The 144,179-nt window shown below is 37.7% G+C and overlaps 1 protein-coding gene across 6 annotated transcripts; it reads right to left on the bottom strand.

Moving 5' to 3' along the window:
• Positions 1-17,642: 17,642 nt before the first annotated feature.
• On the bottom strand, positions 17,643-121,661 carry LOC105483458 (nuclear receptor interacting protein 1). Of its 6 annotated transcripts, none has more exons than XM_071095494.1 (5): positions 121,576-121,661; positions 99,722-99,803; positions 72,321-72,402; positions 71,012-71,134; positions 17,643-24,939 (listed from the first exon to the last, which is right to left on the bottom strand). In XM_071095494.1, exon 5 carries the CDS (start codon positions 24,607-24,609, stop codon positions 21,142-21,144), a length of 3,468 nt encoding a protein of 1,155 aa, XP_070951595.1. In that variant the 5' UTR covers positions 24,610-24,939; positions 71,012-71,134; positions 72,321-72,402; positions 99,722-99,803; positions 121,576-121,661; the 3' UTR covers positions 17,643-21,141. The 6 variants fall into 6 exon arrangements, with proteins under 6 accessions (XP_070951595.1, XP_024649072.2, XP_011742668.2 ...); XM_024793304.2 differs by lacking the exon at positions 121,576-121,661 and adding an exon at positions 120,585-120,735; XM_011744366.3 differs by lacking the exons at positions 71,012-71,134; positions 72,321-72,402.
• Between the last annotated feature and the right edge of the window lie 22,518 nt (positions 121,662-144,179).

Raw genomic sequence — 144,179 nt, forward strand, 5'->3', positions numbered from 1 at the left:
AAGTGACGAACCAGTTTTCCTTTCTGACCTCAAGCAAATGATTGACTTTGGAGCCCACAATGACCTGCTTAGAGCTATTTAGAGTGTCAAGGGCCACCTAGTTTCATGTCATTGAACAGGTAACAAAGCGCAGGAAAGGAGAGGCTTGGGTACTGGGGGATAAAGTTTATATCAAATTACATCCTGAAATCTCAGCCTTTTCCAAACAAATGTAAATACTTAGCTGCATCTGAATCATTCATTTTGAAAACCCAACAGACCTTTTCCTGGGCAAGCAGGACAGATTAAAGCAACAATACCAGATGCTTCGCTCAACTGATTTTCTAGATTGAGCTGACAAAACTGTTCTTGTAGAAATCTAGTCTTGCCTCCTTTCCTTACAGGACTGAAATGCCTCTGTAGGTTACGGAGCAAAACCAACCCAGCGGAAGGGCCAGAGAAATCCTACTAGAGGTGACATACCTAGAGCTGAAAGGTCTGAGTTAGGACCACATATGGATTGGTTTTATTGATGGTACGATAATTTCAGGTTTAGTTTAGCTCATCATCTGCCCATGACCAACTTTACCTGTGACTGGCTCATCACCACGCTGCCACCAACCCACCTGGCCTTCATGTGTTACACAAATGGAGCGGAAGGTCCTAGGTTTTCTTTAGCTGTATTCACTTACTCATTTATCAAATCATTGAATCTCTTACTCTTGCATCCCCCATTTGTTCACCCAACAAGCCTTAATGAGTAGAACAGGCAGGCATGACGCTATAATGGAGATGAGAAAGACAAAACACTTTGCACAGCTAGGTGGTACCTGCCTCGCCAGAGATGGAGAAGGAGACTGGGGGCAGACTGGAGTAACTGTAACTTTGCTTAGGAGAGCTGGAAGCCTCCACTGGATCACTGCCCTTGAGAAGTGGTAGAGGAACAAGACAGGAGTTAATCCGGAGGAAGGGGCATTCCACACAGAAGGAATAGTAGCTATAAAAGCAAGTGAGCACTGAAGGTCTTGCTATGCTTGGGGAAGGGTTGAAAGTTCTGTATGCCTGGAGAGTAGGCCGAGATGAAAGGAAAGGCACAAGGAGTGGCCAGGGGGTTGAAAGAATTAAGACTAGTGAGATAAGTCACCGTCTAAGGGTGATATGTTTTCACCCCCATCACTCCTCTGAAACTGCTTTCGCCAAGATTACCAATAAACCTTATTACAACAGAATACATGGGTAATATTCAGCCCTCATTTTACTTATCATCTAGGCTAGTATTGTACCAAAGGATGGGAGATGAGAGTAGTTCATGTCAGGGGCAGGCAATAGGGAGTACATTGTCCCCAAATGATTTAAAGACAATAATAAAAACTGACAAAAATTGATTGGCTTTCTATTATCACAGTGCACCCGCAATTCCAAAAAATGTTAGTATAAAAAATTCCTCCCGAAACTCTCGGGTTGATCTTAGTTCTAACCAATTGCTATGCTTACTGCTACATTTTAGCAATATTGTTATATGCACATATTATGTCACATTGTATAGGTATGTATGCCAACTTCAAATAAGCACACTTGTATTACTTATCCTTTAATAAATATCATATATACCTGAAAGCTATTCTCAGGAGTTTGCAGTTACATAGTCTACTCTGGACACACATGGACTTAGCACGCGTCATTTCAAAAGCACACTTCATTTCAAAAGTAAATTCATAACGATTCAGAGTCATTCAAGCTTGCTTTGAGCACAGTTAGTGTTTCCATCTCTGTACTACACGCCCTGCTGTAAACATGCTATGTTTAATCAGAGGATTCAGAATAAACAATGACAGCACAGAGATTGTAAAGACAAAGAAACAACAAGTGAGTTATTTTAATTCTGTCACTGTGTTACCACTAGGAGTTTTTATTTGTGTTTAAAATTGAAAACAGTGAAAGAGTGCAAACTGTGAGATGTTCATTATTGAGTTGGTTGCTAGGCACAAATTTTAATTCATATGTGAAATAATGTACTGAATCTGAATAATATCCTTAAAGTTGAAATTCATTCTTCTTAAGTTGTACTCATTTTAAAATTAAAGAACAAATTAAGAAAACAAAAATGGTTGCATGATGATAGTTGAAAACAGTTTCACCATACGGTGGAGGGAGTCCCTCTGAGTGTCAGCCACACCAGGTGCACCACAGATCAAGGCTGCGTACCAGTCTTGTGCTCACTCCATCCTTCTCCGAACACTCTTTTCCTTTGGTTTTCATGAAACATGCTCTCTCAACTTTTTTCCTAGCTAGTAGTCTCTCCAGCAGTGTCCGCATCTCCTCATCCCTGAAAACATCATATTTCTCAGTGTTCTGTGCTAGCTGGGTCATCATCTCTTCTTAACCTACAAGGCTTCTGAACGATCTCTTTGGCTCCATGGGTTCAATAACCAACTGTATGCTGACAACTCTCAAATCTATTCCTTAGCTCAACTCTCTCTCCTGAAATAAGCTGTTTATCTAACTCTCCACTGAGCATCTTCTTTTGAACATAACTTAGACATCTCCAATCCAATTGTCTGAAACCGAGTTCATTAACTTCACCTCCTCCTTGATCAGTCTGGAAAACTAGGAGCCATCCTTTCCTTTCTCACCCCTTGCCCTCTCAATCACCCAGGCTGACAAATATCTCTCCTAAATATCCCTTATCATCCACTTATCGGCTTCTTTGTTGTCACAGCCATTACGCTAGCTGCACCACCACTGTTCTGCATAGCTCCAATAGCCAAGTTCTATGTTGTAGACAGAGCTCTTTCTGAAGAGTGAATTGGATCACATCACCAACCTGCTTAGCACCATTTAATAACTTCCATAGTCTTTATTTATAAGACAGAGGTAAAGAGGTCTCCTTTTACCTTTACAGCCTTATCTCTGAGCTGCTGTAATCTCACTTCAGTTACTTTAATGTGTTTCAGGTGGCTGGGCGCAGTGGCTCATGCTTGTAATCCCAGCACTTTGGAAGACCAAGGCGGGCAGATTACCTGAGGTCAGGAGTTCAAGACCAGCCTGGCCAACATGGCAAAATCCCATCTCTCCTAAAAATGCAAAAATTAGCTGGGCGTGGTGGTGCTCACCTGTAGTCCAAGCCACTCAGGAGGCTGAGGCCAAAGAATCGCTTGAATCCAGGAGGTGGAAGTTGCAGTGAGCCAAGATCGCACCACTGCACTCCAGCCTGGGCGACAGAGCGAGACTCCGTCTCAAAAATAAATAAATAAATAGTATGTTTCAGATTCTCTCTTGTCTCCAAACCATTGCTTATGCTATTTCCATGTCTGATGTTCCAAGGAAAATATTATTTCCTCTAGAAAGCCCGACTGCCTCTCAGGTTTGAGTTGGGTGCTTTCCTACTGCACCCTGTCGGAGCACAAATTGGTAATCACAGTTTTCTGTCCCCCTTATGAGTCTTGAAACGAATTAGACTTTAAATTCTAAAAGCACCTATCAGATCTGTCTTGCTCCTCATTGTATTCCTAGGACCTTCCTGTAGAGTGGGTGCTAATAAATATTTTCGTTAAGTGAATGAATGTATGTATGAATCGCTTTGGCTCTAACTAGAATTTGTCTACATCATGGATCACAGATGCTTTCTCAATGGTTTATAATATCAATTGTTCCATTTTGACTTATTTCATTCCTGGAAAACTTGTCCCATGCTTTGTTATTTACAATCACATCAATGATTTATTTCAGAATATATTGTAATACAAAAAATGATACATGCTAAATAAACTCTGGCAGGTATGTTTTTTCCCCACCATTAGGAAGGAAATGGAGGTGTAAATACATTTAAAATTCACCATGTGGTGATGGAATGCAGGACTTTTGGCCAACCTTAAAACTGTCCTTTCAATTTTTAATCCACACACCAACAGAGGGGATAATTTTAAGTCTCTCTTTGTTCAGAGCTTCAGGGGAGAGAGTGTAGAGTGGATTTTTTCTGATTCAAAATGAAGAGATACATGAAAACCACCAAAGTCAGGGCACTTCATAAAGAAAAATATGATGCTTTCATTGCTGAAGAGACCCAACTGAAGTCTAATGAGGAGAATGAGAAAGAAAGGGGGCTTGTCGTATTCTTCAGCCAGCACAACCTTCCCTTCATGTTTACATCAACAGCAGTGGCGCCTCCTGGTCTGATGTTTACATAAAGCTGAGAGTCAACTGGATACTCTGGCTCCATGCTTGCCCAAGGCAGAGCTGACCACAGCAGGTAACAGGCACCTGGACGGGGCTCCCCATGGGCCATCAGGGGTTCTCATCAGCTTCTCTTAGCCGGCAGATTTTGAACAGTGGGTATGTTCCAAATGTGTCAGGGCACATTTTTCAAACATCACTGCAGATTCATTCGTTATGTCTTGCCTGTTTTTAGACCTTGACAATAAAGGGACAGTTTTAACCAAGGAAGGGAAAGAGAAGCTCGTGCACACTGATATTTTATGACATGCTAGGATCCACAGTGAGATTAACCTATTTCTTTGAGATCTTTGGGGTCCTCTTATCTGTGACTCCTCGTTATTTTCCTTTCCACGGCGGCAATTACATCTTCAAAGGGGGAAGATTCACACAACACCTTCGTGTTTATGTGCTCCGAATTCCTATGTATTTCAAAGTGTATACCTCAAGGTAAACTTTGAAAAAACACAGGCCTCTGTACTCTGCTCCAGTTGTTTGTGTGTGCGTGTGTGTGTGTGTGCATGTGTGTGTGCATGTGTGTGCATGTGTGTGTGTCTCAACTTAGAATATGAACACCTCAAGCACAAGAGTCTTCTCTTTGCTTTATTATTCTCCACAGGAAACACTCGATACTAAAATTTTCACACGCACATAAAAAAGACAAAGATCTGTAACATATTTTGTGCACATATAGTGAAGCCTGTACTTACCCTAGGAAGATATTTAGATATGTGAGGAACAGAATTTAGAGAATTAAAATGGACTTTTTCGTATTTCATTATTTTCTATGTAGTAGCAAGTGATGTATTACATTCCTAGGGCTTCTATAACAAATCACCACAAACTTGGTGGCTTAAAACAACAGAAATTTATTCTCTCACTGTTCTGGAGACCAGAAGTACAAAATCAGTTACATGGGACCAAAATCAAGATGTCTGCAGGGACACATTCATTCCAGATGCTCTCAGAGAGAATCTGTTCCCTGCTTCTTCCAGCTTCTGGTGGCTGACAACATGTCTTGGCTTGTGGCCCCATCACTCCAATGTCTGCCTTTGTGGTCACATTGCTTTTTTCTCTGCTGTCTGTGTCAAGTCTCCCTGCTGCCTCTCTGTCATAAAGACTTGTAATTGCATTTGGTACCTGTCTGAATAACCCATGGTAATCTTCCCATCTGAAAATCTTAACCTTAATCATATCTACAAACTATATTTTACCATCTAAGGTAACAGTCACAGGTTCCAGGTATTAAGAGAGGGACATCCATTTAAGGACTATATTCAGCCTACCACAGGTGGTGAAGGCATTGTCTTAATAAAAACAAATTTCCTCTGGGGTGCAAGCAAGCCAAGAGAAATAGAAGATAAGAGGAACAAACTGTGATGGAAAGAACTGCCCTCAATAAAAATTTCATGCCGACCCTATAATTCAGAAATCAATGCAAAAGTAAGTTCCTGACTCTGGAAGAGGATTGTGTTTCAAAATTTTGTGAGTCGTGGTTTAAAGTTGGGATCTTACGTCACTTTTCTACAGAAATAATAATACTTAAGACAATTTTGATTCTAGTGAGCCACTAAATCTAATTAAACATAACTGAGGTATAGAAATCGTTTACTTTTGTCTTCTAAGAATCTATTCTATGGAAATAATCAGAATGCAAAAACTCAAAATGTGTTGCGAAGATGTTTTTAGCCACATTATGTACCATAGCATAAAAAAAGATAGAAGGGAGAACTTAAATATGCAACAACATGGAAAGGTTTATGCAAATTATAGAATATCCACATGATGGAATGTTATGCAACCATATTAAGTTGATGTAACATTGTTAAAGGCATGAGAAAGTGTGCATACAACATTGGAGTGAAATATTGACAATATTTTTTGCTCGTGAATCTGTAATTTGGACAGAGCTCAGTAGGGACAGCTTTTCTCTTCTCCACTTGGCATCAACGGCAGCAGCTCAGGATCTGGAATCATGGGAAGGCTCACTCACTCGCACATCCAGCAGTGGATGCTGCTGGTCAAAACACCCACAGACAGGCTCTCAGTGTGACCTTGCCTTCCTCACAACATAGTGGCTGGGTTCCAAGAATGAAAGCCGGACAAAAACCGTATCACCTTTCATGACCTGACCACTAAAGCCAGCCAATGCCACTTTTGTCACCTTCCATTCACCAAGGCAGTCCCAAGGCCTGGCCAGTTCTAGATGGAGGTAAAATATGACTCCACCCCTTATACAGAGGCAAGGTTCTGACACTAGAAATATTGTCTGGTCATTTTTTGGAAAACAGAGGCTGTCACACAAGGACACAAGCTGTATACAAAGCGAAATCCTGATAATGTTAAACACCAATTCATAATTACCAGCACATTAGAAGGAAGTAGTAATATTACTTTATGTAAACGGAAATAACTGATTTTCTTTCTATCTTGGTGGTAGAACTATAGGTCATTTTTATTCTCCATGTGCTTTTTTGAATTCATCATAAATTTTAGGATCAAATATATTTGCTGTGAGTGAAAATACAAACAGACTTATTAGAACAGAGAGCGTGTGAACAGCACTTAATACAACACCCCTCTATGTAATATATCATGTAATCCTAGCAATAATCTGGTGGGCAAAGGGGAAAAATCTCATTTTCAGGCCAAGAATCTGAGACTCAGACAAGCTTACAGCTAGTTTGTGGTGGATCTGGACCTCAAATACCAGGCTTTTGACTCCAAAGTCTTACTTCCTAGTGTATTCTCATTCCATGGTTTCTCCTTTAAATGGGCTGGAAATTGCAGCTAATGTGTGTCATCCTTCAGGGGAGAATCTCTGCCACCTCCATGCTCTTCATTGCCATAGTCGTAAATGATCCCTCTTCCCTCTCCATAGCATCTGTTTGCCCTAGAGGTAGGTCTTGGGAAAGGGGAGAATGAAAACCTTGGAGAAGCTTCTGAAAAGGTTCAGGAAACAGAGAATGGGGAAAGGCAGAAGTTTGAGATGAGGGCTTAGGAGAATTCTCTTGCAGTAAGAAACATAAGCAGGAGTATAGGGACAATTTTGGCTCCTGTGGAGTGTGGGCTCAAATAGCACAGGGAGGGATTGAAGCATGCCTTGATCCTTGACCACACTGATGCTGAGATAAGATAGATGAGAAAAAAGAAAGCAGGGACAACTTTCCGAAGGACGGCCGTTTCTATAAGGAAGAGGAGAAGTTTCATAGGATAGAGTAGCAAACGAGTGACTATCCAGTTCCAGGAGCTGTTCGTAAATAAATGAAGGATTTTCATAATGTGAGTGCTGGTAAATCAGAAATTGCTGCTAAATCTGGGGGAAAAAAGGCTATTTAGCTGAAGAATTCAATGGAAATTAAATGAATTGAAACAACCCCAGAATTTCTTTTGAGTTGAAATTTGCTTTAGAATGTATTTAGGTTTAAATGGAATATCTCATTTTTTTTAAAAGAAAAAAACTTAGTCATATAAACAAGCTGAAATAAGAAAATCAGTAAATGTATATGGGTATAGAGTTATCTGATACTCTAAGCAAGCATCCTTCTGTTGTTATACTGAGCCTAGATGAAAGAACTCATCCTCATTCATTTTGAGTGCTACAGAGTCAGCAGTACCAAACTCCATCAATCCCTTATTAGACCTCGTCTTCAGACTGCTGCTATCTTCCTTCCAGTATGCAGATAGAGCTTATTTTACAAACTAAGCCTTTTTCTTTAGATTGGTAAATATTGTTAGAGCCCTTAAGCCCTTAATTTTCACTTCTAGCCTATTGTCCATAGTCTGAAGAGGGAAAGCAAACATTAAGATATAATCAAATTTAATTTAGTGATCGAAAGATCAGCATTCTATGCTCCAGAAAATCAAGGATTAAAAGAAGACATTTACTGAATGCTCATCAACGTTTCTGATTCTTCTTCTCCTAGGCCTACTATGTCATTACATTTCTCATCCCCTTGAGGTTGAGCAGACCAGTGCCTTGATTAGTGTAATGCAAGGAGAAGTGTTCGGTCCTTTAACAGTTAGGGCTCCATTCACCACATTCTTTCTCCTCTGCCGTGATAACCAGTGACATTTACAGATTGTGGAGGCTTCATCACCCTCGGCACCAGAGAGAGGATGAGGTGGAACAGAGTCCACTGCCAACCCAAGATGGGCAGGTGTTAAAAATATTAAATAAACCTTTGTGGTTCTTGGTCACAGAGAGTTTAGACTTGTGTGATACTGCTACATGGTCTTTCACTGGATTCATACATTCAGTGAAACTGATGGGCTTGGAATTGGTGGTTAAGCATTTCTTGTTTATCAGAGGGGAAGGAAATCTAAATTACTAGAAGGTAAACTTCCAGCCTCTGAATATGTATCGAAAACAAGTGAAGGAAAACTTATCTCCACACAAAACCCTGAACACTAATACCAGCTTCATTCATAATTGTCAAATTGTGGAAGCAACCAAGGCATATTTTAATAAGCTAATGGATAATCCAACTGTGGTACATCCCATGCAATGGAATATTATTCAGTGATAAAAAGAAGTGAGATATCAAGCAACAAAAAGACTGGAAGAAACCTTAAATGCCCATTACTAAGTGAAAGCATCACTCTGAAAAGGCAACATACTGTATGATTTCAACTATGTCACAGTATTGTGAAGGGCAAAACTGGTGGCAGTAATCAGCCATTGTCAAGGGCTTATCGTAGAGATGAAGGTAGGGATGGGTGAATCGCAGGGGAGTTTTAGTGCAGTGAAACTATTCTATTGCCAAAACCCACAGAATGTATAATACAAAGAGTGAATCCCAATGTAAACTATGGACATTACTTAATAGCAAGGTATCAATATTGGTTCATCAGTTGTAATACGTATATCATACTAATCAATATGTTAATTTAAGGGAAACTGGGAGAGCTGGAAGAGGGGATATATGGAAAATTTTTACACTGTCCATTTAGTTTTTCTGTAAACCTAAAACTCCTCAAAAATTCAGCTAGAAAAGCAAATAAAGCATATCTTAACAAAATACCAAAGATCCATTTACATGATTACAAAGTGAATAGGTAAGGGGTGACAGGTTGTTGAATTGAGGGTTGGTCTGGTGGGCTTAATCGTGGAATACTTTGACGCACACACAGGGTTATACATTTGCATATTATACAGAAGAGGACATTAAGAAAAATGAATGAGCTTCTTGGAAAGAAGAGCATAAAAGACTAAGGTAAACTGTGGTAAGAAAAAATAGTCTTGAAAAGTAACTGTTAAGTGATTTTTGTCCTCATGACCAGAAATATACCATCCTATGGACAGAAACAATAACTGCATCAAAACACTGCTTAAGCAAGTTACCCTGCAGGAATGTTAATTCCAGTATACATTTATTTGGTAATCGGAAATAAAGGTAAGTAGGAGAGATTCACTTTGTAATGGCAAAGTAGACCTTTCCAAAATGCCTCCCAGTGGAAAGGGGGTTTGCAGCGTGTGAGGAACTCTACAAATACCCACTCAAGTGCAACAATATAACTGATAAAAATTATTTAAAAAAACAAAAACAAACCCACAGACCAGGCACGGTGGCTCATGCCTGTAATCCCAGCACTTTGGGAGGCCAAAACCAGCAGATCACTTGAGGCCAGGAGTTCAAGACCAGCCTGGCCAACATGGCGAAACCCCATCTCTATTAAAATACAAAAATTAGCCAGGTGTGGTGGTGCACGCCTGTAATCCCAGCTACTTGGGAGGCTGAGGCACAAGAATCGCTTAAACCTAGGAGAAAGGCTGCTGCGAGCTGAGATTGTGCTACTACGCTCCAGCCTGGGTGACAGAGTTAGATGCTGTCTCAAAAGAATAAAACGAAACGAAGCAACACAAAACCGTCTGTTTTGCTAAGGTGACAGGGCATATGAAGAAACACTAATCAAGAAAATTTCTTAAATCTTGGTAAGGAAAAGATCTTGGCACTAGATCTTGGTAACAAAAAAATCTTGGCACTAGAGCCATGGCCTGCTCCTACTCGCCCTACAGTTTAATGTGATGAAGCTCCACTCAAGTTGGGTGTGGCCAGGAAGATGAGGGTCTCGCTCCTCAGTCTCTGGTTAAGGGTGACAGTATCTCCTTGGGATTGGCAGGAATTTCTCATCCCTGTGAAGCTCCATTTTATAGGGGCTACATTCCAGGCAAATTTCTTTGAAAATCAGGGGCTGTCTTCGTCTACCCACCCCGCCTTCTCTTGCCTCCACTCTAGGTGTGCCAGGCCAAGAATACTTGAGTGTCATTGCCTTCACCCCTGCTCAATCTTAGGGTAGAGGTTCCCCACTGGAAAAACAAGCTGAAAAGACCAGAGGCAACTGTCTCTACCCAGCTCCCTGCTTCCAAAGCAGGGGTGTCACTCTGAGAGAAGTAGGCCACTATCTCTGTCCCCAGATCTCAAGCAGTGGCTCGGAAATTTTGCCCAGGGGATGCGGCAGGCCATAAGAACAAAAGGACATACTCTTTTTTCTAATTGCTAAGGCAATTTGGGTACCTAAGCATGATGCTTTGATGGTATATTTCTTAGGTTGCTCTTTGGTTTGGTTTAGAGGAGGGAGAATGTGGTTGATAAGGCCTCTTATCTCTCTGTAGTCCATAGTTTCATGTCCCAGTTCTACCACCATTTTACAGCCTTAACCAAGGGAAAAAAGATGCTGGGAGAAAAAAATCTGATTTTAAATATGCAGACTCAAGAAACTTCTTCTCTTCCATGAGAGTGAAAAAGTTTGACTATCCTCTATGTACTTGGGTTAGAAGTCTTCTTGGTTTGCTCAAGCTAGAAAGGAGCTTATAGGAAGAGAACAGCATAGGGAAGATCTCCCTCAGCAAAGCTAGAGACATGGTAATGTGAACTTCTCCGTCCTCCTGCTAAATACATCTAGCTGTCTCCGTGGTCCTTCTAAGTCCACAGATACCCACAAAATGACCCCTTTATTTGAGACACACAGCCTTGAAGCATGGCCTCATATTGGATAGAGATCATAATGAGTCCTCTTTCTCAGTCTTTCTTGGTGAGGGAAGAGGGACTATTCAATCCCCACTGTAAACAGATCTCCTCATCCCAGATATGCTCTATATTTACATTGTTCAGAGCCATCTGGAATGATCTAGAATATAACAAGAGTGATATCAACCCAGACCTTACTTTCTCTCTCTGGGGTGGGGTGGGGATAGGAAATGAGGTTTTTGAGGGGGGCAAATACAATGTAATAGTTAAAAAATAAAATGTTGATTACATTAATTTCTGGCATCAGAATAAAAGCAAATCATAACTCTTAGCACAACTTCCCAGCTACTGGGGAGGCTGACGCAGGAGAAGTGCTTGAACCCAGGAGGCAGAGGTTGCAGTGAGCTGAGATCGCACCACTGCACTCCAGCCTGGGGGACAGAGCAAGACTCTGTCTCAAAAAAAAAAAAAAAAAAAAAAAAAAAAAAAAAGGCATGTACTAGGCACTCACTGAATGTAAGATTAAGAGGATACACTTTCTTGCCTTCAGAAGGAATACAAAATTACAAAGTATGGTGTTAACCATTGTAATAAGTACAATAAGCATTTGGTATTGCAAAGGGCTGAGAAACACACTCTATCCTACAATAGTGAATTAGGAAGGCAGGGCTTCTTTGAGGAAGTAAATGTGTTAGGTTTCAAAGATGAATAGGAGTTTACCAGGTTCAGAATGAGCAAAGGAAGGAGGTATTTTAGGCAGAGAATGTTATGTGATTGAAGGCACTGATGCCAAGAAAGCAGGAGCACTCAGGAAATAGTGATACAAAGTAGATACACAAGAGATAAGCTTTTGCTTTCACATCAATTTAATAGACCTGTATTAAGCACCTACTGAATCACCGAAAACCTGGTGGTTTGGTCTTCATAGATAAGTTGCCACCCTCAAAGCCCTCTAATAAAGGAACACTCATGCTATGTGCCAAGTTCACAAGTGACACCGGTTTCTTGCATTTCCATACCCCCACAGACCCAGATTTCCTTGGGGATCTGAAATAGCTTAATGCTAATTCCAGCTTCTATGCTGGTGAGGGTCTTATCATCAAGGAATTAGTTGAACCATACTCGGCAGAAGAGTGTATGCTCTGCTATGATTGATTCTGGATAGTTCAGGAGAATGCAATCCTGTGAAACATGATATATTCATTGGCTGATTTTCAGGACAGAGCATGAATTCTGATCCCGGGCTTACCACAGTACTATCTTCAGCTTCCCTGCTAAAAGCAAAGCTTCTGAGATGCTCTTGCTATTGTTTGAGGAAGGTATGGTTCAGCAGATAATTAGGGTTTTACTGGCAAAATCTGCAAAGTTCCCATTCTCGTTTCAAGAACCAGTTTCTCTTATCACGACTTTCCCAGTAGAGATCATATTTCTGCAGGAGATTTGAGAAGGCAGAAGGGAGAATGTCTGACCTGGCCCAGATAGATCATGAGCCCTCGGCTAGAGGTGACTAGGGAGGCTGGGACTTGCCTCAGGGACGTGGTTGCACCCCTACGTTATACATTACTTCGTTTCCTTCCAGACAGGGAGGGGAGCCTTTCATTTTTTTGTTTGAGATCACCTTTCATTCATTCCCTCATTCGGCATACATTTGTTGAGTAACTGCTATGTATCAAGATATGAACCAGGTGGCTCATGCCTGTAATTCTAGCACTTTGGGAGGCTGAGATGGGCAGATCACTTGAGGTCAGAGCCCGGCACGGTGGCGCATGCCTGTAATCCCAGCTACTGGAGGGGCTGAGGCAGGAGAAGTGCTTGAACCCAGGAGGCGGAGGTTGCAGTGAGCCGAGATCGCACCACTGCACTCCAGCCTGGAGACAGAGCAAGACTCTATCTCAAAACAAAACAAAACAAAACAAAACAAAAAACAAAAAAATATATGCACTAGGTTCTCACTGAATGTCAGATTAAGAAGATACACTTTATCGTCTTCAGAAGGAATACACAGTTACGAAGTATGGTGTTAACCATTGTAATAAGTGCAATAAGCATTTGGTATTGCAAAGGGCTGAGAAACACACTCTGTCATACAATAGTGAATTAGGGAGGGAGGGCTTCTTTGAGGAAGTAAATGTGTTAAGTCTGAAAGATGAATAGGAGTTTACCAGGTTCAGAATGAGCAAAGGAAGGAAGTATTTTAGGCAGAGAATGTTACGTGACTGAAGGCACTGATGCCAAGAAAGCAGGAGCACTCAGGAAATAGTGAGCTCTTATTTGGGAATGTTTGAATATGGAATGATTGGTGATGATGCACAGAATGGTGTTAGAGGGTAGGAGAACGAGTTGAAAAGGTGAAAATGCAGGCAGAGCCAGAAGTCAAAAGAACCTGGAAGATACAGAATTAACCCCATGGACCCACACTGGACATCAGTAGTCATATCACTTTTGTTTGGCTAACACATGGATTTTGCTCATTTTAAAAATATTTGAATTAGAATAGCTTTACCTCCTCCATTTAAAGTAGATGCACCCCTTCCTACAGTATTCCACCAGAAGCCTTACATTCTTTACTACTCCCCCAGGCCCCTAAAGTCGCGTGAGTGTGCAATTTCATGAGCAATATAAAGAATTCAGAGGATTTTAGGCAGATTTAACAGATTTATATTTTAGAATGATTGCTCTAGCAATAGTGGCTATTACAGTTGGGAAGGGGAGGCAGGCAGGCCAAGTAGATGCTAGAGCAATAACCGAGGTGAGGTACGATAACACTCTGGGTTAAGGTAAAAGATATGGGTTGTAAGCTACAGATTAGGAAAGTCTTCAAAAAGTGGCTACCATAAGAAGAGTCTGCTGAGGACCAACATTTTTAGAAATAGGCAACTTTCCAACAAAGGGATAGAAGAACAAATTGGGGAGAATGGCTGTATACTGAATTCAAGATTGGGGCATGTTGAAGTTTAGCTAATAGGTTGACAAGCTGGATATCCATGAGTGGTAAGAAACAGAAGACAACTAGATAATTAGAAGGAACTTGGAATAACGTGTGAGGTGTTTGAAGACATAGGGATGGCTGTTTCTGCTGAAGATGCAATGAAGGAAGAGACAGCTGTAAGGCAGAATATGGGCAGTTATGGGAAAACGAATCTGTTATGAGACCAGATGAAATTAGCATTAAGAAGATAACTAGGAGACACTGGGTTGTGAAAACCAAAGAGAAAAAATGGGTCAATGGCTTGCCCAGGCCAGAAATGCAAGTAGCAGGAGTTGCTGCTTCTGACCCAGGCCTGCCTGTTTTCTGAGTAATCTTTGATTGCTACCCTCCTGGTATGTATCATCCATAATAGTCAAAGTGGGCCAGACCTTCACCCTTAAGCATCTCAGTCTCCCCAGAACAGGCCTTTCCAGAGTGAACTACAAGCAGGAAATCTCCCCTTCAGAGGGCTGTCTATTCTTTGGCAGGTAGGCCTGGCTTTAGTATTAAGGCCACAAAATTCTCTGGGATGCAAGCAATTCCAAAGGGATCTAAAATGCCATCCCTGCTGCTCACTTTGGAAAGATTATCATGATTATCTTTATTAGCACAGAACTATGTAAAGTGAGATAGATTTTATTCTGGAGGTGAAAGTGTAAGAGCGGGTAGTCATGCTTTACCCCACCAAGCTCTAAATTCATCTACCCTCTGGTCATGTGTAAGTCCCCAGAGTTTAGCCATGTGTAAGTCTCCATTTTTGACTTCACTTAGGAGATAAAAATCTCTGTCGATGTCGTTGGGGGTGCGGAATGGAAGAAGTTGTTTCCCCCCCGCCCCCATATTGCCAACTGCCCTTAGAAAAGCAGGAAAAGAGCAAAGAGCTCTATGGATAAAAGCCCAGATTTTTATGCACACAGGGAAAGGCCACCGCAGCTTTAAAGAAACACTTTCTATGTTGAAGTGGGGTCGGAAATGTAATGGAAGTAGGCAGCAAACCCAAAGGCATGGTCTTATGAGAAAAAGTATTTATTTGTCATAGGAAAGCAATCAGGGAAAAGGGAGAGAAAGGCCTTCACCAGAGATCTAAAGCTTAGTGATCAGTGTGTGTTACGGCATTGAACCCAATGGTATTATTCCAGTACTTCAGTCTCTCCCACAGACTGGATTGAGCCCTTACTTTTATCCACATTAGGGTATCAGCACTCTTAAGTGCCTTTTTAATGGATATTTTTCCCCCAAAAGTAAGGTAATTGAAAGGAGAAAGCCATGATTTAGAAGTTGGGGAAGTGGTTAAGGTTTATATTACAAGTTTGGTTTTTGCAAGTGACTACAAACTCATGAAGGGGAGAGAAACGGGATCTCTCCCAGTATTCTCTCAAGTTTTACCTAAGCATTTCTATATATTCAAAGACGCCACTGTGAATCAAACAAGAACATAACAAAACTCAGAAGACACGGGCAGAGAGGTAAAAGGGCTAGGTACGATGTAAAATGTAACGAGGCTAGCTGGTACATCCAACCCGGTGCTAAAAGTCTTTTAAGGACTTGAAGCTTGCTTGTGGAAAGATTAGCTATTAATTGTTTGCCAGAGGCAACCCTTCGGCCTTTAGAGAAAATTGCACTTTTCCAATTATAAGAAAATTACCCCATGGTTCTATCCTTGAATTATTTTATCAATTAGCTAAGGGAAAATACAATCTCAGACAACGCACTGTACTGCACTGCGGCTCTGTTGTGTGGCATAGTTCACGTAGCTTTCCAAAAATGCGGGCTATGACAACTATAAAATGTTGGGTCATTTTCTTCTCCAGATGTGATCTCAGAGGTGAATGTTTATCAGCTAAAGCGAGGAAAATGAGTATTTTAAAAGGATTGCAGCTTTTCTTAAGGTTTGGAACACATACCAATGAAGTTTGGTAAAGACAACAGAGGGAAAGCAGAAGGTTGTCTAGGACTTTGTGTCAACATGAAGGCTGTACGAAGACTTTTGAATGTCTCAAAAATTTTCTTCTGACTGCAAAGGTATACTGTTTCAAAATTTGGTTTACTGATTAAAAGCTTTATATGCTTACTTTTAGACACTCGTAAGAGGGCATCAAAAGTGCAACAGCACCTCCAAAGGACTGGAATTTATGGGACTTTATTTCCTACTATTCTGCCTCCAACTCAAGTACATAAATTTTGGCTTTTAGAGTGAGAGTCAGTATTTATGAAGATGGAATCTGAAAAATGTTGTAAATATTGTTGTACCAACCACTTATAGAGAATTGGAGTATTAAATGATGCTAAATGACGCCATAGCTTCCTCTACCAACCGTTATAAGGTGAGGTGGTACTAGATACAAGTTTTATGGAATAAACAAAACAATTACCAGTATGCTTAATAATGAACATTTAAAACCTATTTCCTACAGCCAAACAGGTCATAGTTTAGTGAGACCAGTGGCAGGAAAATAAATTTCAAAATTACTTTTGTTGATGATTTTCCATACTAACAAGCTTGAAATAGAACCTTGCATAGTATGAGTGATTTTAATCTGAATTGAGTTTTAAAGACCCTCCATATTGAAGTCACGGGCACTATTTTATAATCAAGAATAGCTAACTGGTGCTTCTCTTCATAAAAATCCCTCCTGGGTCACTGAGGCACTTGTCAGGGTTTTTCGCCATATAAATAAAAGACATGGTTGTGCATCTCTCATTCTGGTATCAGCATCTATACAAATAGCAAGATGCAATTTTTCAACATGTTAATGATGTACAACAGCAGGAAGTATTTTTATTACTTGAACATTTTTAGACATTTATAAACTTATTAAGAGAGAAGCTGCATGGATTATAATAGACCTATCTGGGTCCCAGGAAACAGAACTCCTCTTTGGGAAAATGTCTTTCTCATAAATTATCATTATTTGTAAAAATAAAAATTCCTAAGCTGTAAGTTTACCAAAGGTTTTTTTTTTTTCCCTTTGGAATCCACTGGTCTCTAATAATTACGTATGTATGTTGCTTATCAATTACTTATTACCTATACACATATAGCATTTATTTAAACATGTATATACGTGCACATACATAAATTTCTGGAAAATTATTAAACTCCTTTTGCTTTTATTTAAAATAAACCACACCCATTGAAAACTGTATAAAAGCCTTCTGATAAAGTCTTATCCTAAAATGAAGCGTGTATGTATAACACAGTCAACATTAATTTTGAATACTGTGCAAACTATTTTCTAGTTTAAAAATTTACAGTGATCAACTAGTTACACACTGAATCATGGCAGGGAGCGTATAGGCTGATTGTCACTTTGAGTTCTGCCTTAATTACCCTGTTTCTAGTGCACTAACTTGCTAGCCACCTTCTTTTTTGTCCCCTTTATTTTTCTGAGAAGGGCAAAACATCCTTGAAGATCACTGTTATATTCATAGCAATCTGTTCTACGTTTATGGAAAACCTAAAAACCAGAGAAAGTCCACCAAATAACAGTCATTTCAAACCGGAGACAATGCATTTTTTTCTCATTTATTCAAATTCACTGCAGGAAGTAAACACTAAAAGATTAAAAAACAAAACAAAAAAATTCACACTGCAGTATGTACAGTTTCATGACATCATATGAAGAAATTAAATTTCTAATAAAAATGACAAATTATATTACTGAGCAGATCGCATCAAACTTGGTTGTGTAAACACCAGAATTCTTACTATGAATGGATTAATGTGCCTGTATTCCGGTACTGCTAATACCGGGATACTCTTGGAATAATGTTTGCAATGGGATTAAAAAATTCATGAAAGTAGTTGTGTGAATTCTTTATGTTTAAAAGTGGTTGACGATTAAAAAAACTGTTTAAGACCCTTGGATTCAAAGCACATTCTTTCACAAAGCTTAAACCACAGACGTCATGTCCAGAAATGGAATACTGTCATGTTGGGATGAACATCTGATCTGATTTGTTAAGACATTTTGCCAAATGCACAGATGCACAGGGTCCCCCATGCACTTTTCATGCAGCAGGTAATCACAACTTAAATAAAAGGTTTATTCTATACATTTGTCCAGACTTGCAACTGTATACATACATGCACAACTTTTAAACCTGTCTGATTATATTTACACTTATACATGGAATATACAGGAACCAAAGAGATTAAAAGGCTTTTCTGTTGCATTAGAACAATACAAAATATGTATTTTTCATTAAGGAAATCACTATTTACATCACCTTTAAAAACCGATTTTAACATCTTCATGTAACAAGTCAATATATATATATACATATTTTATATATATATATATAAAATATATACTCTCACCAGTTTACTCTTCTGTAAGATGCAGCAGAGAATAAACAGGTAATGAATGCTACCTTACTGATGTCAATGAGAGCTGTAGTACCCTTTCACAAATGACTTTATTAGAAGAAATTGTCTAGATATCTAAAATAGTCCTTGAAAATGTGTGTATGTGCATCCTTGTATCTACATATGCATAAACAAAGTGAATCTGTGGATGTATACCCTTTCTCACTGTTCTTTAAAATCACCCTAAATTCAAACTGGGGACATTCTCTAGTAAATCAGAACAGCATTCTTTGTGGTCATGTTTAAGTATTACATATTCTCATTCCTTTGTTAACAACAACGAAAACAACCAACCAACCAAAAAGCAAAACAAAACCCATAAGAAAAAAAAAAAAAAAAAAGCAATGCTGGCCCTTGACAGTCTTTTCCCTGACCTAAATTTCACTCTCTTGTAAAAAGGCCATTTCCCCCTACCCAAGGGAGAATACCAACATATTTTTTCTGACATACCTCTAAGGCTCCAAATCTTTCACAACAATCAAGAAAAACGACTTGTTTAAAAGCTTATTTATATAGTGTTGACAATAAGATTGTCATAGTATGGACATGGAGTAGAATATATTCAACTGGCCAGTGGAATTTTATGTCAGAATAAGCCTATGCCTTCACTTCTCCATATGTTGCATAATACCCACTCCTATTACTGTATAATATTTCCAGTAGCTATTTACAAATCATTCTGAGGAAAAAATAACCATTTAGGGTTTTAGATCATATTAGGAAATCACACCTATTTTTAAGATAAAAATCTTAGAAACCACTTCAAGAAGAACAACTTTAAATCAATATCCTTCTAACTAGTAGTGATCATAGAATAATTTTTGATAGGTCATTTGCTAACCAGGTTCACAATTAAAAACAAAATGTCTGGTGAATGAATTGTGGATTGTACAAACTTAACATAAAAACAGACCTGTTTCACAAATGAAACCCCATGTGGCTTCAAGAATATATTAAGTTCTTCTAAGACTGTATCAACATTTACTTTTCATCACTATTTTAAAATAAAAGATCCAATGGAGTGATTGTGTACAATTCTGTCATGTATATGTGCCCGTTGTACTTTTTATTTAGCCAATCTGAATTTAGTGCCTTTCTTGGGTTTAAACTAAATGTTGTAGCCTTTGTTGGCATTGTTCTTAGGACAATAGTTTTAATAAAGGTTAAGGATGTATTCGGGAGAAGTTTCCAAACCATCCTGGAATCACCTGAGTTTGGTAAGTGGCCCTGTTTTTCCATCCCTAAGGCTAACTAAGTAGATGTTACTCATTAGAACACATAAATAATCACAGATTTTCCTGAGATGTTGAGCCAGATATGAAAGTTATCCCCTCCACCCAATTTTTTTTGTCATAAAAAGTGTTCTGAACCCGATTTCCAAAGACATAACGGTAATATATGAACTACAATATTGCAAATTTTGAGCTGATGTGTGACTGTATTGGGGAAAATAGAGGCATCAAATAGTTTTTTTGTTTTGTTTTGTTTTGTTTTACAGTCTCATGTTCTGAGGAAAGTCGTAAGCCATGGTTCTCAAACACAAGAAACACCTAGGGAACGTGTTAAGATGCAGATGGAAGATTCCAGGTCCACTTAGCAGAGATTCTTGTTCTGTAGATCTGAGATGCTGCCTATGAATCTGCATTTTAAAACAAGTGCTCCAGATGGAGATGGTTCTAACGCAAGAGGTCAGAGTTCAGCTTTAAGGAATCCTGGTCATAAGACTCGCAGGTACCACAGGAATGGTGAGAATTAGCTTTTATAAGAGATGGTGAAAACGGTCCAAAGAAAAGCCATTTTGCTTCTGTTAAAAACAATTTCTTAAATATTCAACTTTTCAGGAAACCACCTAAAGATAAATGTTAACTTTTCTAATTCTGTAAAAGGAGGAGTATTAATTTAGTAAAGTAGTTAAAATACAAAAAATGGAAATCTGCCTTTTTTTTTAAAGGATCTATCAAACTTCCCTCAATTGTAATCAATTTTTACTAAGTAGTACAAGGTTTAAAGAAATCTATATTGAAAAGGATCAGCGTGGGACAGACACACTGGGAACCACAAAACCTCTTCCAAGAGTTAAAAATAAACACTTTTTTTTCTTTTTTAGCAAAAGTGAAAAAATGTAAGCATATATTTTTCTAATTTATTTTTGAATTGGATAATAAGCTGTGAATCAGCACTAGGTTTTTTCTTAATTGGATAATTATCCTTTAAAGAGTTGTTTTAACAGTTTGGACTTTAAAAAATGTGTTATGTAGGCTGACTTCTGAAGAGCAAAATAAAAGTACCCTAATAAAGGCAGCAAAATGCATTAATCCACTATGAATGGAGTTTTACATTTTAATTTATGCCTATTATTTATGTTTATAAAAGAATTTCATTCATAGGCTACTCACGGTTGTTATCTGATGCATACAGAAGTGTTAAACAACCAATTGCTAGTTCAGTAGTTTCCTCATGACATCTAATGTTAAGCAAAAATTAGTATGCATATTTAAACATCACCAGTAACCAATACTTTTCAAAATGAAAAAAGTTTCAATTATACCATGCTTTTCTCAAATCATGCTCTTATTTATACAGATCTCAAGTTCATACTCATTATGTTTTAAAAAGATCCCAAACTGGATGGCAGGTACATTTTATTCTGATTCTTTTTTTATTGTTAGCACGTTTCCCAGAAGTCCATAAACTTCTCCGTTTGCACTGTGTGGGCGAGAAGCATTATTTCCCATATGGCTATTGTAAGGGCTTCTTAAATTAAAGAAAGAAGCTCTCGTTTCTGCAGTAGGAAGTAACTCTTCTTTGATTGTGACCTGTGAGACACTTTCAGCAGATGAAGGCTCCCTCCAAATGTCCTTGTCTTGTGTTTCTCGACTGGTAACAGAATTGCCTCCTTTCTGCAGCATATAATATAGTATGGGGTTGGTTTTGGTCAGTCTCGGAGAGTCTTTTTCGTACTCATTCTTCTCCACATCAGTGATAACCCACTTAATGGGTCCTTTCTCACTGGGCATGGAACACCCATTCAAAAGCCCAGATTCTGGTCTAGACCCTGCACAGCCCAAGTGCTCAGGGAAAGTAGGACTCACAGGAGTTTTTACTACTCCTGGGTATGAAAATGTCCTGTTATCCATGCAACTGCTGGGCTGAGTGGGGCTGTACATCAGTCCATTTAAAGAAGAAATGCTAAATTCAGGTTTGCTGTTGGTCACATTATTTTTGTGTCCTTTCTTTTTACTGTCAGCAACAGAGTTACTTCTGTGCGGGGACAAATCTCGCACACAGTTTTCTGAGAGAAGCAGCTGTTTCAGAACATTGAAGCTTTTGCTCTCTCTGGCCCAACTCCTGTGTTCACTTTCGCTGGCTGAGCCATGACCAGCAGGATATTTAAACTCAAGATCATTTCTGCTAAATTTCAGCTCTTCCTGGTTAAGCAAGGACCCATACAGTACTTCCGGGGCACTGTGATTGTTTGCAGCATCGACAACGTTGTTTTTCATCTTTTTAAATGGATTTTCTAATGGCTCAGTATAAAGCTTCCTTTTCTTAGGGACCATGCACAGATTCTTTGATTCTAGAAGTGCCATTTCATTACTTCTGTGACTCTTGTCTGAATCATCTGCCAGGTAACTATCTGGATTTTGTCTCAGCAATCGACTTAAGAGACCATTCTTTGAGAAAGAAAAATCCTGAGGTGAAACAGGCTCCGATTTAAAGTCTTCGGACACTGGTAAGGCAGGTGCGCTTCTCTGCACAGCAGGAGCCATACCCAAGAATGGAGCACTCTTGGCATCATGGCTCAAGTGCACATTTGTATTAGGAATTTGTAAGTCATCACAAGGCTCAGATTTTATTTTCACCATCAATATTTGTTCACTTAAAGCTCTCTCTGAGTGTTCCTGAGTACTTTCATCTCTTAAGGGAGTTTTCTCTTTCTTTTCATTTTTGCCTTTGTTGGGGTTTCCCAGGAGCAACTGGAGGACGGTACGTCTTTCAAGCAGATTTTCTATTTCAGAACCGGAAAGCCCCGGTTCAGGACCTGTTGGTTGACTACTAAATGCTTGACTTTCTTCAGCTGCATTCGTTTTATTTGAGAGCAAAGGGCTATTTAATCTATCAATCACACCTATTGGTTTATCTGTGTTTACAGTTAACAGCTGTTTGCTGGGTCTCTGCTCTTCCACTGACATGGAAGACTGCAGGCCACATTGTGCTAAATTTTGTAACAGCTTACTGGCACTGAAAGTTGCAGAGTTTTGTGCACCTTCGTTTTGGGCTGGTTTCTCTCCCGGCGTGTCTTTGCTTTTTGTAAGGTCCATTGAGTGGTTAGATGCAGTCTTTTCAGACTGAGTACTGCAGGCATACGGTGGGGAATTCCATTTGATGACCAGAGAGTGTTGAGAGAGATTGATGGGAGACTCTGCTTTGGCTGACGTAAGTAATGGTGGAGTGCTCACTGGCGTAGTCCGATTTGTACTGGGGCTTTCTATCACAGAAGTCCTTGCATAATTTTGTGTACTGAACTTGGTCACATCATTGTGTACTCCCTGAGGGCTGGTGTTTTTTTCTACATTTTCTTCATTCTTATGGCCAAGTAGCAATTGAAGAAGTGTTACTTTCTGGTGTGAGTTTAGCTTAGAATTCTTTGAGGTATCTTGATCTTCTTTGATATCTACGTCTGGGACTTTTGGATCCCAAGTGTTTAGCAAGGATTGAGTAAAGTTATCCAGGGAAACAGGTTGGTCAGATTCTGATTTTTCAGTTCGGTGTTTGCAAGACAAGTCTATGGGAACACAGTTGGAGTAAGAACTTTCATCACCACTGCTGTCATCTGTAAAACTAGGATTGTTATCTGAATATTCATCAATAGTTGTAGGTGTACTACTTTCCTCAAAAATGCTTCCTCTCTCACTGTGACTGTGTCCATTCATTGGCTTAGGTATAGTCTGGCTTTTAAGAAGATGTAAAAGCAAACTATTGTTAGCAGCTTGTTTGATATTGTTTCTTTCCAGTGAGTTCTTATAACCTGCATTTTTAGGGGAAGAAGGAATGATACCCATTGGATTTTGAAATGTTGTAGCACTACTTTTGCTAGCCATCAGTTTGCTTGATGATGTTCTAGCCTGACCATTAAGATGGCTTGACATGGCTTTGGAGAGCTGGAAACTGCCAACATCCTTCTGGCCATTTTCTTGCAATCTGGCCATAGCAGCAAGTCTTTCACTTGCTGCTTGATTTGCATTTTGTGTTTTTAAAGCATGTTCTCGAGAATACTGCTGCAAATGGGCTTCGCTTGACAGAAGTAATGCTAACTGGCTACAAGCAACACTAGGTTTAGGTGAGGTGGCAGGACTAGCCCTTTTTTCTACCATGCTTGCAACAGCCTGTAATCTTGCAGCACATGACAACGGTTCACTCATGACCTTTGTTCCACTTTGTCCAACGTGATGAGGAGATTCTACAAACCTATCTCTGATGAGGTTTTTAGTCACATCAGGAAGATTTGTATCAGGCTTTTGATCTTTAACTTTACTTTTCTTCAACAAAGTTTTTAAGTGACTTGATGCAACACCATAGCACCTTAAATCCTTCTCCACTTTTAAAGAATCATGACTGAGGGCATATCCTTGCTCCTTGAGGCTCTGCCTAATTTGTTGTGACAGAGCAACAGTCTGCAGCCTAGAGCTGAATGACTGAAGCAAAGAGGCCAGTAATGTGCTATCCTGTTTGCCTTTAGGCACACTGTCAACCATGCCAGCTAGCAAAGCTTCCTTCTTTACGTTTAAATTTACGATAGAATCAGACAGCCTCTTCCGCTTTGCTGCATTCCAGTCCTCAGAAGACTGCAACAGTCTGGCTTTTTTGAGGTGCAGCATGCCAGATCCCTGATATGTATGTGTATTGAGAACTGGACCATTACTTTGACAGGTGGGAAATGCACTGCCAGAAATGTTAAAGTTCTGATCCTCTTCATTATTCCCAGCAGACTTTTTGTCGACGGCAGTACCTGATCCCCCTGCTGCCTGATGCATTAGTAATCCTTCTAGGTAAGTTAAAACAATAGAATCCTGGTGCACATCAGAGCCAAGCTCTTCTCCATGAGTCATGTTCAATAGAAGTGTTCACAAGGGCTTGGTTTCTATTCACTTTAAAGAATGGTTTTCTGTGGTGAGTGAGACGTAACTTCAATAAGTGAGTATCAGTTTATCACCTTCCATAGCAATCAGAGAGAGATGTACTGTTACATTCTGTCCAGGATTTCTTCTGGCAATGACAAGATAAATGAGTCTGACCACAGAGCTGATCAACTTCTATGCAAGAAGGAGGAGAATTCCTTAAAACACAGGTCTGTAGCAGTACGCAGATAGAATCCTTAGTGAATATATTCCTTTTCCTTCTTCATCGTTTGTTCCCCATTAAATGCAAATATCAGTGTTCTAAAAAAAATAAAAATAAGAATAGTTAAGGAGGCAGAACTAGAATCATGTTATACCTACAAGCAAAATAATATAGCATTTCTAAGTGTATATGTATATTACATATAAATAATAGACATATATATGGACTACAGTCACATTAGTAATTTGTTTTATTGCCATTCCTATTCCATTGAAAATGTCTACTGGAAATCCTGTGGGTTAATCCATACTGTTAAAATGATCAAATCATTAGAGAAGAGAACATACTTTAATGTTATATAACCATCTTCCAAAGCCCGCCAAGTCTCTGAATTTTCATAAGCACCTTTCTGCAAAGTAATGTGAATATTAAGTCTCCTGTATAGCTTTATAGCTCTATAGGGGAACTAGAACCTGCTTCCTTACATTACTGAGCACTTAGGAAGAAACAAAAGTAGATGTGCAGAAAAAGGAAAAGAGATGCAGACTCTGATGAGTCTGATGTGGGGCTGAGGCCAACAGAACAGATTCATTTCTGACATCATCCCCCAAACACCAGACATTCCATAAGTAATTTTTAGAATTTCTGTTTTCAAAAAAATGAAACCACTAACAAGTTGAAGATTATTTTGTGAGTCTGTTCAAAGTGTGACCATCTTAGTCATATTCATAAACATTAAAATACAGTCATATGGAGGAGAGTGATTCTTTAGATGCTTGTTTGGGGCTATCAAGGGTTTAATGTAGTTTGTTAGTAAATCCTTCCTCATGTGCTCTATGGAGAAATCTTAATGTCAGGTCCATTCCTTACAGATACAGAGGACAGGGAAGGCATAAACATATATAAGAAGTACAATGGAAAATGCCAAAGACATTTTAGTCACAGCTTGAAAAACATTCCAATGGTATTTATTATCTAAGAAGATACCAAACGATTTCCTATCACTAACACATACACAACAGAAGAAGCAAGAACTCATTGCATTTCTGCAAACTTGATAGATAAATGTCAATATTGACCTAAGGAATGGGGCCAGTACACCTTTGGAAGAGAAGCTAGAATAAATTCCAAGAATTTTGTTTTTCAAGATGCCAGAACATTTTGTTCAAGTTATTAGACCTGAAGCTATCAACAAATACCTTGGTCCCTATGGAACTGAAAAGATAAATTTTAATTGAAAGATTACCCCGTAGCTTTTTGAGTACAATGCTTAACTCTAAATCAAACTTTAGGAAAGAATTATCTGATTGTATCAAATTGTTGAATGCATTGATTAAAAGGATATGAAATGATAGCCAAAGAAAAAGATATAGAAAGGAGGCAGCAACAATTAATTTCAATTTGTGTAAGGAGTAGGATGAGAAGAGACCTTCTTGAGATTCCAGTGCCACCATTTTAAAAAGCTTTGCCATAATGTACTTAAGATGGATATTTTAAGAGGTTAATAATGATATAGAGATGAAATGGTGATGACGACTGCCACCAAATATCCATTCTCCCGTTTTCCTTTCCTAATAAAACCCTGACTTGCTTTTCAGGGAGTAGGGAGGTATCCCAGCTAAACAGCACTTTTTTTTTCCCCATTGGTATATATCTTACAATTGATGGCATGTTGCTTAACTGGAGGCTTATTTTTCTTTCTTAGTGGTATAAAACGTAAGGACACATTTTACAACGATAACATCTTGGAGTTGAGGAAACAGTTTTCTAATTCTCTTAAAAAACTTAATATGGCCGGGTACCGTGGCTCACACCTGTAATCCCAGCAATTCAGGAGGCCGAGGCGGGTGGATTGCCTGAGGTCAGGAGTTTGAGACCAGCCTGACCAATGTGGTGAAACCCCGTCTCTGGAAAAATACAAAGATTAGCTGGGTATGGTGGCATGCGCCTGTAGTCCCAGCTACTCAGGAAGCTGGGGCAGGAAAATTGCTTGAACCTGGTAGGCAGATGTTGCAGTGAGCTGAGATTGTGCCACTGCACTCCAGCCTGGGTGACAGAATGATACTCCATCTCAAAACAAACAAACAAAAAACAAAAATAACAACTGCTAATATACAATTAATTCTCAGCTAGTTAAGACATTTAACAACCATTTAATGGGATATGCAAATCTACTGTATTTCTCTCCATACCACTACCAACCTTTCTGTTCTTGGGTAGAGTCAAGAAAGTCAAAATCATATCAGCCATTTGAAAACTGGTTTGTAAACAGCCATAAAATATACTTTATTTAAGAATAAGAATGAAGTAAGGAGCACCTTTGAGTTCATATTACTCCTGTTATTGCTATTCTACTTTTTACTGTGTATAATATAATTTGCAAAGTATTATTCATTGCTTTAAAAAGACTGAATTTACACATTTCTGAATTTACAAAGCAGATTTGGAAGTTGATTTAAAAAAGAATTACCATAGTTTCTTTGCAAAGGAGCTCTAACACTGTATTTTACCATTTATTTACCTCTCTACCATTTATTTCCTATCTTCACAGAGAAAGTAGATGACAGATATTAGTAATAATCATCTCTTAATAATCCTTTTTTGGCAATCAGCTTTCTCAGGTTGAAAATAATCATTTCTTAAATATGAAAATTTTTAACTTCAAGAACAAAAATGACATACACAAATAATTTTATTAAGCTCCTTGGGTTGAGTACTGTGCTAATCATAATTAGTACAGTGCAACACAGTCAACAGATAACTGAATCTTGGGATACATGAAGTTATTCAATGACCAAATTCCCAGTAGGAAGGAAAGATTTTGACATTCAAACACACACATTCTCTCACTCTCAAAAAATATATAGATGAGATACTAAAATAATTCAAGCCACAAATTTGAAACCACATACTGTAGCTCATCACTTAAAGGAATGACGAGGCAAAGGTCATCCTAAATATTCAATTGTTTATTTAATTTAGATCAATACAACACATTCTTACTGAACTCCCAATCTGCTTCGAGATCTGATCTGTCTTAGGATTGGTGAATTATGTTCATTTTTAAAAAGAGATGTGATACATAGCATCTAGAGAACCAGGCAAGGTGAACGTCCACCTTTAGGTTTCTAGAATATCCCTAATAATAAAAATCTCTTCTCCCCATGCTATTTCTTTTCACATTTTCACATGACTGTTGTATCACCAAGCACAAAAAAATTAAAAAATTGAATGTGATTTGAAAAATCTTCTAAAGATTGTTTTAAGAGTTTTAAATGAAAATTATAAAATGAACATTTTTAGTTTAGAACATGTGGTTACCATAGTATGGATAAAAGTCACTATGTGTATGCACTAAGCCGTCACACCTTCTTCTAGAAAAGTGGACCAGTAACACATTTACAATAGATTTAAAGGGAAGATGAATAATTGCTTCCTAAGTATTCTACGTCAAGGTGGTTATTTTTCATCAATTTCTTTGAAAAAAAAAATCCTATAAAACGTACCAATTACATGAAGCAGTGGAGAAAAAGGATTTTCTCATGGAGACCTGTTTTTCAAATGAGATAAACCTGCAAATCAAAGACTGTGGTCACTTGGAGAGGCTGCCTCAGGTGACAAGCAGCAACATCTACCACTTGTTCTAGCAGAAAATAAAGTGCCTATCCTAGGAAAGCAGGAATTCTTATACCCCTTAAGGCCTGAATGCACTTCACTCCTTCTATTGAAAGCTCTTCAGGGACCAGAGTGAGCCAAATTTTTTTAGATATCTTCCTTTTCTATCTCTTAAACAACTAGAGAGGGAGAAATCACTAACAATCCTTCTCACCTTTCCCAAGTCTTGCCTTTTCCTTCTATAGTATAGAATGTAATTGAGAAATATAGGAAAAAAAGAAAATGAGGCACGATACTTGGAAATAGTACAGCTTGTTGGGATCTATGGATTTAGGGTATAAGGTAAAATATGACCACTACCTAATAAATGAACGTTTTAAGGTTAAAATGTTATTTTAAGTTATTCAATATTAGCTTCTTTTACTGGAAGACAATCACATTATTCATGAAATTCCAACACATAGTTCTCTTGCCTGGTTTTATATAAACATAACTTAAGAGTGTTGCCAGGTATATACTTGAGTATATTTAGTTACAAATACCTAAATGTCAACACACATTTAATAATTAGGTTTCCTTAAAGCAGTGGCCCCCAACCTTTTTGGCACCAGGGACTGGTTTCGTGGAAGATAATTTTTCCATGAACTAGTGGGGTGGAGGTGGTTTCGAGATGAAACTGTTCCACCTGAGATCATCAGGCATTAGATTCTCATCAACGGTGGGCAACCCAGATCCCTCGCATGTGCAGTTCACAACAGGGTTCGCACCTCTATGAGAACCTAATGCTTCCACCGACGTGACAGGAGGCGGAGCTCAGGCGGTAATGCTTGCTGGCCCGCGGCTGGCCGCCTGCTGTGTGGCCCAGTTCCTAACAGGCTTGGCCTGAGGGTTGGGAACCCCTGCTTCAGAGAATTGCAATTAATGTATATTTCTGAAACTGGAATAGTTTAAAAAATATTGAATCCACTGGTTTGTCATGTTCCTAATTTCAATGGTGATTTCATTAGCACTTGTGCATGTGTCTGAAGATATTAAACATTTTCATCACAGTAAGGGAGACTTGCCTTGTATGGTATATACTTGTTAAATAACTTCTAAGTAAAGAAAACAGAACTTTTCTAGAATTTGGCTTATGGTGGATGAGAAGAACCAAAGGAATTAAAAATACTAAAGGGACAGAAAAAGAAAAAAATGGGAAAAAACACTAAGAACAAATAAAGGCATCATAAATTCTGCAACTCTCATGAGGTTTCAGAAGGAAAAACTTAGTTTAGAAACTAAGTAGATTATATTACTAGCCTGTCTTTAAACATTAGGTTAGTAGATATGACAGGCAAGGTGAAGAAAGATTTCTTTTATGAACACTAAAAATGCATATATACAATGACAAAAAAGGAAAACCTATATAATAATAAAATAAAAGCTAACTGAGTGATGTTTGTTTCAACTTGGCTGTCATTTTTATAGAGTGGTTCCATAAAATTTTGGGGAAAAAATGGTTAATTGTAACAAAAAATTTAGTACAACATTTAGGATACCAAGAAGTGCTAAATTTTGATTTCAGTATTATCATCTTAAGTGAAAATCAGCTCACATAATTTTTTTTGAGACAAGGTCTTGCTCTATTGCCCAGGCTGGAGTGCAGTGGTGAGATTACAGCTCACTACAGCCGCAGCCTCCTGGACTCAAGTGATTCTCCTACCTCAGTCTCCCAAGCAGCTGGGACTACAGGTGTGTGCCACCATGCAGAGTTGATTTTTTTTCCCCTGGTGGAGATGGGGGTCTCACTATGTTGCCAAGGCTCATCTGGAACTCTTAGCCTCAAGTGATCCTCCCGCCTTGGCCTCTCAAAGTGTTGGGATTACAGGTGTGAACCACCACACCTGGCTCTTTTACAATTTTAGTGAATTCATTTTAACCCTCAGTATACCAAGAAAAAGTCATCATCATTTATCATCTGGGTCCAACAGACATTTTATTAATATTTAAGTTAATTCATGAATAATTTACACAATAAGAATAAAGAAATGACATAAAACAACTTCATTAGATTTTTTTTTCATAAGAATTTAAATGTACACTGTAACTCAATTCTTCATTCTCTGTTTTCCTGGTTTTGAAGGAATATACACCTGAAAAGGGCAAGGTGCTTTGAAACTGACAGCTCATCAACTGTCACGGACGAACCTGGAAATATTTACAAATATTGATTCCAGATTTCAAGTATGTGTTTAAAAGGACTCTTGGGTCTTCTTTTTGTACTTGAAGAATTCAAAAGGTGTTACTTTTGATAACTTTAATAGCTCATAATGATGTTGAAAAGATGACAGAAATTTCTGCTTCGTAATTGCCCAACATATTTCATTTTTAGAGTAACAGCAATTACAATGATCGATCCAATGAATTACTTCATTTCTATATCATCTCTTTCTTTACAATCTCCTTTATCAAACACCTGTCTTAAGTATTTGTCCACTTATGAACAGTTTCAAATAAATTTGAGTGTTCCAAAAATCATAAAAGATGAAAGAATACTATCACACACCCTTTGAGGAAAACAGAGCCATTGAAGTTTTTGTCACAAAACAGAGTGTTGAGAATAGTGAGCAATGAAATCTTTCCAAATGAATAACTAACTAGATGAAAATACTATACTTACTTTTTGTCCTGAGAACTATATTTTTGAACTATATTGTTACTCATTGATCCCTGTGTTTGAGAAAATTCACCTAGGGGCTGGGCGCAGCGGCTCATGCCTGTAATTTCAGCACTTTCAGAGGCTGAGGCAGGATGAATGCTTAAGCCCAGGAGTTCGAGACCAGCCTGGACAACATGGCGAGACTCCATCTTTACAAAAACATTAAAAAAAAAATAGCTAAGTGTGATATTATGAAACTGTAATTTCAGCTTCTTGGGAGGCTGAGGTGGGAGGATCACCTGAGTCTGGGGAAGTCGAGGCTGCAGTAAGCCATGATAGCACCAGTGCACTTTAGCCTAGGTGACAGAGCGAGACCCTGTGGAAAGAAAGAACAGGAAGGATGGATGGACGGAAGGAAGGAAACATTCATCTGGGATGTAGCTGAAGACAACAGTCAGTAGAATTACTTATATAATCAATAGCACCATAATGATTCGCGTGTAAAGTATTACCATCAGTTTTGTTCCATTCATCTTCTGGTTTATCTAAGTGAAATATCTTCGTATGTCAACTTTCTTCTCTTTGACATTATAGACAGAAAAATACTGAATCATCAATTTTTAATAAAACCTTAAAAGGGAAAGATAGTGTCTCCAGATTTTTTATTTTTTTTTTTTACATTCTTGAAAGATAATGTAGCATAATGGGCTCTAAGAAAACTGAAGATGGGGCTGAGTATAGTGGCTAGCCTGTAATTTTAGCACTTTGGAAGGCTGAAGGGGGAGGATCACTTGAGCCCAGGAGTTTGAGGCTACAGTGAGCTATGACTGAGTTCCTGTACACCGCACTCTAGCCTGCATGACAGAACAAGACACTGCTTCTTAAACAAATAAAAAAAAACCAACAAGAAAGAAAGAGAAAGAAAGAAAGAAAGAAAGAAAGAAAGAAAGAAAGAAAGAAAGAAAGAAAGAAGGAAAGAGAGAGAGAAAGAAAGGAAGGAAGGAGGGAGGGAGAGAGGGAGAGGGAGACGGGGATGGGGAGGGGGAGAGGGAGGGGAAGGAGGGGGAGGGGAGGGGGAAGAGGATAGAATGATGGTGTAACAGTGATGACTTGTTTTAGCATTGCATCATCCTTCTAGGCACTTTCATTATTTTTACTTTTTATTATTTTAGCATTTTTTTCTTTTTTTAAAGGACAGTTGGGAATAAAATATGAATTAATTGCCAAAATGGTAAAATGCCAGAATACTTAAAGATACAGAAAAAATAAGATCACTAAGATCCATATGTACTTTTGGCTTCTAAAAGGTTCCAATGGACATGTATGGTAATAGCAAGATACTACGCTTGAGTCATTAAGGACACATTCACTAAAACTTAAAAATATGTGCTATCGTCCTTCCTACCAGTTACAAATACATTTTTTAAAAAAGCATTTGAAAACTAAAACTGAGTTCAAAGAACCCTGATAGTATACCAAAGGTTAATGTAGTCTTTTACGACAATAAAATTCATGTCTAACTACTTAACAATGTTAAAATTATAAACAGAATCTTCCTTTTATTAATTTAAAATTGTTTCTAAGCATAAAAATCCTTTAAAGTTTATAAAGTTAAAATTTTACTGGTCTACATCATGTGGTGGAAAAAATTATTATGGTGAAAAAGAATTATTTTAAAAGTAATAAAATCAAACTAAACTAAGAAAAAATTCCATGGAATCTTGACCATATGCATAGATTAATATGAGGAAAGTTTCAACACAGACTAGTTTAATGAAATATCTAATAAAATGCTTGAATTACACAATATACTTTAAAAAGAGCTACATTTACTTTTTTATAAGTAGTTGAAAAGTACAGAACTAAGTTGACAGGTAATTTTTTTAGAGCTTTTTAAATAAAAGGCAGTAGTAAATAATGTGTATACTAACAGTTCACAAATGGGTGCTATATTGACTCTAAAATAGTTAAACTATTTTCATTGCAATATGTTTTACATTTTCTATTAGGGAAACTTTGTTGAAATTCTAAACACGTTAAAATGATGAAATCCAAGTGATAAGATTTTACTTAGATAAATGAAGAATGCATCTAGCAGAATTCTTACATGTAGGACTATTTTTGGTTGAGAATAGAGAAATAATGACAACGGTCTTTCTCCAGCTGTTTTTAAGGATTCAGTATCTTCCTTGCAATTAAATACTCCATCAAAAACACATTTAAATGATTAAACATCTATGAGTTCACTTGGTATGCCATTTAAAGTATATCTAAGGACTACCTCATGACTTTCAATTGTTTCCATGAGATCTCCCCCAGTTTGTTCTGCAATATCAAGTAATACCTATTTGAGTACTGAATTTAAAGGGATTTCTAACATGCAGCTTTGACAATTAGGACACTTGGCTTTGCCTGGTTCCTCAAAATGCATAAGTAATCAAAGGGCTACTTAATTATGTCATTCAAGAATAACTCCTAATGGACAATAATATTATCTATATTCCACTGTGGATAATTTCAGGGGTATTTTTTATACAAACGGTAAGAAAAACATTAATATGTTTCATTAAATATTAGAAGAAAAATATCTAAGTACATACTAAGAAGATTCCAAAGTCCTAAGTGTTGCCCCTTTTATTTAAAAAAAAATACAGATCCAGGTATTCAGAGAACTCTTGTTGTTCTCCAAAGCGGGGCTTTGAAAGGAAGTTTTAAGAGCTGAATGAGAAACAATACGCCAAAAGCAATTTACCAACGGGCTGTAACTGCAAACATTTCATCCGAAGGGATGAAAGCAGCTTTCCAAATCAAGGGCCAATGAAAAGTTAAAATACGTAAAACCCAACACTTAATTTCATATAAAAAGAAAGGAAAAATAACATTTTCGGCATGGCTCCTGAAGTTTCATTTAAGAAGACAACAGTGAATCCTCTCTTATAAACTAAAAGCTAAAAAGTCGTTGGAAGAAAACATTTAAAAGGGAATGCAAGAAACATTCAAGTGTTGACATTTCACAGCAAGGAATAATAAGACAACAAAAGAATATGCCTGAAGTTTCATTTCTTAAAATATATTTCTAATTACTTGAAAAACTTGAATCGAAATTAATATATGTCTTTTAAGGGAAGTTGAATTCCAAGATGATAACTTTCTTTGAAGTATTATCTTTATGAAAAGGTAGCTGTGTGGTCGTACAGTTTAAAAGGTGCCAAAAATAATTATCTAAATACACTTTGCTCAACTGACGGCCTCAACATCTGAAATGAGAACTGAGGAGTTTCTTACTCTCTCCCGGGGGTTCCCATCTTAGGTGCAGATACTCCTCAGAGATAGGTGGCATGGAAGCCAGAGACACTGGCAAGGAAAACAGCTGCGCAGGCTGCTCTCCACTGCAACCTGAAGGACTTCATGTTTTGGCCCAAGGCCAAATTTGCTCCTAACTTCTAGGTCCGTCGGCTTTAACTCGCTGGTCAGCTGCTTCCATAGGAGCAAAAGAGTGTCATTCACATTCCCAACTAAAAAAGACTCATTAGGAGACACTCCTGCTTGACTAACTCAAGCATTCAATGCAAGGACACATGTATCCGAGGACCTCCCTAAATCTCACATTTTATTCCTATGATTCCAAGTAATTCGTCAAATTATAGCTGATGAAAATGACAAGCATTTTAACGAGAAAGATGATATGCTGTTATAAAGTTGTGGAAATAGCCCTGACCAATATGTTTTATTGTCTTTTTAATAAATTCTGGGGGAAGGAAATGGTTTTGAAATAGCTGTACACCCAACCCACCTAATGCCCTAAGTTATCTATGTTCATAGCTTTCTTCTGTAGGGTCACAGAATTGCAAACAGATGTTTATTTAAAAGCCAAATATGAGCTCATATTCAAACTGGAACTTTTGCTTATCTCATAACGGCTATATACTGCATAAAATGCAGGATAATCACAAAGATTTAGGATCTTTGATGACACAGACACATACCCCATAATTGATACAGCAAAATAAAGAAGGGCTTCTTTGTTCGGAATTCTCCTCAGAAGGCCTAGGTATATGAATAGGATTCAATAAATTTGCTATTCATTTTACATTGCGTCTATAGTTATTCTGAAAAACATTTAATTTTTAAACAAAATTAAGTTAAGATGAAAAAGTTGGAGATTTTAAGTTAAAAATCAAAGATCTAGACAAAGGAGCTAGAGAAAGAGCTAAACTGCCAAAAAATTTCTGTTTCAAAAATGCAATACATTTCTGGATGCTGTGCTGCAGTCTGTCTTGAAAATACTGAAACTGGAAAATCGTTAGATAAAGTTAATTTTACCTACAATTTTTAAAGCTCCAGAAAATTATTATATGACAGACAGTACATACCTATTTATGATTAGTACTAATGTCTATTCACTACCTTCTACTGTTATCAAAGAAACAATAGTTTCTCTTAATGAACACAAAATCATCATTAACAAATTACTTTGGCAGCACATAAGTATAAGAAAAGAGTGTAAATACAAAATTAACAGAGTGTTTGCTTCTCCTCACTTTTCTCAATAGCTCTTTGGAGTAACTGGTGCTTTCTATCAGTTTTCAAGAGCATAATATTTTCCAATCTCTATCAAAATAAGAAATGTAATGGAAAATGGATCTTTCTTCTTCTGGAATTGCTTGAGTGTTTATAGTATATATACAGGGATATCCTTTGAGATGGAAGCATCAATCCTATTAAACTCAACTATGGCTTCCCCATCCCTAAAATAGATTTGACATACAGACACAAGCACAAGGTCAAGGTCACAGATCAGCAAGAAAGATTACCAACAGAACTGATGTAACTAGCTGGCTTTTGATCAAAGCTCCTAGGGTTTTTAGTACATTTAGACACACTGCGCTTACTCACAGGGTACACTCTGTTTTAAAAATGTTCCCCATCTTTGAAGTCAAGATCTTCATGCACTTCTTATTATAAAGTATGTTCTGTTAAATATATTGTATTGGATCAAGAATAAGAGAAGAAACCAGTATGTGTGTTACAGAATTGTGAATTTTTTTAGTAGAGACAGGGAGGGTTTCACCAATCTTGGCCGGGCTTGTCTTGAACTCCTGACCTCGTGATTCACCCACCTTGGCCTCCCAAAGTGCTGGGATTACAGGTGTGAGCCACTCCACCCGGCCCAGAACTGTAAATTTTTATGTGCTTGTATGCATGTATATATATGCTTGCACTTTTATTTGTTTGCTTGTTATAACTGATTTTAAAATTTTAAAATTAACTTAACTTGCAGTTCCCTGAATGGATAATGCTCTCTCACAATTCCAAGCTTTTGACCCATCTGAAACTGAAATCAGTAGTATGTTCTGCAACGTCTTGGGTCACTTGTTCCCAAAAACAGATTTAACTTCTAAGTCACTGCTTCAACAGGAGAAGTTTTATAATGTATCCACAGTCTTCCATAACAATTTTCAAATCACAGGGATCAAAAGAAACTTTAGTTGTCAATAGTGACAAAAAAGTGATTCTTAAAGGAATATATTATTAAATATATTAGTGCAGGCCAGATGTGGTGGCTCAACCTGTAATCCCAGCACTCTGGGAGGCCGAGGCAGGAGGATCACCCACGGTCAGGAGTTCGAGGCCAGCCTGGCAAACATAGTGAAATCCTGTCTCTACTAAAAATACAAAAATTAGCTGGACACAGTGGCATGCGCCTGTAATCCCAGCTACTTGGGAGGCTGAGGCACGAGAATCTCTTGAATCCAGGAGGCGGAGCTTGCAGTGAGCCAAGATCGCACAATTGCACTCCAGTTCGGTGACAGAGCAAGAGTCCGTCTCAAATTAAAATAAAATAAAATAAAAATGAAAATAAAATAATATATGTTATTATCTAACAAAATCATGCCTTTTGTTTTGGCTGTTTAAACAAGATGTTAAATTTATTTTAAGTTACATTTATGAAACCAAGAGTTATGCGATCAATGTTCTTACTGAAGCATGCTGGTGAAGAAAACATTTTGAAGGATGCATAAAGCTATTGGGGTAAATTTACACTACAAAAGCTTTCCTTGTTAAATCAAGTACCACCTGCTGTAGCTTTATACAATTTGCAAATTACTTATGACATATGTATATGTAAATGTTCTCAATTAGTGTTTTCTCATATTACCTTTGAATGAAAAGAATCCAAAATTTACTATCCTAGAAAGATTGCTAGTTTTTCAAAAACAAAGTAAAAAAGAAAAATTGTCAAATTATCAAATTAAATACTATTGAAATGACATATATGACATCACTGTGGTCATTACAGGCCCAAATCACAAAGATATCTAGACTGAAGTTTCCAGTCAAGCTGTGGAAGAGAAATATCACTACAGACACAATCTATGAACGCCCAGACATGGAGGCGATACCTGTAAAGAGGAGTCAATAAACCTGACTAGGTCCCATCCTACAGGATGAAGGAATCAAAACCAAAAATACTACATGCACAATGTACCTGGAGAACTTCTATGTCTTGAAATTCTCACAGGTATCATTCAAGTATGCCTGTCAACTTGGAAAATGAAGCTACCAGCACACCAGCAGCAGGCTACTCACTTTAAATGGTTTTACTTTTATTGAAGAAACTGCGGTGCGTGCTTTTCCCTGATCTCTTCTAGCCATACAACCAAGTGTTTGAAGTAGCAATCTCAGGAACGACAGCCAGTAAATGCTAATCTGAGACTCAGTTCTGCTGTTGTCCAGGTTTAGGGCACGTTCAGTCTGTGCAGCAGGGACAGTGACACATGCTCCCTGGCATGGCACCTGCCGCTCGTAGTCAGATACAGACCCAGGTCGGGGAGGAGTCAGGAGGCTTTAGAGGATGACTCCGGTGTGCTGAGGAGACAGAGGCAGATTAGCGGTCTAGGGACCATGGGTCGGGGCTTTTCTGATTTCAACTGTTGGACCAAAAATATTTCAGAACAACTTTTCTCTTAACAATAAAGATCATTAAAAACAACTACTTACTTCCTACTATTAGCATCATTTACTAAAATTAAATCATCTGAACAATGAAAACTAAAATCTTTAATGAAAATCTCTCATCATTTTTCTGTTGTTTTTTGTCTTGAGATAGAATGATGATGTGTGGAATGGCACATATATACTATATTGTTCTCTTCACTATTTAGTCGTTCATTTGACTCTTTTTTTTTTTTGAGACAGAGTCTTGCTCTGTCACCCAGGTTGGAGTGCAGCGGTGCAATCTCAGCTCACTGCAACCTCCGCCTCCCCAGGATCAAGTGATCCTCCTACCTCAGCATCCTGAGCAGCTGGGACCACAGGCACACACCACCATGCCTGACTAATTTTTGATTTTTGTAGGGACGGGGTTTTACCATGTTGCCCAGGGTGGTCTCAAGTTCCTGGGCTCAAGAGATCCTCCTGCCTTGGCCTCCCAAAGTGCTGAGATTACAGGCAGGAGCCACAGTGCCCGGTCCTAGTTCATTCAACTCCTAAATTACTTAAACCTTTACATAAGAATTCAATGTTTATATTTTGCTTTGTGTTTTGGTCTTTAACTTGCTTTCAATTATCGCATTTATATAAAATATATAATTTGTTCTATAGAAATTCTTGTCATTAAACAAGAGGTTGTAAGTAAGACAGCAGGGGAAAAACAGGGCGGTAAGAAGAACAAAGAACCTTCTGTTAGTGCCCTTCCCCCCATACCATCCTTACCATCCTCATCTTTTGAGGAAAAATACATCAGACTTAAAAATGCACAGAGAATCCTGTAATAAGCCCCATTTGTTTACAGTCAAGCTAAACAACTAGGACATCTCGTTCGTTCCATAAGTCTCAGCTGACAACTCATCCTCTCTTCAGGCAGCCTTCACTGAACTCCACAGCCTGAGGGTGGCTGTTCCTCTCTGTGACTCCACAGCACTCAGTAGATCTTTCAATCATCTTGCTTACAAAACTGTAAGGTCACACATCATTTTATTGTGCTTTGCTTCATTGTACTTTGCAGTTATTGTGGTTTTTTTTTTTTTTTTTTTTTACAATCTAAGGATTTGTGGCAATCCTGTTGAGGAGTCTATTGGTACCATTTTTCCAACAGCTTGTGCCCACTTTGTAGCTCTATGTCTCATTTAGGTGTTTCTCCCAATATTTCAAGCTTTTTCATTATTACTGTATCTGTTATGGTGATGTGTGATCTTTGGTGTTACTATTATAATTGTTGTGGGGTGCCATGAACTACGCCCATATGACAGCATACTTAATAAATACGTGTGTTCTGACCGCTCCACGACTTGGCTGTTCCCATCTCTCTCCCTCTCCTCAGTCCTTTTTATTGCCTGAGACACAACAATATTGAAATGAGATCAATTAATAACCCTACAATGGCCTCTGTGTGTTTTGCATGTCTCGTACTTTAAATCAAAAGCTAGAAATGTTTAAGCTTAGTGAGGAAGGCATGCTGAAAGCCAAGATGGGCCAAAAGTTCAGCCTCTTGCACCAGTTAACCAAATTGCAAATGCAAAAAAACAATTATTGTAGGAAATTAAAAATGTCACTCCAGTGAACACGTGAATGATAATGAAAACAAAACAGCCTTATTGCTGATATACAGAAAGTTTTTGTGGTCTGGATTTAAGATCAAACCAGCTATAACATTCCCTTAAACCAAAGCCTCATCCAGAGCAAGGCCCTAACTCTCTTCAATTCTATGAAAGCTGAGAGAGGTGAGGAAGCAGCAGAGGTGGTTCATATAATTTAAGGGAGAAAATAATAAAACTGTGCAAAGGGAAGCAGCAAACATGCTGACAGAAAAGCTCAGCAAGTTATCCAGAAGATCTAGCTAAGATAAATGATGAAGGTGGTTATACTAAACAACAGATTTTCAATGGAGACAAAACAGCCTTAAATTGGAAGAAGATGCCATCTAGACATTTCACAGCTAGAGAGAGGTCAATGTCTGGCTTCAAAGCTTCAAAGAAAAGACTGACTCTCTTGATCAGGGCTAATGAAGCTGGAAGTTTAGGTTGAAGCCAATGCTCATATACCATTCCAAAAATCCTAAACCCTTAAAAATGATGATAAATCTACTCTGCCTTTGCTACATAAATGGAACAACAAAGCCTGGAGGAAAGCACATCTGCTTACACTATGATTTGCTGAATATTTTAAGCCTACTGTTGGGACCTACTGGACAAAAACGAAAATTCCTTTCAAAATATTACTGCTCACTGGCCATGTACCTGGTACACTAAGAGCTTTGATGCAGTTGTACAAGGAGATTAATGTTGTTTTTACGCCTGCTAACACAACACCCATTCTGCAGCTCATGGATCAAATAGTAATTTTGACTTTGTATCTTATTGGAAAAACAAATTTTCTAAGGCTTTAGCTGTTATCAAAAGTGATTCCTCTGATTGGATCTGGGCAGAGTCAATTGAAAAGCTTCTGAAAAGGATTCACCATTCTAGATGTCATTAAGAACATTCATGATTCCTGAGGGGAGGTCAAATATCAACATTGGCAACTTTATGGATGACTTTGAGGAGTTCAAGACTTCAGTGGAGAAAGCAACTGCAGATGTGGTAGAAAAAGCAAAAGAACTAGAAGTGAGCCTAAAGATGTGGGTAAATTTCTGCAACCTCATAATAAAACATAAATGAATGAGGAGTTGCTGCTTTTTTTTTTTTTTTAACTCCTGAGCTCAAGTGATCCTCCCACATCGACCTCCCCAAAGTGCAGGGATTACAGGCGTGAGCCACCACACCCAGTCTGTGCAGCTGCTTCCTAAAGATGAGTAAAGAAAGCAGTTTCTTGAGATGGAATCTACTCCTGGTGAAGATGCTATGAACACTGTCGAACAAACAACAAAGGATTTAGAATATTATGTAAATGTAAACTTAGTCGATAAAGCAGTGGCAGGTTTGAGAGGACTGACTCCCTTTTTGAAAGAAGTTCTCCTGTGGGTAAAATGCTATCAAACAGCAACAGATGCTACAGAGAAATCTTCCATGAAAGGACGTCAGTCAATGTGGCAAATTTCATTGTTGTCTTATTTTAAGAAATCATTACAGAGACCCCACCCAACCTTCAGTAACCACCACCCTGATCAGTCGGCAGCCATGAACATGCAGGCAAGGCATCTACCAGCAGAAAGATCACAGCTCTCTGACGGTTCAGAGGGTCGTTAGTATTTTTTTAGCAATAGGTATTTTTAGGTTAAGGTATGCATATTATTTTTAGACATAATGCCTATGGCACACTTAATAGTCTACAGTACAGTGTAAACGTAACTTTTATACAGACGGAAAAACCAAAAAATGTGCTTGCTCTACTGAGGTATTCACTTCACCGCAGTGTCTGGAACTGAACTTGCAATATCTCTGAGGTATGCCTGAGTTTTGGTTTGTTAAGGCCTGGCTCCCCACAAGAGTATAAACTCCTTATGGGCGAGAATTACGTATTTTTATCTTTACATGTTAGCACCTAGCAGAGGCAGCATTCCGAGTAGAACATGTTGTAAATGGCAAGTAAACCTTTTGGAGCCTTAGTCTGCAAAATGACGAGTGGGTTGTCATAACTCTATGGGACCAGGAGAATTAAAATGGTACGACAATGTTAATTAAAACGATGGTTTCGGATCCAATATATCTTTCTCACTGGAATATAAATGAACAAAAAAGGCACAAAATTAAAGAATAATAAAATATTTTATCCTAGAGAGAGTTCTATGGGTTTAGAAAACATGCATGACTAATATTATGGTAGAAAACCCACAAGATGTAAGCTATCTACCTATCAATCAATCAATCAATCAATCAATCAGACAGAGTGTCCCCTCTGCCACCCAGGCTGGAGGGCAGTGTTGTGATCTCGGCTCACTGTAACCTCTGCCTCCCGGGTTCAAGCAATTCTCCTGCCTCAGCTTCCCAAGTAGCTGGGACTACAGGCCTGCACCACCATGCTTGGCTAATTTTTGTATTTTTAGTAGACATGGGGTTTCGCTATGTTGCCCAGGCTGGTTTTTGAACTCCTGACCTCAAGTGAGCCACCCGCCTCGGCCCCCCAAAGTGCTGGAATTACCAGCGTGAGCCACCAGGCCTGGCAAAGCATTTTAAAAAACACACTTTTAGAGTATTTTCAAGTTTTTGTAAGATGATCTTTATTTTAGCACTTGTTTATAAAGAAATGATCATACTAATTTGGTTTCCTTTAGTTGCTGTTTCTCAAGTCGAGGTTAGTAAGATCTGGTATGGATTTAGGTTATATCAAGAATGAGTATATGCTTCAAAATACCAGTTCCATCAAGCTTTTCAACATTTTTCTTTTCAAATTACCTCGCCTAGATAAAGACGAAAACCCAGTTAACATTAAAATACTACTTTGTTACATTTTCTTTTGATGGAGATATTAAGAAATGAAGTATCACATCAAAAGATTTAGTCTCTAAAACCAGACATTCCTTCTAAAAAAATAGTTACAATGAAATGGGCAAAGTAAGCCTTTATGCAAGAAAGGCTTTTTAATGTATTTATTTTTTTACAGTATCAACCACAATTAAGAAACTATTTCTCTGTGCCCATTTTACACATCAATCATTGAAGCAGATAATAATTGTATGCCAACGAATTTCAGCCCTTTAAATGTGTGACAAAGATTAAATCAAACTGGTCAAAGCTATTCTTGGAATGATCTTTTAAACTTGAATCTGTGTTTGTTGAAGAGCTTCAAGTATGAACGTTCAACGAATATGGCTAAATAAAAACAGTATCTTAACATAAAGTGATTAATTACAATACATAAAAGTGAAATTTCCTTTTAAATAATTGAAACCTAAAAAACCAAAAACCAATTCAACAAAAACAGCCATTACCCAAGTAGGTCTTGAATACTGATGCAAGATGACTCCACATGTCATTGCCATGGCTTTCGACTTTTTACCATATTAGCATGTTGCCATTAGTAGAAACATAACATTAAGAAACACCACTCCTTTGACCTAAGAGCTTCAGATCCACTCTTGCTTTGTGGCACAGGATTAAACCTTAATAACATTTCTCAGGTCTGAGAAGGCGAAAAAGTCATGCGGGTCCAGAAAAGATCTCACTTTGCTGTGAATGGATAAGACTTAGAAACCCAGTGTTCCAAAATGCATAGTAAGACACTCTTTTATTTAGGCATTTGTTTAGGTATTTGTTTTAAATATATGACGCATCAAATCAAATTTCCTTGTCTATAATTAGAAAATGGCAGATTTTTGGTATATATTTTATTCATTTGAACTAATGACTTAAACTAAACTTACAAACATCTTATCCTTCATCATACCAGATTACACAAATTTAAAGAACTTGTATCCAATTGGAAAAGCAGCTAAATTTTTATGAGCTGAAATATATTTTCCTCTAATAATTTTGCCACTGGCTATTGTTTTCATAATAGTATGGCATGTAAAGTAATTCTCCAAACATGACAGAATTATAATTTAAAGGTTAGGGGGCAGTCGAAAAGCCATCTGCCTAATCAATCATCCTATCTGATGCTTAATCCCCTTTATAGCCCATTTGCTATCTCTGGTTATCTAGTTCATTTCTAAAAACCTCTAGTGACCACCAACTATCTTCCAAGGCGGTCTTTTGGAGACAGATGGCTCTGGCTTCAAGTTCTTCTGGCTCTACCATTTACCAACTGTTTGATCTTGGGGAAGTTGGCTCCTCTGGAAAGTTTTATCATTATTAAATGTGCAAAAGCACTAATACCTATTTCATAGAGCCCCTGTGCTGAATAAATGCGGTAATGCTCACATAGCCTAGCCACAGAGTAGCTGCTCAGTAAGAGTGCCTCGCATAACTGCAACAGTATGAAATTCTGCCTTGCACTGAGCTATAATCTGTTGAGGTTTAGTCTGCCTATTGGTCTTTTTGGGGACACAGAAAACAAGGCTAATCCATCAGTTATCTTTCAAACATTAGAAAACTGCTGCCACGTTCCACTGACCAGGTCTATCACCTTGTTAAGGTCAAGATAAGATAGTTAAAACCCATTGTTGACAGGGGCTTAGCAAAGGGCAAACAAAGGAAGACAAATGTTCCTGGGGCCAGTCTGTGGTGGGTGCTGCGGAGATGCAATTCTTTACAAATTCTTGACTGGGCAAAACAGTGTATAAAACCTCCTGGGAGCTCTTGTCACTGACTGTTGATTCCTACAAAGTGTATCATACATTTTAAAAGCCCTGCTTTGTCACAGGTGCTTTAAGCCATACTCACCCTTCCTCCAATGAAATACTAGGATAGAGTTGTCTTTGATTCTCCTCATGGGGTTGGTTAATACATTATTTATCCTCATTCCCATTTTACCAGGGCACTAAAGCTCAGAACAATTGAGTGGTTGGTTAATTGTCCAGTAAGTGGCTGATCCAAAACCACGTCAGGGTCTTCTGGAACATAGTCTTTCCTATCATATGCAATTGCCACAGACTGTAACAAATGTGGATTTGAAAACTTTTGGTAAAGCACACATTTATGCAGCACTCTGAGAATTCTGGATTACTTTTCCCATTCTAAAATTTTGTCTCTGCCAGTGTCAGTCTCTTGCTTTTATTAGGAAAGCCACAAAGCACTGTGGTTAAAAGAACACTCTCTGGATTCCTGACTCTGCTATTCAGTAGTGGGTCACTTTGGTCGATTTACTTAACCGTTCCAAGGCTCAGTTTTTTCAGCTGTAAAAGAGGAATAATAATAGTAACTACCTTATAAAACTGTTGTATTAAATAAAAGGTATATGTAAAACACTTAGTATAAAATCTCATATTTTCTAAGCACTCAATGTTAATTGTTTCATTATTCACAGACGAAGCTTCAGCCCAAAGAACTTTCTCAGACAAAATTTTTTCTGACTTACTAGTCAACCTATATAAAGCTCTTTGAGGGTTAGGATTGTCTTTTGTCTATATATATACATGTGTAGATATATACAGACATATATATATATATATATATATATATCCTGAAAAACTAAAAAAAGAAAAAGCATTTGGATCTGTAAAATAATTTAATAATCTAGGTAATTAATTATTTCACTTATAATTTTGTGTGACAGGTTTACTTAAAGCAAAAAGTAATTTCACATACAAAAGATGCCTATAATTTCTTCTTCCTTCCCTAAACCTTTTTCTTAAATAACCTGTTCCCAAACCACAGACCTGAGGAGAATGGATCAACACCGGGAACCTAACTAAAATGGACCAATCATTTCCTCTCTTGACATCTGGAATTCAGAGGGAGACAGAAAGCTTCATTTTAGAATGGACTTCATGAGGCCACGTTTCAGATTAGTGCCTAGAGGAGTCAATATTCTGAGAGAAAACATTGGAGTAGGCAAATAGAGAGAAGCAGAGATGAGGGAGGCAAAACCAGGAGAGGGAAGGGACAGCAGGGAGGTGCTGAATGAATAGCTTTCCAGTTTCAGGAGGGGCAAAGTACTCCTATCACCGGGTTCCTGAAGAGTTTGCTGCATGCCTCTAACAAGTCCTCCTGTACCTGAGCTTTGTTGAGGGGGCACCACCGCTAAGACCCTGCAGTGACATTATGTAAGAAAAAGTGCACATTTTAATTCATGGTCCTGAAGAACTCTGCAAACGTTCTTCTTTCTCCCTTTTCCTGCGGTGCCTTTACCTCACGTATGGTCAAAGAGCAACACGTGGCTCTGAATCTCAAACGGGGAAAGCTAACAGCACAAAGAGGTAAATAAGATGTCCAAGGTCATACTTACAGTTTGTAGGGGCAGAACCAACAACGGAATTTCGTATTTCTTATTCCGAGGGGCCTGCACTAACCAACAAACCAACTGCCTCCCTCGATGAAACTAAAGTATGCCAATTATCCAAACTGTGTAGGAAACGTTGACCAAAACAGGGGTTAATTGGACATTGGTTGTTTTAATTCCATAATCAGCTCTTTCCCTGAGCTACCCTGGGAGTGAATAACATATCTTTCGCAGGAATGGGAAGGAGGCCAGCACAGGCCATCTGGCTGAACATGTCCTTTCCTCAAGTTATCCCTGCAGCTGTGTGAAACTTACTGATGTTGAAGAACTTTACAGTTTAATTTGTTTTATCATGTTCCCTCTATTCTGTTAAAATTAAAAGTAGACAAATCTTTATGTTCATATTAGCCACGCAGTTTCCCTGACTCCAGAGTTACGGAATATACAGGAACATACATAGTCTGTGTGTGTGTGGAGGTGAGGAGGAGGGGAGCCTGAAATTTCTGGATGTCAAGAAAGATGTTTCATGTTCAAAAAGAGCAATTCATTTAGACTAGGGCCACTAGAAAAGAAACAAAAACTTGTTACTCTCTTCATACGAAAATGAAACTAAAATACTGGTCTTATTAATCATGAAAAAAAAATAAAAGAAACATGAAGGAGAACAGGTAGTTTATTTCCTTGCCCATTTTCTCCACTTCTCCTGCTTTGTAAATTTGTAAATATGACAATAAACCTAGACTATTAAGTTGAAGAGTATTTCCCAATACTCTAGAATACTCTAGAGTCAGATGTGCATCCATCAAGTGGGTTCGAGTCACCATTCTAGTGCCACGAGCGTAAGAGCTGCTCCAGAAAGTGAGCATGTATTTTCTCCCGCTCAATTCTCTCTTCCTGCCTCCCTCCAACCCTCCTCTCACACGGTTTACTTTCTTCTTTTCTCCATCTTTCAATTCTCAAGTTTGAATGTATTTCTACCTGTCTTACTCATGAACATTGCTGGCATTCAGATACTGACATAATGCCACCATATTCCTTATGCTGGGAACTGTGTACCGGGGAGGGATGGAGTGGGTTACTTTTAAGCAATGCAAATACTAATGCCCAAGTCTGGGTCAGACTAGGGCTGTCCAAGCCCTAGATGATGAGCCTTGAGCAAGGCTGAAGAGACTTGAGTAAGGATGAGAATGAATGAATGTAAAATGGCAGTGTAGAGGACATGTCTTCACCCAACACTACGACTACTGATTAGAAGAAGGTAAGAGCCAGAGGGCAACAGTAAGAAACAGCCAAGAGGTAATGAAATCTTAAAAGAGATGCTGGTGTTCGAGCTGTATGTGTGAACAGACACGGAAAACGAATTCCTAAAGTGAAACTCTAACGCAAAGACTGGGTGGATGGTTATGTTGAAGCTGGCCAGCAAACAAAGACCAGATGGTTCCTCCTCAGAGGGCTAGATGGCAAAACATTAGATAAAGGGACCCTGATGCAGTAACTTCTATCATTTCTAGCACCATATGCCCGTATTTATAATAATAAATGGACACAGCATCTAACAAGTAGCCATCACACTGCCTGCAAAGTTCATTAGTGAAGTTGAGTGGGAAGAAGGATTACCCTAGGTCAGGTAAGGTCAGTTGTACCTAAGAGCTCTATGTGCTTCTCTTGTTTCATTTGCTGCTGTCAACTATTAGGTTTCCACATGTCTCTGATTCTTCTTAAATAAACTCTGATGGCTCCTGGTCCTAGATTACAGCCCTGGCCCAAATGTCTTGACAACAATTGCCTAAAGGAAGGAGTCAGGAACAACAATTATTCCATGGTGTGATGGCTAAGAAAAAGTGGCAAAAGATTGCACTGCTGTAGTTCTAACTACTTCTCACTTCATTTCTTTGTGCATATCATGTAACGTGCCTCTTCTTATTAACAGAACCTGGGCTCTGAGGGACTACTCTGAATCTGTCCATGCAAACCAATTTGTGGAACTCTGGGGCTATGAGATAATGAAGAAAGAAAACATGTTCTACGTGTTATTTTATCTTTGTTCCTCACTCTATTCATTTAAAAACAGAAAGCTCGACAAGATCCTCTTTGAGATTCTACTGCATTTTCCTGAGCTTTAGTTATTTTACCTCCTTATATGAAAGGCCTTTTTGAGAATGTTCTTAGTTCAGCTAAACATGATGATTCTGCCTTTCTTCCTCTGCTCTATCTTGTAGGACTGATGTTCCTTTCAGGCAGAAGCATGTATTTCCACTCCTGACAGAGTAAGATGCCTTATTTCACCTCCCCATTACCCACAAAAAGGGAGACTTAAGTGTCACTCCAGAATTTCTGCCATTGAGTTTCAGAGATTATCGTGGCCATAAAAAGGAAATAAAATTATTTGCATAAGTAATACCAAATTTGCAAAAAGCAAATGGAATAAGATAAAGTACTCTTCTATAGAAAGGAAGAAATAAAAGGAAACAAGGTCACTGTTCCATTCATTTTCCCCACAATATTATTAACACCCAGGCATATGACAAAGATTTGTCAAAAGACTTCCTAATATTAAACTGGAAGGTGTCTACAAATATTGTCTATTTACATCTGAGGTGGCAAGAAACCTCATCCAGAATTAAAAAGCTGCTTTTCCTTTAATCTTTTTTTCTTTTTCCCCTTTCCCTGACCAATGTTTTCTCCTCTATTCTAAACATTATACGCAGCCTAAAGAAAGTCAGTCTTGTTTTGTTTTGTACGCTTTCAGACACGTCTCACTCTGTTGCCCAGGCCAGAGTGCGGTGGTGTGACCATGACTCACTGCAGCCTGAAACTCCTGGGCTCAAGCGATCCTCCCACCTCAGCCTCCGGAATGGATGGGACTACAGTCACGTGCCACCATGCTTGGCTAATTTTACCTATTTATTTATTTATTGTAGAGATGGGGTCTTGAAATGTTGCCCAGGTTGGTCTTGAACTCCTGGGCTCAAGTGATCCCCCCACCAGGCCTCCCAAAGTGCTAGGATTATCGGCATGAGCCACCAACCCCAGCACAGTCTACATTTGAAATAAACCACAGAAGCAAGGATATCACTTAAACAATGTAACTACCAATTCAGTGTGAGTGAATTTTGTAGTTTATAACATATTGATGAAAACCGTTAAGTGTCTATGTTCTGTTTACATAAAAGAATACTATTCAAGCTTTTAAAATAAAAAACTTAAACTATTCCCCTTACCCCCCAAAAAGTCTAACTATAAAGATGAGTTTGCTACAAAATAATTGGCAAAAGTGATTTACCAAGTAAGATGCCCTCCCTCTCACTGCACCCACCCCCCCCAAAATATGTATACTGTAGAATTACTCCTAGGAAGTGACACAAGTGGAAGAAAAAATACTCTTTCAATATGCTTAAAACATCTACAGTGCACTAAAAAACAGTCCCTAAATTTGGCAATACATTTCTTCCAAATATGTTATTCAATAACATAAACATTAGAAAGTAGAACTGGCTGTCCCATATGTTCAGAATAAAAGGGTTAAGCAGAGTCCTGCCTAACTAGCAAAGTGGAAGAACAAATGGTAAGATTAAGACATACACATACAAACATTAAAATCTAAATATCAGAACTAAATAAAAATTTACGTTGCACCTCTACTTTTAACTATATAATAAAAAATAGTCATTGGATAGCCGATACATATCCAATCTCAGCAAAATTATGACTGAGAATGGATAAAAATGGTTAAACCTTAAAATATCTGTTTAATAATCCGTTTTTAGTTACCAAAAAAATGTTGACATGAAAGGCACTTCTACAATTGCAAAGGGAAACCTTGTATTTTGCGTGGCTATGTAGTTATACCTTTATGTTATCAGTGGTGAGGCTGGAGATAAAAGATGATCACACATAACCAACTAAAATCGAGACCAGTAATGACAAAAAAAAATCAAGGCTGAGAAGCTTCCTATACTTGACTTCATAAACTATTTTACTGTATTGGTTACTCAGAGGACTAGATACCACTCCAATCCACAAATTGTCAACCTCAACAACTTAAATGTACGAGTCAGATTTTCCACAGTTCACTGCTGAAAGATCTTCATTGATACAAAAATCCCTTCCATATTCGTATGTAAAAGATACCATAAGCCTTAAAAACAGTAACACTGGGCCTCATCCATTTGCTATGTAACCTCGGGTTAAATGTGTCTGAGTCTCAGTTGAACATGTATAACAACGTATTTAATGGAGCAGTTGTGAAAATTAAAGATGACAATGTGAGCCTGGGCAACACAGCAAGACCCCTTCTCTATAAAAATAAAAAAATAGCTGGGCATGGTGGCATGTGCCTGTGGTCCCTGCTTCTCGGGAGGCTGACATGGGAGGATCGCTTGATCCCAGGAAGTTGAGGCTGCAGTGAGATGAGATCACGCCACTGTATTCCAGCCTGGGCAACAGAGAGAGGTATGTCTCAAAAAAAAAATAAAAATAAAAAAAAGACAATGTATATACAACATTCAATCCAACAAAGGAGGTCCTTAAGAAATGTTAAGTCACCTTTTTTTTTCTTTGTATTACTTATATCTACAGTAGCTATAGATCACGATTTACATAATTATTTTAATATAATCTTATATTAGGCAAAAATCTGTCCTTCCAAAATCAAGCACTACAGTGGAAACTAAAGTAAGTAGTACTACTTTGAAAATGTTTTGATACTCAAGTATCTTAAACAATTTTCTGTATAATACCACGTACCAAGTATCTGGTATTTCGAATTCCTGACAGATTCTGACATCTAGAGTTGGATCATGTATTTATACACTTTACTATGCCTTGGTACTTTCAATCATATGACACTGCTTAGTCACAATAAGCCTACTGATTCCTCTAACCTATTGTTTATAAAACCATCCATTAAAGGCAAATTGCAAGATTTTTTTTGGGGGGGGGGGGCGTGAGGGCATGGACTGAGTCTTACTCTGTCACCCAGGCTGGAGTGCAGTGGCACGATCTCAGCTTACTGCAACCTCCACCTCCCGAGTTCAAGTGATTCTCGTGCCTCAGCCTCTCGAGTAGCTGGGATTACAGGGGTGCACCACCGCACCTGGCTAATTCTTGTATTTTTAGTAGAGACAAGGTTTCGTCATGTTGGCCAGGCTGGTCTTGAATGCCTGACCTCAAGTGATCCGCCTGCCTCAGCCCCCCAGAGTGCTGGGATTACACGCAAATTGCAAGATTTGTATGCTATACAGAGAGCTTTCTTGAGCACAATCTAAACTTTTTATTATTTTCATTTAAGTAGAGAAAATAAAACTACTAGCTTACTGAAAAGGATCAGCCTTCTTAGTGGTATGACATGGATCGACTTTAATTTCACTCAAGAAATGTAATTTTTAAAAATAAAACTTTTCATTGGAATTTCAAATCGACTTTGCTTTTTACAGTGAAAACCACTGTTGTCAACTGCAAACAATACACAACAGGCATTTTGTGAAGCTATTTCATTTCAAAGATACCTAAAAAAGTGGATAGCACACTGAAGCTAAGAGTACCAGCCTTAAAGTCAGGTGGCCAGGCTTTGAATCTCAGGTTCAGGCAGCAACATTTCTGAGATTCCAGGGATAATATTAACTATTTAACAGGGCTGTAAAAAAAAAAATTAAAGCACTTAACATTGTGTCTGCTGTCCTCTAAGTACTCAACAAGTTCAAGTATTCTATAGCAAACAAACTTTATTTTTCCCTCTGAAGTAAAAGCAAAATCCTGTACTCACCTGCCTTGTATTTTATCAGTACTACAAAATAAATCCAAAACCTTTTACCATCACTCGATAGCATAAGTAACAATAAAAACCCCAAAGAGTAATAATTATTCCAATTTCATACACATTAAATGATGGTATTGCAAATATAGCTTCTGATCCAAATAAAACAAATGGAAAATGTAACTCGCATTCACATAGACGGACAATCACATACATACTAAATAAAAGGAGTAACTAGATAAGCAGAAATCACAAGACATATGTCAAAGATCTGAGTTTTAGTCTAGAGACTGTCATTTGCTACCAGTATTAACCTTGGCAACTTGCATTTAATTACTTTAAGTCTCAGTTTCTTCATTTACAAAAGAGGGAGAAAGTGTCCTACTGCAGAGAACAGTTGGGAAGATTACAGGCTGGACTGTATGAGGAGGGTTCTTAAATCTGGGATACAAGGCCTCCTGAGAAATGTTCATGTAGGCCTATGGGATCTGAGATTGTCAGCAGCTTCCCATAAATCATCAATTACTTGAACCACAAAATATTATGAAATGTAGGTTTGTCAAAATGCTTCAAAATCTTTAAAGCTATAAATGATTTTAAAGTCGTGTTAAACTTCCACGAATTACAGTGTTCTGGGAGAATGAGAGATTTAATTTTGTAAGAATTTTAGTATTTCATAAATATGGAAGAAAGAGAATTCTTATATATGTAAAACTAAACCACTGTCTATACCTACAGCCTAGGAAATTCTGTCAAACAAGACCGAGAAACTCACTGGTGATTAGAGAGACTATTTTTAATGTAAATCTGTCTGACAACTGTTGTGATAACTGGTTTAGCGCTCTCTCTCTCTGTGTGTGTGTGTGTGTGTATTACTGTACTCACTTCCTAACTGGCCCTCCTCCAACATATTTTCCACACTGCAGCCAATGCTCTTTGTAAAAGGTAAATCTCTTGGCTAAAAACTTATAATACTTTTCTATTTCATTTAAGAATAAAGTCTGAATTCCTTTCTATGGTTTGGAAGACTGCATCAACTGGCTCCAGTGCATCTGACCAATGTTATCTCACATCATTTAGTCCTTTGCTCATTCATTACGCTCCAGCCAGGCGATGTCCAACAGAAATGTAATGGGAGCTATCTATATAACTTTAAATTTTCTAGTAGCCACACTTTTACAAAGTTGAAAAAAGGTAAAATTAATTTGAGTATATTTTATTCAACTCAACATACCATGGTATCAATATGAAATCACTATAAAATTCTTAAGATACTTTACATTCTTTTTGTAGTACTAAGTCCTTCCTCCAAGTTGGGGTGTATTTTACGCTTACAAACTACCTCCATTCAGAAAAGCTACAGGTGGCTTGTGGCTTGTAGCTTCTTCACTGGACAGTACAGCTCTAGCTACACAGACTTCCCCGGATCCCAGAACACCAACATTGCTCTCTGGTCTCTGGCATCTCTGCGTGTGGTTCCCTTTTTTGAGAAAGTTCTTTCTCGCTTTCTTATGGCTGGCTCCTTTGCCTCCTTCCCCAAACTCAGCTTAAATATCACCCGCTAAGATAAGTCTTTCCCAATGACTTCAGGCAAACCATCTCCCCACTTCTTCCCTAGCAGAACACCTCGGAGATCACAGTTGTCTTAGGACTTCTCTCATTCTGTCATTTTTTGTGCTTGCTTTCCTTGCTTTTTAAATATTTGTTTATCTCCTGTTTTCCACCACTAGACTGTAACTATTGCTCCATGAGAACAAGGACGACTTTTATTCTGTTCACCATGGGCACATCTGAGATACTGAATTTTTGCTAAATATAATAATTGCATGCCATTACTCTTAGTTGCTCTCTGACCACTTCTATACATAATATTCAGAAACAACTGGGAGCATAATATACACACAAGAAAACAACAAATATATATACAATTATTTAAGTTATAAGCCAAATAAAGACACTTACAAGATATAATTGTTTGAAAAATTCTTATTTTCAAGATGCTTTTATAAAGATAAAAAAATCACTTTATTAAAAATTACAAGTACTATCCAATAAAAAATAAAACTTTACTTAAACTCAAATCAAATCATAAGGCATTTCGAATATTTCTCCCTTTCCTGCCTTCCTGAGAAAGGTACTGTGTTAATTGCTATTCATTTGGCATTCACACTTATAAAGTCAGATCACCCCACTCTCCTACAGATCTACAAAAAATCTTTAATTGCCAAGAAATTTTTACAATTAAAGGGAGAAAAAAGTCAGGAAACTATGAGTGATACTTGAAGGAAGATAAAGTTTGGTTAAGATTTAAACAAATTAAATTTTACCTTATCTGCTCTTAACTCTCATTTTCCAAATCATTTATTATAATTCTAAACTGAGATTCACAGTTCCTTCAGACACATGATACTTTCAAGAGGAAAGGTGATCACTGGCAATTATGCAGTTTTTGATACATTTTAATAAATTCAGTACAAATAAAAGTCACATAACCGATCATGACAAAGAATATACACTTTGGGAGAGGAAAAAATATGACTAAAGTCACAGACCATTATCTACGTTAAAATCTGAGAATAAATTAATAGGTAAAAAATAGAAATAAATGGTTGGATACAGCTCCCATATTATGGTTACCTAGTCAAGTCATCTGTTATTAACAGCAGGATAAAAAAATATATCAGTAGAGGACATGGCACACTTACACGCAGACACACAAACCCACAAAAATAATCATTATATATATTATTTATATTATCCTTGAATATATATAAAAATATATTTTTATATTTATATGTACACATTTACATATATATACACACACAATTTATCTATAATTTGTATATACTCCAGGTATTATACATTTGTCTTCTCATTTAATCCTCATAACCTAAAGAGGAAGACACTAAAATATTCCCCATTTTGCAGATGGGGAAACTGTGGTATAAAGAGGTGAAATAATTTGCTTGCAAACTTTGCCCAACTGTTGAACTAAAGAACCAGGCCTGGAGATTTATTTTCCAGTAATTGCAGGGAAAGGGTTAGGAACAGTTTAACCACCATCCCTACGACTTGTAAGCTTATAAACTTAATTTTGAGCATGAGACAGCCATGGCTCCAAACCACACCGCTACTGTCTAGTAGTTTCTCCAGTATCTCTGTGTTTGGTCAATTTGGCTTTCTGATCATGTCTTTAGTTCCTTGTTCATTTCTCTACTGGAAATAAGACCAAGTCATGAACGTAGCCCATGTGGATGAAGACCTGACCCACCTATAGCTAAGTCTGTCAGCACCCTAAACTAGGCATGTGATTTTTGGATGGACCTTCTCAGTCTTTAACTTGAATATTTACCTGACATGTACTGCTGGGACCTATCTGCAAACCCCAGCTCCAACCCCACGAGTCTAATCTCTCCATGAACAATCTGAATTAGAATATTTCTTGAATTTCTTGAAAAGTCAGCATTTAATTATCACTGAAGGAGGCAAGCATTGCCCTTTGGTGGTCTCCACATAGCAAGAGCCTCAACTGGCTGCCCTCCTCTGCAAAGTCGTGACTATATTATTAAAGAAAACACTGCCACAGATATCAAATATCAACAGACTATATAATGTGTTTGTGACTGTGCTACGGTTGACCCTTGAACAACACTGGCTTGCACTGTGTGGGTCCACTTACAAGCAAATTTTCTTCCATCTCTGCCAATCCTGAGACAGCAAGACCAACTCCTTCGCCTACTTAATGTGAAGATGATGAGGATAAAGCCTTTATTATGATCTACTTCCACTTGGCAAAGAGTAAATATATTTTCTTTTCCTTATGGTTTTCTTCATGACATCTTCTTTCCTCTAGCTAACTTTATTATAAGAATACAGTATATAATACATATAACATATAAAATACATGTTAATCAACTGTTTTAATGTTATTGGTGAGGCTTCTGGTCAACAGTAGGCTATTAGTAGTTAAGTTTTGAGGAAGTCAAAAGTTAGATGGAAATGTTTTAACTGCACAGCGGCTGGAGACTCCTAATCCCCACATTGTTCAAGGGTCAACTGTATTCACAAGTTTATTTCAATATGAAACGAGAGAGAGAGAGAGAGAGAGAGAGAGAGAGAGAGAGAGAGAGAGAGAGAGAGGCAGGTTCTTGCTCTGTTGTCCAGGCTGGAGCGCAGTGATTCAATCACAGCTCACCCACAACCTTGAAATTTTGGGCTCAAGCAATCCTCTCGCCTCAACCTCCCAAGTAGCTAGGTAATTTTTAAATTTTTAGTAGTGATACGGTCTTACTAAGGTTGCCCAGACTGATCTTGAACTCCTGGGCTCAAGCAATCCTCCTACCTCAGCCTCCCAAACTGCTGGGCTTACAGGGGCCTTGAGCCACTGTGCCTGGCCACTAATTTTACGGAAAGTTTTCTTCTCAATTTTTGACACTTTACTGTGGCTACGGGAATAAAATGTGACTAATATAAACCTAACAATTACTATTTCAGAAGCATAAAACTGAACAAAGAGTTGATACCATGTTAAAAAAATAATCACTTTTTAAAAAGCTAGATGATTTGTGTTTTAGCCCTGGCTCAGGTCCTAAGCAGTTTTACAACAGTGGCTGAGTAGGAACTTGCCTAAAGCCCAGTGCTCTCATCAGTTAAATGAACTCTTTATAATAATTCCTAAGGTTCCTACTGCTCAAGAACTCCAGTCCAAGCCTAGCTAACACTGGATACCAAATACCACTGCACGCTCATTTACTGAACTTAGGGATGTGTCACCCACATAAAGTTGTTCTCATGAATGTCTTCCATCTCATGGCTTAAATTAATAGTCATAATAACATATCAAATGTTTTTCTCTGTAATTTAATGGACCTAGATATATCTGACTAAAATTAACAGGTAACTTTGCTGGATGTTTAAAACAATTTGTTGATATTGGTTAAGAAGCATAATGTACCTAAACTGACAAGATGAAACTCTTAAGAATTAGATTTCACAGCTGAACAAAATTCAACAACACAGTAGATCTGCATATGAGGGAAAAGAACAGAGGCAACTTGAGGTGAAGAAGAACTCGAAGCACACATTTGGAAGAAGTACACTTTAAGACTCAGTCACTTGAATTACTCCGACTGAAAAACAATTCCATAAACACCATTCAGAGGTTGATTCTAAAACACTGAATTCCTGTTCCTTCAATACCTAGAGTACTTTCAAAAGAGCAACTGATGTAAAACCTCACTACAATGAGCACTGCACAAATTGAAACCATAAATAGCCAAGAGAGAAGAAAACAATCTAACAGGGTTGGTGAGAAGGGAGGGCGGTTGAGTATTCCTTATTCATGTGTTCAACAAATATTTATTAAGCAGTTATTATGTGCCAAGTACAGTGTTAAGCATTGTGGATACTCTGATAAACAAAATATAGTCCTTTCCCGTTAAAACAATCTTCCACTCCATCAAAAAATAAATAAGAAAAGGAAAAAAAAAGGAAAATATCAATTTTCTCGACTTGGTATCCTCTTTTAACTTCCCCATCTTACTTGGCTAATTATTAACCATGTGTATGCCATGTATTTCTTTTGAGAAAGTGAAAGATTCTAAAATCTTCAAAATTTGTAAAGTAATTACAAAATCAAAAACTATAAGTAAAAAGAGTTTAAGAGCATGTTTTATTCTGAAAAATAAAATATTCTGATTTTTATTTCTATAGTTTACTTTTCCTCTACAATTTCTGATCTGTTTTTTCAATAAGAAAAAAACTCACAAAACTAGGTGTACGAAAATACAGTACAATAATTCTGATGCCTATATCCAATTGAAACAAAATGTAATAGTCTGAATTGTGTGAGGCAGTTCAAAAGTTCTTTGAAAACATCCCCTTTATAGATAATATGACCTCAAATAGTTCATTTTAATCAATGTTTTATGTCACAGAGTGATATATTTATTATTGACAGGTGCTTAAAAATGCTTCTTCACTTGGTCATTTTCTATAAAAGTATCTGCAAGCCAGTCTAGACCAATGTCTATAGCTTGTGATTATACAGATCTGTACCGGAATGTCTTCAGGACATACAATTACTGTACACAGCACACTTATTCACACATTTAAATGGAAGTGAAATGTAATCTAAAAAATGTAAAGCTATAAACTAGTTTCAAGAATACAAAAGTAAACAATAGGAAACAACTTTCATTTCATCAATGTATTAGTATGAGGTACTTTGCTTCCTCTCTCTCCTAAATCAAGTGTTCTGATTGTAATCGAGGATCAGAATGGGGACAGAAGAGGGAAAAGGGCACCTGCCGTTCACATGTGGCAAGAGGCTTGGACAAGAGGAATTTCTTTTCTCCCCTCGCAGTACAGATTTATACACAACTGAAAAAGTGCAGCTATGACCACATTTTAAGAATGCCTAAAAATGCCCAGGGGTCCAACTCCAATCACAGATATTTTAATCACTTGATAAAATGTTAAAGCATTTATTCCTTTCATATGAAGAAATTCCAAATATCCCAAACTGTACACCACAAGTCTCTATCTGAATAACATTCACAGAAAAAAAAAAAAACCGTAAGAAATGTGCAATTTCCTTTTCTACAACAGAATAAACCATACAATGTTTATGTAAATCAAGCTAGCAAAAGAATAAGGTAAACAACACATTTCTTAATTTCCTTAATATAGCTGAAGGTGGTGTAGTGGCCACTCCACCTCTTTTCTTTTTTGAATGAAAATCTCTTTCCTGTCCTCTGCAACATGTTATGGAGGACCTTTAAGAATATAATGTACTGAAGCACAATTTAAAATAATTTACAATAATTTTCCAAACTATGTCCATAACCACCTCCACAACTGCTCCCACCTGATGGTTAAAATCTTACAGTATTAGCTTGAATTTCATCTCTGCCTCACATGTTTCAAGCAGGGAAGCAGATTTAGTGCCTCAGAACACTTTACAGGGTTTCATTATCAATCAGGTTATGTTCCCAGTGACGCTTTCAGTAAAATTATCTTATTCGAATGAACTCTCTCAGACTGAAGTAAACACAGCTGTAGCCCACTGCTCTCACATACTCTCCATTCATTTATTTCCTTTTTCTTTACTTAGACTTACAGCACGTGCCATAGAAAGAGTACATGTTAAATATTCCTGGAGTGTCACAATATGTAATACAATAAAACAGATTACAGCCCTACCTTTCTTTCACAGCAGTAGTGCCAAGCACAGGTACACCGGAGCAATCAATTTGTTCTGCAGACAGTAAGGCTTTCATAGAATACTAATGTAAAATCTCTTTTCTTTCTCCTTTGCCTTGACTCCCCAATGCCCAGGTCCCGACCAATACAAGGAGGAGGGCGGTATGTCTTCTGCTGAGATAACCACAACTACTAATCAAGTATACGTGTACAAGGGCACAGGATTAAACCTCCACCAAGCTTGAGTCAGGGTTTGAGAGCAGCTAAACACATGCACAGCATGGTCAAAATGAAACACACACACGCGCCCGTACACACACACGTGCCATGAAAATATAGATGTGTCTACTTCGGTGAACTAATTCATCACACTTTACCATGCCTCGTTTTTTTTTTTTTAAATCTCAGGGGCATACAATTACCTCCTGTTGAACTGAGGACTTAGATTCAAGTGCCCAATGATTGTTTTTCCAGAAATGAGAACCATGATCTTTGTATTCAACTGTTAACCATTTTTAAAACTAGGCATTTTTCTTAATTGTACTATCCAGTGCCGTTTTACATGAATTTATCATTTCAGGTATTAACATAGGGTTAATAGACTCGGCATGGATTCTGAAGATTTTACACTTAAAAATGTATTGTAATAGCTCAAGTCGACTTTCTCAAGAAAAGCATGTGCATTACCAGTAACAACACATACAACAGATTTTCATGTATCTTGAAGTATTTACATTATGAATAATCCCAAGCTATTTGAAAAATATTTTCAGGTCTCAAAAATTATTTAAAAAGTACCTTTAACACTTCATAATTATGGCCTCACGGTGGTATGGCTGATCTTATAAATCTAGAGTTCTGGGGTTCTTTTCAATTACACATTTTCACTTGGCTTATTTTTCTTTTATTCAAAATATGAAAAGCTATGCCAATCATTGAGTAGGGGAATGACAGACGTTGTTAAATGTTTTTTAACAACATACATTGCCACATTTTAATTTGCCTGCCTTAATTTTCAAACAACTCTTGAAAAGTATTGATAGTTAAGGGGCTGCAAACTAAGCAAAAATTAAGAACAAAATACTCATAATACTCAAAATACTGAAGAAACTTACTAGGAGGCATCCTACACCAATTGTTTTCATGTAAACAATTGTTCTAACACTGCTAAAATACATGTGTCTCCTTTTGCACTTTTTCTATTTCTTAAAAAAAAATCAGTAGGAACAATTAAGAAATACTAGGGACTCAATGAAAAGTATTGCAATAACGTTTAATCGATACTGATGCATTTGTCCTTGACACACTGACCATGTCATCAGGCTACTGTCATGTGATATCATGTCATTTCTCCACCTGGCTCATGACCTTGTCCTCTAAATGACCTAACGCTTCCCTCAAGTAGCAGGAGGCCCCTCCCCGCTGTCTCAGCAAGGTCGAACGGGTCAGCGTGTCCTCATCTATAATCCACCACCATTTGTCAGCAGGGAGGCTGGAGGAGGCAGGCTTGCTACAAGGGGAGAATGCCCAATTAGGCAGCTGTCACACAAAGCAGAGGCTGCAAAATTATCCCCTGTCAAAAGAAAGAGCAGCTGCGGGTGCCAATTACAGCAACCTTTCAACCCTTTAGGTACTGGAAACTACACAGAAGTAAATGAAGAACAATTAGTGATAACAAATCGATGAATTAGGACAGTAAATTAGAAATTACTAGCAGGTGAGCTTGGGTCATACATGACATTTAGGGCACACCAGACTCCAGGCAAGGGCAGGATGCTATGAATCACACTAACCATTTCCTTGCATATAGATTTCCCCTCCAATACTTTCTTTTTGCAAATCTGAAATCTTTAAAATACCCTTATATAAAACTATGGATTTTCACGGACCCCAAAAATTGTTTCTCAATAGGAGAAAAATCCTTCAGAATAAGAAGTCTAGTTCATTCTAACTTGTTCTTACACAGTCCATCATGTTATCCCCTCAAACAAATTTCTTCAGTGCGGCCCACAAATCCAAAATATCAATTTAAATCATCACACTTAAAATATTGTACTTGTCCTGATTCTACTTCAGTCAAAAAGCAACTGGGTATAAATTCTGAGAAAATTGTTTTGCTAATATCATAATGTTGAAGGTAACTTTCTCTACACAATGTCATTTGGTGGACAAAAAAATAACTGCCACGTGTGCTTCTATACACAACATACATAAAGAAAATATCAACCACAAAATTACTCTTAGATTGTTCTGCTCCAATCCTGCAGAGGTGATACACATTCAGTCTCAAGCACAGAAAGCCAACGCACTTGGACTTTGTCCAACTAATGTATTTGGTAGTTAACATTCGCAGGCAGCGAAGGAGGAACATGGGGAAACAAGCCGCAAGAACGGGAGCAGATCCAATATGGCTACTGAGTGTTCATGGACATGGTCTCATTGTGCCTTAAAATGTCATGCGTGTTCAGAAACAACTTTCTTAAAGTTCATTTTTCACTAAGATTACTTTTTTTTTTCCCATAGAAAAAAGATGGTCTTCCTACACCAACTCTTTGAAAGCTGAAAAACCTGAATGATATGTGCTGTTATTTCTAAAGAGGCAGGAGAAAATTGCTCAACTAGACTTCCAAATCACAAATGGATAAAAGTGAGGAAGAGAGAAGGTGAGGCAATAAAGAAGCACTTTACTCACCCACCTCCAACACATTATAAATAAATCACAGTTGCCAGAGGGAAGAGTGTGTAATTCCTAGTTCCTAAATCAAGCCATTTGATAATGCTTCTAGGAGATAGATGTCATGGGGAGAAAACATCTCCATTAAAAGTTTATCTGAGAATTTGATTTATAAATTATATTTCATCATTTTAAAACTGGGCATTTATAAATTCTCTGAAGTTTAGAATGCAACCCTCTAAAGTCAGACATACGGAATTCAAAGCAATGACAAGTAGATAGGAATGAAGGAGTTAATGCCTTTAGAATTCAGCTTCCATCATACATGGGTGACTATCTCTTTAAATAATTTAAATCCTCTCCATCAACTACAAAGCTGTTTTGAAGCCATTTAGCTTTGTTCTTTACATGTGTTCTAATTAAGAAATGACCTTGTCATCACACACACCAGAAATCCGGGATTATTTCCTACAGCAAAAATTCACAGAGCCCCCCCAAAAGAGAAAAAGGGGGGTAAAAAAGACTTCTTCCTCAGTTCCTCACTAAAGGAAGTTGTTGGTTGGTTGAACGCTGAGGCAGTTTCACCGCATAATTTTTTTTGTTGTTGTTGAATGTCACAGGGCGGGTTAGTGTGACCTTGAGCTGCATCAGCAGCACAGCAAGGGTCGAGATGCCTGCAGGCGCCCTTGTACTGGATTTGCAAGACAAAAACCTTCAAACTGGCTGAAGGACATCTTAAATCTCTTCAAAGGTTTTCCGAACTAATCTGGGCTGCTCTTAGCAGGATCTGTGCCAGTGTGAGAAGCAAAATTAAAAACAAGGTCTTTGACAGGATGTTGTCTCCTCTTAACCCTTCCCAAGCAGAAGAGAACAAACCACCAGCATTCTGGAGAGAGGGTTTACCTAGAAGCATTCTTTCATAACAAATTATGTAAGCAGACAATCACAAAGAATGGGGCAGCTATTAGTTCCCAAAAGTAAACAACCCTTCCATTGTGCTTATTAAAGAATTCAGGTCGAATTCTTTCTGGACTATATTTCAGTGTAGCAAATGTAAAACTTAAAGCTCTATTTGTATCTTTCAGATTTGTAGCACAGTGATAAGTTAAGACTAAAAAATATTTCCATCAATATTTATCTCTAGAATTTTCATTTTTTAAAAAATATATGGTTTTAGTTGGTTAAGTCATAAACTTCATGCATACTGCATACAGCTTACTAAGATTACAGGGAAGGAAAATTACATTATTGCATGTTTACTAAATTTCTTATTCCCAACGTGATGAATTCATTCTTAAGACAGGAAAAAAAATCATTAGAACAGTGAAAGTGACACAAGTAAAACAAGGTAAGGTAATCTCGGTCTTGTTATAAAAACATCAGCATGACATTTGATGTTTTAGCATTACCAGGGCATGGGCCAAAAGAGAAAGTATTAATGCCAGTAGAGGGTGTTTGATTCCTCCCTGGCAATGCTCTCGAAATTCAATTTAGTAGCTAAAGTAGGCAAATTTTTAAATCACTACTCTAGAACAACAAAAGGAAAAAGATGGATAAAATAGTCCTGGCTCTCAAGAAATAAATAGTCTGGTGGAACAAAGAGCTGTAATGCTTAAATCGCAATATATCCTAAAATCAGTGTGTCTCCATCTATAACATGCTGGTTTGCCACCATCAGATATAAGGTATGTCATGATTAGTTCTAAAGAGTATTTAGTGTAAGTATTCCGTGTAAGTACAGAATTTAATAAGGTCTAAGAGGCTGCAAATTATTCCCTTTTAAAAAAACAGACTAAATAAATTCAAGATAACCTGGGTAATAACCACACTTTCACTTACTTGGATTCAGTTATGTTTTCCTAAACAGGACAGGAAAAGCACAGAGTAATAATACCTCATGAGTAAATAAGACCCGAGAGGGCACAGCGCTGGTGATTTTCTTCCTTAGTCTCTGTGCCAAAGGAGAGAGAGTATACACTGTGCTAAATGCAATGACCGAAATATCTAAAAAGTGCTCTGGGAACACAGATAGGCTGTAACTAGGTTTTTTGGTTCATACGTGCACGTGCAGGTGGTGATCAGTGATGGTTAAAAAATGAGTAAGGGCTAGCCAGGCAGAAGAGAATGGCAGCCATTCTAGGGTCCAGAAATAGCACTCAAAGGCAAGGAAGAGCTGAGTGTGACACAGGAAGCGTGGCAGTCCAATGGGAGTGGAGATTAGGCTGGAAATGCAACTGGGACCAAGGACTTTGAATCAAGGCCATGCCAAGAAGCTGGCCTTTATCTGGTGGGTTTCCTTACAAGCAATGGTATTATGAAAAGCATATTAGAAAAACAAAACCAGAAGCTATGGAGTTGTTGACAGCTTGGAGGGAAGAAGAAACTGTAGATCAGTCAGTGCACTACCATGGCCAAAATAAGGTAAAGGCAGGAGAATTGAAGAAAGAGACAGTTCTGGAAACAATGAAGGCTGCTTTGACTATTTAGAAAGCAATTTGTTTAACATAAACAGTGCTATAACATAGGGTGTTATTTCATAGCAACTTTATTAAATCAAAGATAAAAATGATAAAAATAATTACTATATCTCAAGCCTAGGTTTGATAAACACTGTGCTAAAAAATGATTTCTATAAAGTTTCAAAAAAGTAGTAATTCTTATAGGGGTGCTTTAAAGAGTCAGAATCAGATCCTGTTTGAAATCTGAATTCTGTACATTTCAACTATCAAGCTTCATTAAGTATTAGGTAAGGGTTTTGCTTACTAAGACAGTAACATGTACCTTTTCAGAACAGTATGAGAGCATATTTCCCTTGGCTATAAGACAGAGATGTCCGACTTAAATTATAGCGTGGTTCTTGGAGCTAAGAGTTCTATCCAACACTAATGGGAAAAAAAATTAACTCAGCAAACATTTATTGAGTCTCGACTATGTTTAAGACACAGAATTAAAAAATAAAAACTACCCAACATTCTATCAGCTTCATGTTTTTAGATGATCACTCATAATGATATCAAGTCCCCAAATTCCAGCTTGCATGACATCATCACACAATAAAAAGACTATGAGTAAAAAGAATATGAAGCTGTCAGTAAATCAAGTGTCGGAACTAGCAGCCATCTTGGTATTCCCATCCAGCTGAAAGGTACACAACGCATTCCCAGAACTCTCAGGGAAGACCCAGTACCAATGTAATTTGAAGAGAGTCGTCAAATACTGTAGAGACTGACTGTCCCGCTAAAACCTCAGAAAGAATTTAACAGAGTATCAGCCAAGGTAAGAGGGCAGGGAGTAAAACAGAACAGGAGTCACCAGGGCCAAGTAAATATCTGCCAGAGAGCAGACTGTACTCTCAGAAAAGGACCGCCAGCATCAGGGATCAGGTTGAGGCAAGTGGAGGGGAAGGTCACGCAAAGGAGAGAAGGAAAGACTTGAGGGGAAGCCTAGTCAATCCTGCAAAATAACACATCAACTTCATTTTGTGAAATTATTTTTTTAAATGACCAAACCTCTGAAACCTCTGGAGTTGGGTTTCAGAAGTATTAGAAGGTACACAAATCATAAAAAGGACTTGACAGTCAGGGTTATTGACAGGGCACAACTAGGAATGACCTTACCGAGTATCCACAAATAAAATGACTTCTTGAGTAAGCATCTCTGTCTTACAGCTGCCAAGCCAACGCTGGCAATAAGTTCCAGCACATTCTAGGTCTAGACATTAATAGAAAAGTGGGTAATATGATATGCCGTGCAGTTATTAAAAAAAAACTTATTAATCTACAAACACAAAAGCAAGGTTAACATTATTGGAATAGAAAAACAGAAGATTCTGTTTGCAATTAGACAAGTGAATTGTCATAACACAGCAGTTCTCAAAGGGTGGTCCAAGGATGCCAGGGGTCCCCATGACCCATTCAGGAGGCACACAAGGTAAAGACTACTTTCATAATACTAAATGTTATCTGGTTTTTGGTATCATTACTTCATAAGTATACAGTAGAGTTGTCTAGAGGCTATATATATGGAATGCATCCTTGTGTAACTCTTGTCTCAAATTTTTTCTCAGTTTAAATTTCTAATATGATAAACATCAGTTGATATGAATCTCATAAATAAATCTCTCTTGGGTCCCTGATAATTTAAGAACATAAAGGTGTCCTGAGGCCAGGTGCACTGGCTCACGCCTACAATCCCAGCACTTTGGGAGGCTGAGGTGGGCGGATCATGAGGTCAGGAGACTAAGACCATCCTGGCTAACATGGAGAAACTCCGTCTCTACTAAAAATATAAAAAATTAGCCAGGTGTGGTGGTGGGCGCCTGTAGTCCCAGCTACTCGGAAGGCTGAGGCAGGAGAAAGGTGTGAACCCGGGAGGCGGAGCTTGCAGTGAGCCGAGACTCCACCACTGCACTCCGGCCTGGGCCAGACAGCGAGACTTCGTATTGGGGGGGGGGAAAAGAAAAGTGTCCTGAAAGCAAAAAGTTTGAGAGCTACTGCTAGTAATAGTTAAAAAATGCAATGCTGCTTTTCTTCAAACATAATCTCTTCTTTCTAATTTCAGGAATTTCCACTATAATTATGGTAGATAAATATGGTTCTCTGTGCAGAATGTCCCTAAGACCAAGATGAGGAAAGAAAAGAAAGAACTTTCTAAAAAGATGAGTAGACTAAGGAGGATATGAAAAATCTCCCATCTCTGTAGTCTCTATTATTCTGAATTTACCATACAAGAAGTAACAAATGTACAAATATTTATAAAGAAGCTGCTATGTTGTTAAGAGCTGAAGTTACAAGGATAATGAAGTGATAAACCAGCCCTTAGTGGGCTCACGATCTCATCAGGAAAAAACAGAATCAACAACATAGTGAGATACTACTGAAAAGAAGGCATGGACAAAGTGGAGAAAGCACTGAAAGACATGATTTTTGGGAGAAGACTGAGTTATAAGGCAGGGAACACCGTTTTTAGTGAAGGTGCTCTACAGAGGCTGCATATGAAGTGACTCTAGGGACAATCAAGGCTTTCCCAACAGGAAAAGAAGCTTCAGTATTCTTTAGAAAGTAGGAGGACCATCGGCCCAGTCCAGGAAGCACAATGGCACAGAGTATGTTCTAGAAACTTTAAGTAATCCCCTCCAAGAATAAACATTGCCAGTAATGACAAACGTTTATAGAACATGACAAAATAATTTGATGGCATGTTCTGTAAAAGTTACAGATAATTAAATTTAATGATGAAAGGTGTGGACTTAGATTTTGTAGTCTTTTTAAAAACTTCTAATCTGTCATAGAAGCTTTTTAAAAAGACAATAAAAGTGGGTTACTAAAGAAAATAAAATGGAAACAGACAAATTACTGGCCTTTACTGCAGATATTTTGAGAAGCACTAGCTTGGAGGATGGTCTACAAGATGGCAGGTGGGGAGGGGGTGCAGAGAGGGGCAGCAACAGCAGGAGACAAAGTTTCAAGCTAGAAGCTTACATAGACTTTACTGTGAACAATTTTTTAATAAATAAATGCAAAAAGGAAGCAAACAAGGTTTGAAAATTACTCATATACCTCTAATCCAGAATGAAGAAGATCTAAATAAAATGCATAAGCTCTGATGTTAGAATCAAACAATTTTCAGATATGCAAACCGCAGGCCACACTGTTGAAGGGCAAATGTAGCAGAGAATCAAGGAGACTATCAGGTTCATAGCAGTTAATTTCAGTGAAAAAAGACCTGAAGAAGAGAAAGTAAGAAGAGAAAGTGTATTGACAGTCTGATCAACACTTTCAAAATTATTTTGATTACTTCACTTGAAACCTTGCATGGAAGAGAAAAAAAATTCTGAGTTGATATGGAGGCTTAGAATACAGGAATTTTGTAAAATCTAAGTTGATATGGAGGCTTCGCATAGAGCGACTTTATAAAATCCGAGTTGATATGGAGGCTTAGTCTAGTAGGGATCTTCCTCCCCAAACAACGTAAGTTATATCAATTAAGATACTGAGTAAAAGACTTAAAGAAAAGTCAATTCTTTAAAGATATCAAATTTAAAAAAAAAGTTAATTGTATTAATGTTTCCCATAGTAACAGTAAGCTAGGATTAAGGAAGGTCTATTACTTTTCCGTGTTTGTTATGCTATTGCAGTTGCTACATGATGTTTGATCAGACAAGTAACACAAGCAAGCTGGAGTTTCAGGAAGACCTGGTGGCTGTGAAAGACTGGAGCAAGGACGTCAGTGAAGAGGCCAGCACAAGAGCTCCAGATGAGAAATGGTAAGACTCTGAAGTAAGATGGTTGGCTGTAAGAAAGGGAATTAAGAGTGGATGGAAGCAATGCTGGAAACTAACAATGACTCATTTGAGCCAAGCATACAGATTTTCTTACCAGGGTTATCCACAAGGCCAGGAAAACACTAGTGAGAAGGACAAATTGGTTTACGGCAATTAATTCCAACTAAGACAACTTACCCACACTATAAATTGATCTTTGTTTCACCAGTATCGTGTTCCTACTAAAAATCTGGTGTGAAAGTTTAAACACATTTTACAAAGACTTATTTCTTAAATTTTAAAAAATGACTTTGAGGAATATTTTATGAAGTTGGAAAGGCATTTCATGTACACAATTAGCCTACTTTACCAACCTTGTAACCCAACTCATCAGTACTGGCCCTTTTTTAAAAACAATTTTATATACATACTTTATGTCTGACGTGAAAGTTTTAAACTCAAGACATCTATTCTACTAAAAGAGTTGTCAAAAATTTAATCAAACTAGAAAAAAAGTACAGTAGAGAACTCTTCCTAGTGGAAAATCGTGACATATAACAATAAAAATTCCGTTAGAGAAAATAGTATATTCAAGTGTTTAAGCTAAATTGATTTACAGTCATTCAGTTAACACTACCCAAGATATTCCCTGTTTTGGTATCAGCAATTTCTATCAAAATTAGCTAATAAATACTAGACACTGAGATAAACAGCACAGAAAGTACATAAAGTCCTATAAAATATAATAAAGGGTGAATTAATTTTGTTAGTTACTCCATATGATGATTGTATCTCTTTCAAAAGAAGGAGCTAACAAAAGGGCAAGAGAAACATGGCCTAAGACACTAAAAGGTTTTTGAAACACTTCATTCTTTATTTAGTTTGCAATATTCAATTAATTACATCCTTTTTCCTCCCAACCATTATCTTTGAGCTTTCAGTCAAAAAAAATTACTATACTTACAAATATAACATGAGTGTTTTGCAGGGTATGACAAACTATAGTAAAAACCTCATAAAACATTAGTTTAGAATCCTCAACTTGTCAAATACTCATCTCCTGAGATATACCAGATCCTCCTTTTGGAGAGACAGTCCACTGGGTTAATGAAAGGCTTATTGAAAAGACATTCTATACTTTGACTCAACATCTCCCAAGTTTATTTGACCATGGTCTGCTCGTTCAAAAGGAAAACCTATTTAAAATAACACATTTTAGAAAAAACACATTTGACATAATCATCTTTAAAATCTAAAAACATTTAAAAATATGTGAAAGGAATATAGAAAATCACTACCAGCAATTTGTTTTTATAAATTTTTAGTTTTCAAAGTTGTTCACCATACATTATAACGTCTTTTTTTTTTTTTTTTTTTTTTTTGAGACAGAGTCTTTCTCTGTCGCCCAGGCTGGAGTACAGTGGCACAATCTTGCCTCACTGCAACCCCAACTGCTGAGTTAAGCGATTCTCCTGCCTCAGCCTCCTGAGTAACTGGGACTACAGGTGCGCGCCACCATGCCTGGCTAATATTTGTATTTTTAGTAGAGTCAGGGTTTCACCATATTGGTCAGGCTGGTCTTGAACTCCTGACCTCATGATCTGCCCACCTCAGCCTCCCAAAGTGCGGGGATTACAGGCATGAGTCACCATGCCTGGCCGTCTTTATTTTTTAATTTGGAAGAAAAACCTAAATTTGACAACTTTCTAAGAACTCATTGGCTGTGTATATTTACCAGATGGCTACCTATAATTTACTCATCCAACTCTTAGTTGGATCCAGTGAGCACTGCTTATCCTTCTGGTTACGTGGTAAAACAAAGGTGCTGAAAATTAAGAACAACAACAAACCAATTATATCTTGGGGGGGGGGTGGTCACAGGAATATGCATGATTATAATGTTAATTTTAACAAAATTAGAAGTTCGGAAGTGGGGTTCAATATCAACTGTTTCATCAAATGTAAAAGCAGATTTCAGACTACCAACCAGTGATTAACACATAATTATATCTGAGTAACAATATTAGTATTTACAAATAATTGCCCCGTTGATTTTAAATTCCAATTTAGAGGTGAAACAATATATGAATATATGAAAAGTGACTTGCAACCAAATAATTATTAGTAATTTTATGCAGTCTTTTAAAAAATAATGTTTTAAAGATTTTCTTGATGAAATTACAAGAAAAGCTAAGCATTTAAGTGGGTGATTAAAATAACTTCATTACTAGGTTTTCTGAACATTATCAGAATAGTGAAGACAAAGCAGTTAGGATTATCCTTGTGACAACCATATGAGGCCTACAGGTAAAGAGCAAATTTGGCTCAAAGTTGCCGTTCCATTTTGGAAACACTGTGGTCAGCTAAAACATGGTGAATTTCAGCACACTGTATCTGCTCTCTCTCTCTGACTAGTTTTTCAGTTAGCTAGATGAAACTGAACTATTCACAACTGATTATGAGCACAATAATCAATCATTATGCCTTCATCTAGTTCACTTGGATTTCTCCTTCCCAGAAATAAGCAGCATAAGGTCCAAGAGCTTAAGACATGACAAATTCATTTAGGTTGTAGCTATACTAGAAAACAGGAGTGTTAATCCAAGTAGAATTAACCACTCACTCATCGTCTTTTTTGTTGCTGTGCCCACCTACTTGTGTTAATTTAATCCAATTACTTTATCATTTCTCAGAAATGCTAATAATGCTCTTTCTTTTGTAAGAGGAATTTTACATAATTCCAAAAGTAATCACTGGCCTCTACTATAATAAACACACAATAATCAAACATGCTTTCTATCTTTCCTCGAAACAGTAATTAACTTTTTATCTGAAATCAGGGATTGCTGTTTTAGGATTTGTATTAACTGTCCATTTTCTCTGGTTTTTGATCAATCAAATTAAGTATTATCAACAAAAATACTATTTCTTCTTTCAAGCTTCCCAGTTCCTCTCTCTAGAAGTAATCTACACACTGAATTCTCAAGAATATTTTTCTCCATTTCTCTTACGGCATTTAACCTCTTTTACTGTTTGATTACATTATTTATCTACATTTATTCTTTCCATATAAGTTCCTTAAAGAAAGGACTGTACCTCATTCATTTTTTAAACCACATTGCCTGATGAAATAACTTGCACAAATGAAGCACATAATACACATTTTGAATTAGAAGCTAATTTATAACTGAGAAAGAATTGTCTGAAATATATTAAAGTCATAATGATTAAGCCTTAAGAACTCAGGAAAAAAATATTCTCACCGTCTGTCTCCAAGCTCTGAGCCTCTGCTTTCTGAGAAAGAAAACTGAGAAGGCTGTTGAAAAGTAGCCCTGATGTCATCCGGAGTCTTCAGATTCCCAGTCCTCCTTCAGTCAAGTATGCATCTTAACAAGAGGGAAAAGATAGTTTGGCATCTATTCCAAACCAGATTCTGGAACACCTTTTGATGAAGTTCAACTTAGCCCATTACCTTTTATTGTTCAAGTTCGATGCAAAAGTAGTCATTTGACAGAAAATATCAATTGTTTATGAATGCTGGTTCATTAACAGAAAGCAACAGATCTTTGCTTTCCAGATAATAATTGATAAAAGTAACTGCTTCAACAAAATAAGCTGTGAAAAAGGTTTATAGTTGCTAGGATGTGTTTATTACCCTTGGTTAATTTCAAATTTCTTAGCGTGCTGTGCTAAATTAATTTACGTACAAAAAATTATAAATCCTCCTAAAGATGCATTTCTAAAAAAAAAAAAAAGAAAGAAAGAAAAGAAAAGAGTAGCTATAGTTTTTCTTTTTTTTTTTTTTTTCTTTTTTTTTTTTGAGACGGAGTCTCGCTCTGTCTCCCAGGCTGGAGTGCAATGGCCAGATCTCAGATCACTGCAAGCTCCACCTCCGGGGTTTACGCCATTCTCCTGCCTCAGCCTCCCCAGTAGCTAGGACTGCAGGCGCCCGCCACCTCACCCAGCTAGTTTTTTGTATTTTTTAGTAGAGACGGGGTTTCACCAGGTTAGCCAGGATGGTCTATAGTTTTTCTTATATGGAACTTTTTCAGTTTCGAAACACCAAGTATGTAATCTTTGCAGCAAAAAAATTGGCAATAAATATCAAATGCCCTATATCCATAAAAAGATTTACACAACATGTCTACAGCAGATTGATTTTTAATAGTCAAAAACTGGAAACAACTGGAATGCCCATCATCAACAGGTGAATGATCATATGGTATATCCATACAATATAATTTTACTGCTCAGTATCAAAACAGAATACACACACACATATGGAAAATAAACATGGATGAATCTCAAAATAATTACCCTGAGTGCAAGAAGCCAGACAAAAAGAAACATATTTTGTGTGATTCCATTTGGGTGAAATTCCAGAAAATGCAAATTCATCTATTGTGAAAGATAATAGATCAGTGGGGTTGCCTGGGGATGAAGGATGCCAAAGGGAGGGATTACAAAGAAATGTTACCTTAATTGTGATGACGGTTTCACAGGTGTACACATATGTCAAAACTTGTCAAATTATATCTTAAATATGTGCAGTTTATTATTCATCAACTATACCTCGATAAAACTGTAACAAAAATTAAATGCCTTAACATGTTACATGTCCCTCGATGCAGCAATCCCATGTCTAAGATTTCTCCTAAATTTAAAAAATCATGGAAGATAGGTGTAAATATTTAGCCGTAAGGATGTTCAAAATACATACTATTATATTTGTGCAGTGCATTGTATACAGCCATAAAATGTCAAAATGAAAAAATTAGAAATAGTTAAATAAACTACAGTATATTACATCACGGAATATTATGTAGTCATTAAAGTATTATACAAGAAAATTAAATTATATGAAATTATATACTATATTAACTGAAAAAAACAGGAAACAACATTATTTCAGCATAACTGAATTTTTGTTTTAAACAAAAGTAAATGCACTTATTATTTCTGCATTTAGAGGTAATTATTATTTTTTCTTTTTGATTTGTATTTTCTAATTTCTCTACAGTAAATATGTACATATTACTTTTCTAACAAACACCACAAATAAAATGATGCAAATAGGAAAAAACTAAAAGTGTCCACTCCCTAACACAAGTACAAAACTCCTGAGAGGCAGTACACATTACAGATGTAGTTCTGAGCTATCGCACGGCCACCAGCGGCACCCTACCAAACAGCTGTGGGAAAGAGACAGGTCTGACACATAAAAGGGAGCATCACTAAGTGAGTAATGCTTTACCAGTTACAAAATGCTATCATGGACATGACTGTATTTGATCTTCACAACTCAGTGAAATCAGCAGAGATTCCATTTTACAGAGGAGCAACGGATGGTGAGCGGGGCTGGTTAAGTCATATGCCCCGAATTATAGACCTTGGACTCAATCAAACTTTGACTATAAATTCAGATAGGAATTGTACAAAGAGTTGGAAACAATCACTTGCCCTGATTATATATACCTAGAAGGATGTTGATCACACATCAACTTAACAATAGCCATATTTGCAATTACATGAGTACTCTTATTAGAACATGGTAGGGACCTTGGGAATTTCTTAAGTCTCCCATCCCCAATCTCTGAAGCAATACTCAAGACACGCCCATCTTCCCGTTATCAACATTATCTACCAATTCACTGAAATTCCAGTAGAATTTAATTGTTCAGTTTTCAATTACCTTTTTTCCTTCTTGACAAAAAGATTATAATCTTTTATTTTACAGTTGGAACAATAAAGTAACCATAACTATATTTAAGAAAGCTGGCCGGGCATGGTGGCTCACGCCTGTAATCCCAGCACTTTGGGAGGCTGAGGCGGGCGGATCACGAGGTCAGGAGATCGAGACCATCCTGGCTAACACGGTGAAACCCCCATCTCTACTAAAAATACAAAAAATTAGCTGGGCATAGTGGCAGATGCCTGTAGTACCAGCTACTCTGGAGGCTGAGGCAGGAGAATGGCGTGAACCCGGGAGGTGGAGCTTGCAGTGAGTCAAGATTGCGCCACTGCACTCCAGCGTGGGTAACAGAGTAAGACTCTGACTCGGCGGGGGGGAAATAAAGAAAGAAAGGAAAGAAAGAAAGGAAAGGGGAGAGAGAGAGAGAGAGAGAGAGAAGGAAGGAAGGAAGGAAGGAAGGAAGGAAGGAAGGAAGGAAGGAAGGAAGGAAGGAAGGAAGGAAGGAAGGAAGGAAGGAAGGAAGGAAGGAAGGGAAGGAAAGAAAGGAAAGAAAGGAAGAAGGAAAGGAAAGGAAAGGAAAGGAAAGGAAAGGAAAGGAAAGGAAAGGAAAGGAAGGGAAAGAAAGGAAGAAAGAAAGAAAGAAAGAAAGAAAGAAAGAAAGAAAGAAAGAAAGAAAGAAAGAAAGAATAAAAAAGAATGCTGCAAATAGTAATCTCCAAATTGATTACTGGATCTTTATTAAAATATGAACTTGTGAGCTAAATCTTTTTTTGGTCTACGTTCATAGATATGAAACCCTACAAACTGGCATATTATATAAAGAAAACTACCAACTCCTGAGAAGAGTAAAAGAAAATACCTTTAGAGGAACATTATTATTATCATTATTATTTTTATTTTTAGAGATGAGGATCTCGCTATGTTGCCCAGGCTGGTCTCAAACTCCTGGGTTCAAATGATCCTCCCAACTGAGCCTCCCAAGTAGCTAAGTGCACCACAGTGCCCACTTAGAGGAACATTATTAATGAACTGGTCATTATCTGTTGATGACACCATAAGGCATCCTTACAGCTCCTACTCTTACCAACACTCCCAGAACTAAAAGACTTAACAGGTAATGTTAACTATAGTTTACTGAGCAATTACTATGTCTCAAACATAACAATCAGCCTTTTACAGACATAATCTTTAAAAAACACTATAAGGTGATTATCATTATCCCCAGTTTGTAGATGAGGAAGCTGGGTTTAAGTTACCCCAACTCAGAAAGCCAATAAGGGGCTGAGGTGGAATGCAAATCCTAGTATTTTGGAAAAAGACAGGGCCTTGGCAGTTCTCTGGAACATGAATTCTGATTTTTCTCTACTACTGTTCATCTACAATGGTCTCAATTCAGGTACTGCAAAACACTTGGCACTAGCATATCAACTTAATGAGCCTACATTTTCCATGTAAAAAGTTAAAAGTATTCCAAGCCCACAATTTGTATTTGATATTTTGTCACATTCTAGAATTGTTTATGTTAATGGTTGGTCTCTACTAAAACATTATTATACTCCTCCTTTTGAAACAAATATACTACCACACAAAAGATAAATCAAAAGAATATTTAAATAAAACCAACAAAAGTTAACACAAAATAAACTACTGTAACATTAATACTTAAAGTTTTCCTATATTAATAAGTGGGTAAACTAGCCTTCAGTTCAAGTCAGTGAAACTGAATATGCCAGATGTGTTTTGAATCATGACAAAAGAAGCATGTCTAATTAATAAGAAAATGTTAAATAACTTCATCATATTACGAAATATTATACAATCTTTAAAATGCATGTTTTCAAACACATCTTTTTTTTTAATAATGTGGTAAAATTATCAGAATACAATGCTAAGAAAGCAAGATACTATTCATCTGAGTTGAACAAACTGCCAAACAAATTAGAAAGGCAGACGCTACGCTAGGTGCTGGAATTACAACATGAATAAGACAAACACAGTTCCCATGGGAAAGAGACAAGAAGGAAACAGAAAATAAAATAATTGAAGATTTCAAACAAAGCAAGAGGTAGAGAGGAAGCTACTTTACATAAAGTGATAAGGAAAAGCAAAAGCTTCTCTGAGAAAATGACATTTCAGCTGAGAAGGTCCTAGTCATACAAAGAATAAAGTGAAGAGAATTTCCAATAAAAGCAATAGCGTATGCAAAGGACGTGCCTGCTCAAGGAACTGAGAGATGACCAAAGTAGGTAGTAATGAGCAAGGAGAAAAATGGTAACAAATTAGGTCAGAGATATGAGCATAAAGTACGATCTCAAATTTGTTTTTTAATGTGTTACCCCACACACATATACACACACCATACTGAAGGGACAGAGAACACAATGTTAACAGTGATAATTCTAGATGGTAGGAAAAGGAGTTGGGGTTATTTTCCCTTAATATTTCCACATGCTCCAAAATAGGCTGCATAAACATTACAATGAGAAAAAATATGGCTAGAACTTCCAGTCCAGTGTTGAATAGAAGCGATGATGGCAAACATTCATGCTTTGTCCCCATTTTACGGAGAAAAAAAATCCATCTTCCACGATTAATTATTATACCGCTATAGTATAATACAGCGGTTATTCCCTCTCCCTGTGTGTAGTTTTTGAGTTTTGTTTGTTTGCTTTTATCACTGATGTGTTGGATCCTGTCAAATGATTTTTCTGTATCTATCGAGATAATCATGTGAGTTTTTACTCTTTTATGTGGGTTTTTGGTCCTTTATTCTATTAATAATATACATTTTATTAATTGTTTCAGTGTTAAAACAATCTTTCCTTTCTAAGATAACTGCCTACAACTAATCTATCATACTAATGGTGAAAGACTGAATGCTTTCCCCACCTAAGATCTGAAGAAGACAAGGATATCTGATGTCTACTCAGTGCAACAAATATAAAGACAGATAGATTGAAAAAGAAGTTAAAATTATCCTTATATGCAGGTAACATGATCTTGCTTGTCAAAATTCTAAGGACTCTACAAGAAGCCCACAATAACTAATAAAAAAAAGGTTTAGAAAGGTTTATGATAAGATCCACAATCAACTGCATTTCTTTTTTTTTTTTTTTTGAGACAGAATCTTGCTCTGTCACCCTGCCTCAGCCTCCCAAGTAGCTGGGATTACAGGCATGTACCACCATGCCTGGCTAATTTTGTATTTTTAGTAGAGATGGGATTGCACTATGTTGGTTAGGCTGATCTCGAACTCCTGACCTCAGGTGACCACCCACGTCGACCTCCCAAAGTGCTGGGATGACAGGCATAAGCCACCACACCTGGCCATTAAATTTATTCTTAAGCTTTATTCTTTTTGTTACTCTTTTGACTGAATGGAATTTATTTTTGGATGGTTTGTTGCCAGTATATAAGAAATGCAGCCGGGCGCGGGGGCTCACGCCTGTAATCCCAGCACTTTGGGAAGCAGAGGCAGGAGTAAAACATGTGCACTCAAAACTACAAAACACTGTTGAGGGAAATTAAAGAAGACTTGTTTATTGGAACGAAGATTCAGTTGATTGAAAGATTCAGTATTACTAAGACATCAATTCTCCCTACATTGATCTACCTAAATGCCATCGTAATCTTTTTCTAGAAATTGGTCCTAAAATATATATGAAAGTATAAAATACCAATAAAATTGAAACAACTATGAAAAAGTATGAAGCTGCAGGACTTAAACTTATCTAATCTCAAAGCATGCTATAAAGCTATATGGTAACCAATAGTGTTGATCCTGGCATAAAGATACACATATAGGTAATGGAACAGAATAGAATCCAGAATAAACTCCCATTCATAGTAATTTAATTTTTGACAAATATGCCACTGCAATTAAAATAATAGTCTTTTTAATACATGGTGCTGGTACAGCTAGATGTCCATATGTGAAAACAAATAAATAAGGGTAAACCTGTATCTCTCAATATACAAAAATAACAACTCAAAATGGATTAGAGCCTGAATTGTAAAAATTAAAACAGAACTTCTAGAAGAAGGAATAGGATAAATTCTTATGAACTTAAGTTACAGAAAGATTCCTTAAATAGGACAACAAAAGCACAATCCATTTCAAACAATGAAAAACGGAATGTCATCAAATTGAAAGACCATCCACAGAATGGAAGAAAATATTTGCAAATCATATAATTGATGAAGTACAGTATACAGCATATACTAAAACCCTTTGAAGTCAGCAATAAGATAAACTGACCAAATTTTTTTTAATGGACTAAAGATTTAAAGGTACTTCACCCAAGAAGACATGAATGTTTAGTAAACACATAGAAAGATGCTCATTGTTATCCGTCAAAGACATGAAATATTAGTAAAATCAGAATGAGATCACATGTCACACTCACTAGAATAGTTACTTTTAAAAAACAAAAAAGACTGAAAAAACTCGAAGGTTGCGGAGGACAGGAAGAAACTGAAACCCTCCTCCATTGCTGGTGAGAATGTAAAAACGGCATAACCACTTGAAAAACAGTTTGGTGGTTTTTCACAAGTTAAACATACATGAATGTATACCTTTGCAATGACTGACTAATTTTACACTGGAGTACCTAACCAAGAGAAATGAAAATATATGTACACAAAAAATCTGTCTACAAATGGCGATATGGGCATCAATCATAATAGCCAAAAACTGTAAACAAACCAAATACCCACCCACTGGTAAAGGCAAGCATAAAGCGGGAACCAACAAAAAAGGGAATGAACTAATGATTCATGGAACCAAGGATGAACCTCAGAAACTTAATAGTGAAAGAAGCTAAATACAAAAGATATCTATATTGTATGATTCCAAAAAGATATCTATATTGTATGATTCCGTTTACATACGAAATGTCTTAAAAAGCTGAATTGTATGTAGAGAAAGCAGATCACCTCCTGGGGCAGGAGAAGACGCAGAGATTGGAAGTGGGAGTGAAGGACTCTGTGGACACATGAAAATGTCCTAGCGCCGGACTGTGGTGATGGTTGCAACATCTGAGTGCATTGACTCAAAACCTTCAAACTGAACACTTACAGTGGATGAATTGCTTGATACATGTAAATTGTACCGAAATAAAGTCATGAAAAATAAAAACAACATATTACATACAAAATCATAAATTGATTTAAAATGAGTCTAATGTACTGACAAAGGTCTAATATCCAGAGTTTACAAAGAGTTTAAACAAATTTACAAGAAAAAAAAAACATTAAAAGATGGGCAAAGATATGAACAGACAGTTCTAAAAAGACGACATTCATGCGGCCAGCAAATATATATATATATATATATAAAATTTTTATATATATTTATATACATATATATAAAAGCTCAACATCACTGATCATTAGAGAAATGCAAATCAAAACCATAATGAGATACCATCTCATGCCTGTCAGAATGGTGATTATTAAAAAGTCAGAAAACAACAGATGATGACAAGGCTGTGGAGAAAAAAGAATACTTTACATTGCTGGTGGAGTGTAAATTAGTTTAACCACTGTGGAAGACAGTGTGGCAACTCCTCCAAGACCTAGAGGCAGAAATACCATTTGACCCAGCAATCCCATTACTGGGTATACACCCAAAGGATTACAAATCATTCTATTATCAAGACACATGCACGTGTATGTTCACTGCAGCACTATTCACGACAGCCACGACATGGAATCAACCCAAATGCCCATCAATGATAGACTGGATAAAGAAAATGAGGTACATATATACCATGGAATACTATGCAGCTATAAAAAGGAATGAGATCATGTCCTTTGCAGGGACATGGATAGAAGCCATTGTCCTCAGCAAGCTAATGCAGGAACAGAAAACCAAGTACTGCATGTTGTCACTTAAAAGTGGGAGCTGAATGATGAGAATACAGGGATACACTTCTGGGGAACATTACACACTGGGCCTGTTGGGTGGGAGCTGCGAGGGGAGGGAAAGCATCAGGAAGAATAGCTAATGGATGCTGGGCTTAACATCTAAGTGACGGGTTGATCTGTGCAGCAAACCGCATGGCACACGTTTACCTATGTAAAAAAACTAGCGCATCCTGCACATGTGCCCCAGAACTTACAAGTTGAAGAAAAAAATGAGTCTGATGTAAAATATGTTGCCACTTCTCTCATTAAATAACAATCATACTTTAAGATAAACCTAATAGTATTACAATTACTCTTTGGAGAAAACAAAAGTAGAATTAAGATGACTATTCACCTTCTTCATACACTTCTGGTGGGAATGTAGAATGCAGTGTAGCCATTCAGGGGAACAGATAGTTCCCTAAAAAGCAACATCAAGTTACTACCTGACCCAGGAATTCCACTCCTATGTATATACAGAAGGGAAACAACCTAATGTCCATCAACTGATAAGCAGATAAAATGTGATAAATCCATACTAGGAAATATTATTTAGTCACAAAAAGGAAGGAAGTGCTGACACATGCTAAAACATAGACAAATTTTATTATGCTGAATGAAAGAAGCCAATCACTAAAAATCACATGTGATCCCATTTCTGTGGAATGTACAGAAGAGGCAAATTAATCTAGACAGAAAGATCAGCAGTTATCCAGGGCTGGGGTGGGAAAGGATGGAAATGGAGAGTGACAGCTAACAGGGGTGGGGCTCCTCTTAAGATCACGAAATTGTGAAAAAAGACTGTGGTGTTAGTTACACACCTATATGAACATAAAAACTGCGGAACTGAACACTTTAAACAGGTGAATTTGTGGTATGTAAATTATATCTCAATAAGGCTGTAAAAATGACTATTCACCTGATATTTATTAAAACATCAAAAGTAATTTCAGGGTAAAAACCTAGATCTCTAATCTTGTTTGCTTTTGAAGTTATGTCACATTTATCAGAAGTTTGCTAATATTCAATTAATTCTGGCTAAATATAAGAATACTTTTTTTAAAAAACTGTATTTTTATACACCAGCCACAAACAGAAAACAACATTTAGAAAATATCCAGCAGCAAAGCATACCTAAGAATAAAAGTAACTTGTAAATACTGCATGTTCAATATAAATACAATATATTGGAAGGTATTAACAATGAAACCTGAATAATCCAAATAAATGGAATGACATAGCATGTTCATTATATAAATACTCAGTATCATAACATGACAATTCTTCCCAAATTAAACAAATGCTTTTAATGTAATGCCTATCGAAATGTAAATGGTTTAGTAAGTTAATTCTAAAATTTGCATGGAGCAGCAAAAGCCCATGAAAGAGAAAAAAATCCTACCACCAAAAGAAAATAGTAGGAAACCTGCCTTGTTGGATACCAAAACGTATCATAAAGTTCTAACAATTAAGCTAGTGTGCGCCTGGAAAAGAGACAAATAAATTGATTGCTGGAGAACAAGAACATCGCACGGAGAAAATATTTGACAAAAGTTACACTTTAGATGCCCAGTGAAGGGAGATATCATTCAGTAGAGCTGAAACAACGGGTTATCCACTGTGTTATCCACTGAGGCAAAAGTGGACTCCTGCGGTCTAACATATAAACAATTCCAGAGGGATTAACGTTTTAAATAGAGAACGCACGTCTTCAGTATTTTTAATATAAAATATAAGAGGATATCTTTATGATCTCATAGTAGGAAACATTTCCTTAAGACACAAAAAGGGTTAACTATACATAAAGTATTAAGATTAATAAATTCAAATGCTTTCAAACTGAAAACTTCATTCATCAAAAATACAACAGCAGAAGATCTGCCGAAAAAATTGGGGGTTGGTGTGATGGCTCACGCCTATAATCCCAGCACTTTGGGAGGCCAAGGTGGGTGGATCATTTGAGGTCAGGAGTTCAAGACCAGCCTGGCCAACATGGTGAAACCCTCTCTCTACTAAAATACAAAAATTAGGTGGGTGTGGTGGCGGGCACCTGTAATCCCAGCTACTAGCGAGGCTGAAGCAGGGGAATTGCTTGAACCCAGGACGCAGAGGTTGCAGTGAGCTGAGATCGCATCACTACACTCTAGCCTGGGCGACAGACAGAGACTGTCTCTCACACACACATACACACACAAAAGTTTGGTACCCAGAATATGTGTATGTGTGTGTGTGTGTGTCCTATAATATTTTAATTAAAAACTGCCAAAACAGAGAGGGGGTAGCCCTAATAAGAGGTATGAGAGAGCTCAAGCAGGAGGAGGTGAGTGTCACTGTGGAGTGGGAGAAATTATGTGGTATGGGGAATTCAAGCCTAAGCTCCAGATCTGTATTGCACTTGTTATTGGATGTGTTATTTTAAAATTTTTAAAAATTTACGACATAAAAGTATTTAATGTAAAGTTTTAAGTATACAATGGACAAAAGGTATGAACTTGCATTTCACGAAAGAATATACTAATGGTGAATAATCACATGAAAAGATGTCTAACCTTATTAGCAATCACAGAAAAGCAAATCAAAACCAATAAGATGCCATTTTGCATTCAATAAATTAAGAAAAGGGTGGTATGCGGTGAGCAGGATGACAGAGAAGTCCTTGCACAGGAGTGGTCCAGCACTGGGTATCAATGCCCAAGCTGGAGCAGAAGGGCATCCACAAAAAGATGCACTGTGGTATGCAATGTAGAAATCAATGTGGGCTGAGAAAGGCTTCCACAGGAACGGGCTTTGAGGCTCAAGTAAAACTAGGGGGCAGGGTGAGGGACAAGAGAAATGGCAGATTGACTACCTACAGGGAGAATGATCAAATAAAGTAACACTAAGGATCACGGTAGTCAGGTTTCTCACTGTAAGAGGAGGTACAAAAAGGGAAGGAAATATAATTGAAGCCTATAGGATTGGAATGAAATTAGAGACATCAGTATGATCAAGCGATGAAATGTCAAAAGGACACTGAAGGGGGTTCCACTGGCAAAATCAGGGACAAGATTAGCACCAAAATAAGTAACTATTATAATGGATTACACCTCCCTGAATAAAATACAGGCTCATGAGCACATACTGATACAAATAAATTCACTAAAACTGTGATCAGGAAAGGGATTTTACACAGTTTCAAAGAACCTGCATGCAAAATAATTATTAATTACAGAGGGAAAATGAGTAATTTCACATAGATAAACTTAGCAGACACCATCTTAATCAAGTAATCCCAGTAAAAATCAACAGTAATAGGTCAAAATGAAACTGTATGCCACCGCATAGGATGCAAACAGAAGACACAGTATCACTTCTGTGATATTCCTGCTCAATATTCATAATAGGGATCTAATCATGAGGAAACAGAAGACAACCCTAAAGGAAAAGATATTCTCCAATATTACGGGCCGATATGGTCTTCTAAAATGCCAGCGTCTTTAAAGTCAAAGACTGAAGAACTGTTCCAGACTGAGGGAGACTAAAGACATGAGATTAGTAAAAAGCAAAGTGTGATTCTAAACTGAATCCTTTGCTAAAAAGGACATTATTGGGACAACTTGGAAACTGGAATGAGCTCTGAGGATTAGACAGTAGTGATGATCAATGACTCTGATGGTTTTGTTGTGGTTTCCAGGACAAGGTCTTGTTTCTTCCCGGGAAACACATACTTGTTTATTTATGGGTAATATGTCAACAGAGGAAAAAAGTTCCACTGTATTGTACGTGTAACTTTTCTGTATGTGTTACTTTAAAACTAAAAATACGTAAAATACAAACGTATAAAATAACAGTTGTGAGTACATAATGGGCATAGGACATAAGAATTTCACAAAATAATACACCAATGATGGAAAAAACACATGAAAAGATGTTCAGCCTCATTCGCTATCACAGAAAAGTAAATCAAGATCACAATATGATGCCACTTTGTATCTACTAATTTGGAAAAAGTTAAAAAGTCTTACAGTTCTTAGACCTGGCAATGATGTAGCTCAACTGAAGCTTCTGACATATTACTAATGAAATGTAAACTGGTCTGATAACACTGGAAACAATTTCATATTCTTTCATATAATTGAGCATTCTCTGCATATCTAATCTTGGGTATATACCCCAGAGTCTTGCACATCTTCTTCAGAACACACATAAAAGAATGCTGACATCAGCAATGCTTATAACAGTTATACATGTGTGTGAATATAAGTACATCAATATATATGTATGTAAGTATATCAACAGGTATATCAAAAACAAAACAAAACAAAACAAAAACAAGCAAACAAAAGGACCAGCAACCATCCAAATGTCCACGCACAGGAGAATAAACACACACGATGGAATATTGGCCAGGAGTGGAAATAAGTGAACTATACCTACATACAGCAGTATAAATAAATTTCAAAAAATCATGATGAGTTGAAAAAGCAAGTCTCAAAACTGTACATATTAAATAACTTAAAGAGTGTAAGTGGACTGTTTGCAACTCAATGGATAAATGCTTGAGGGGATGGACACCTCATTCTTCATGATGTGCTTACTTCACATTGCATGCCTGTATCAAATCATGCCTGTACCCCATGAATATATACACCTGTGTACCCACAAAAACCAAATTTAAAAAAATTTGAAACAGCGAGTATCCGAAAACTTCACACAGAATGCTACCATTTTCACAAAACAAAAACATAAAGTAACATATTATTTAAAGATTAATGTAAAAAACAGTATTATTTAAAAGACAATAAATGATTAACACCAAATGGAAGACAGAGGTTGCAAGGCACCAGGGGCAAGGAGAGCAACATACCGACAGATGCAGCTGTGGTAGTTAAGTCTGATTCGAGGCTCGATGGTAGGTTCTTGGGAGATCACTTTCATATTGGGCCTCATAATTCAAATACATTCCTGTTTACACCAAGTGTTACTTACATGACAGAAAATAAGTGGCGATACTGTGGTAAATCAGAGCTCTGACAAGTATCTTGTTTAGGTAAGCATCTTAATAATTTTCACACGTGAACAAATGTTAACTGTTAGGCAACAGATTTTCTTTATTCTCCTTGTTAGAAACAAAACCAAAGGAGTATATAGAGAGATACACTCAAAAGAATTGAAAAACTGATGGGCAGACAAAAACTTAGAGCTTGGTCAATCAAAGAATGAAGCTAATTCATATCTCCCACCACTTTGGTCTCCAATAAAGCTAACATAAATGCTCGCTTACTTAATTACTGCAAATTTTACAACTGTCTGATGAAAGAGGGTCATTTTGCAAAAATTACTTAACACGAGAAATAGGTAAACTGGAGTAATTCAATACACTTTAGGTTCTTAACAAAATGCCTTTTCCCTTTAAATCTAAACAGGCCTTTTTCTCTCTAGTTGGTCACATAGGTCGGCAATCATATATCCACCAGGACAGCCAAAACTGTGATGAGAAAGACTTAAGCCATCTTAAAGAGCAAAGTTTATTTGCACAATAAATAACTCTTTATATTTAGTATATGGTACTTCCATCTCAAAAAAAACTTACAATCCAATTTTCTCAACAACCTTGCATTACATATAGAGCACACATTATTAAACAATAACCACTGCATGAAGCATAATATTTAAAAATCTTTTAAATAAGTTAGAAATGTGAAGGATATTCTAAATCAGATTTGCTACCCAAATACTTCTTGAGTATCTAGCATATGAAAGGTACTTTATAAGGTGCTTTTTGGCATTCTACGTAATGCACACGGATTGAAAATCTTAGCTACGTGCTGCATTCTTGTTAAATGCAAATGAGTACAATAATCTGGTTAAAAGATATCTTACACTAATTCCTCTTCAAAAGAAAGGGAGCAAGAAGCCATTCATCCTGATAAACTCACATAAGATATACTGTACTGATTCTTTCTCTGGTCTTGGATTTCTTTTTAATGATGTGCTTGCACATTAACTACAGGCTACACAATACGGAGGAAGTTGGAGTGGGGTAAGATCACCTATTTAATAACACATTTCCTTTAGAAGGATCATTGCTTCATGTTGCAGAGGAAACAGACATAAAACTAAATCCACACCATTAGTCCTTGTGGTGTATTTCTTTTTGTATGTATATTTTTACAAGGTTTGGGGCTGAAAAATGAGGCACTGATTCAAAGAATAAATATATTTAATATGCAATTTTTAACACTAAAGTGGGCACTAAATAAAAGTACAGTGTACAAATGTTTCTTTGAATACTCTATTTTAAAATTGCTTCCAGTGTTTCCCTGTGTTGTTCAATGGAAATAAAATATCCACTCCATATAACACTTAATTTTTCTATTTCCTATTCTTTATTGTTACTATTGAACTTATATTCTTTTAAAAGTCATTTCCCATTATTAATGGTCAACACCATTCTTTAAAAAATATACACTGGTCCAAAAAATATTTATATAAACAAGTGCTTATCTGACATCATTTGGAGGTCTCCAAGCATTTCAAGTTTAATATGTCAATAACTGAGTCCCTGTTACTCCTAATCTCAGATCAGCTCCATTCTTCCAATTGTTCAGGCCGCCATCTGAGATACCTCTCTTCCTCTCACACCCACATACAATCTTTTAGCAAATTCTGTGGGCTTTACCTTGGAATCCAGAATCCAGAATTCAGTTACTTCTTACTGTCCCCATTCAAGTCATCTCCTTCTCTCCTGAATTATAATAATGGCCTCCTCACTGGTTTCCTTGTTTCTGTTTTTGATACCTCTTTGGTATACATAACACAACTGCTGAAGTGATTCCGCTAAAGCATGATATTGGGCCACTCTTCTGCTCAAAATTTTCTAGGGGCTTCGCCCTCTGACCTCATATCAGGTGACTCTCCCTCACTCACCCTACTCCAGCCACAGGAACTTTGACTGGAATACTCTCCTCCCTACAGGGCTGCATCACTAGCTCCCAAGCTGACTCAGCCCTTACTCAAGTCCATCCTCTGGGTAAGGCCTTTCCTGGTGTCATCTAAAACTTCATGGACATCTCCCCTGCCCCTGCCCTCAAGACCCTCCATTCTCCTCTCTTTGCTTCAATTTTTATTTAGCACTTAATAAGATACCATAAATTGAATTGCTTTATCTTATTTGTCTATATCACCAATAAAATGTAAGCTCCAGGAGGGTAGCAATTTATTTTCCTCTTTTGTTCACTGCTCTATCTCCAGGACTTAGAAGAATAACCAAAATACAGTAAGCACTCAATAAGTATGACTGGGTGGGGTGCACAGTTCACACCCATAATCCCAGTGCTTTGAGAGGCTGAGGCAGGAGATCGCTTGAGCCCAGGAGTTAGAGGCTGTGGTGAGCTACGATAACCCCACTGCACTCCAGCCAGGGCAACAGAGTGAGTCCCTGTCTCCAATAAAGTAAAACAAATAAACAAATAGTACACGTCTGTATTTTGTGATCTCACAAGAGAGTCCGCAGAGATGAACAAAACTCATATCCTCACCAGCTGTGACAAACGCTGCAGTGACCTCCTCACACACACAGTGTCCTCTTCCTTATTTGCCTGTAGAAACTCTTCCCCTCAGGAGGTCAATCCCAATTAGGTAAAGCCACTTGTGGCACATCATGTCTATTCTGATAATACGAGGCAGGGCCTAGGCATGGGTATATGATGTCATTCTGACCAGTGAAGGTGACCAGAAAATGTGGGAAAATGGCCATCTTTCAACCGTGAAGAGTGACATCACCAAGTCACTCAAGACGGCAGAGGAGAAAACAGAAAATACCTTGTGGGACACTGATAAGATCATTATGACAATTCATTAACTGCCAAGACTCCAAATTTTTTGTTGGGTGAGAAGATATACCCTTACTGTTTGTTACTTCTAGTAGCCTTCTATTACTTACATTTTTATTAATACAGAAAAATTTTTCAAATATTCACACAGTTTCGCACAATGGGTTAAGTCAAACTAACACTAAGTTGGATTCATTCACCTGGTGGAAGTCAGGTGGTTTCCCCTTCATCATGCTGCATGCTCAGAGAACGGGTTACATGATAATGAAACAAGATCTTTCAATGGAAATCATATTTTCTCATAGGAATAATATGTTATAAACAGGGTTTTCTCTTAATTAAGAATTGAAAACAAACATATTACCAAAACAAAGGCAGTCCAAATACAGAGCTTTAATAAATTAAATGGTAAAATTGTGCTCCCAATGACTACATATATAACAACGTTCTGCAGAATGGTAAGTGCTCATTCAGAGGGAGGAAAACACGGAAGGAGGGAGAGAGAAGGTTGGGTGGTAAGGAGGGAGGAGGGGAGGTCCCAAGTCCAAATAAATTTAGGAGATGATGATTTAAGTTAAAATAGATCACTACATTCCCTTTCTATGTGTATACACTCTGGAAGGCGCTTGGAGGACCACCACATTCCCTTTCTACGTGTACACACTCTGGAAGGCGGATGGAGGATCACCACCTTCCCTTTCTACGTGTATACACTCTGGCAGGCGGTTGGAGGATCACCACCTTCCCTTTCTATGTTTATACAGTCTGGCAGGCAGTGGGAGGATCACCAAATTCCCTTTCTATGTGTATACACTCTGGCAGGCGATTGGAGGAAAACGTCATTAATCTGAGATGCTCCCATTCATCTCTGAAATAATCCTAGGTTCAAATGGAGGAAGGAAGTAGGTCAGTGATAGTTTGACCCAAAGGGGTAATTTTGAGTCAAAGGGTTTTGATTTTTAACTCAAAGCCAAGCCGTTAGTAACAAAGCCAGAACTATGACTATCCAAAATGAGAACTCTTCAAATTCTCACTACAACCACCTAACAAACCACACACTGCCTCATTATAAAAGTCTTAAAAACTTTGAAAATTCTAATAAACTCCTTGCACTATCAAGTAACTTACTATAGACATAATGGGAGCAAAATAGAAGATATTTTAAAAAGATTTTCTATAGAATAAACCTAACTCTACACTTAACACAGTCTCTGTAACATATAGTAATTGTTTAGTTATCAGTAGTTTTATTAGCTGTCATTTTTGAAAAAATATTTGAATGATGGCTCTGAAAAAAAAAAAAAACCTTTCGAAGTCACTGAAAAAAGGTAGGAATGTCCTTCAAAACCTTCTCACCATATTCGCTAATAGTAAACAAAGGTATAGAAGTTATTCTGTTGGTAAAACTTCAAAAAGCAGTAACTGAATCAATTTAACTTAGGACTTTAGTCCAGAGAGGATGTCTGATCATTGTAAGGTTGACTACAGAGGTCTGCTGATCTCAGATCCAATCCTTGCTTCCTTCTGCTCTCCCTTGCTTCATCTCTGAGTCACTCTACATTCAGCAAATGAAACAGGAGAGGCAGCAGAAGGGTGAGTTAAGACTGGAATTAAAAGTGTGAAGCCACAGAATGACCAAAAGATGTGTGTGATGTAAAAAATGTTTTTACAAAAATATAAACTAGTCTGTTTGATTTCAAATATGGTTCCTTTAAATAATGGGCCACTGAGAAAGCTGAAAAATTAAAATGATCATCTCTGAAGTACCTTATCTCAATGTAAGTTAACTGGATAAGCATTAGTCAAATAAAAATTACAATGTATCTAATCCCAAAATTCAAACATTAATCATTACGTAAAAAAAATTCAGAATTATATTTCGCACAGGTAGTCAAGGTCATTTCTAAAGAGGTATCTAAGGAATAATACAAAAAACTAAAAAATACTGCATACCGGCCAGGCACAGTGGCTGACGCCTGTAATCCCAGCACTTTGGGAGGCCAAGGCGGGCGGATCACGAGGTCAGGACATCGAGACCATCCTGGCTAACACGGTGAAACACCATTTCTACTAAAAATACAAAAAATTAGCCAGGCGTGGTGGCGGGCACCTGTAGTCCCAGCTACTCAGGAGGCTAAGGCAGGAGAATGGTGTGAACCCAGAAGATGGGGTTTGTAGTGAGCCCCAATCGCGCCACTGCGCTCCCATCTGGGCAACAGAGCAAGACTCTGTCTCAAAAAAAAAAAAAAAAAATACTCCATACTATGTCAGAACTGCATTAAATGCTTTATGCAGGCTTAATTTCTATACAGTAATTCTCAAATAACTCTATGAAGTTATCCCCATTTTACAGATGAGAACACTGAGCCTTAGGGAGGTAAGGTGATTTGCCCATAGTCAGCAATAGTAAGTAAGTGGCAGAGTTGGGGTTCATACCTAGGTTATCTGGTCTTGTTCAAAACCACCACATCACAAGCCTTTATCAACTTCAATCCATTTACCCATAAACACTACTTTGGCTGAAATACAGTTTATTAAAGATTTTAAGTAGCCTCAAGTATACTTCTATACTCTAATGGTGACTTTCAACAAGAAATGTAGTTTTAAAACAATCAATGGTGACTTTCAACAAGAAATGTAGTTTTAAAACAATTATCTAGTGGGTTATTGTCAGTTATCACGATTAACTTTTATTCATTAGACCCAAGTAAATACCTGTTACTGACAATAGGGCTAAGACATACATTATCTCACTCAATCATTATTTATAAAATAGATAGTATCCAATTTCACAGATGAGGCTCAGAGAAGTTGAGTGACTTGCCCAGTTAAGGGGTAAATCTGGGATTCAAACTCAAGTCAGTGTGTTTCACAGTAAGGCATTCCACAATCAATCCCCAATAAACGTCAGCAGTGTCAGATCAGTTGCCTTGGTCAGCTCGTCTCCTGATCATTTCATGAAAAATTACCCATCTGTTTATAAATCATTCATCAAATGTTTTGTTCCTAGAGCTATGCGAAAGACATACATACAATTACAAGTCTTTGCTGGACCCCACTAGACTCTTTAAATAAAAATATGTTCCTGGGGTAATCTAGATTCTGGCAATTTCTATTGCAAATTCACCAAATCCATTGCTTTTGTTACTACCACAGCATAAATACCCTGAATTTTCCTTGCTGGAATAAAGCCTGTTAAAACTTTGTGCAGGAAAATCTCCAGGACTTTTTAAGTATCAAAAAGCTGAGGAAATGTTGGTACTTTAAAATAAATCCTGACCCAGTAAGAACTGGCACTGGGCCTTTTATTTTCTTGCAGTCAGCAAAACTACAAACCTACAAAAATTCAAATAGTAGTTAAGGGGCATGCATTTTGAAGTAGTTCCATATGTGGTGAGTCACTTCCCAACTCATGCTTTATACTGAAAACTTTTTTTAACCTGGATATGTAGGCAGAAATCCCTTTTAAAACCTATCACAGCCACACTATGAAAGGAAAAGCAAGTCCCCGTGGGAGTTGACTAATTGTTTCCCCTGAAAACTGTTTTCCTGGGGGGAAAAATGAATATTATTATTGACTCCTATGTACCACCTTGCTTTATAGTTCAAACAAATTCAGAAACTGTTTTTCCTAACCCTGTATTGATCTAGATCTTTGCAAAAATGAAATGAAAGACAGGTTAATCATCCAACAAACACAATACGCAAGTGTGTATGAGGAGAGGAGAGCAGGAGGAAGTGGAAAGAACTAGGTCAGTAGGTGGCAGATGTTAAGTGGTTCAAACTTGAAAGGAATCCTAAAAGCATGGACCGAGGTTTGTGGAAACTCTTAAAAGTAACTCAAAAGTAAATGAAAAATAAAAATAAAATAAAAATGTGTGGAAGAAAGGTCCTAATTTAGAAGGACGTGTTACTAAGTAAAAGAGTGATCATCTAAAGACCTATTTTCTTTCTTTTGAAAAATACATTATAATTAACAATATTGTCCATAACACATTATCTTTCTATAGCATTACACTGATATCAATGCACTTTATATATTTCCTCATTTATCCTGCATAATATTCTTATGATGTAAGATGTATCCTCATTTTATAGATCGAAAACCTGATGCTCAGGTTAAATGATTAACTAAGAGTATATGTGAAGATGTGAAGAGTATATGTAAAGATGCAGAAGATACAGTATATGTGAAGAATATAACTCTTAGGATTCTAAAGCCATCATTTTCCATACCATTGTATTTAACTGTGGCTGTGACAGCAGCAGCTCTTAACGCCTACTCAAGAGGTAAAAGAGAAATAAACCCTTTGTTTTAAAATTTAAAAAAAAAACAATTACCTCTGCCTTTTCTCAAGAGAAAACAGGAATCCTTATATCTCAAATAAATGTTTTCTTTTAAAATACAAGTTTACAAGGTAATAAGGAGTATTCACGTGATAAGCCTATCAGAAACAAGTCTAAATGCCTGAGCCAATTTTAAATAGTTCACATTTATTCATTTCATACAATGTTGCTATAAAAACAAATTGTGCATGATAATTCCCATTTGACATTAAAGTAACCAAGATGAAGAGAAGTTACACTAATAAAAGGTTTAAAAGCTAAGAAAATAGCATTCTGTGGTCACCAGATTAAGTTTAAATTGTATATGACTTTTTTTTTTTTTTTTTTTGGAGACATAGTCTCGCTCTGTCACCCAGGCTGGAGTGCAATGGTGCGATCTCGGCTCACTGCAACCTCCATCTCCTGGGTTCAAGCATTTCTCCTACCTCAGCCTCCTGAGTAGCTGGGATTACAGTTGTGCGCCACCATGGCCGGCTCATTTTTTGTATTTTTAGTAGAGACGATGTTTCACTGTGCTGGCCAGGCTGGTCTCAAACTCCTGACCTTGTGATCCACCGGCCTCGGCCTCCCAAAGTGCTGGGATTACAGGCATTGTGATGTATATGACTTTGTAACAAATACTATAATGATGCTTTTCAACCTCAACAGAAATTCATGGGAGTATTTACATAATATAATAATGTTATCGATTTCTTATTTTCTGAAATTACTGTGAAAATGGCAAATTAGCAGTAACTCAGTAGAGGAGTATCACTATTAATACAAACTGCATGCCCATGTTTTTAAAACGCTTATAAAAGTAACTTGAGTAGCATTCCTTGTGACATTATATCCATTTCTATGGCAATAAACAGGCTGTCTTTCAGAATTTTTGTACGTGATATAAATAAAGCCAAAGGATCAATTTTTTTTAACTAACACTGGAAAAAAAGGCTGAATATTTTCTAAACTTTATGCCCTAGATAATAAAGTAAGGGCTGTGTATACTGCTCACATAATCTGGGTGGCCAAAAATGTTAACTTCCCAAACATATTTAGTTGCCAAAAGGATATCCCAATCGCACATCATATTTTGTTACAGTAAGGAAGATTTAGAAACTATAATCATTGTTTCCTCCTCCCAAATTCAGTTTCTGCTACTACTCCGTGTCACCACCATCTCAGCATTTAAATACATAAAACCACAGTCAGCCCAAATGCTCAGGGTCTATGTATGACGACAGAATTCATCTTTGTTTATGCTGCTGATTCTATGAAACTCATTTCCTCCTTTAACCTTTTACCACTTCTTTCTGCGAACTAATTTACACCCACAACCCAGATACACATGATCTTCAGATTTGGGGTTTTTCTTGGAGGGGGCATAGATCTGAAAGTCAGAAACTTATTTCATGCCTAGATACTATTCTTAGCACCAGAACAATGCCCTAACCAAATAAAAAAATATTCATTATCCCAAATTCAGTCCCATTTAGAATCTCCACTAGCCAGGCAGACTATTTAGCAATATTTTAAAAATATTCCTAAGACATAGAATTGAAAAGGCTGGGGTTATCTTTAAGAAATTTAGGGAAATCTGTGAGATGATTCTTTTTAAAAAATATATTTTACCCCAATGTGAATTAAATATGGAAAACCAAAGATACATTTTGGGAAGTTAACAAAACTTTGATCTTTGAAATTGTTACATTCTAAGCAGGTAATTTATTCCTTTCATCAAAAGCTTTTGTATTTTCTCTCTTGATGAACAGCAAAGAATATTAAGCCTATAGTAAGCTATAAGGAAATAATAAGCAAAATTTAAGCAAAATAATAAGCAAAATTTATTTAGCTAACATATTAAATAAATTTTGCTTATTCAGGTAAGGAACATTAAAAGAGCATTCTACATATCGCAGTCAGTTAAGTCAAAGAAATGTATGTATTCCACAAAATAAAGTCTGGTACTGTCATAATTACTCATATTACACTTCGCAACCTGTAAATTTCTAAAACACATGCTATCATTTCATCTGCATACAAAGTACATGAAAAAACTGTTGCACAAATGTAAGCAACCTGCATAATGTAACAAAGATGAACTTTTATCCTTTTTTGATCATTTCTAAAGCTTTAAAATTGTATCAGGACATCCTCTGGAGTTTGGTTTCACCAACGGTTTGATTTATCACCCCACATGGGTGAGGCATCAAGTTGAGTGCTTTGTAAATCACAAATTTACAAAAGATACAACCCCTTCCATTTAGAAGTTTATAATTTTGCTGCAGAGATGAATGAAACGATATGAAAAATAAAGGCAGTGTGAGTGGCATTCGTCAACCACTGTAAGAGAGTAGATGGGAGCACATGTTCCCTTCTGTCCGAGTGGTCATACAAATCACAGGATGGATGGCCTTTGGTAAAAGAAAACTAGTAGGGATCACAGGACATCTGAGCTGAAGATAGCAAAAATAATGTGGCAGAATAAGAAATGTGCAATTAACACGTTTAAGGAAGGGGCAAACCAAACAGATGATCCTGAGATATGCAGGAACCAAGCAGAAATAGGACCTGTCTTATCTTGGGAGCAAAGGTCTTTGTTCAGGGTCATAATAATTTTCTTCAGAAAGTTTTACTTTGCTGTGTAGAATATATTGGGTAATAAAACTAAAAGGCAAAAGACCAAATAGAAAGTTACTGCAGTAACTATCTAATAACCAGAAAGTAACAAAGCCTGAATTTGGAAAATGGCAGTGGAAAGACAAACCAAAACTCATAATTCTTCCTGTCCCAATGAAAATGATTATTGACATAGTCATAATTACTGCTGACTGCAATCAAATGTTAAATACATAAAGGTATAATATAAAACTGAGAACTTGCCTATAGACTTTTAGGAAAGACTTTGATCACATTTATCATCTCACACTTATCCTAAAATGTAATAAACATTATAATGTCCCCTTTGAATATTTTCAAGGGTACCATATACCATAACTGAATATGTCTTTAATTCAATTTTTGTACTATTTTAAAAACATTTATTGTAGTTGACCTAAAAATAAAACTTCAAGAACTACAATTAGATACCACCTGTATAAAATGAAAGCCAATCTATACTTCTCTATACAAAATTACTTTCCAAAACCTTTTGAGCTGTGCCTGATCTATACTAAGATACCAAAATATAATGTATGTCTCCTATATTTTACAGAAACAGAAATCTTTTATAAATGAACTTCTCAAACTGATTACCAACATAATTTTATTATCCAAATGAAAAAAACACATATTTATATCTATAAGAAAAATTACCTGACTATAATAATAAACCCTATTTTTTGAAAAGTTCATTATTTACATATTACCTTTCAAAGGGATGTGTATGTCGGTTTGATGAAAAAAACTATTTTCAAATTATTCAAATTATCCAAATGTATGATGATGCTTATAACTTACAATTTCTGTTTTCATTTCCTGTAAATATTCCCTGCCCCAGAAAACCTATAAAGGCAAATTTTCAGAAATAAAAAAAAATGTGTATCTTCGCCACGCATTCAATAAATAATTAGTCTATGAACAAGTATGTCCTCCTTCCAGATGCTCAGCCTTCCACTAGCTTCTTCAGATTTATTAGTAATGAACACAACAGAAATTCTTGCCTTCAGGGAGTTTCAATGTTAGAAAGATTAAACAATAATTTAAAAAGAAACACAAATTTCATTGTATTTTTAAAGCTGTTAAGTGCTGTTTAGAAAGGGAACAGCATAAAGGAGAGAGGAAAAAGAGGAGGTTTCTGTTTTGAATCATGTGGTCACCAGGGTGGACTCCACTAAGAAGATGCCTTTTCAGCTAATGAAAGGACTTTAGTTTTACATCAAGTGAGGTGAAGGCTTTTAAGCAGAGGAATAATTTTCCTTTCTTACTACTCAGTAAGAATTGAGTGTCAAAAAGAGTACCAATTTCATTTAAGAGTGTGGAGGTAGTATTATCAAAAATGTGTTGGGGGTAAGCTATAAAACAACCACTGTATGCCAGATCTGGGACCCAAGGCAAGCGCTGAAGTGTGAAGATGCCATCTATCCCTCAAAGGGTTGTTCCCTCCACGATACGCCTCCATATTGACTGTCTTCACACGCCAAGAGTCCCTCATCCACATTCCCAATGCTGAATATCAAGAAGTTTTAAACCCAATTTGGTGGCAAAATCAAACCCACATTCATGTGAGACGGTTTATAGCCTTGATTTATCCCATTTGGCGAAAATAAACAGAAGAAACATTAACCCTCAAAATTTAGGTAACTTTTAAATATCCTACGCAATGAGAAGTCATAGGCACATCTATATGTACACACACAAACTATCTGCAAACTCCCCTATTTTATTGACTATAGTGGAGTTGTATCATATAGCAATCTATCACATTCAATTAAAACAGCCATGCTTTTAAAAAAAGAAAAACACACTTCCCCCAAAAGTAAAATTCTACCTAATATAACTTGGAGTAAGATGGAAAATATGAATCTACTGCCACAGATTTGGATTTTATAGTTTAAAGACACATATCTGTCATTCGACATGTCCCCTAAACACTGGCTAATTGATTTATCTGATGTTCAAGCAAAGAAAATGCTACTTATTCCAAAACAGAAGGAAAAATAGGCTGTTTGAAACTTCCTTAAAGAGAGTACTTCAGCATTTGACATGGCCCCTTTCTCTCGGATTTTTAAGGGTGATTTTAACTAGTCATGAACCTGACTGAAGCACTGTCTTTTAAAAACCCAAAATGTAACTCTATAGCTGTGCTGTCTAATATAGCAACCACTAGACACATGTGGCTCCTGTGCGCTTGAAAGATGACTAGTCAGAATTCAGAGAGCCGTGAGTCAAAGCACACACCAGGTTTCAAAAACTCAGTATAGATTTACATTCTTTTTGCATGAAAAATATCTCATAATTTTATATTGATTATTCACTGAAAGGATAACATTTTGCAGATACTGAGTTAAATCAAACATATTATTAATTTCACCAGTTACTTTTAACCACAGCTACTAGAAACTTTAACATTTAAAATGTAAAGTTACATAACGTAGCTCACATTATACTTCTAGTGAACAGCACTGCTCCATAGGAAAGACCTAGAAAAAGATTAATTTCTCAAATACTTATCTGCTAGAATGAGTAGTATCAATTTTTATCACCAGAACAATAAAAACACAAAGGTCACAAGAAACACTTGTCAGGAATGCTGAAATAAGGGTTTTGTAACTCAAAAGTATCTATTACTTTAAATATTCAGAGAGGTGTCCAAATATTCAATAATTTTAAAAAGCCTTCAATATGTGTTATGTCTGATTTGCTTCAAAATCCGCTTTCAGTATTTCAATCATACGATCACAAGTACATAGAGGAGGGTTTTGTGTCCTAGTTTCCTTCACTAGGGTTAGAACGAACCCAGGTTTTGTGAGCCAAACACATATTATAATGGAATCAGAAAATAGGTAACTTATTTTTTAACAGATGGGAAAATTTAAATAACTCCTAAGAAACAACTTTGGAGTTTACACTAGGTCAAAGAAAAATAAGTCTCTCTAATTATAAAACCTACCATTAACAAAAGACACACTGATTGACATTTCCTAAATATTCTTAAAAGCACTGTAAGTACCTATTACTCTAAACACATGCACGCCCCTCCACTCAGCAGCAGTTCCATTCCCGTGCTTACACTGTACTCGTGAGAAATGAATGTTTTATTTCTACCAAAAGATCCAAAAAAGTTCACAGCAGCCTTATTTGTAGCCACAAACTCGAAAGAAAACTAAACGTCCATTTACAGCGGAATGGATAAATGATGGTATAATCATAGAATAGAACACAGACAATTTAGGGGGAAAAACAAGTAACATGCACAACATGGATGACTCTTACAGACATAATGTTGATTAAAAAAACACAGACACGCAAGAGTTCATATGACATGCTTCCAACTTTATACAGTTTAAAACAGGCCAAACTAATCTATAGCAGAAGATGCCAAAGACTAGTTTCTGCTGGGTACAGGCAGGATTGATTAGAAAATACACAAATATAATAAGCCTTCTGGAGTAGGGTGCTAGTTACTCAGACTAGACTTATATAAAAAACAATCAAGTTAACAAATAAGTGTGTCTGTTTGATTACGTGAAGTTACACTTCAGTAGGTTTTGTATAAAAAGAAGAAACTTTTTCTTAAAAGGACCTTATGCATTACGATTCCTTTTCAAAATAATTACTTAAAACTAATTCTTACCTTGAATATACATGAGAATTTGTCGATTTAATCCTTCAGCTAAACTTTCAATTTCTTTGCAGTTTCTTTTTAATAACTATCAACTCTATTGAAACATACATTTAATTCTGAGACATGACAACATTTCATGAATTGATAATTCATATTATCATTAAAATTATAACTTCCATCTTTAGAGCTAAGTGTGAATGTTTATACGAAATATTTATAATAGTTCATTCTCATCTTTAATTTGAAAAGATAACTCTAAATTCCATAAAATCCAGTTTCTGATTATATAATTTATTTTACTGGATAAAGTGTATATTAAATTTAACTTATTTTGGGGGTTCATTTACAAGTCCTTTCACAGACCTAATTTGCTTGTTTAAATTTCTTACTTGCTTTTGCCTTTCCCTCCTAACTGACAAGAAGAGGAAGAATATGCTGGTTTGCCAATAAATAATAATCTTAAACACAGAGTTTCCATTTTAAAAGTTCAATGCAGCGTGCTGGGGGGACTTACTAAAAGACTATGTTCAGCTAATCCTAGAAATTCACACTGCTTGATGGTGATTAAGAAAATCTGTAAAAACTGACTTTTGTGTTATTTCATATGAATAAAAATCATGAATATTCAGCTAATAAAGTTAAATCTGTATTACAGTAAAGTTAAATCTGTATTACAGTAAAAGAAGGTGGCCAATTCACTACAATCTTAACAAATACATTATTTTATTAAATGTATTTATGCATCCTTCCTTCATCTGTTTCTATTCCAAGCAAGACAGCTGGCAAAAGTTTTCGAGAAGGAAAACACAAGATACAGAGGAGGTATGAGGTTGAACATTAAGAAAGATGCCTTGGATATAGATCAAGAAGACTATGCTCACCACTGACATTAGTCAAATTGGCTGGCAGATCCATATGTGGTCTATGAAGTATGCTATGGTCTGAATGTTGTATCTCCCCAAAATTCATAAATTGAAACCATATTTGCAATGTGAGGGTGATTTGGAGGTGGGGACTTTGGGGAGTGATTAGATCATGAGGGGAATGCCCTTATGAACAGGATTAGTTCATAAAAGAGGTCCCAAGAATCCTGTGGCCACCTCCACCCATGTGAGGTTACAGCAAGAAGTCAGCCGTCTATGAGGGACAGGCCCTTACTAGACATTAAATCTCCTGGCACCTTGGTCTTGGACTTCTCAGCCTCCAGAACTGTGAGAAATAAACTTCTGTGGTTTATAAGCCTCTCATCTATGGTATTTGTTACAGCAGCTCAAATGGACTAAGATAAGACAAAGCACAAAGTGAGTAAATTTCTCAAAAGATGATTTTAACATAACCTTCCTTCCTAGTAATACATCGCATGTCCTGACACTCTGAGTCTACAAGCAGATAAATTATTATGCTGTTCCAATCTATCCACAAATGATCATGCAAAGAGGGAACTTAGCAAATGGATGTTCAGAGGCAAAACCAGGTGGCCTGGCTGAGTCTGTCCATGGACTCTGATGATAGACTGATCCAAATGCAGATGGCAGCTGATCCCTACACTAGAAGGTAGAGCTGTTGCAGGCAGGAAGAATTTTAAGACTGCCTGAATGTTTCAGGTATACTTCATACTGTCTTAGGTAAAAAGGAACTTTCTGTATCTCATTTTCAAATCAAGACATTCTTTAAAATAGTTCTATACTAGTAAGGTAAAACGTAAATACCTCGTGTTTAAAATAGGTAAAACTGGTTTACTCTAAACCAGACGTTTTATTCGATTACACAACATTTTGATTTACCAAAATTGAAATATAACCTTCTTTGTGACAAATGGCAAAGTAGTTTATCAATATCTAAAAATTAAAGAAAAATAACAAAATGTGACACAACAGTCTTACTTTTCTACAATTGGAAAGGCTTGATGACATTTAAAAAAGTGGGGCAATGAGACAAAAGACAATACCTTCTGGCCGTGTTTCTCCCAAATGTTAAAATAATGAGTCCTGAGAACAGAGTTCTGAAATAGCTCACAATCCAAACACTTCCTGAAAATTAAGAGAAATAAGTGTTACTTCAAGTGCACCTTATCTCAAAGAGTTGTTTTACAATGGAATTTTAATTACTAACTAAATCATCTCAAAAAACAACAAAAAGATGTATTACAAGGTAAAAAAAGTATTTATATTCTTCATGATACATGCTTTCTTTGGACACAGTTGTAGACCACATGTAATAGAACAACATTCATTACAGAATTATTTGCCAAAATACACTACCCCTTTTTTTTTTTTTTTTTTTTTTTTGAGGTGGAGTCTCCCTCTGTCACCCAGGCTGGAGTGCAATGGCGTGATCTCAGCTCACTGCAACCTCCCTCTGCCTTCCAGGTCCAAGCAATTCTCCCACCTCAGTCTCCCAAGTAGCTGGGATTACAGGTACCCAGCACCACGCCCAGCTAATTTTTGTATTTTTAGTAGAGATGAGTTTTTGCCATGTTGGCCAGGCCGGTCTCAAACTACTGACCTCAGGTGATCTGCCTGCCTCAGCCTCTCAAAGTGCTGGGATTACAGGCGTGAGCCATCATACCCGGCCAACTATCCATCTGTGTTTATTTTACTGTAAAGACTGTCCCTATTGTCGATGATGTAAAAAGTTAATGTCAAAGATAAAGAGGAATTTCAGTCAAGGCTTCTGGGAGAAAAAGTATGAGAATTATTTAACAGTCACTGCACAGTTTGAAACACCTCATTTCTTTTCTGTACCACTAGGAACAGAAAATGTTAAGCTCAGAATTAGAACCATACCAGATACAGAATGACACTGACGTGGAAAAGTTCATACTACCAGGAACAAAAGAGTGGATCAAAGTTTTTGGCCAGCAAGGGATGGAGCAAACAATTTAACATTTAAGAAATTTTATTTTGGTCAACAGGCCAATGGACAGTGCCTGAGTACCATGCTGGTTGGTACAGGATGTCAGACAGCGACACCAGAGTCCCAACTCATCTGGGTAGAAAGGACACCTACCACCCAGCCAGGCTGATTGTCTGGGCCGGGGGGATTAGGAGAGCATTGAAATAGATACTGGAGGAGCCTTAGTGATGAAGAACTGACAGTGAATGAGTGGATGAGAGAGAGTGTGCATGTGTGTGTAGTAGTAATTAAAGGCATATTTTTTCATTGCAGTTGGTCCATCTAAAACTACCATCTTCTCTTTTATGATATTATTTTTACTTAAGCTTGGCATGTTAATTGATTAAGGCTCTATGATTAATTGATGTCATTTATCAGACATTTACGGAGTATCAGCTGTATACCTTGCACCATGCGGGGTATTGAGGGTTCACAGACACAGGCAGAATAACAATAAGCAAGATACAGCCTAAGTGACCTACAGGTATAGTGGTGAAGAGCCTGCTTGGTTAGGATGTCGGGGAAGTATTACTCTAAGAAATTTGTTACCTTTATGTGGTTTTAAGGAGACTGAAGAGCCCCCAGTAAAATGAAATGAAATGAAAAAGAGCTATTTTGGGAGGTTAGAATTCAGGTTTACAGATTATTTTTATTCAAAGCTATAATCCTTGAGAACTGATCACAGGTTATAGGCTAGGAATTGAGAGTTCTAGAAGTGTAAGTCAGATCTAAGTGGCGTGCCTGATAGAAATGGAATGCTGCTATGGTGGTATCAGGGAGTTTGCATGGTACCTCCCTTATCACCAGTAGCTTCACTGTCCATTGGCCTGTTAGCATTTTACCCACAGTAGAACATCTTTCAAGATGGGAGTCAATCCTCTCAAACCCTGCCACTACTTTATCAATTAAGTTTACATGATATTCTATATCCTTTGTTGTTATTTCAACAATGTTCACACAGTATCTTCAATCAGGAGTAGAACCCACCAAAGTTATCCATAAGGGGTGGAAGCAGCTTCTTTCAAACTCCTATTAATGTTAATATTTTGACCTCCTCCCATTAATCACAAATATTCTCAACAGCATCTAGAATGGTGAATCCTTTTCAGAAAGTTTACAACTGCCTTCGCCCAGATCCATCAGAGGAATCACTACTTATGGCAACTATAGCTTCACAAGATGTATTTCTTCAATGGTAAGACTTGAAAGTTGAAATTACTCCTTGACCCACAGGCTACAGAACAGATGCTGTATTAACAGCCATAAAGATTAACATTGATTTCCTTGTGCATCTCCATCAGAGCTCTTGAGTGACCAGGTACACAGTCAATAAGCAGTAATATGTTGATAGGAATCTTTTTTTTTTTTTTTTTCTGAGCAGTTGATCTCAATAGGGGGCCTAAAATATTCAGCAAACCATGCTGTAAACAGATGTTCTGTCATCCATGCTTTTTCTTCCATTTATATAGCATAGGTAGAGGAGATTTAGTATAATTCTTAAGGGGCTTAGGATTTTTGGAATGGCCAAACATTGGTTTCCACTTCAAGTCACCAGCTGTATAATCCACTAACAAGAAAGTCAGTTTGTCCTTTGAGGTTTTGAGGCCAGGCATTGGTTTCTCCTCTCTAGCTATTAAAGTCCTAGGTGGCATATTCATCCAACGGAAGGCTGTTTCATTTACACTGAAAATCTGCTGTTTAATGTAGACATCTTCATCAGTGATCTTACCTAGATCTTCTGGAAGCTTGCTGTAGCTTCTACATCAGCATTAGCTGCTTCATCTTGCACTTTAATGTTATCCAGGCAGCTTCTATCCTTAAACTTCATGAACAAACCTCTGCTAGCTTCCAACTTTTCTTCTGCAGTTTCTTCATCCCCCTTCAGCCTTTGTGGAATTAAAGAGAGCGAGGACCCTGCTCTGGATTAGGTTTTGGCTTAAGGGAATATTACGGCTGCTGTGATTTTCTATGCAGACTACTAAAATATTCTCCATATTAGCAATAAGGCTGTCTATTAGTCTGTTCTCACACTGTATGAAAAAATGCCCGAGACAGAGTAATTTATAAAGGAAAGAGGTTTAATTGACTCACAGTTCCGCATTGTTGGGGAAGTCTCAGGAAACTTACAATTATGGCAGAAGGTGAGGGGAAAGCAAGGCACCAGGAAAGAGAAATGCCGAGCAAAGGGGGAAAAGCCTCTTATAAAACCATCAGATCTCGGCTAGGCGCGGTGGCTCACACCTGTAATCCCAGCACTCTGGGAGGCCAAGATGGGCAAATCACAAGGTCAGGAGATCGAGACCATCCTGGCTAATACGGTGAAACCCCGTCTCTACTAAAAATCAAAAAATTAGCCAGGCGTGGTGGCGGGCTCCTGTAGTCTCAGCTACCCAGGAGGCTGAGGCGGGAGAATGGCGTGAACCCGGGAGGCGGAACTTGCAGTGAGCCCAGATCGCACCACTGTACTCCAGCCTGGGCAACAGAGCAAGAGGCTCCATCTCAAAAATAAATAAATAAATAAATAAATAAATAAATAAATAAAACCATCAGATCTCGTGAGAACTCACTATCACGAGAACAGCATGGGGGTAACTGCCCCTATGATTCAATTACCTCCACTGGGTCCCTCCCAGGACACATGGTGAGTATACAAACTACAATTCAAGGTGAGATTTGGGTGGGGACACAGCCAAGCTACATCATGCTGCTTTGTGTTCTTATCATTCATGTGTTCACGGGAGTAGCACTTTTAATTTCCTTTAAGAACTTTTCCTTTTACATTCACAACTTGGTCAACTGGCACAAGAGGCCTAGCTTTCAGACAAGTTTGGCTTTTGACATGCCTTACTCACTAAGCTTAATCTTTTCTAGCTCTTGATTTAAAGTAAGAGACCTATAACTTTTCCTTGCACTTAAATACTTAGAAGCCATTATAGGGTTATTAAATGGCCTAATTTCAATACTGTTGTGTCTCAAGGAACAGGGAATCCCAAGGAAAGGGAGATGAGATGGGGGAACAGCCAGTCTGTAAAGCAGTCAGACCACACTTAACAATTAAGTTCACCAACTGATATGGGCACAGTTTTTGGTACCCCAAAACAATCACAAGAGTAACACCAAAGATCACTGATTACAGATTACCGTGACTTATATAATAATATGAAAACGTTTTAAATATTGTGAGAATTATCAAAATGTGACCACAAAGACACAAAGTGAAAACATGCTGTTGAGAAAATGGTACTTGCTCAACGCAGGGCTGCCACAAACCTTCAATTTGTAAAAAACAAAATTATCTTCAAAGAGCAACAAAGTGAAGCACAATGAAAGGAAGTATGCCTACACACCAGCAACACCAAAGCTATCCTACATCATTAACAGGGTATGTCACCTATGTGTATAAGTCAAAGATACCTGGAATCGTAACTACGGGCAGCATGTTCCAAAATCTTAGTTGACAGAAGGCATCTCCTCAAGATAGAGTTTATAACTATCAGACAACAACAAACAGAACCTGAAGAGACCTCCAGGTGATTAAGAAAAAAAAAAAAGCATTATCATTTCCTATTAGGACATTACTTTTTCAGGAGCTAAATAAAAACATTACCAAATCATTTTATGTAATAAAATTTAACTTTATTTTGACCTTTCTCATAAAGCAAATAAACCTCTCTATCCAATAAGGTTTCATCTGAACTATGTAAGATGATAGGCAATACCTTAATTGCATTCATTTACATGACTTTGAAACTATTCTGGGCTGAAGTCACTGACTGCAAGGTCACAGAATACAAAAAAGTAGAATGCATGTAATTTACCAAGGAGAAATGATCCACTTAGACAGTGTGGCAGCACCTTTTCCATCCTTCATTAGGGGATACTAAATACTTAATGCAATCAACAGGTGCAGACATCTCCATTTAAAATATATCACACAAATACATATACACACACACACGTATTCATTTTACAAATATGTAAATAACATTAAAATATATATTTAAGTCCATCATATATTATGGTTTTCTTCTTAAAATTAATCTGCCTAAATAGAGGTAAAGCACAATTCTACACCCTAATAGCATTTAGAAGCAAATACAATATAGGGCCACTATTTCTCCATTGTCTTGTAAAATTTCTAACACCTAATATTCAGGTTACAAATATATAGTTTTAGGACAACAATTTAAAACACAGGAGGCCAAGTATGTTGAGTTCCTGCTTTCATTTTTTATAGCCTAAACAAGAATATATTCAACTAATTTGCTTAGAGAAGCACAGTTTACATGTCTCAAATCCAATAATACCATATTAATAAAAGACAAGAGGTACAACAGATTGAAAGATTAACTAGCATAGATTACAGGGGATAATGTGTATTCTCCAAAACCTCAAGAGTATATCAAAACACACACTCAAAAAAGTTAACCCTACAAAATATTTCCCTTTAGCTTTGTAAAAAGGAATTGTAACACAAACTAGGCACTACTGGCACTTGAAGTTACTAGAGAAAAGGGAAGGAACTCAAAAGAATACGATTTAGGGTACCTTTTAAATATTTATAATAGTAGTACATATGCAGAATGTGAAGTATTTGTCTCAGGTTTAATACATCACCACAAGATTCATTTAAGCAGTTTCCACCCATTACATCAGGTAAATCTCTCACATTTAATTTACTATCCAAGCACTTTTACACTACTCAAGCCAATCTTTTGCAACTTACAAATGATTTAATGAAAGAGAAGCAATGATATTATAAAATTTATGCTTCTTCACCTTCTCTCCCTACAGAGAAGGGCAAAACTTTTTTCACGTAAATCTATATTAGGTCCAAATCATTTCAAGTGATGCTACTCCACAAAGAACACAAGGATGGACACATATTTAATTAAAATATTCCTAAATAAACTTCAATACATGATGTCACTTTGTCCTTTGTAAATGAGAAATAAAATTTCTCAATCTTTTTTTAAATTAAGCCAATTCACTCTGGATTAGCTTAGTTTTAAAATAAATGCATACACATATATAATAAAATACTAACTACTATTACTGTCTACATATAACTTTCAGTGACCACATCTGGGTATTTTAATTTTCTTTCTGTAAGAAACAATTCAGGACCAGACATGAAATATATAATCTGTGTAACTAGGTAACAGGCAGTTAATGGTTCACATTCTTTGACAAGAATAAGCTATTGACCCCAATCAGAACCTTCCAATGTATCTCCAATGTTCTTGGCTACATTTCTATTTGAACTCAAACCTCAGGAAGAATATAATCTTCTGTTAAGATAACTTTTGTTTTCCTCAAACATTCTCTCTGTGCCTATCCCAAAAGAATGAATCAACGCTATATGTTCCTAAGTTCATTGATGATGAGGACAATATCTGAAGATTTCATACACATAATATTGGGATCTTTCCTTTCCTTGAATATCAGAATATGTTGGAGCCAATTTCTATAACCGCAACCTAGTATTTGTGTATCTTTAAATGAGCTACAATCCAGAACTGAAAATGAACTACATTAATGGCATCGCACTTAACAGCTTTCAATGAATAGGTTAGAGTCTAAGTTCAAACATACTGTTATTTTTCCTTCCATTTACTTCATACAATTAGAAAAAAATGTTCTTACCACTCTCACTGTGGACCCACGTGACCACAGTACATCCTACCCTTAAAGCAAGTACACATGTGTGTATTGTTTACCTTTCTTGTTTTCCGTATATTATGACAGCTTTGACTCCTTTCTGGCTGGGAAGAGACTGCCCCTCCAGGCGCCAGCCAATGCTTAGAAAAGGCAAAGGACTCAGCGCGCCTTTCACATGCAGACTGACCAATCCACAGCCTACCTCCTCCACCTGGCCCACACACCCAGGAGGCAATATTCCCCTGCCTGGTATCTACCAGGCAAACTAGGGACCACTCTTACAGTTCAGAGCTTGTATACCTATAACTTATTCAAAGCTATTATATTATACACCTATAGCTTCTTAGTAGTAGTAGCAGTAGCATTTACCTACAGCAAATGCAAACCAGCTAATCTTAAACTTGGTTACCTGTCCCGCCTTGCCTTTCGCACAGATACTCCAGAAACGGCTGCAGCCTGTTCTCTCTCCTAGCTCCTGCCCCTTTGGCCCCTGGACCAACGCTGGGGCTTTCTCATGTGGCCCTGAGTGTCATGCTGTGCCTCCAAGAACTCATGAGCACAATAAACTTTGTCTTCCCGAGCCTCTCCTGTGTCTCCTTTTCACATGCACCTGACTGACCACATAAAAGAACACAGAACTCTGCGTGTGTGTGCGCGCGTGTGTGTGCGCGCGTGTGTGTGCGTGCGTGTGTGTTTTCATTTTATTTTCCCTTGTTCAGGACGTCAATAAAAAATTATTACACCTTTAAAAAGAGGTACCTAAATAAACAAACCTACCAATTCTGTATGCAAAATGAAATCCTGGACTGGCAGTGGGGCTCAGATAACACTCAGAAAAGAACAATGTGTCTGAAACTGTAAGGAACAGGTCAAAAACACTCCATTTAAAATGTGAACACCTGCTACAGACTATGTTAATTCACAAGTCCATCTAGGAAATGTTTTTCTTCCTCCCTCACCTGTTCCCCCACCTATCTTGCATTCAACTCCATAAACAGCAGTTCTCCCCCATTATAAAACAGTTGACGGTTAAAACAATGAGCCAACCAAGAAAGGATAATATTCTATAACTGACATTTACTGCATTGGCCTTGGACTTCTAATCTTTACCAGACGAGCACACAAATCAATCCATCAGCTCATAAAGGTGTGCTTTTTTAACCTCTAAAACAGATGGGATTGGCCAGAAGTGTCTGGCATGTCAAACTGCTAATCACTGCTGCCCTTTGCACAAAATAACCCACTTAAGTTGAGGCATGGTTGCACTGTCACCGACATTAGTCTGTGGGAAACCCATTTAACTGTCACACACTCCTGCCACTCCTGCTCTCCCTTAATTAAGCCTAATGCCTTATGCTTTGACCTTTTGTTCTAGCCTATTAACCCTATCTAGTACAAGTTCAATTATGTTAAGCTAAAAACTTTGCTGTAAAATATTAAATGCCAAGCTCAAAAAATCATAAGGGACATCCTCCCAGCCCTAAGTTCTATTCACCCTGATACTCAATACATTCGAAAGTAAAACCTCACTTTCAAAGTAACACTGATACTGAAGCGAGGAGACGTTAAATGACTCACCCATTTCATAGCTTTTCCAAGGCAAAGCCTCACTAAAACCTATCTAATCCCTAGTTCCAATTCTTTAATCTCCATGGTGTTTCTGATTAATGGTTAAACCACCCGGAAGTGTGTTAAGGACACTAACATTTTCACAACAAATTATTATCCTTCAACATCCTCTAAAATATGCTATGCAAAGAGGTCTAAAACAAAATAAACTGTGACTTCAGTAGTTGAGAAGTAATGATTCTTTTCCCCTCCCACACATCGAAACTTCCTGTCCTATCCCCTCACTATTTTTCTTTTTTCCTCTTTAAAAGTAACAATGGTCACTGAGAACTACTAAACCCTGCAACACTCACAAGGTAGTATGTACAACCACTATTTTTCCCCCTGATACTTCACTGAAGTATTAATACAGCCAATGGCTTAAACTACAGAAAGCAATTACAACTTGCTACTTATCCTCACCGGACAAATTCACGCAGCATATCTTTTCAAATATGTCTTTTTTACACCTATATGCATATGAATTGCTGTTCACATCTACCAGAATTCCAAAAAACAGAACCAAAACACTTTCTATTTCACTGTAAAATAAAACAAAATGTAGTCCAAACTAACATGCTATCATTAACGATATTTTATTTTACCACAGTGATGTATACTGTTATTTTTCCTTTCATTAACTTCACACAATTAGAAAAAAATATTCTTACCGCCCTCGCTGTGACACATAAACAACTTAAAGATCAGTAACATACAACAAAATTTGAATTTCTGATTGGTGTGAAGAAATCCATATTCATTTTAGATTTTCAAAAGATTTAAAATCAGATTTTAATTTTACTTTTGCTGACTGCCCAAAGGTCCATTTTTACCTATTCTCAATCTTCACAAATATTGTCAGCTTTTGCCTTTAGCAACCCTAAACTTTACAGGTTTAAAGTAACATGCCATTAAATAGAACATACAATGATTTTGCAAAAGCAAGATCATTTAGAGTGCTGCCAAAACAATGAATAATCTCAACGAGATAATTTATTAAAGGAGGAAAAAAAGAGAAAAAGAGTTTAAAATTCAAAGTGAATGTGTTTATGTTATTAGAATGATGCCTGCAAAGGAAAGCATTCCTTGGCATTATCGGGAAGAATACCCATGGATGTGTAAAATGTAAAATAAACAGATTGATGTATGGTCAAAGCTAAGCAAACACTTGTATCGGGGCAACTACCAGCAACTTTAGTTTTATTCACCCTTTTCATTGCAAAGGATAATAGTGTTAATTTCAATCAGACGTTATGCCTTACTTACAACTTTTAGTTCATGAAACAGAAATTAAGTTTGGGTGTCTGCTGAGGAAACCAACGGTGGGAAATTCACACTCACAATTAATGTAGAGAAATTCACGCATTTCTATAACATACTGACTGACACTAATGAACAATGAAGGAAAAGTTGTTCAGGAACTCAGGATAAGTAAGCACTGGTGGAAAGCACGCCGTAGAAAACAGTGCATAAATAGCAAATGTGCTCATTTTTCTGCCTTTTTACTTCATACATTAGTCCACTAAGCTTGTTCCTTTTTGCTATGATTTACAAGCAGGTGAATACACAGACATGTAAGCCAAAAGAAATATAGTGTCAAACACTCATAAAGTTACCTTTGCTTTAAAAAAAAAAGAAAAAAAAAAAAAAAAAACTTTGCCTTCACAAAGCAAGAAACTGAAGTTATTTTAAGAGCATCTGTTAAAAATCAATGTTATAAATATATATCCACATAATTCATTTATTTTTATTAGCATTTTAAAATAAATTTCTTATCTAGAAATCTCTGAGCTGCATTTCAAAATAATTTTATTTTCTGTCTCTTACCAGCAGTTATTAATAAAGTTGAATATGATGGTGTTCTAACAGTCAGGAAATTCACCTTTAGTGAAGAGCAAATCCTAATTTTTAAAATACAAAAGGGCTTCATATACTGCTTAATCCTGTAACTTACCAAGTTCTGAATCATCAATTGTTCTTGACACCCTCTTAACTTTTAAGGTTACTGCACACCAAAATTAACTCTAGATGTGAAATGTTAAGATTTCCACCTTCCCAAGCCATCAAATCCAATGCAGTTAAGTGTGCCCAGCTGGGGGGTCCTTCTGACTACTGGAAGTGATGCTAAGGAAACTACCTAGAAGGCTCTAGAAATATTATTATTCATTTTCTTACAAAAAAAAAAATGTTGCCTCCAAAGATTTTGCTAAACATGTTTTCTAATATATTATAATTTGTGTATTACTGCAGAAATGTAGTATTACAAAACAAATTATTTCAAGTACCAATTAATCATAATGTCACTAACAGTCAGTTTCACTTTTTCCCTCATAATTAGTATGCCTGGAAAGAAGATAATAAATTTTAAGGAAAAAACTATCATTCCTTTAAAAAGTCCTAATTTAAATGGACTAAAGAAAAAACGTGGAAGAGCTTCCATTATTCATAAGTTATACATAATAATTAACAGCTGCTATGCATAAATACATAAAGGTCCTATTGCTGACCCAAGTGAGCCAAATTTTGCCAATGGTTGGGACTGGTACAGTTCAATTCAACAAATGCTTACAGACACCCTTCTGTGTGCCAGACACTTACAGGACCAACAGTACACTCATGAATAAGCTCCTATTCATGGAGTTCTACCAAGGAAAACAGCTATAACACAAGTTTAACTTTTACAATCAGGGTGTACACAAAACCGTGAAAGAAGATCTGATCTTGTTAGAGGCTTGGGGACAGAAGTAAGCCTACAAACTCCCTTGCCCACTGTCCCATGAGGGAGAATATTCCTTTCCAATTTGTTTCACCAAGGTCAGGAGCATGGCCGGTGTGTGGTCCATGAAAAGGTCTACATATAGATTTTTTCTCTCTTGCTCTCTTTTCTAAGGGTGTAGACCAATGTGCACTTGGTTCATGGCACATTATCACCACTGGTCCACACAGTGCCCCCTTATCTTATTTGTTACCTTTCTCAAGAGAATAGAGGAATGGGGTCCACAACCTTTGAAATACGTTTCCAGTTGAACCAACAGACCCAATCACCTCTGTTAATGGTATCAGAAGACATCAGTAAAAAGTAGAGATGGCCTGTGAGTGCTCTGGTCAACTAAAGGTCTCTGGCTTTGTTCATCTACAAATAAATAACAAGTCTCCCTATTTCTTTTTAAATAGAATTCCAAATGTATGTAACATGTAAAACAATGCCACTGTATTAACATGTACATAACTGTACTCTTTGTTTTTTTTTTAATTCTCAGCTTGGAAATTATATTTCAAGTAATAGAATATTCAACAAATCCTAAGACTTCTATGAAGACCATGAGAAGAAAATAAGGTACTAGAACAAAAGTGAGGCACCCAGCCATTTCTCATTCCACGTCTCAAGACCTTGTTCTTATTATTATAGATCCCTTCTTGGGGTTAGCTTGGATTTTACTGCAGGATCCATCACCAAAGGTTATTAACTATTTCTTACCACCTGGGACATGAACCCCTCTTTCTGAGACTGCTTTGACAAAAATAAACAAAAAAGTGTGAAATAAATCAAGATTTGACTGGTCATCCTAGGTCCACCCAACTGCTAGCTGAATGACTTTCAAAATGTCTTTAAATTCTTAAGGACTCAATTTCTTCCTCCATAAATGCAGAAAGTAAGTGTTTTGGACATTTTAACTTAATGGCAATAACAAAAACTACAGGAAGATAAGTAATCGTTTACCCCATTGTATCACATGGATCCCCTGGCAATTAAAAAAAAAAAGATGAATGAGATATTAAGAAATAAAAAGGAAAACAGAGTAAAGACGAAACAAAAATAGAGAAAGAAGGAAACCCAAGAGAAAAGAAAATGGCACATAAGCACTAAATGGTAGCATTTTATCATTATTTTATTTACAGTCTACACTAGCTGGGTGCTCTTCCATACACAAGATGCATCTAAACCCAACTTGTTTGATAAATGGGGGGAGGACAAGGTGCCTCTAAGATAGGTATGCTTAAATCCAGAGCAGCCATAGCTTTTATCAAATTCTCTTCCAACCTGAACAATCTAACGATTCTATGAAATCACTTCAATTTGTGATCACTTCAATTTGTGAAAGCCCAAGCAAAAGAAATTCAAAGTTATTTCAAAAAAAGAAAAGAAAATGTAACTTTGACTCAGGTCAGTCAAGTATTACCAGGATAGATAAAAGCAGATTTTTAGCAATAGTTAACAATTCATTGCCTTAGGGTTTGCCACAATAATAGCAAACATCCAGATATTGGAAAGGAATCAGATGGTAAATTAAAAAAAGACTGTTTTCAATCCTTATATTTGGCATCACATAGATTCACTGTATTTTAATTCTTTTTTTTTTTTTTTTTTTTTAAAGAAAAGCATGGATCAGTTAAGGAAACAATATAAGTTCATTCTGATCTTTAGGAAGACATTCTTCTCCCCATATTGTTGACTTTGACAATTCCTCTTTTTTCTTATTTGGCCAAAATACAATGTATTCTCTAAACAAAAGATAGATGCAAAATGTTTCCTTTGCAGCTTTTATACAAATCTCTTGCTTTTCCAACATGATTTGGCAACTCAAAATCTAAAGCACCATAGAAAATATTATGTTTACGAGTCTTATTATTCATCCTTGTGTCTCCAATATAGTTTCAATTTGACTATACCTTTCAGTGTATAGGGAACCACTCAGCTTGTATCTTTTAGGTTCAAAATTCCATAAATTTTAAATGAGGCAAGTAAAAGGAGGTGGAGAAGCTCATAACTCCATTTCTTATGGCTTTAACAATAAAAGCCCGTACCTGGTATGTACTTAAAAATGTACTATGTGCCACAAAGCTCCCCAACTCAACAATCTCCCTCCTGACCAGTCTACTCTCAAAATAAAGTCAGCTACTCCTCACCTCTCTACTTCCACTTCCTTCCATTTCACAAATGCATTGTCAATTTCCTCTGTATTTCAGAGACCAGTTTATCAGCACAGCATAGTCTTGAACAAAATTATTGTGAGTGAAGATAGGGTAATTAAAATAAAATAAAAAATCATGTTAAGAACTGTAATAGTCAAGAGTTGTAACTTTTCAACCAGGAAGAGCTACAGTTCTGAATTTGCTACAACTGCTCCTTGAAGTGGACAAACAATTAGCCTTGGGAACACTCAGATTAAGACCATGACAAGCTATTTTAATGAATTATATCAAGAAACATAGCTGCTTTCACTGCCTCAAATAACACTGCAGTGTAAGTACAACAGCTAGCATTGGAGTGAAAAGAGCCTGTGCGGCAGCCCTTGGTGACTACACTTCCCTCCAGTGCAATGCAGGCAGCAGGACATCAGCGCTTTGAGTACTAGCATAAACTGCTGCAGAATCATCGACTGGCAACAATGTGCCTTCCCAGAGAGCCTGGTCTTGCAGAATCCAGGCTATAAGGCTTGGAAATGCTGCATGAATTTTGTGGCTACCAGGTTGGGAGCAAGGTTTTTTTAACGGCTTCCTGAAAATCAGATGGCAACCGGTTTTCTCTTCAAACAATGGTATATTCTTAAAGAAAATCAAATTATCAATGAAATTAGCCATGTGCCCGCAGGCAAGTTAACTACTCTTGCATTTCTCAGACTAGGTTTCCTTATCTCTAAACTACAGAAAATGATACCTAGATGTCACAGGGGAATTGGAAGGATTAAAAGACAAAATGTGTGTAAAGCTACAAAACGGCTGCCCCAAAAAGTTCAATACTCTTCCTTTCCCTGCTCCCCCTCCCAATAAAACAGGAAAAGGCAAGAGGCAAGTAACTAAACAACTTCTTAGTATTCCAAGTTTCTACCCAATCGTCTCTTCTTCTTTTAAAACCACGGGCTTGAAATCTTTACTGTTCACTGTCAACAACAGCATATACTGCTGTATAGTCAGAATTTTAGAATTTAGAAATTAAATCTAACCCCTTATTCAACAGATGCTGCCGGGGAAAGAAAAGGGCTTTCCTTTTATCTGTATCATCTTGATTTAGTAGCAGAACTTAAAGTCGAAAAATAAACGTGGAAGAACAAAACAGGAATACTATTTTTTTATATGTTTTTCAAAAATCAAACCTGAGCCTACATGACCCATTGTGCAAACAGTCCCTTTAGGAGAAAAACTGCAACTGTGATTAATTTCTCTTGAGAATATTTCCTACTTCCCATTTGGAGAGTTTCACATGTTTCCAAACATATTTTCTTGATGTCCTCCATTTTATTGTGTGCTCTCTCCTTCCCTTAATTTGTTTCTTTTCCAATGTATAAATCTATTGCTCTATTATAGATTATTATAATATAAACTCATAAATTCAGGAATTAAAAAAAAAATCTTGAAAAGCATGCTTTTCAGAAACCATTACAATCTGTTAAACAGTGGCTCTCTCTCAACTTCTAGAAAGATCCCTCAAGAGAGAAGTTCCTTTTTCATTCCGAACTTCTAATTCTCAAATTTTGATTATGTCCTGCTACTTACCAAACACTCCATTATACTACTACTCTCATTTCAGTATTGTACATAAACAATTTCCCATCCTACTAATGAAATGCTTTATGAATGCAGTAACATATTTAACATGTGCACGTTATGAAGAGTATAGGCAAACTCAAACTATTAAAAACATGTAACTATTCGGAAAGCCATCTTAGTCACTGTATGTGACTACAGCTAAGCTTTTCTCTTAAGTATCTAAAGCAAACCACCAGACTTTTACCTAGTACCCTCATATAGCTAGATAAGAAAGTAAGAGTAAAATAATCAAAGCAGACTACTTCTAACAGCAGAAGCTCCAGACTCCTTAGTTTCTCTGTGGTGCTCAATCCTTTAGCAAATTACAGGCTTGAAAACAAGGAGTAGCTCTATCACTTAACAAGTGACTAAGAAATGACTTTGTTAATGAGAAGTCCAAGGGTGAGAGGCTCCTTTCCACCGAAGCTCTGAATAAACACCAACATCAGGTCAACCAGAGCTGTCTTGGTCCCAGGAGTAGCTTAAGCTGATGACTCAAATTCCCAGCAGGATTCTAGTTTAATATTTATTGAAACGCTGAGCTTAGTCACACGGTGACTTGGAATTTAAGGCACATGGGGTCTCTTCTTTCCGTCCTTAAAGATATTTTTGCTAAGTGACACAAAGTTAAAGAGGCAAGATGGGTTTTAATTTCAGAGTTTTTATTCCCTGAGGTGTAAAAAGTTAAACTTTTATTTTCTGGGGAGAGTGAACCATACTAGCTCTGAATTGCAAACACAACTATTAACCCTGTCAAATAATTCTATTATCAAGTTTTACAAAACTGTTTATTTTTATTTTTATTTTTTTTTTTCTACCCCAGCCCTATGTATTGAAAGTGGACAGAAGGAAGGGAGGGAAGGAGGGAAGGAGAGGGGGAGAATGGATGAATGGATGGATGTCACAATCACCTTTCTAGCCAAAGTTGCAACATATGCTGGAGTTCTTGAAATTATTTCAACCAAAAAAAGGATCATATGACTCATAATTTGTTTAGCAGGTAATTATTCACCCCATTATCTTCAAGAAAAATCTATCTTAAAATTGTGTATAGCTTTTTAAAAAATCTTAATACTAAGAGGATCCTTTTTTTCATAACTCCAAAGAGTGGTTTTTTCCCTCTATTTTCGAGTTGCCAGCCTTCTCAATTCTTTAAATCTGATTCACATTATACTACTTTTAGCGTTCTAGGCTAAATGTTTATCCCTAGCATGATTCAAAGTATTAATTTCAACAAAATCCTAATATAATGATAAAATGTATCACATTTATTTTTAACTCTTTCCTATTCTTCTAAGAACTTAAGGAAAACTATTTTATGTTTCGGGTGCATTTTGATAAGCTAAAATACCACAAATTTTGTAATGCTTCATTTGTAATATTTGCAAGATAGTGTAGGGATCAATTTGAATTTCAAGGTTCATGATATAGAGTATATACCAGAACTGTGAGAAAAGTTAGTATAAATTCCTACTCATCTCAGTTTGTATTATTGCAACAAATTAAAACTGCATTTCACAACTCGTAGTAAAACAAAAGGAAAGTTCTGATCTAAATAAACTCCAATCTTCAGAATCCTATACATTCAGTATCCATCAACCTGAACACTAAATTTCAAGAAAAAACAACAGATGGGCATCCATATGACAGTTTGCAAAGAAACCCTGATAAGACTTCAGGAATTTCTGTGGTCTCTATTTTCCCCCTACCATGAATCATAGGTAATGTGCTTAAATAAAGCATTCCTTCTGCAGCTATTTACATTGTTTATCTTTATCAAAGATCCTATAAAAGAATTATCCAGTTCACCACGCAAACTTTAGCACTCAGAACACTGTTTTCCCTGTTGATGAAGACCCTCGGAAAATTCCAGACGTTAAAAGATTAAAGAAAATGTGATCTAACATTAATTCATTTTCCTCCAAACAAAGTATAACTCCTGATTCCATGCTGGTACCCAGTTTTGATCCTCTCCTTTAGAGATATCTCAGAGGCATTCAAAACAAAGTGGGAACATGCACAAATGGGGAACTTGTCATTTTTCACCCTCAAACAACCACTATTTATATAATATTGCTGGCCTCATAAAAGGGAATAGAGAATCCATTACCATCAGCAATTCATGCCTCTGCTTCAGCATCAGATGCAAACAGGATACAGAAACTAGATCTCTCTCCTCCATTTACTTTTTGTTCATTCCAACCTCTCGACATAATCTTTAGTTCCATTCCAATGGCCTGTTTCATCATCTGACACTCCTGGTTTTTTACCTTCTCAAGTCTTAGCAACCATACTGGTGTTACATTTCTCTAATTGTTGTGTTATCTAAATATTACAGGAGGAGCTTGCTCATTCCCCCTCCCCCAAAAGTCCCTGAAAAAACTACAACTTAAGGAAATGCAACTTGAATCTTTTTAGTTCACAGATTCAGACTCATACATCCTGCGAGCCCCCTAGCATATGTTGCTGAAATTTTTCTTTTGACTTTGCAATAGTTGTCAAGATTATTTTAATGAAAATATTTCTCCCGTTGGAAGACATGGGTATACAGGACTTTGCTAGAACGACAAATGCTTTTTCCCAGTCTTCATCCGCGTAACAGTAAATCATTATTAAACAAACACACAAAATAAAACTCACTCTGAATGTTTATCAGTCACCTGAAGGGGCAGAAAAGCACAAGAGTGAAGAAACTTCACCCCAACCACAGCCAAGAAGGAAAGTTGCAACCAAGGCACTTTTCACAGAAGAAAATATCCAAAGATGTAGATGCTGTTTATTTTAGAAAAGGGGAAGAAGGCAAGGGAGGGAGGGAAAGGGTAGGGAAGAGACTAGAACTCCTCTTCTCTTACTAACCTACATTAAAAACTAATTGTATCAAGCAATCTCAATGCAAAACTGACCCTATCACAATTTAAAGTGAATAATGCTTTCCTTGACAAAAATTCGGTATTTTAAACTCATTCTGAGCAAAATTATCTTTTAACCTGATACACCAAACTATTAGTTTTTCCCAAACAACAGTTAGAACATGAGCTTTTAAGTTTCTTACACTCTCTATGTTTTAAAATTAAAAGCCAAATTCCTTTAACTTCATATATCCTAAGTCACTCTGATTTAAAATTACTTCTATGTCATTGTCTTCTAGCACTGGTCTGCAATAGAATCTGTGCAATTAACAATAATCACCTTCCCTCTGATCTTTCTAGAGTCAAGGATGGCATATCTCCTTATCTTATTTGTTCCATTAGATTGGCATATTTTGCCTCATCTGTCACCTTCTATCAAACTCTGCTTTCAGATATGCGTTAATTCATTTTTAGTTGTCCTCAATGTTCTAAAATAGTGATGTCTGACAGAATTAATACAGTGCTCTAGTTCTTTCTGTTCAACCGGTATTTAATTAAAGATCTTGGAGGCTATCTTTCTCTCAGGCTATACCACTTAAAGGAGGAACATTACTTCCTCCATGGACAATGTGATAAGCCACATGGCAACAAAGCTGCCTCCCTAACGTCTCTCATTTAATACACTGCTTTACCACATATAAACTACCAGCAAAACAGATTATCACTTTAATTCACATTGATTTTACTTTTCATATCCCTGAACCACAACTCTGCCATGGGCTGCGTTCTCTCAACTTCTGAATTTCCCAAATTTCTGTAGTTGTAATGCTCTCCTATCTTTTTGCTTTTGTTTCATCTGGACTTCAAAAAGTTCTAATGGCATCTGATTTGGAAGAGTTCTTGAATCTCTGAAAACAACGAAGAAGTCTTTAAGCAATCAGAACTGCCTTGGCGCACACACTGAAAACTCCGTTTCAAAATCTTTTGAATTAATATCTTTTGGAGAATAGCCCACTCAACTTGAGATGTCATAATTTTCCATTCTAAAGGTGGCATGGATAATTTAAATGGGCACTTGCTATTTATTACTTAAATAATTGTTCTCTTGTATGGCCTTTCGAAAGCTAGTACTTCTTAATCATCTTCGACTGTATCAGAACTATAACAGGCATGTCAATTTAAGCAAACTTCATGAGCAATAAACTAACAAACAGACTCTAGGTGGTGGTATAGGTTATTTTTTATCATGATGTTTTGCACTTACAACCGCAAGAGTCAGAAAAGCCTTTAGTCTCTTCACACATTTCTTTAGTGCAAAGTTAACAACATTTTAGGCTGTTAAAATTAGCAAAATCCAAGTTCTACAGAGTTTGCAAATGCATGTAAAACAGGCATTAAACCTGGTTTTCAACTAACTTCCCACAGGCATTAAACCTGCCTTTTTCACCTAACTCATTTGAATAAAATCAACAACGAACAGTCCTTTTTTTTTTTTTTTTTTTTTTTTTTTTTTGGATGTGTATTTTGCTCACACTCCTAGGGCACTTCCCAGGGTAAGTTTGGAAAGAGGTCTTTCTCCACTAGAGTATGACACAGACTAGAGCAACCAATCCTGTAACCTGCAGGGCAGTAGCTGTTCCACTAATTGATTCTCCTTCTTTGTCTCTAGGAACTATGCCCAGGCAGAAAAAAAGTTACTATAGGTGATGAAGCCAGCGCTCCCCTGAACCAAATAAACCCTATCGACATTACCAAACTGCTGGGCAAAAGCAGAGCAATTCACTCACTTCGAAGGTGAAAACATTTCAACATACACCAGGCGGCAACCGACACTTAGGGGCTAAGCAGATGAAACACCATTTGTTTAAAAAGTCTATTATCTCACTGTCTCTTCCACAAAGGTGGAAAACTGATGATTAAACGTTGAATAATGCCACCCACTTACTAAACCTATGATTCACTAATAAGCATTCAATGCAATTCATAACTTTAAAGAATGAATTACCGAAGCCCCTTGCTTCACAAATTTTCCCAAGAAACAGAAAGAGCATTCATCACCTATAATCCGACAACCATTTTTACTACGGACACCTACAGATGGCTTCTCTTCCTCTAACGACACAATTTCCTTCACAATCCCACATGTAATCATTTACAATACCAGAGACAAACTCCACCTCAGTTCCACCGGCCGAGTTTTTAAAAATCCTTGTGCCTAAGAACGTCTTCTTTCCCCAAAGTAAAATGTGCCATTAAAAAATATTTTTAAAAAGCAAAAGTGCTTATCATTCCGTACTTCTTTTACTACCTTCAGCCGCCAATTACTGACGTGATAAAAGGTAGAAACTCCTGGAATGCTTCAGAGATCAACATGTGTCACAGACTCCCAGCCTGTCCGCCTCTAAGACACAGTTGGTTCCTTTGTTCCTTCAGACTGAACACCAACTCCTGATTAAAATTGGGAAACTACTACTTTGGAAGGGATGTGAGGGTCTGCAGAATACGTCCACGGAAACCTTCATAAAACAATATGCAATAGTAGTAAGGTGGACACAGCAGAAGGGAGAAAGGGCAGCCTCCCGGACTTCCACGGGGCTCACCCTAAATGGGGGCCGGCCCCTGGCTCCTGGTAAAATGATGGCTGAGGCCTCGGGTCCGTGAGCCACGCCATCCGGGGGGGACGGCGAGTGCGGGCAGAGCGGGCCTGGGGTCCGTTGGGGGCCGGGCGAGCTGTCCGTTTTCTTATTCACTTTCCCAGCCGGGTATCCAGCAAGCACGGAGCAGGCAGGCACCCAGGCGAAAGGCGCCGCCCAGGATCCGGCTGGACAGCAGGATCGAGAGCGGCGCGGCGAGCGGTGCCCGAGGTTCGCGACCAAGAGGGCAGGCGAGCGAGGGGCAACCCCGACCCGGCCCCCCGAGCTCCAGTGTCCGACCCCGCGCAGGGGCCACGCGACGGCCGCCCCCTTGCCCAGAACTGGCACGGACGGGCGGGCCGACCCGGGGCCACTCCACAACTTGCCGGCCCGCCGGCCCGGCCCCCCGCGAGAACCCGGGGAGACTCGAACCAGGCAGCAGAGGCAGGATTTCCCCGGAAACGCGCCCTCCCCGCCGCCCCGTGCGCGCCCGCGGCCGGCCGCGCTGCCCCCGCCGCCCCGACGCCCCCGCGGCCCTGCCCGCCAAGCCAGCGCCGACGCGGGCCGCGCTCCGGGGCCGTTTCCGGCGGCGCCGGCGGCCGCTACTCTGGGCGCCCTGGCCGCGGCCGTCACTCACCCCAGGCCGCCGCGGCTCCCAGCCTCCGGCTCCGTCAGGCTCGGTCCGCGAAGGCGCCTGCCGCCCCGTCCTGGCCCGGCACCCCGGCGAGCTCTTCCCTCCGACCAGCGGCGCTCCCGGCGCAGCGGCGGACGCGAGGCCACGGGCGGACGGGCGCGCGCGGGTGGCGGGCGGGCGTGGGGCCGGATCGTCCCTGCGCCTCGCCGCCGCCTCCTCCGCCGCCGCCTCCCGAGTTCGGGGCTCTGCTGCAATGTCTGCGAGGCTGACTTTGAGCGCCTCGCTCGCCGCCCGCCCGCCCGCAGCCGCGCTCCTCCCTCCGCCGCCGAGTCCGCCGCGGCCCAGTCCCTCCCCTCGCCGCCCCACGCCATTCAGCTCTTCAGCCAAGTTTCTTAACCCTTTTCTCCCCCTCCCTCCCATTGTCAGCCGGTCAGGAGGAAGCCGTGCGGGTCCGGGCCGCTCGCGGGAGCTGCGGAGCCCCCTATGGTTCGTGGATTTCCTCCTCGCCTGCTCTCCGGGTGGCTCAGACGGGGCTGCAGGGCCGGGAGGCAGCGAAAGGACCGCGTCCCCAAGAGAGGGGCTGCTCGGCGCGCCCGGGCCGTCCTCCGGGCTCCCAGCTCTGTCCAGCCGCCCGCGACCGCTGCAGGCGCCTGGACAGCTCCTCCTGGGAACCCGGGGAAGCGCTCTCGGGACCCAGGCCGAATGCTCCCGTTTGGGCAGAGCCTGGGGACCGGGGCACCCCAGACGCCCCAGGGTCCCCGCCTGGGTGCTGGCGCCTTAAAAGTCTACCTCCTCCCCTTCACCCCACAACACGCGCTCCCTGGGCCCCCTTTCACCCCCCCACCCAATTTCTATCTCCTTGTAATCTGTGTGTCCTGCTTTAATCTTGGGGGGCGCGGGCGCGAACTCTGGGTCACTTTGACCCCACGCCCAGCACGTAGTAGGCACCCAGCCTCATGTGGAGCGACTCCGGGAGGAAAACTAGGAAGGAGACCTGAGGAGCGCCCCGCTCAGCTCCCTGGACAGACGTAGGACCCAGGAGCAGGGTTAATCCTCGGCTGCTTTGTCACTGCGAAGTCTCCAGCGGAGTCTGTCAGCCAATCTACATCATCCCCGGGAAGGATCTGACCCAACCAGACAAGGCAAAAGGAGCAGAGCTGCTACTTCTTCAGCAGCTCTCCTCGGTTCAGTCTCCGAATAAGAAATAACAATTACATCACGAGGCCGGGGCGGCAGCGCGGTGGAGCCTCTTGGTTTCCTGCAGCCTAATCTCGCTGAACCCGCCTCTAAATTGGGGGGGCTACAGACTGGTGAAACGAGAAAGTGGAGGGAGGAGAGAGTCATACGAAACCATAATTTCCCCTTATCCGTGTATTTGCTGTTTTAAAAATCGTATCCTCAGCACTCCCCAAACATCTCCCTAGAACTATTAACACCCCCTCAACACCTCCCCAGATGTCAGGTTTCTTTTTGACTTGAGCATCCAGCATTTAGTAATTCGCCATGAAAAAAATTACCAGGGGAAACCAATGTTGTTGCTGAAATTGTTTTTGCTTGACACAAAAAAGCTAAAGTATAGCTTAGTCTTACCCGAAATTCTGAAATGGCATGCCTGTGTTAAAACACTTATTACATAAGACAAATGAGCCCATGAGGCACTCCATTCTTACATGTAGGTTTTTATATCCTGAAGAATTTGATAGCATTTGAAAATGGAGTTGCTAATGCGCTTAAAAAACAACAACTATCCAAGTCATGAAACTGTATTCTATGCCTGTTATGTAATGGCTGTATTGTGTACTGCAAATTTCACTTAACCTTTAAAAATATGAATGAGAGTTTTAGAATACTGTCACAGTCTTGAAAGTGAAAGCAATTTTTCAAATTAATGCTTAATAAATTCAGCACCTAGCACAGTGCCGGGCACATGGTACCGATGTTTTCCTTAGTGACAATGGCACTTTTAAAAACAATTATTTTACATCACCCTACTGATTGAACTATGCAATCTGTTGCCATTTTAAAAAGTTAAACCTCATATAATACCATATTATTTGCATATACCACAATTCAAAATCTGCTGTAGGCAAATTAGTAAAGGCTGCTGTTTTTTAGTGTATCATTTATTCAGAATTGATACAAAGCAAACCGTTTCAATGATGACCAGCGTAATTGGAGCTTGGCCCCTTAGTGGGGGTCAAACTTTTTTTACGAAAATTATTTTTAACCATAATACAAAGATTTTTCTACAATGTATTGCAAATGTTTCTCTTAAGCGGTTTATTGAACATCATTTAGCATTTTCTTGACAATTCAGTGTCAATTTTATTAAAAGTAATTGTTGTAGTAGGTTGTAGTGGATTCAGGAAATATATCCAGTTCCTATTCTATGTTCTTCCTAGGTGTTAGGGATTCTCCCAGGAGGTCCAAAAGCTATCAGTCGCTACACCAAAGGACTGTAGGATGCCATGACTTAATGATTATCTCTGCCTTTTGTAATTTCTCTCTCTCCCCCTTCACTAACTGACAATCTGTTTTGCTTACTGTTACTAGCACAGCTGTCACTAACATTCTCCTCATCTTCTGATTGGTAACTTCCAGTCTAGTGCGGACTGGGAATCCAGATAGCCTCACTTGTCACAATTCTGTCTAAAGTAAACTTAATAGGTTCTGGGTAAGGGACTAATGGCTCACCAAGGAGTAGGGCGCACACACACCTTAGTGCATAGACTATGGAAAGATATTTGGACTACTCAAATCTATCTTTTAAATGCATTCCTCTTCTTAACCAGGTTTTGAACCACGGAGATTGCCCAACCAGCCAAGAATTTTCCAGCCCTCCAACATTGGTGTTAAAAAGTCCACTGCTATATGCTAGATGACTTCCCAAAGCTGTTCACTTATTATTATTCTGTTTTCTCAACCCCACAAAAATCCAGTCACTGAAATCCTGAACTCTTTTGATAGTGGCATGAGTGTTAAGTTAATTGCACACCTCTTGTGGAATTCATTTTCACTTAATCTTGCTAATTATGTGGAGACTATTTTGTTTGTTGTTGTTCTTTGTTTTTTTTAAAATAAATCAATACCTAAATTTCCTGGCTAACAGAGTCATTGCAAGGATACTAGGGCATTATATGTAATATAAGAATGCCCGTTTGGTAATTTGTACTTCGAAGTCAATTCTCATTTGAATCATTTGTGATGTGAAAACAATGCTGTTCGGTTTATATACTTAAACACCTAATTATTGTTTTACGTCCAGGGTTCCTGTGGGACCACATGCTTATAGTTCAGTCTCCGTATACCTATCTGCCACAAAGATGTAGTCTGGGAGGGGTGTGCCTTTGGTGTATTCTCTAAATCTCTCTTGTATAGCATTTTTCAAAACCATTTTGTGAGTGGGTATTTGCTTGTCTGTATCCCACTGTAGAATGCAAGCAGTACAGGCACAGGGTCCATATCCCTCTCATTCCCATTTGGGGACTTCTAGCTACCTATCCCTGTGCCCAGCAAGCAATAGACATTCAGTAGATATTGGCCAACATACTGTCATACTCCAGAGGACAGAATGTATCTTTCTCTTGGGGTCCTGGCTGTGAGGTAAGGAAGTTCAGAGAACATTTTGCAGAGAAAATAATGCTTCCACTGGCCATTAAAAGGTGAAAAGGATTAGCCATGTAGGCAGAGTGGGAAAAGGGGTTCTCAGGAGAGGACGTAGACTGTTTAACAGTAGAGAGATATGAGAAAACAAAAATATGCATTGAGAAGTATTGAGCCTGCATTTATACTGTGGAGTGAACTATGACACTTGAGGGGGGAAATATGTGTAACGTCCTAGATCACAGACAAATAGAACCCCAATGCAGTTACCTTATTAGCCACAGTCCCTTAGCCTCTGGAGCAGCACTGACCAATAAAAACAAAGTGAACCACAAATGTGAGCCACATATGGAATATTAAGTTTTCTGGTAGATACATTCAAAAAGTACAGAGGAACAGGTAAAATTAGTTATAATAATCCACTTTAACCCAATACATCAAAAATTACCATTTCAATGTCTATACAACATACAAAATCATTAATTAGATATTTTACAATATTTTATAGTCTTCAAAATCCAGTGTGTCTTTTACATTTATAGCACATCTCCATTTGGATTAGTCATATTCCGGGCTCAACAGCCACATGTGGCTAACAACTACCGTATCGGGTAGTGCAGCTCCAGAGAATGTAGGAAATATTTAATAATATCGTTTAAGAAAATTTTCCTTAAGAGGAAAATCTAAATCGTGTTCACTCTAAGAGTTTATTTATGCCGATTATTAGTGTTGAATTATGTTAGGTTATAAAGACCACCTTCTTGTGTTTAGACATTTACACCCATTAGATAATCAGTAACGTTTGCGTTTTATGTACTGTGTCTTCATTAATGATGCTGTAGTTACAACTATTTCTATCTCTATTAACTGTGGTGGTGGACTGTAAATGTAAACTGTTTTTATGGCACAAATAAAATGCTATAGATTTGGGGTTGACTAAGCTTTAAAAAAAGTTCTCTCTACAATATGATATCACCTCTTCTATGCAGTTACCGCCAAGCCTAGCTGTAGAAGTCCAGGGTTTTGCTGTCTAATTATTTTATGCCCAGTTACTTGTAGATGACAAAAACCACCCCGACCTTTGTTTGAGGCAGTCGCCTACCTGCAGCTGCAGTAAGGGTTTGCTGCAGCTCCCTGAGTACCAAGAAAGGTCCAAAGAGCTAACGTGAAGACGCTTAGATACCCTGTCTGCAGGTGACTGTGCAGCTTTCCCCAGTGAGATTGGAGCCCTTTTGGTTTCATCGGAATTCGAGTGCCAAAGATCGGCAAATCCACAGCGCTCATTGTCTACACTAAAATGAATCTTGAAAACGGTATCTTTTTTAAAAAACAGTCTGAGAATGGTTGTGTACAAGTAGCCAAACGTGTGAAAGAGAAAGGCAGAGACTTTAATGAAATGCATATGTGGTTGATGCCGTCTCATTCCTTCTCAAAACAAGAAAATGTCTAGTATAGTTACGGGGTTAGAAAAGCCAAGAAGTCTCAACGAAGCAAGGAAAACCTGTCAGTTTTAATGATGTGTCAGTTGGATATGTCTAAGTGATTGAGAGTAAATATTACATGAAACCTATCCTTTTATGTGGAAATGGCGTAGCAGCTCTCATTAGGCAGTCCTGTCGTAAATGCATGTGAAAGTTTCCTTTAAGGGATTTCACAAACATAGGACCATATTATGAATCAATTCAGTAAAAACATGATCCTATTATTTTTAGAGATATATTTAGACAGACTTCAACTAAAGAAAAGTGCAATACACATATATTTTTCCAAATTATTCAGGGTTCTGAAGGGAAGAAAGATGTAAAGAAAGCATGATGTAAACTTACTATTTGTATAATTGCTTGACTCTCAAAAGAAGACATAGACACTGACCTGTCCGTTTTAGAGAAGTTTAAGAAACATAAAAATCTCATGTAGTTTTTCTTTTCACAAAGAATTTGAGCACGCACACACACACACAAGATTTCACTCAATTCAATGGTGGAAAGAATCATCTTTTCAACAAATGGTGCTAGGGTATCTACATGCAGAAGAATGAAATTGAGCTCCTTCATATCATATACAAAAATTGACTCAAAATGAAACATAGACTTAAAGTAAGAACTAAACTGTTAAACTCTTAGAAGAATATATTGCAGTAAATCCTCGTGACCTCTGTTAGGCAAAAACTTCTTACTTATGACACCGAAAGCATGAGTAACGAAATAGATATATTGGACTGAAGTCAAACTTAAAATCTTGTGTGTTTTAATGGATACCATCAAGAAAATGAAAAGATAACCCATAGAATAGGAGAAAATATTTGCAAATCATGTATCTATCAGGTAAGGAACCATAGGTAGACTACATAAAAAACTCTTACAACTCAATAATAAAAAGGCAAAAACCCGGTTTTTAAAATGAGCAAAGTATCTGAGTAGACATTTCTCCAAAGAAGATGTACATCAAGCACATGAAAAGATACTCCGTAGGATTAGCCATCAGGGAAGTGCAAATCAAAACCACAGTGTGATGCTACTTCACACTCAAGACAAATGGCTACAAAAGGAAAAAAAGAGGAAACCAGTGTTGGTGAGTATGTAGAGTCATTGGAACACTCATCTGTTATTCCTTGTTGATGCATAGCAAATCACTTCAAAATTTAATGGCTTAAAACGAGAAACACTTCTTATCTCACAGTTTCTGGGGGTAAAGAATGCAGGAACAGCCTAGCTGGATGGTTCTGACACAAGGTCTCTCCTGTGGCTGCAGTCAGGGTATTGGCAGGGCCTGCGGTCATGCTAACGGCTTGCCTAGGTCTGAAGGATCGAATTGCACGAAGGCACCCTCACATGGTTGTTGGCAGGAGGCCTCGGATACCTGCCACATGGGCCTCTCCTCAGGCTGCTTGAGTATCCTCATGATGTGGCAGCTAACTTCCACTGGAGCAAGCTGTCCAAGAAAGGGCGACAGTGGAGCCAGTGTCCTTTCTGACCCGGTCTCCTAATTTACACATGGTTACTTCCATTTTATTCTATTAATTAGAAGTGAGTCACTAAGTTCATTCCACACTCAAGAGGAAAGTCATCTTGAAGGGAGGAGTAGCAAATAATTTGTGAACAGGTTTTAAAAACACCACAGCAGGCAATTCACATTTTTGCCTGTGGTCTGCCTCTTCGATTTCCTAAACCAACTTGCATATCCTTGTTTCCACACACTGAACAGGCTCACTGCCTCCCTCAAGGGAACAAGACTTAAGCGTCTTCTGGTTACTGCATCAAATCTGTTGCTTAAGAATTCTGGGTGACATGCAGCACTCCCCAGGAAGGCCCGATGAGGCCCCTTGAAGGCTGGTAAACAGACATGCTTTCAGCCACAGCACGTTTACATTTTCAACCATGAAGAAGGATCAGGATTAGTGCAATAAATCTGTCCATTTGGAAAAGGAAGAATGAGGAACTCGCATTGGTCACCATTCCATAGTAATTATCAAAACCTACTAAGCAGGAATAGCCAGGACTCCTTTTCTTGGCAATACAGGAAGTTCCTTGATTGACCAACCTGGTAGCCTCTGATTCGTTCTCCAGAATGTTCTCTCTAGTGCCTTGCCCTCTGCTGTTCCTGGATCTGCCTTTGGAAGTTCACATTTGACAGTTTTCCTCAACAAATGTATCTGAGACAGATACAGGGGAGGCTGTCCTTCCTAGAGACCTCTTAGGTTTTGAAATATTTCAGCACAGGGGTTATTTTAAAGTTTTAACAATGAGATTATTGCAGACCAAGTTGGGGGTTTCTTTGGGATGTTAACTTCTTCAGACACTTAGAAGGCTTGATTTGTTTCCATTCCCTTCCATGTACAGGTTACTATAGCCAAAAGTCTTGCCCAGACATGGTTTTCAAGGCTGCAGATTCTCAGTTTTTATTTACTGGGCTCTGTACTCTGCCCATCCCTCTGGCCCTTAAATTAATGGTGTCTACCTTGAGATCATCTGAAATAATAGGCTTAGGTGGGGAGGCAATACAATTTATCACCTCTTGCTAGCAATATCACTGCTGCTTTATGACAAAGCACAAGTCTTACCTCCTGCTAAGCCTGCAGTTTCATGGCCACAGCTTAAAACTTCCTCAATTTCAAGTACAGAGTAGATGACTTTTTCAACATTGCAAGGCCCGCATCACTGGACTCTTCATCAGAGTTGTTAGCAAGTATCGGCAGAGAATGTCTCCCTTAGCAAATCTTTGCTTCCTTCCACCTCTGTTTTCAGAATGGTTGATTCTAGTCTGAGTTCACCTAACTCAGAAGACTTTGCTGAAAATAGCAAAACTATACCAACACCTACAAACAGTATGAATGTATCTTTTATTTCCCTTAACACTATGGCCTCAGTCAGCAAAGAGTCTGCTTTTCAAGGTAAGCAGTTGGCAGCTTAACCAAATAGTTTGCTACCACATTAAAAACAGAGTCCTATCACACACAGCCCAAATCTTTCTGCTAAATCAGTGGTACTTGTACCACGCAGCATACCATTTCTGGTACCAATTGGCCATGGTTCCTGGTTACAGAAACAACATTTACTCTTGCTAGTTTAGGCAGAAATGTCTTCTTTTTTTTTAATAGCAAAATAGTTCACAACATTTCTTCAAGGACCCAGAAACCAGGCTTGATAATACATGAGAGAAATACTCAGTTGCATAAAGAGACTGCCGTATGGAAATTCCAGTCACCTACCATCTGCCTCTTTGAACCAATAAGGATACAGACTAAATACTAGAACCTTCATTAAAACTGTACCGAAGAACCACACACTTCAACCAACCACTTTACTTGCCAAACAGCCCTATAGATTCTGCCTTATGATGTTCCTATCTGGTTTCCATGTCTTATGTAGGTGCATTTGGTTGGTGAAGACCAGGTCACATGTGAAACCTTAGCTTCACCTGAGTCTGAGAAATGTCACATTCAGTCTTCCAGTAACCTGGAAAGTACACTAGGAAGAGATTAGAGTAGTATTTAGGGTGTGTCATTCTGCAGTATCTGGCACAGTGGTCAAAGGTTTATTTCTGGGTTTTCATTGTATTTTAACTGACATACTAATATTTGAGGAAAATCATGATAACATATATAGTAAAATTAATAAATAGCATGAATTACATTGACTTACTATGTTTCCTTTTCTCTGTAGGATTCTTCTTGGGTTTAGTGTTTGTATTAGTCGGTTTTGTGTTGCTATAACAGAATACCTGAGGCTGGGTAATTTATTAAAAAGAAAAAAAGGTGTTTATTTAGCTCACAGCTCTGTAGGCTGGGAAGTTTAAGGGCATGGCCCTGGCTTCTGGAGAGGGCTTTCATGCTGCATTATTACATGGCAGAAGTCAAAGGAAAAGCAAAAATATATGATGAGACAAAACCTGAGGAACTTCTGATATTTATAACAAAGAACTCTTCTGGGGACTAATTCATTCCCAGGAGGACTAATCCAGTCCTACCAGAGGGAAATCTCACTGCCAAAATAATGGCACCAAGCCATTCAAGAGGGACCTGCCGCCATGAGCCAAACATCTCCTATTAGGCCCCACTTCCCAGCACCACTACACTGGGGATCAAATTTCTCCTTTCTCTCTCCCTCTTTTCTTTCTTTCTTTTCTTTCTCTTTCTTTCTTTCTTTCTTTCTTTCTTTCTTTCTTTCTTTCTTTCTTTCTTTCTTTCTTTCTTTCTTTCTCTTTCTTTCTTTCTTTCTTTTCTTTCCTTCTCTCTCTTTCTTTCTTTCCTCTCTCTCTCTGTTTCTCTCCTTCCTTCCTTCCTTCCTTCCTTCCTTCCTTCCTTCCTTCCTTCCTTCCTTCCTTCCTTCTTTTTTTTATTGAGACAGGGTCTCACTTTGTCACCCAGGATGGAGTGCAATGGCACATGGTTCACTAAAGCCTCAACTTCTGGGGCTCAGGCAATCCTCTCACCTCAGCCCCACAACTAGCTAAGATACAGGCACATGCCACCACACCCAGCTAATTTTTTTGTACTTTTTGTAGAGATGAGGTTTTGCTACATTGCCCAGGCTGGTCTTGAACTCCTGGGCTCAAGTGATCTGCCCACCTTAGCCTCCCAAAGTGCTGGGATTATAAGTATGAACCACCTTGCCCAGCCTAGAGATCAAATTTCAACATGAGTTTTGATAGGGACAAACTTAAACCATACCTAAGCCATAGCAGTATTATTGCTGCTGTAGTTTGTTTGGCCTACCTGTCTATTTTAAAGACACTAATAGGATTCCAGAAATGTTTGATATATATCTCCACATGCAGATAAATCAATAACTGCTCAGTTCATCTCCACAATTTTTCATAGTAAGGTGCACGTCTTTGTTCCAAGTCCTTCCCTGGTGAAGACACAGGAGTGGAACATGGTTGTGGGGCAATAGTGAACAGTGAAGTGTGGCAGTAATTATGCCTGAGGATCATAACTGTTCAGTGGTGAGAGAAAAATATCAGTTGGAGCTAAAAGTGGCATGAAATTAAGGGAGCAGGAAAGGTCAAATATCCAGTAGAGAGCAAAACCCAAGTTTCTGAAGCACAGGAAGTGTTGTAGATTGTAAAATGAACAATAACTCACCCAAGGATCATTAAATTTGGGTAAATTTTGTATTAATTTTATTTCACTGTATTCTAGTTCTTAGAAAGTTGGCTAACACTGTTAACCAGTATATCATATATTTGTTGGGATACAAAAAGTGTGCTTACTCTTGGATAAGTGGATAAGACACTTTTGGTTGTAAGGAAGAGCGACTTATGCCAAATAACTTGAGAGAAAAGGAACTTCTAATTCATAAAATCCAAGGAAGTACTGTCACATCAATCCTCAAGAGACCATAGCTCTTCCTCCTGGCACTCCACCAATAATATGCCTTTTTACTCCACTTACTCAGACCCTATTGGTCCAATTCTCCAAAGAGAAAATTTGATTGGCTTTTGGCCAGCCAATGGACTACTTCTTTTATGGTTAGATGTCCAGGCCTTGTCAGTTATACTGAATGGAGGTGAGGGCAAGTTCACTTAATTCAAAGGATTGACATTCCCAAGGCTGTGAATAGGGCTGGTAAAACTAGCAGGGTAAGACGAGTGTGGTAGATCAATAAACTAATGACTCTAGTACAGTTATTGTCTTTTACACTACATAAATTAAGACTTGTAATATTGTAACGGCATCATTAATCTTATTTACAAACTGTCTGCTTGCAAATTAATGCTTGTGATTCTTATATACAAAATACATTAAACATATTCATTCTTTCACTAATTATGTGCTCGTGCCTACAAGTACCCTGTGGCACAGTGTATCAAGTTCTCATGATGCCAAATGGACAAACCATGGATACATTCTTTGAGGCACCACAGGAGGAGACAGCTAATATTTACTGTGATGTACTTTTTAATGCAGGCATAAAGATGAGTATTATAGAGAAAGGAGGCATTGGTTCATACGTGGGGGATTGAAGGGAAGTTTCCTTCCTTCAGAGAAATGATTTTTGAACTAGATCATGAATGATGAATTTATTAGTGTGCTTTTTTCTTATGGTCATCACTGATTCGCATTTATATACTTACTATAACATCTTACTATCAAATCATATTTTACAGGTATTATTTCCCTTTTAGGAAGTTTCGTTGATTCTCAACATGTCAATATATAGAACTAGAACTGTATTTTGTCAATTGAAAGCAAATTCAGATCCCCTCACATGGGGTAAAATTGTTTTATTTTTCTTTCTCCTTGTGATTTTCTTTCCCTTTTCATAGGCATTGAAAAATCGTTTTCTAATAACATAGCTTTCATGAACATGAGAAATTTTCAGGTGTCTCTAGTAGTGGTGGTGACTGTCACTTCCATGGCCTCTTCCTTGGTATCAAGGCCATTCTTTTTTTTTTTTTTTTTTTTTTTTTTGAGACGGAGTCTCGCTCTGTCGCCCAGGCTGGAGTGCAGTGGCGCGATCTCAGCTCACTGCAAGCTCCGCCTCCCCGGTTCACGCCATTCTCCTGCCTCAGTCTTCCCAGTAGCTGGGACTACAGGCGCCACCACCACGCCTGGCTAGTTTTTTTTTTTTTTTGTATTTTTAGTAGAGACGAGGTTTCACCGTGTTAGCCAGGATGGTCTTGATCTCCTGACCTCGTGATCTGCCCGTCTCGGCCTCCCAAAGTGCTGGGATTACAGGCTTGAGCCACCGCGCCCGGCCAAGGCCATTCTTAAATAATGCTGTGAAATGTGCCAACCATACCTTTGGTACCAATACATGCCCTTTCTCTAACCCACTTTTAGTGCAATGCCCAGTAACTGCATGATAACATTGTATATTTAGGGACCAAATCTTTTTCCTCTAATGCATCATCAATTGTTTCATGTACTGTTAAGAAAGAAGATTGTAACCAACCAAATAAAGGCACAACGCTTACTTATGATACAGAATGCTAATTTTATACCTATTGAAAGAGCCCTTTTACACTTATTTATACATAGATTTTTAATCCTCTATCACTCACATGTATAAATAAAAGGACAATATAAGTGAATCACATCCTTTAAGATATTTCTAAACATGTTCACTCTGAGTTTGTCCCGCAAGAATCACTTTTTGACTTCATCATCAATGTTTATTTTTAACAAAACACAATTTACTCTTTTGTGCCATCAAGCAGTGTTGTTGATGCAGCATGCCTCAAAAGAGTGCTCGGCTACTACGTCTGTAAATTTTTTTCCAAGCTGCTGATCTCCATTGTACAGGCTTCGATGTAAATGCACTAGCAAATGACACCCACAGACAGGGACACAAAGACACGTTCCCATTTCCAAGATGTTAAGATATCAAATGATGAATCAATGGCATATGACATAGAATTAAAGAGATATGACACTGCTTGATAACTTCCAAAGTATTAGTGCAGACCTTATGTTTCTGTAGCATTATCATATGTAAGACAAGTTAGGTAGTCATGGATTCTTATTTTGCGAAGAAAGTACTGGATGTCCCCCAATTTAAGTAATCTACTTCCAATGACACAAAGATAACCAATAGTAGATTTGGTACTACGCTTGATAGTACTGGGGTATTTTATTTATAATCCAAGGCTTTTTCCACCAATTCATGCTATTTTTGCCATATAAGTACTCCGCACTAACCAACTGCACCCTTGGAGCACCCCAATTTGTGCTGTTTCCCATCATACTTCTTAGATATTCACAAACCTACACTGTAACTCTCAGTCTCTGTCATTTATCCTTGCTGATTGAAAAATTTAATTCAACAGTTCACAAACTATGCCCCCCAAAATACTGTCGTTCCAAGATTTTCTGTTTTTAAATCAAGTAACACTCATCTTTTCTCAATTTGCAGGAAAAATTCAACTATCAAATAGTCTTCTAAATCAAATTTTTTTCCATATTTTTGTTTAGTCCTAGTTTCTGCTATCATTTGATGATACTAGAATCTTGTTTCATATGATATTGCATTTACACAAAACATGATCATTTTTAGTTTACCATAGCAATATTTTAAGATACTATAAAAAATTTTCCACAAGTGTTACATTTCTTGAACAAATATGAAAACCCTTGATTTTATTCATTCTTTTGGAAGCCTGCTGTCTTCCAGATACACAGATATACTAATGGTTCAAATACACGAATCCTTTCTATTCAATTGGCAAGTTACTCTGTTAGACTCCTCAGAAGAGTCCTTAGAAAATTCACACAGAGTGAATTGAAGATTAGGAATTTGAGACCCTTCATAAGACAAAGGAGTCATTTTTTGCCAGTCAGACTTTTTCAAATTTCTTTAATTATATAATGTGAACAAGATATTCTAATTTCAGGACAGCCCTACCTGTGACCAACACTTTTTCCAGCTAATTTTGGGGGAAGTAGCTCAATCCTGCATCAAAGAATCAAATTTACAGCTTCTTTCTACCCAGGAAAGAGCTGATGCACTTAATTAATCTTTCCAGGAAGCTAGGCTGACTCTCATTATTTCAACGCATTGTATGCTTAAAGCATGTATAATTTAATCCTGTTTGAAAGATATGTGAAAGAGAATTGACATAAAATAGCAAGAAAGCTCTGAAGTGAACTGAGCTATATAATTTGGGCATAAGCATTCTTAATATCACCTTTAAAAGAACTTGAAATATATTTGATGGTGGGAGAAATTTTAGTATAGATTGGAAAACTATCAAACAGCATCTGTTGCCTTCTCCATTTTGATTAAAACATGCTCACAGGGAAAATAGTGGTTTGTCTGTTAAGTCAAACACTAATGAAACATTTGCTAAAATAATCTCTTTAATTTGGACAACATTTGGCAATAAAGTGCACTCATTGGATCATTTGTCTGTATTCCGAGGCTTCCGAGTTAACTGAGCACAGCTAAGTCTAATATGGTAATGGGCTCTTTGTTAAAACCTGGACATATGCATTTCTCATGCTCGGTTGTGTTCTCCTCTGGTGAAGAGAGATAAGAAACGTTATTGTGATGGCATTAAAGGTTTCTCATTGACGTATCTAAATACCATGAGCCTGAACTGTCTCATTTCATCATGTCTCATTTCTGTATCTCTTTTGAATCAAAGGCACTATGGCCATAAGGCTCAGGTGAGGAATGAGGATTAGTGGTATTAGTCAAGTCACCAAAAACAGAGTTAGTAATTAAGGTACAAAAACTGTAGAAATGCTTTTTGATTAGCCTATGGGAATTCATGTGAAACATAATATTGCTGGCATGTGAAACAAAATAAATCCAGCAGGTAATGTCAGTAGAAAATAGAAATAACTTACCACTACATACTATTGTTTTATAGAAATTAGACTGTTTTCAAATTCAGATTGGTTCTTGTTTCTAAATTACTGTTTTAAATTTTACGTATGTGTATGTTTGCATATATATGTATGCAGTACATACAAACACGCGCACACAGAGCACTCCTGCACTCTACACACATAATGTGCTCTGTGTTAACATTTACCACTCAGAGTCAATTAGGCAAGTAACTAGTGGACATACACACACACACACAAAAGTATACCTTCAGCTTTGTCTTGCATCCTGCAAAACCAAAGTCTTAGTTGTCCATGTATACTTGGAAGAACTGCCCTGAAATGCCCTTTCAGAAGACATATGTGTCTAGGTCATTATGTTGTCACCCTTCATTAGTTTTGAGTTTTAATACTATTAAAAGAAGAGCAAAGTGATGACCTTTTTAGTCTTTTATTCCATTACCATAGCTCAAAAAGGGCTTCCTTTTATTCTTCGTCTATAAAAATATTCTTATCTACCTGGAGAGTCAGGCCAAATACCACTCTCTACATAAAACTTTTCTTCCTGTATAATATGTTTCTTATACTTCTTTGTTAGTATTTCATCCAGGCTTGAATATGGTCATATTTCCAGATGCCCTTTACTCTGTTGGACTGTAAGGTCCTGGAAGGCAGGGACTTTTGACAAATCTGGGGGCAGTTAAAGAGGCATCGTCAGTAGAGGCGGCATTTGAGGTGCTGACCCATGACAGGAGGAGCACGGGCGACAGCAGAGGACACACTGTTAGCAGCCATAACAGTGGCAGGGGTTGAACAAGCAGAAAAGATGTAACAGATGTGAAGCCAGAGGAATAGTCAGCGACATTGGCCTGGGTCCTTCCGTGAGGAGCAGACTCAGAGGCTAAAATACATTCCCATGCCTCTTCCCACAGCACTGCCACCAGCTAGAATTAAATTTTTGACAGTAACAGCAACTGTGTGTTTTTAGGATGTATTCTTTATTACTAAACTTTATCATCTAATACTGTTTCTCTGGATAAATCCTTCCTCATCCCTAACACTGGATTCTAGGAAAATAGTTTCCTAGGAATCTTCTCAGTTGAGGGTCAGGGACTCTAGCAGATTGCTATCAAACAAGTAAAATGTAAGTGAATATCCTCACACATGAGTTCATTGTTAAGAAATGATTTCTCTCCTTTTGACCAAGTATTCTCAGTGATCAGCACAGTTACAACTACACATATAGGCTTCAATAAATATTTAAATGAGTGACTAACAATAAATAGCATTCACTTGGGGCTTACGTATGTCAACATGGTACAAAATACTTCACAGATATTGTGTCTTTTAATAGTACTCTTATTCCTATTTGATAGATAAGTAAACTGGACCTTGAGAGAGTAAATAATTTGTTCTAAGGTACATAGTTAGTAGGTGACAACATTAGGATTTGAACCAAAGAAACCTACATGCATTGCCATAACTCTTAACCTGTATACTGCATTATCTCCCAATACTGAAAACATGCAGGAATGAATGACTGAATATCCCATACTTGATAAGAGACAGTCATTCTCTGGGTTAATTGTGCACCAAGAATAAAAAGCTAATTACGAGTACAAAGATGCAGGGCACTGCCCATTCTTACAAACAATTTGTTTTGGTGACAGTAACTAATTTGTACTTATTTTTGTACTTGAAATGGGATGGAGTGGGCTATCAATTTTTTAAACATTATTTTTAAACCTAACATATCTACATGATAAAAAGAGACTTAAGATGATGACTACTTCAGCAAAGAATGATAAGCGAAGCACCAGATGCTACATATTTTCAACTGCAAAAATATCATGGGAAGCCAGCTGTATCTTCTAAAATTTCATGATGTCATTGTATGGCTTCAGGATCTATTTAGCTGCTTTATAATCTTATTAGCTTATCTCTGCTTCCAGTCATGCACTAGGCCTTAATTGCATAGGTTTGTTTATAATATTGTTAGTGTTCTGGTCTCATATTTCATGCAAGAAGCATCTTGCTTACAGGCTAATGCACAAAAACTTGCCACCCTGAGCAAAACCTAGTGATCCATTGCAAACTGATATCACTGTCCCATTTTTCTGAAGAGGTCATCGTTTCCTGGCATTGAGCTATCACGCTAGTGACTCAGAGTTTTTTATTTTATTCAACTTTTCCCAAAAGTTCGAGTCTAGGATGATGATTTCAAAGTGTGATGGAAGCGAAGTGTTTCAGTTCAGCAAGTTTCAATGTTACAGTGAAATTTACCTCTTTTTCCAGGAATCGGTTACACTACCAGGTTGAGAGAGATTTCAATTGTATTAGAGATGGAAATAGTTTTGGGTTTCTTACAGTTCTACTCTGAATTTCACTGTCCCATCTTTTTGCCCTCCAAATTTATTCATCATTTTATTGTCTCCAATCTACATCCTGTTACAGGTTAATATTTTCTTGTTACAGAATTTTAGATAAGCCATTGCCAGATATTTTCTTGGAGATCTCGTAGAAATAATTGGGTTGTACCATTTTCAAAAGTTTCAAAAGTGGAACCACTGGCATTTACTGCCCAATAGCAGAGGATACTGCTCATGACCCTACCAGAACTAACTTGCATCTTCATAGAGAATGGGTGGCAAATCATCTTCATAAGACATTGTCTCTACCTATATCTCTGGTTAGTTGGGCAAAAATGAGGCCATCTTTCTTTCCCTCATTGCCTTCTGTGAGTAAAACCTATTAATGAAGACTCTTCTATGGACAACCAAGTAATTCCAACTGGTCTGGCTGTTTGGGGGATGGGAATTGAACTGATTTGCTTCTGTAAGTGAGAATTCCAGGAGTTTCAGGGATGGCTTCAGCTGGGGCTGGTTTAGGCCAGAGCTCAAGCAGTGCCCTGGTTTTCTTCCTCTCAGTCCACTTCATGGCAGACTTAGCTCTCCACCCTTGGCATGTCAGCATCATTCTCAGCTTCATTCACACAGAGAAGTGGCAGAAATCTCCAGCCTTTGAATTTCCCAAATTTCTAGACCAGTAGAAAAGGACAAATGATGTTCCTCGTAAGGACAACATAAAATCCCCCCGAAATCAATGTCACTGGCTTTGATTGGCCTGACTTGGCCATGAGCTCACTGGGAAGCAATTACTGTGGCCAGGAAAGCGTGATGCTCTGATTGGCTCGTTCTGGATTCCAGGCCACCTCTGGAGTCCTGGTTGTGTTTTCTCCACAGGGGCCATGAGAACTGCAACTGGAGGAGCCAGTTCCCAAATAGATCAATTAGAAACAGTGATGAACTGAACAATGAGATCACCTGGACTCACGAAGGGGAACATCACACACTGGGGCCTATCATGGGGAGGGGGGAGGGGGGAGGGATTGCATTGGGAGTGATACCTGATGTAAATGACGAGTTGATGGGTGCTGACGAGTTGATGGGTGCAGCACACCAACATGGCACAAGTATACATATGTAACAAACCTGCATGTTATGCACATGTACCCTAGAACTTAAAGTATAATAAAAAAAGAAAGAAAGAAAGAAACAGTGATGAGAAGAGGATGAATGGATAGTGGCATCCACTAAACAGTGCCGTTTCAGGTATTCATCCGACTTATTCATCTGTTTGGATATTTTCTCTTTCTCTTTCTAGTTCTTTTAACAAGCATATTACACAGTCGGTGTCTGTGGGCCTCTTTGCTTCGGAGCTGTCATCCTACATCTGGCCTTTTTATATTCATTCTTGGGTCATGTCCACATTTTGTTTTGTCTTTTTTACATATTATTAAATTTTGTTATCATTGTTTTCTTTGGTTACTGTCCTGAAACATCTAATTTCAACATCTGCTAATGTATTCACTTCTTCATATTATATTGCCCGGATTTGGGGATAAATATTGAAAAGTTGAATGAGTGGCCAATTAGCATCTGAGTAGTCCTTTATGCAGATAATATTATCTTTTTGATAGCAAAGGAGAAAAGTCAGTGTTTTGTAGTAAGTAGAGTGCATAGATGTGAAAGAATTAGGAATGAAAATAAAGAAATAAATTAAAAATATTGAAACATCTTAATTACTCTACTCAACCTTTTCTTCATAAAGCCTTTCTATATGTGCAATTAATAAAAATAAATTTATTTGAATTTTGCCTCCTCTTTATGACCATGCCCACTGGAGCTGTTGATGAGCAGGAAAATGATTAAGAGGCAGGTGGCAGAGAAGCTAAGGATGTGAATCAAAGAGGCTAGATAATGCACAAGCTCAATAGTGAGTGCTAAATAATTGATACACAGGTGTATATGATACACAAACAGGACACTGATACACAGAGCAAAACACTATTGTTACTAATGGTCTCAGGTTAGCAGCTGCCATTCACCAGGAATGACTTTTTATATTCAATTCTTACAATACTACAGTCCATGTTTTTGAGCCAGCAGATTCTAAAATGACTTCTTCTAGAAGTCTTTGGATATATATTTTTCACTTGATAAAATAGCCATTAGACAATAATAGAATGGATACTAAAATCTGTCATGTATTTGCTTCAACAAAACCATCATATATACCTATTGTTAGTAGAACGCAGTTTTTCAAACCCAGAATGCCTGCATATGGTACTACATTCAAGAGATAGACAGGGCATACAGGGAAGGTAAGTCCCTCTCTGTCCTTCAGCTACCCGGTTCTCCTTTCCAGAAAAAATTGCTATTACCTGTTTCTTATGTATCCTACTACAGACAATGTTAGCATTTGCAAACATGTGTACCTCTACAAACATAAATGAATTTTTATATACATACTTTGTAATACATTATTAAGCACCTTACTTTTTCCACTTATTAACATATGTCAGAAATTTAAAATGGTTAAATTACAAACAAGGATGTTGAAGACCAGGTTTCCAATATAAATTCTGACATTTTGAAGAGTAATATTGAAATTGCTATGATAGTAGGCATAAAATAAGCCAAAACATTCCCCTTGGCCCCCGGAATAAACATATGAAAATAAATGTAAATTCAAATTCAAATGACAAAGTCATTGTTACCTATCAAATAAGCAAATAATAACAACAATGAAATAGTTGTTATTGCAATATAAAAGATATAATGCCTATGGCCAATTGCTGAAGCCAGAAACCTGAGAATCATTTCTAATTTCTTTCTCTGCTTCATCCACTTTTAATCTTTCACTAAGGGCTTCCATGTCATCCTCTAAAATATACGTATTAAATCTCCCCGGAGAACATAGCTGAGTTGCACTCAGACACTGTAAGATAATAATATTTGCTGTTTTAACCCACCATGCTTTGAGCTAATTTGTTTCACTATGATATGTAACCAATACACCTTTAATAGCACCTTGTTTTTTATAGTTATGGTATTTTTAAAACTCTGTCATTGATTGTTGTGATATTTATTATCTCATTTTTAAATGCATACCCCAGAGGGTAAGAATCTTGTGTATTTGGTCCCCAAAGTACCTGTGACATTTATTATAGTCCTGAAATTCAGTTGTTGAATAAAAGAATAAATAAATGAATCGATATTCTATATTTACTGCCTGTGGGAAAATGTAAACTGGTGTAAGCTCATCGTCTGCAAGTGAGTTTATCACTGTTATATCAAAGATCTTAACTTTGCCAACTCTTTGATCCAGCAATTTCATTGTTAGAAACTTATCCTGGAATATGAAAATTTAGATAGAATAAAGTTTATTGCAACTGTGTTTACAATAGCAGAATAGTGTAAACAATCTGTCCAACAATAGATTATTCAATTATGGTGCATCCTATGTATCCATTAAAAATAATGGTATAGAAAAATATTCGTTAACATAGAGCATATTCACTATATGTGCCTGAGTGGTGCAAGCAGGTTACAAATCATAAATATAACAATAGGTGCTGTTTACTGAGTGTTTAGTGTATGCCAGTCACTGTGATACACATCTTATGTGTGTGATGTCATAGGTATAACATATCCAGAGGGGTGTGTGTGTGTGTGTGTGTGTGTGTAGATTCAAAAGCATCAGATAGCTGCTTTTTCCAAACACTGATCTACAGTGTTGGAATATGTATATAGAAGATTGTGTCACTAAAATGCCTCCAGTGATTATCTCCAAAAGGAAAGATGGGACTTGTATTTTTGCTTTTTGTTTCTTTCCCTCATTTTTATACAGTGAGAAGGAACCTCAGGCCAAAATGCCAAAAAAGGAGAGTTGCCAAATGATACGGGGTACAGATACCAAACCTAGAAAAAGGAGCCAGAGAGACAAAGAGCCAAACAGTAGATCAGGGTTTGGGTCGGAATCCAGGACATGCCTAGAATAAGGAGCTATTGTTAATGGTTCTGCTGGGATATGCTGCCACTTCTCTAAGATAACAGGGATCCTGTACAGTCTGGGAAGGATTCTGGGTAGTATCTCTGCTAGGTACTGACATAATCAGGCATTTATGTGCTGCTCAAACTGAATGGTCTGTCAGCTGCAGTATGGCCCGGCTGGAGAGAAGGTCGCCAAGTCAGAGGACCTTTTAAAGAGGTGTCTGTTCTACTGAGCCCTGCTGGTTTGTGAGACCTGGTATCTTCTTGGTGCTGACTGCTCAGGACTGAGACCTTTTGCAGGTTGAAGCATTCGAAGAGCATAGCCCATTTCACCTATGTATTCTGGTTGGTTTGGCTCTCCTAGTCTGCAGTGTTTAGATGCCTTGTCATCACTTGCCTGAAGACCTGACTGAAATTTGGAATCAATTGCCAGAATTGTCTATTCCTTGAGCAGTATTGATTTCAAGTGAAACAAAGTTTCTAGAGATATGGGCATGGAGATTTTGTTTGCTAGGATGCTCTTTAAGTATTAGCTGCAATGGTGATACCAACATAAGAATCAGAATTTTCAACTGTTCGGACGCTATAGGTTCTTTCATGGACCAGATTACTCATTTTAATTCCTGAGCTCTTTATTGGGGTGGTCAGAGTGAAAAAGTACGGCAAGAACCACTGTTTGTAGGTAGAAAATCATAGACATTGTTAGACATCCTTGATCATCCTTCCTTTCTATAATACTTGTGTTTCTAGAAATTCTACCTCCAAACTTAATATGTTTTATTGGCATTAGCGCAAAGAAGGTATATTCATATTATGTTTAGAATAGTCCTGATGTTTAGAGTTGAGGAAAGGAGGCTCATACGTATCAAGAAGATGTCAACATTTATGATTCTGTTTGGTTCAGAATCTGTAGAATCGTCTCTTGGGACACTTAATGGAATTACAGTGCATTCAAAAGTTTGGAAAACTGTTGTCCATTTGCCGTGCTCTCGTATCAAGGGTTTAGCCTGCGAAGACTCAAGAGTCAGATGGAGTCAGATGATCCCAGCCTCTGTAAAGATAATCCTGGTGTAGGTAAGGATCCTCAGAGAGGATCTCATAATGGTTTGGCAGACATGGAAACAAACAGATTTTTCTGTTCTTTTTCAAAAGGGATACCATGGGGTCTAAGGAGTTTTCAATACAGAATATGTCTCTATATAATCTTGAGTACCTAGAAAGTGAAGATATGTGCTGAACAGGCACTTGTATATGGGCAAAAGAACCTGCACAGAGTAGTCCTGATTCCCAGTTTGTGTCACCAGGTTTTCCACCTTGGAGCCCCCGTGATGTTGCCTATCACGTGGGAATGGATTGGTTTTGGAACAGTTGCGAGGTCCACTGGATCAGTGTTTGGCCAAAGCAGTTATCTGATGCCTTTCAATTTACCAAGGATCAGAACAGGATGCGACTCCACTCTGCCTTTAATTCTACAGGGTGCAGAGCATTTGCCTCCCCCCACCACACTCCCATCCAGAATATGAACAAGGCCTAGCCTGCTCTCTTCTTCAGGGGACTGGGTAACTCTTAGATTGGGCCCCTGCATACAAAGATGCTCACAATCATGAGTTACCCCTTCTACCTTAGACATTGAGTGCAGCCAGCACTGTTTAACCTTCAAATTTTGTCATCTAGTGCCACAGTCCACAGGTACCAGGCATAAAGACTAGCTATGACCTCAGGTATCTTGGAAGGATGGGGAGAGGGTAGGTCAGCAAGGTTCAGTGGTTGTGGACAGAATGGGTGATGATGCTCACACAGGATTGGCACAGATGTTTAACCCAATTGTTAATTTAAGTATTATTTATGTCAACAATGAGTTGCTAGTTAAGCATTCAGTACAAGTTCTTCAACCATTTCAGGAGATAATACCACTCAGTGTAAATTGCATTTAAGGACAAAAGAGCAGGTCAACAGACCCCCTGAATTATATATTTTAATCTGAGCTCAAACTGGAAGCAAAAAGTCATCTGTAAGTACAAGTGTTTATTTCCATAAATGTGTTTTTTTCATAAAACACAGTAGTAGCTAAAAGTTAACAGTTTACTTATAAAGCTATTAAAAGTTAAATAACTTTTCTATAGAAAATTAGTGCATCAGATATAGACCTGAAACTAAACCCCCAAATATCCAATATTGAGTCTTTTACCTGGCTAGATTATTGACCATCATATGGCTTAAATTTATCCTATTGATCTAGTAAGATAAAAAGAGATGAAATTTCCTGGAAAAAAGATGGCTATTTCTTCAGTATCAATATTTTTATTTGACATCTGTCAAGTCAAACCCACATTTGTTTTTAGTTATTCTAAGTTATTAAAAACTATTATTTCATGCTATCATTTTGGAAGGCAAAACCATCGATCTTTCCGGAAAAATTACAATTAGGCGTGTTTGATCACCCTGTTCCATGGCCCAGCTCTATCCATCTTGGAGGTAAAAAAAACTATAGAAAAGATGTAGGTCATTATTAAGAAAAATGGTTCTTCAAAGCTCTATTGATTGCCAAAAAAACTATTACTGTGAAAAGAGAAATCTTCAACTACTCCTAAAATAATTGACTGGACATATGTTATATGTGACCCAATGGCACGAAAAAGAATTTCATTTAATCAACAAAATAGATCTTTCACATAAAAGTTGGCCTCTTATAATGACATACAATAATCACCAATTTTATAGTGGGCTCCAATATTAAAGAAGCCCTTCTGAAAGCAATTGACTTTAAAGTGGTCTCTGTTTTAACATCATGAGATTCACCTACTATCCAAACTAAATTGTCTCGGTCAGTTGCACGGTGGACTGGATGACCAGAAGGTGCCCAGGTTAGAAGAGCTTTCAGAGAGGCGT

The sequence above is a fragment of the Macaca nemestrina genome, chromosome 4, assembly GCF_043159975.1.
Source record: "Macaca nemestrina isolate mMacNem1 chromosome 4, mMacNem.hap1, whole genome shotgun sequence".
Classification (NCBI taxonomy): Eukaryota; Metazoa; Chordata; class Mammalia; order Primates; family Cercopithecidae; genus Macaca; species Macaca nemestrina.

What these genes read in the sequence shown, in the direction of transcription:
- LOC105483458 (XM_011744366.3), bottom strand. Translation starts at nt 24,609, where the DNA reads ATGACTCATGGAGAAGAGCTTGGCTCTGATGTGCACCAGGATTCTATT.